Consider the following 143,485-nt stretch of genomic DNA (forward strand, 5'->3'; position numbering starts at 1 on the left):
TGGTCAGTAACACATGAAAATGTGCTCAATATCACTAGTCATTAGATAAATACAGAAATCACGAATAGATACTACCTCACATGTACTTAGGTGGATATAATTTTTAAAACACAGAGGGTAAATAATGGTGAAGTCAGGAGAAAGTGAAACCCTCATACATTGCTAGTGGGAATGTAAAATTGTACAGCTGCTTTTGGAAAAAAAATTGGCAGTACCTCAAAAAGTTAGTTACCATATGTCCCATAAACAGCTGTAGTACCCAAGAGAATTGAAAACATATGTCTGTACAAAAACTTGCACATGGATGTTTCTAGCAGCATTACTCCAAACAGTCAAAGGCGGAAACAATCCAAATGTCCATCAACAGGTGAACAGATTAACAAAATGGGTCTCCATACAATGGGTTCTTAATCAGCTGTGAAAAGAATGAAGAATTAAATATGCTGAGACATGGATGAAACTTGAAAGCAGTAGAGAGACAGGAATGATGATCAACCTTTTTAAGATCTGTGTTCTAGAGGGGACAAGAAAGAGATCAGTGAGTTGTTTTTTGTCTAACAGCTTTTCCAGCAAGTTTGTATGTTGATGGAAATGATTGCACCTGTCATAATCCCCTCATTCTCCTGCCTTCCTGCACAAGGGAGAGGGAATAGAGGAAGACAGTTTTTCTTAAAAGGAGCAGTCGCTGTAAAGGAAAAGAAGGCAGAATTTAGGTCACAACTGCACACATCTTGGGAGATTTGATGGTGTAAACATAAAGAAACAGAAGATTTTTTTTTAATTGATATAGGAATGAGAATTACCACCTGACCTAGGTAAAGGTGGAATTGGGTCAGGTGGACATTTCTCTAAGTGGTGAATGAATTCATTATCTTAATTGTGATGATAGCTTCATCACGGAAGCCCAGGGTGTATACACCTAGGTCAAAACTTACCAGCAAGTACCCTTTAAATGGGTGTAGTTTATTGTGTGTTATAACGCAGTACACAATAGAGCTGTTAAACGCACATACACAGGAAAGATTACGCTGAAAGACAGCTGCAGACAGCCTCCGATAAATTGTTTTCTGGGGAGGTGAATGGAGTATAGGATTTAGAGACTCAAAGGCTCCCTGGAGGTCCAGTGGTTAAGAGTCTGCATTTCCACTGCAGGGGGCACAGGTTTGATCCCTGGTCAGGGAACTAAGATCCCCGGATCCCTGGGTTGAGGAAGATCCCCTGGAGAAGGGAATGGCAACCCACTCCAGTGTTCTTGCCCGGGCAATCCCATGGACAGAGGAGCCTAGCGGGCTAGAGTCCATGGGGTCGCAAGGAGTTGAACATGACTTAGCGACTAAATAACTAAAGGATCTTAGGGCCAGGACGCCCGCCTGCACACAAGTCGCCGGCTCCTGCTCAAGACTCGAGTCTAGACGACGCGGGGAGGGGCTAATGCGGGGAGGACCACCGCTAGACAGTCCCAGAGATGAACCTTCCCGACTTCACAGTTGGGCAGAGAGCAGTCGGTTTGGCGCCCAACTGCTTTTTCCTTGAAGCCAGAACCCTGATTGGCTGTCATCCCGAGAGTATTGAATCGCAAAGTGGTCAAGGAAAGAGAAGGAAATCATTGAACACCACTCTCCGCCGGTCCTAAACCGCAAATGAAAAATGGAGATTTCACACGCGGAATTGGCCCTGGAGCGGATTTCCGCTTTCTGAGTGGAGAGCGGAGATCTACAGGGGTGGACGCCGGAAGAGAGGAGACGGGGCCGATCCGCCGCTCTCCGACTCTGCAGGATTTTGAGCCGGCCCATTTGCTCCACAGTATTAATTTCTAGTCGACCCTGTAAAATCGGAGGACCCAGGGCAGGCAGACCAAGAGGAACTACACTTCCCAGCAGGTTGTGGGTGCTGGGCGCCGGGCGGTGTTTCCGGCGCGTGTGCAGTCGCTGGCGCCCGGTGTGCAGGCAAACTCATGGATCCCGGCGGCCGGTGGCGAAACCTGCCCAGTGGGCCCAGCCTAAAGCACTTGACCGACCCCTCTTACGGGATCCCGCGGAAACAGCAAAAGCCAGCGTTGCAGGAGCTGACGCGGGCGCATGTCGAGTCTTTCAACTACGCTGTGCGCGAAGGGCTCAGCCACGCGGTGCAGGTGAGCTTGGCGTCCTCCCAGGCGCTCCTCAATTCTGGGTTCTCTGGCGCCGCTAGCCCCTGCTACAGGCGGATGGAGCAAAGGGACCTGGCGGCGGATGGGGTGCGGGTTGTGTGAGGCGCTGGAGAAGGAAGAGGGAGAGGTGAGTGAGGCTGGGGGCCTGGAAGAGGGAGCGGGAGATCCAGGAGACGGGGGAGTGGGGCAGAGGCCCAGCGCCGGGCTATGTCGAAGAAGGGGCCAGTGAGGCATTAAAGCGAGATTCAGTGGGAAACCTTTGGCCCTCCTTAAGAGACTGGTAACATTATTAGGTAACATTTACTCCAAACTAAAGTGATTGGTCTAGAGGGTGATGGTAGCAGGCTTCAGGTGAAAATAATGGGGTAGGGTCTCATTTAGTAAGCATCCTGATGTCTCCGGGCACTTGACTCTGACAGTGAGGGAGAAGCAGACCTGTGTAAGAGACAGTTCTTGCTTGCGATCTTGTTTTGGGTGGAGGTAGTGGAGCTGTGATGGAGAAGGAAATGGCAACCCACTCCAGTATTCTTGCCTGGAGAATCCCAGGGACGGAGGAGCCTGGTGGGCTGCCGTCTATGGGATCGCACAGAGTCGGACACGACTGAAGCGACTTAGCAGCAGCAGCACCAGGTGGAGCTGTGAAAGCAGGGGGGCACAGAGGAGGGAGGTGCAGCTAACCCAGGGCAGGACCTCATGAATCCAGGAGAAGAGTGCGTTCCCTCCAGGTGAAGTGCAAGAGCAGAGCTCAGGGGTCTCCACCCTATGCTTTTGTTGGATAGGACTTGTTATGCAGGAGGGGTGGAGAGAATGTTGAAAGTTGAGCCAGTCTCTGATGCTTGAACTCTCTTCTGCAAATAATGGGGGAACCATCGAGGCTTCTTCGAAGACTAATCCTGCTGCTTCACCCATTTGCAAAAGATGAGATATTTTTGTCTGATGGGAAATAATTTCTATCATGCCTGGACTCATTGTATCATGTCTATGAGAAAAATTGTAAATCTGCATATAAGTTAATTGACCCTGGGATTTATTAAAACAATGAAAAAGAGTCCAGCGTTGAGATGATCAAGGAACGTTTGTGCTAAAATGGGTTCTCTGGTAGCTATATGGTAAAGAATCTGCCTGCAATGCAGGAGACCCAGGTTCAATCCCTGGGACAGGAAGATCCCCTGGAGGAGGGAATGGCAACCCACTCCAGTATTCTTGAGGAAGAGCTTGACCGGACTACAATCCATGGGGTCGCAAAGAGTTGGACACTGCTTAGCAACTGAATAACAACATACGCGCACAGAGGGTACAAAGTAAAAATGTGGAGCAGAGATAAGTTAGGAGTTTGGGATTAACATATACACACTACTGAAGTCAGGTACTTGGTTCAGAGGATAGCTTTGTCCCGTAAACAGCTGTATCCCTAGAATCTATTATAGAATCCAACAGTCAGTAGACCAAAAAAATCTGCTTAATGCTGTTTTAGGTACTTAGGATATGAGTAGACCGGATGTCGTGTTAGCTCTTTTTAGATGTGTCGCATTGGCATGATAGCCATCAGTGCTTGTAGAACGCTTGAGATTTGAAAGAGTGTTCGAGAGAGAGTGCCTTAAAAGTGCAAGTGGTTGACTGTCTCAACTGTATTTCAGGCCGTCCCTCCCTTTGAATTTGCTTTCAAAGATGAGCGGATCTGTCTCACCATTGTGGATGCCGTCATCAGCCCTCCAGCCGTTCCCAAAGGGAGCATCTGCAAAGAGCTCAACGTTTATCCAGCAGAGTGCCGAGGCCGGAGGAGCACCTACCGGGGAAAGCTGACAGTGAGTATGAGTGACAGCATGCAACTCACACACTGTACATTTTTTTGAATAAGCTCAGTGCCTAATACGGTTTATACCAGAGTTTGGCTTTCTCAGTGCTGTCATCTGAGCGATCCCATCTTTTAAACCTAAAGCATAGAATCATTTAGTTTATGGTCCTCTGCCTTAATCTTTTAAAATACTCATCTATTCTTTTTTTATATACATTTTTTTTTTCAGTATTCTATTGTGCTTTATCACAGGATATCGAATATAGTTTCCTGTGCTATGGAGTAGGACCTTGTTGTTTATCCATTCTAAATGTAATAGTTTGCATCTACCAACCCCAAAGTCCCAGTCCATCCCTCTGTCTCCCTCTCCTAGAATACTCATTTATTCCTATAGATCTAGATAGTCCTCCCTTTTTTCTTTTTTTTTTTTTTAACTTTTCTCTCTCATTTTCACTTAGGCCGATATCAGCTGGTCAGTGAATGGAATCTCAAAAGGAGTCATTAAGCAGTTTCTGGGCTACGTTCCCATCATGGTGAAATCCAAGCTTTGCAACTTATACAACCTTCCTCCAAAAGCCCTCATCGAGCACCATGAGGAAGCAGAGGTACCTGCAGGGGAGCCGTGCCCTGAAAGACCCAGTGACAGTAGAAAGGGCCAGAACTGGAAGTGCGAGAACAGAAAGCTTGTCAGGGAGTTCAGTTTTCTTTCTCTGCTTTAATTTCTAGATAACAGGGGCCTTGATCTCTTGTCTGTGCTCTGTGTAGTTTTCATAACGAGTCTCAGATGAGACAGTGTATGAAAAAGAACACTCTAGGGGCTTCCCTGGTGGTCCAGTGGTTAAGACTTCATGCTTCCACTGCAAGGGGTGCAGATTCAATCCCTGGTGGGAGAAGTAAGTCCCACATGCTGTGTGGCATCAGCAGAAAAAGGAAAAAGAGGAGGAGCAAATGGCAACCCACTCCAGTATTCTTGCCTGGGAAATCCCATGGCCAGGGGAGCCTGGCTGGCTACAATCCATGGGGTCACAGAGTTGGACATGTCTTAACATTTAAACAACAACAAGATAGATTTGTCAGTTTCTGTTATGTGAGTACTATAAGAAGCTAAATACTTAAAAGCATTATTTGTGATTTAAAAAAAAAAAGAACTCTTCAGTTAGAGAATATTACTATTTGTGGGGGATAATTGGTAGGTTTTTCCCTAATTTTCTGAATGATACATATTTAGAGATGTATTTGAATTTTTACAGCTCTCTCAACATTTTAACCCACAAAATGTGTCTAATATGTCTGCTTTACCTACAGTCGAACTCTGTGGATGTATTAAATGCTTCATATACCCTCCCTTCAGCATTTCCTTCAGCTCTGTTAGGTGGCTTGGGTTGAAGTAATTAAGATGTGCAGACTCTGCCTACAACAGGGAGACTGTATGTGGTGGGAAGAGGCCTTTGGTGGCAGATCTGGGTTTGACAGCCAGCTGTTCAACTTTCCCCTTGTGCATCTTTGCAAAGTTTAATCTCCCTGAGGCTCAGTTTTCTCTTTTGAAAATGGCATGTAGTTGTCCCACTTGTGCTGACATAGAGCACCCAGCATGATATACCTGCTGTGTGTGTGTGTGTGTGTGCACACATGCGCAGGCTCAGTTGTGTCTGACTCTTGCAACCGCATGAACTGTAGCCCACCAGGCTCCTCTGTCCATGGGATTTTCCAGGCAAAAATACTGGAGCCGGTTGCCATTTCCTCCTCTAGGGGATATTCCCAACCCAGGGATCAAACCCACGTCGTCTTGTGTCTCCTGCATTGGCAGGTGGTTTCTTTACCACTGAGCCACCAGGGAAGCCCATGCTGGGTTCACGAGAAACCATACTTGTGTGGAAGCAAAACCATTACTGTTTTCAACTTTAGACTTGAGTAAATTGTTTTTGGTTTTTAATGTCATTGAAAAGTGCAGTCATTTTAGGGATAAGAATGTGGCAGGTTATGTCCAACTTGTCTGGTCAAAGGAAGTACCATGATTTCCTTCCATACATTTCTCCCAAGTCTCTACAGCCTTTTTAATGTGCTTGAGAAGATTTAATTAAGTCGGCAGTTTCCCAGGGACCCGCAGGTCCTCTTGCTTAAGGGCACTTCTTGTGCACATCTGGTTAGGAATGAGGGTGATACTGGCCCTTAGTCAGTATCATGTTTGCAGGTACTTATGTGTCTTTGTTTAAAAATTTTTAATTCATCTCTTTGGCAGGAAATGGGAGGCTATTTTATCATCAATGGCATTGAAAAAGTCATCCGAATGTTGATTATGCCTCGCAGAAATTTCCCCATTGCAATGGTAAGACCAAAGTGGAAAAGCAGAGGGCCTGGCTACACTCAGTATGGTAAGTTGCAGGGATGTTTGGAATGTTCTTTCAGAAATATTTAAGCTGTTTTATTAAAAGTAGATGTATGCACGTAGAGTCTGATATTTTTCTCTCATATATATAATTTTTGGTTTGTTTTTCTGTTAAGCAATTCTGTGCTATAAATTCATAGTGGAACACCTAGTTTCTACTGTGTCAATTTTTTTTTTCAAACTGAATGAACTTTTTTTTTTTTTTTTTTAAGAAATAATTTTATTTATTTATTATTGTTCTGGGTCTTCGTTGCTGCACAGGCTTTTCTCTAGTTGCAGCGAGTGGGGGATACTCTCTAGTTGCAGTGCATGGGGTTCTTGTTTCAGTGACTCTGCATGGGCTCTTAGGGTGCGTGGCTTCAATAGTTACTGCATGTGGGCTCAATAGCTGTGGCTCATGGGCTTAGTTACTCTATGGCATGTGGGATCTTTCCAGATCTCAGGGGTCAAACCCATCTCCTCCATTGGCAGGTGGATTCTTCACCACCATCAGGGAAGCCCCTGAACATGGGTTTTTATGTTATTGCTTATGATACTGAAGGCTGGCTGACTTGGCCAGAGGTGGGTCTGGGCCTCTGAATTCTTCCAGTTCAGGGGGCACGGCATTCACCTTGTCTCTGACTGATAGCAACCTGACCTCTGTTTGATCACTGTCCATGACAGGGCCTGGCTGCTCAAGATAGCATTTTGCAGTCTGGAATCCTATAGTTAAACAGTTCATTCTTACAATTGAGCTAAAAATCTGTCTCTAATTATACCCGTGGATACTGCTTAATGGTAGTGTTGCTGAGTTTCTGATTATTTGCTCTGTTTGTTTCAATAGGAGTTTCAATGCACTGTGTGAGAGAGGAACATTCCGCTGTCAATATGAACCTTCACTACTTGGAAAATGGCACGGTTATGTTGAACTTTATTTACCGGAAAGAACTGTTTTTCCTTCCTTTGGGATTTGCACTTAAGGTGTGACTTACTGAATATACTTCTTTTGTTAGGAAGCGAATCGTTGGAAGTGCAAAATGGATAGGTCGTCCTCATCAGCGTTCATGCTATGCTAATATCCACTGCTCCATAACAAGTTACCTCAAAATGCAGTGGTTAAAACATGACTAAATATTTCTATTTCTGTGGTCAGAAATATGGAAGTAGCTCCTGATGTGGGCAGTTCTGGCCAGGGTCTCAGGAGGTTGCCATGAGATGTCAGTGGGGGCTGCTGTTGTGTAGAAGGGTTGCCCAGGGCTGGCGAATCCCCTTCTGAGGTCGACTGAGCTTGGCTGCCAAGTCAGTGCAGGCTCTTGGCAGGAGGTCTCAGTTCCTCTTCACAGGCCTTTCCACAGGCTTCTTGAGGCACCTGTCTTCCCCAGAGAGTTCACCAGGAGAATGAGGCTGCAGCTGCAGTGCCCGTCACAACCCAGCCTTGAGAGTCACACTTCAGCTTCTCTGCCATACTCCCTTGGTCACACAGGCCAGCCCTGTTCAAGGCAGAGGAGACCAAGATTGTGGGTACCAAGTGGGAAGGGTCATTGGGACATCTTGGTGTCTCCCATACAAGTGTGACCCTTATTTTGAAGAGCTTGCTTAGATTCAGCAGTAGTAGAGGCCTGATTTTTCTTGGGTTTTAAAAAGAAGTAGGAGAGAACTATTACTAAATGATGGTTAACAATTTTGAAAAAAAAAAACTTTTTTGCATATATATGGAATTTTAAAAGATGGTAATGATGACCCTATATGTGAGACAACAAAAGAGACACAGATATAAAAAACAGACTTTTGGATTCTCTGGGAGACGACGAGGGTAGGATGATTTGAGACAATAGCATTGAAATATGAATATTACCATATATGAAATAGATGACCAGTCCAAGTTTGATGTGTGAAACAAGGCACTCAGAGCCAGCGCACTGGGACAACCCAGAGGGTTGGGATGGGGAGGGAGGTAGGAGGGGGGTTTGGAATGGGGGGACACATGTACACCCGTGACTGATTCATGTCAATGTATGGCAAAAACCACCACAATATTGTAAATTAGTTAACCTCCAATTAAAATTAATTAATTAAATAATCTTTTTTTCTTTCTTTCTTTTCTAGGCACTCGTCAGCTTTTCCGATTATCAGATTTTTCAGGAGCTCATCAAAGGAAAGGAGGATGACTCTTTCTTTAGGAACTCGGTTTCTCAGATGTTAAGGATCGTAATGGAAGAGGGATGTTCCACACAAAAACAGGTCCTTAACTATCTGGGGGAGCGCTTCAGAGTGAAACTCAGCCTTCCTGACTGGTACCCGAACGAACAAGCTGCAGAGTTTCTGTTTAAGTATGTGAAACTGTTTCTTAGGGTTGGGCAGTGTCTGTGGTTACCAGTAAGGATATACATGGGGCTGGTGAGTCGTCTGGAAATCAGAATAGCCCTGGGGGTGGGATTCTGGTGTAGGGAGATAGGGGCTAACTTTGTTCCTGCAGCCATCCTCACCTTTCTCTTCCTGCTAGCTTCCTATTTTATATTGTACTTTTAAGGTTTTATGTTGAAATAACTTCAGACTTCCAACTCACCAGTTTATTAACATCTTTCTTACTTTCTCTGCATATACATCGTTTTTCTTTCTGCATTATCTGAAAGCTGCAGGTATCATGTCCCTTTATTTCCCCAAGGCTGGGACTCTGTCTTCTGTATCCACTGTGTAATTGTTAAGGGAGCCCTGCTGTAGTCCTCCACTGAGCAATCTGTAGCCACAAGCCACATTCAGGGCCATTTCAACTGAGAAAACGAGTTGTTTTTTTTTTAATTGATTTAAATTTAAATATCCACTTATGGCCTGTCCCTACAGTCCTAGATTTTGTGAGTCTGTTCTGTTCTTTTGCTAATGTTGCCAGCAAAAGTGAAAAGCAGTTTTTGGAAAATGACTGAAGACGTCTAGGGTAAATGTGGATTGGGGACCTTGGTTAGCAGGACATGGGATAGTATCAGTAGCTGGATTGTTTTAAGCTTTCTCTTTCGGCAGCCAGTGTATCTGTATCCACCTGAAATCCAACACTGAGAAGTTCTATATGCTTTGTCTCATGACCCGGAAGCTCTTTGCTTTAGCCAAAGGAGAGTGCATGGAGGAGAATCCTGACAGTTTAATGAACCAAGAGGTTCTAACTCCCGGTCAGCTCTTCCTCATGTTTCTGAAGGTAGGTGCAGGCTGTTTCACCCTGGAGCATCCTTACCTCTTGTGGGATGGTGTGGCCATATTCAGCAGTATTGTTTCTTGCATGCTTATAATTTCTAGTTTGAGCATTTTTTTTGTAGGTTTGTGTTTTTTTTTTCCCTTCTATTTTTTGTTTGTTTAGCAGTAAGGGACTTAATCAGAGGCATTAGCTTACGGCAGGTTCAGGACTTTAGTATCTTCATAGACGCTAAATAAAAACTGTCAAATCTTGGTCATAACATTAATGATGAAGTGTAAATGGCCAATATACTCACTTATAGTCAGTCCCCATTATTTACAGATTCTGTACTATTAAATTCAACTACTCATTAACATTTATTTTTAACTCAGCAATATCAGTACTTGCGGCACACTCCTGGTCATTTGCAGACATGTACAGAGTGCTGAAAAGTTATTCTTCTGAGGCACAAGGCCCAGCTCAGTTCTGATGAGCAGTAAACGAGTGTCTCCTCAATGCCATGTTTTTCACATTTTTCTGCTTTTTCTTGGTGATTTTGCTGTTTAAAATGGCCCCCATGCTCAGTGCTGAAGTTCCTTTCCGTGGTCCTAGCTCAAGAAGGCTGCATTGTGCCTGCCTTATAGAGGAAACACTTACATTAGACACATTTTGTGCAGGCGTTGAGTTATGATGCTGTTTGCTCTGAGCTCAGTGGTAAAGAATCAACAGTGTAAACTAAGTGTTCACAAACACAGAAAACAAGGTCATGTGTTGATCAGTTGACAAAGATGTCAGTAAATAAAAACTCACTGACATCTGACCCTGCATTTCCTCTGGGAGCAGGGGTTTTGTGCAGTGTTCACACAGATGTTGTAGGACGTGATTATTGTAAATAATGAGAACTCTGTGTGTCTGTGTGTGTCTAGGGAGAGAACGTTATAATAATTTTATAAGAAAGTTGATTGGATAGCATTTTATATTTTTTATATTATCCCTAAAAAGAATTTAAGATGGAGAAGGAAATGGCAACCCACTCTAGTGTTCTTGCCTGGAGAATCCCAGGGATGGGGGAGCCTGGTGGGCTGCCATCTCTGGGATCGAACAGAATCAGACACAACTGAAGTGACTTAGCAGCAGCAGCAGCAGCAGGCATAACAAGCCCTCAATCAAAGTTAGGTATTTCTCTCCATAGCTTTTCCATGGGATGAGGAAAACTTTCCTAGGAGCATTCTGAACAGACTTGCCCACATTCCTCATTGGCCAGACCTGGGTGTGCCTTCTCCTGACCAATCACCAGCAAAGGAAATGCAGTTATGTTAATTATCATGTCAGTTCTCCAGCAGTTTCCCTGAGGCTCATGCTACATATAGGGAGTTGGGATGGTGGGGGAAAGATACCTGCACAAAATCAAATTCTGAGAGGGAGGAGTAGTGGGAAAAAGTGCAGAGGAAGAGAACTGCAGAAACTCCCTCAATAGCTTGCTAACTGCAGACAGGTGAGGGTGGCTATCCTAGATTGCCCAGCCATCAGTTGACCCTCCAGCTGACTGAAAATGCAGAGTTCAGTTAGGTTGACCCAGACCAGAAAATTTCCCCAACTGACCCACAGGATCAGGGGCTAAATAAAATGATGACTGTTTAAAAAAAAAAAAAAAGAATTTAAGAGATAACATAATGACAGGAAAGATGGAGAGGACTGAAGTAAAAATCTCCAAATTCATTATCAATAATTAGGGCTTCCCAGGTGATGCAGTGGTAAAGAATGCGCCTGCCAATGCAGGAGGTACACGAGACAGAGGTTCAATCTCTGGGTAGGGAAGATCCCCTGGAGAAGGAAGTGGCAACCCACTCTAGTATTCTTGCCTGGAAAATTCCATAGACTGAGTAAATATGAAATTTGTGGTTAATTAAAACACCTAAAAATTAAACTGTTTTTCTTACTTCAGGAAAAATTGGAAGCTTGGTTAGTGTCTATTAAAATAGCTATAGACAAGAAGTCTCAGAAGACCAATGTGTCCTTAAACAGTGAAAATTTGATGAAGATTTTTAGTCTGGGAATAGACCTTACAAAACCATTTGAATACCTTCTTGCTACTGGAAATCTACGTTCTAAAACAGGTGAAATTAAATAAATGGGCTTCATTTTGTTACAATTTTCAGATTATTTGCTTAATGTCAGTTTGCATATTGCTATGAGAGATGTTTTTTTGTTTTGTTTTGGTTTGGTTTTTTGGCCACACCACATGACACATCAGTTCTTAGTTCCCTGACCAGGGGTCAAACCTGTGCCCTCTGCAGTGGAAGCTTGGAGTCTTAACCCCTGGACTGCCAGGGAAGTCCCGGGAGAGGTTCTTTTTAAAAGTGAGCTGCTCACTCATTAAAGACCGATTTCAGGTTGTGAATTTTGACAGGTGTATATTGGGCTGAAGGGCTTTAGACAGGTTGTCTGTATAGTTTAAATCTGATTTTAATGAACAAATGCATTTCCCATACCTCCTTCTAGAAAACCGGAAACTGCTTAGATTTCTGAGGATAGGTTAACTAGGTGGTAGTCTGAGAGGGTTTTTAGACATACCCATCCCTAAACCAGTCATATCAGAACACCTGGAAAACTTTACTAAGTGGTTATTGAAGGGCCAGAAGTCTTTTTTTTTTTAAAGGAGATGATACTGATGGAAATTCCTTAAGGGCTAACAAGTGCTTGTGTGTTATACAACTCTCTCTCGGGTGAATCCCGTTTAATTATTTGCTGTTTTGTAACTCACTTATGTTTCTCCATAGAGATCATGTGGAAGAGATGGGGAAACAATTAAGGCTAATAGTTTGTGAAATCTGGGGATTTTTACTGTATTTTTTTCCTTTGTAAACTCTTCCCCTCCCCACAGCTGAATAAACTTTGTGATAACCCACTCTGTGATCGCTAGTGTGGGCTTCCCAGGTGGCTCAGTGATGAAGAACCTGCCTGCTGATGCCTGAGTCGGGAAGATCCCCTGACAAAGAAATGGCAACCTACTCCAGTATTCTTACCTGGGAAATCCTATGGACAGAGGAGCTTAGCAGGCTACTGTCCACAGGGTCCCAAAGAGTTAGACACAATTTAGCAACTGAGCATGCATGATCTCAAATGTGTTCTGAGGTTTTATTATCTTTTCAGAGCCTCAAATAAAAAGAGGCTTTTTCTTTTTTTTTTTTCAGTTTCTTCTATTTTTCAATGATGTCTGTTTTATTAAGGTCTTGGCTTCCTTCAAGATTCTGGACTTTGTGTCGTGGCTGACAAGCTGAACTTCATACGCTATCTCTCCCATTTCCGCTGTGTGCACAGAGGGGCTGATTTTGCTAAAATGCGGACCACCACTGTGCGCAGGCTGCTGCCGGAGTCCTGGGGCTTCCTTTGTCCCGTGCACACCCCTGACGGGGAGCCCTGTGGACTGATGAACCACTTAACCGCCATCTGTGAGGTCGTCACACAGTCTGTGTACACAGCATCTATTCCGGCTCTACTCTGCAACTTGGGTAGGTGGTTCGCAGCAGTCAGCAGTCTGTCTTGTTTGCTTGTGTGGGTTTTACAGGTGCAAAGCTATTCAGTTGTGCTTCTCTGGGGTTTGAGCAGAGAATTCATATAAGGGTGATGGTGTCACACTGTGGATAACCTGTGCCATTTTGTAAAGCACCTTTACAGAGGTTGTTGACAGCTCATGGATGAGTGTTCTTACTTAGCTAGAGTAGATTCTTGTTATTTGCAGTACTTCTCTAAGTCACCACTGGCACTGAATTAGCAGACACTGAGTCATTGGTCCTAGGGAAGAAAAGGTTAGGTTCCTGCATACCTCTCGTGACAGCATTTTCATCGGCTGCTGGGTCCATGGCCTTGCTTTATGCATGCTTCTGTTTAAAGATGCCTTATTTAATATATATTGTTGATTCATTAATACTGAGCTTTCAGCTAACTACACTGTAACTATAAGCTCATCAAGCCCTGTGCTTAGGGGCCAGCACTTTGGCACTGTGCTTGAAGGCCATTTTAAACAGCAAAAGCACATACAGCACTGAACAGTGCAGAAAGGACCCTTATTTGCAGTATGAGCTGAAACTGCATCCCCTTGTGTGACCTCAGCCGGAAACATGCTTCTGGTGACTCAAAATTTTCACTAGATGTCCTCAAATGATGCGAGAGGAGCCACTAGTATTGATGCTGGGGTTACAGATACATTTTAGCAAGTTGGCAAATTTGTAATGTGTGAATAATGAGCAAATGTAATTAGATTTTGGAGGGGGAAAATATGTTTACCTGGCTCAGAAACAAAAATATAAAAGGTATACAAAAAAAAAGCCTCCTTTATACCCCTGTCCACCTGCTACTCTGCTCAAAGCCAGAGACCCTAGACCTGGGGGTCCTTGCTGAAAGACTTAAATGTTTCCTCAAGCCATATAAAAACATTCTGGTCTAGAGACAAGGTGACTAGATGTCTGGAAAGGTAAAGCCATTGTTGAGTCTGGAGGGAAATTTAAATGTTGGGAAAGCATCCTAATGAGATCATTCCATTTGTTCACTTCACCAGGGGTCACTCCAGTTGACGGAACTCCACATCGGCCGTACAGTGAGTGCTACCCTGTCCTGCTGGACGGTGTCATGATTGGCTGGGCCGATAAGGAGATTGCCCCTGGCATTGCCGATTCTCTCCGACATTTTAAGGTGATCTTGAGTCTCTGTGAATTGTTTTGTCCCTCCATCTTAGGTTTTCATGTCTTTTCTAATTGTTGAGGTAGCCCTAGGGTATTATTGAGTGTGAAGGGGTTGGAGGTCAGAAGCTAATTCTGGAATTGCCCATATGGTCCTTCTGGTGGCAGCATCTTGCCTTACACTGACCTCATTGGTTAGGGTCAGTGACAGGTATTTGAGCTACATGCTTTTTTTTTTTTTTTTTTTTTTGGTTTGTTTCATTGAGGCCCTAGTCTACTATTTTAACACATTTTTAACTTTTTTTTTTCCCTTTGTAAATACTAATGGCAGATAGGGGATCTCAAAATATGGCCTTATATTTCAAGTAATACTGAAGCTAATCAAGATAGCAGTCATAACTGGTTGCCTTCTGTTTCTTGAAATACTTTTTTAAAAAGTCAAATAGAATAACATTCTTTGAATAACTAAACTTTAGAATTCTCTCTGGGAAAGAGTCTTTGTTGCTTAGATAATGGCCAGGAGTTTGGCAGTAGGATGAATTTGTAGTTTATGCTCTGTCCTGTTTAGTTGGGTTTTTTGTTTGTTTTTCAGCTTTTTCATTGCTTTACTTTGATAGTTTTACACTGAAAGCATGTTTGAGCAGCATAGAGAGCTCTCATATGCCCATTACCGAGATATACCAGTTGTTATGTTTTCCCCCACGTGCTTTCTCATTTGTATGCTCTATAAATACTGTGTACATTTTACTTCCAAACCATTTGAAGACAGTGTACAGACATGTCCCCTTTTCCATGAAGATTTCAGTGTATATTTTCTAAGAACAAGGATTTTCTCTTTATTAACCACAGTGCACTTAAAAAATCTCAGGTGGGTGAAGTCTATAGCTGATATTCAGATTTTTTTGTCTGGGACCCAGTCCAGAATCCCATGTTACGTGTGGTTGGCGTGTTTCTTCAGTCTCCCTTAATCTGGGACAGTTCCTCAGCCTTTAATGTCTCACTTTTTTGTTTTTAAAGAGTATAGACCAAATTGTGTACATTGTCTCTTGATATATGTAGCTTTCTTATGATGAGACTCAGAATATCATTTCAGGAGGAACTTAATGTAGGCTGGTCTCCTGGCTGCTGACGTTAACTGTGATCACTTTAAGATTGTGTTCTTTAGTCCCCACACACAATTCTTTTGCTTGTATACTTCACCTATGGAGAAAAAAGTTGTGAGATTTTCTCCTTAGACATATTAAAAGTATTATATTCATTCCCTGACAAAGATCATTCTTTATTAATAAAGATGAATAACAAATCTTCCATTCCTGGAATAAATCCCACTTGGTTATTATTTTAATACCTAATAAATGCGGATACTTTCTCAATTTTATTTAAGATTTTTTAAAAAATCGACAGTCACAAATTTCTGCTTGATAAAAAGCATTAGAAAGTTTTCCTTGGTGTTCAGTGCTCTGGAGCAGTCTGCGCAGCAGTGAGTTCTCTGGTCTTAGGTCTTCTAGAATTCACCTGTGAGGCCGTCTGGCTCTAGTGCTGTCTTTGGGGCAGCTCCTTGATACCTTTATGTCTAATACAGAAGTTGGTCTTGAAGCTTTTTACCTCTGCTGAGGTCTGTTCTGGTCACCAGCATTTTATCCATTTCATCTTGGTTTCAGGGATATGCAAAGCAGCCTCATGGTTTTAAAATTTTGTTTCTATGCTCTTCCCCCCTTTGCCTTTTTTTACTCAGTATATTCATACCCTTGGTTTCCCCACAAGGAAAAAGAATACCCATCCCTTTCTCAATTACATCAAAAGAACTAAAAATGTTTTATTAGTTTGAACCTTTTTCTGTTCTCTGCTTCTTTAATTTCAGATTTTATCTTTGATTTCTTATACTTTGTTGTTTTACCTTTTGGGCTAAGAATTAATTCATTTATTTTTATTCTTTCATTTTACTAATAATATATTTAACTGTAAATCTATAAGTTCTACTTATATATTATATATTCAAGTATTATATATACTTAAATATATGTTATACTTATTGCCATAAGTTCTACCATACAGATTTCATTTTTTTTTTTCACATTTCTGTAATTTTAGTATTTCTCCTTTCACCCAAGTGTTCATAGATTTTTTTGTTTGTTTTTTTAATTGCCAAGTGGAAGGGCTTTTTCATTGAATCCATTTTAAAATAACACCAGTAATCTTATATTTTAGACATCAGCCAACAGAATTGCATATACTGTGTTTACCCACACATTCTTGGTTTACCTTTTGCTCAGTCTCAGTTGTTACTAGTTTGCCTCATAGTGAGATTGAGTCCCCAAGAAAGTAGGGCTTTTGCCAGCTCTCAGTGTGGGGTGAATAGCTACCTGTGGGGGGCTGAGGCTGGCAGGGTACTAGATGTGTTACCTGCGAAACTTTCAAGGTGTTGCTTTTCATGTTAGATCTCCTCCTCCGTACCCACCTCCTAGGTGGCAGAGGGATAGACGTCACTTATTCTTCACGGAACTCTCTTTTTATTGAAAACAGGTGTTGAGAGAAAAAAGAATTCCTCCCTGGATGGAGGTGGCCCTGATCCCCATGACAGGAAAACCAAGTCTGTACCCAGGATTGTACCTTTTTACCACTCCTTGTCGACTGGTGCGGCCTGTGCAGAACTTGGAACTAGGCAAAGAAGAACTGATTGGAACTATGGAACAGGTACATAGACCCCTGTGATGATATGATATACAGCTTTCAGAGACTCAGTTAACTGTTAAAGTGTTACAGTGATCATGACAGTCAGGCATTTGAAAGAAAGTCACAACTTATTTTCTGCCTCCTCTGTGATCAGCATGAAGCAGTTTTCATGCTTATCAAACCTGAGAGGGTTGGTGTTCACCTTAGCTGCCTTTCCCATCCCACTCAGCTCCCCAAGTTTCTTTGCACCTGGCTCTGCCTTGGGTGGTGAGACTGGAACATTCTGCTAAAATCACTCACAATCTTTGCTTACATCTCTGTAGTTGCAAAACTCTAGGCTTTGTGCTACTGATAAAAATTTTTCCTCCTTCCTATCCCCCTTCATAGTTGGACCAGGGTAGATTTAGAATGAAATGTTTAAGATGTGCTATTTCTTACTGTGCATCCCTGCAGTGTTCATGATACTGGGTGGGTGGGAAGGTTTTCTTAAACTCTGATCAATAGTAAGAGCTAATATGTGTTAGCAGTCACAGTTACATTGTGCCTTGAACTTCCTGGTCCTTCCTCTTTCCAGATCTTCATGAATGTTGCCATCTTCGAGGATGAGGTTCTGGCTGGGGTCACCACGCACCAGGAGCTCTTCCCTCACAGCCTGCTGAGTGTGATCGCCAACTTCATCCCTTTCTCAGATCACAACCAGAGTCCGAGAAATATGTACCAGTGCCAAATGGGTAAGACAGAGCATAGAGTGGTGGTGGTCACAAAAGAAAACAGACTGCAATTTTTAACTCTGAGATAACTTCAAACTCAAGAGAAAAGCTAAAAGTTATAAGAATAGTACAAAGAACTTCCATAGACCCTTTACCTAGATTTTGCCTCATTTGCAGTTTCCTCTTGGAAAGTGAGCTGCTCCTTTACCCCCTGAACATCCTGCTATGTATTTCCTAACAACAGGGCGGTCTACTTACATAATCAAGGACAATTACTAAAATCGGGAAATTTAAGAATACATTATTTTATAGCATAATAAAGTTTGTGGAAGTTTTTCCCTGGGTAGCACCTAGTCCAAGACCATATGTTGTATTCAGTTCTCTTGTCTCTTTAGTTCTTTAAGTTAGATCTTTAGCCTTAAATGTCTGTCTTACCTTATTTTTAAGAAAAAGATAAATTTATCTTGTAGAATGTCCATCAGCTTGGTTTTGCCTAAGGTCCTGTGATTAGATTTGTTAACAGTACAAGCCGTGTGGTCACCCGTCATTATCATCTCTAGTGCTTTCTTTCATTCGTGCCTGGTGATTCAAGTTTTCATGGAGGGTCATTTCAGCCTGGAATTTTCAGCCTGAACAGCTTCTCTTTAACATTTTTTTATAGCTAGCTGCAGGTTGCTGGCTGCAAATTCTCTTAGTTTTCATTTATCTGAGGATGTCTTTATTTCATCTTCACTTGCAGAAACTGGATATATAATTCTGATTTGACAGGACTTTCGGGTTCCCCCCTCCCTGAGCACTTAAAAGATGTTGTTATGCTCTGTTTTTTATCTTTGTCATTTCTAATTAGAAGTCATTGGTTATGTGTATTATTGTTTGCTTGATTATAGTGTTATTTATTTTTCTTCTGTCCTTAAGATTTTCCCATTATGTTTGGTATGTAAGCTGATTGACTGTGATATGCCTAAATATGTTGCTGTTTGTATTTATCTTGCTTGGATATTCCTAAACCTGTTATTTTGCTGATATTCCTAAACCTGTTTTTAAAAATTAAGTCAAATCTATAAGATATTCTGTCATTATTTCTAGAAATAATGAGACTGTTCTGTCTCATGTCCTGAGATGTCTGTTATGCATCATATATGTTAAGCCTTTTAACACGTTATTGACCGGAGGACTTTTGCAGAAACTAAGGCTTGTGGCCGATGATTTGTTATGTAAGTTAATGTTGAAATGTCTCTGGTAAATAACATTTGGGTAACAAAAGACATACTAATACATCTCCAGTCAATAAGTTGTTAATATTGTCCCATAAGCCATTGAATTTTCTGTTCTCTTTTTTTTTCTTTCTTTCTCCTTCAGATTGGGACATTTTATTGATCTGTCATATTCACTGACTTTTCTGTCATTACTGAATTTTTATTTCAGACACTTAATTTTTTAGCCTAGAGCTTCCATTTGTTTCATTTTTATAGTTCCTGTTTTATCTGAGATTCTGATCTCCATTCATGGTGGACGTATTTTCCATTACATTTTGAGCACAGTTGTAACAGGTATTTTAAAGTCATTACCTCCCAATTCCAACATTTGGATCGTCTCAGGATCAGTCTCCACTGATTGCATCTTTCTTGAGTCTAGGTCACATTTTCCTGTTTCTCTGTATGTGTAGTAATACTGGATTGTATTGTAGATGGAAAATATGTGGTAAAGACTGGAATTTCATGGTGGTCCAATGGTTAGGACCCAGTGCCTTCACTTCTGGGGCCCAGGTTCAATCCCTAGTTGAAGAGCTAAGACCCTGCAAGCTGTGTAGTCAAAACAAAAAAAAATGGATTCTATTCTGTTCCTCTGGCGAGGGCTGGTTTTCAGATTTCTGGAAGCAAGCTTCCAGTGGTTGATATGTGCTCTTTAGTCTTAGCTGGACTGCTTATGTCTGTCCCACCGTGCATAGTTCTAGAGTCCACCAAAGATTTGGACTGCTGTTCTGACTGGGCCATCAGACAAAACATAAAAAACAAAACATCCAAAACTGAGAAAACTGGAAATTCATTCAGCGCAGTTCCTTTTGTCCAAGTGTTAATCCCTCTCTAGTTTGTAACTTCCTGTGGTTACATTCCAGTGCTTTCAGCTAGTATGTGTATGTATGTAATTGGCTTTTGTTTTTCTTCTGGATCTTTTACTTATACATGTTGAGAGTGATATTGTAGGAGTGGCCCTCTCTTACTGGAAGCTGCAAATCTCCCTTTCTGTTTTTTAAAAGTTCCCCTATGTATATATTTATCTATTTTAGTTTTTAAAATCATTTTGTTTTGAATTGATTCTCTGTACTGTAGGGAAGTACAAAAAAGAAACTTCTCTATCCTGTACCTGACTACCCAGAGTTAACAAATACTGACATTTTGTTCTGTATGTGTGTGTGGGTAGGTGGATGTCTGTGTAAGAAAGTAGTCTAGGGACTTCCCTGATGGCCCAGTGGCTAAAGCGGCATGCTCCTAGTGCTGGGGGCCCAGGTTTGATCCCTGGTCAGGGAACTAGATCCCACATGCAGCAACAAAGATCAAAGATCCTGCATGCCTCAACTAAGACCCAGTGCAGCCAAATAAATAAAATTAAAAAAAAAAAAAAGAAAGTCGTCTAATTAGACAATAGTTACTATCACTCCTCTCCCACCAGTAATAGTAATGTCCCGTAGTTTTGTATGTATCCTTTAAATCCTCTTTTTATGCTTTTTTTACATTACACATTTCCATAAACTAGGTCTAGAACTATTCGGATTGTGTGGCAAATCTACACGAATATATCCTAGTAAATGTCATTCCCTACTTTTTCTCACACAGCATTGTTTTCATGGTTGGGTCATGTTCATACACATTTGTCTACTTCATTTTCACACCAGGTATTAGTCTGTAGTAAACGTAACCAGCATGACTTACTCATTTATTCATCCCCTTATGATGAATATTTGGTTTCCAATTTTATATGTTATCTTTGACATCAACAGGGAAAAAAACAAAATGTTAATGTTTTTTTTCCCTTTGTAGGTAAGCAGACCATGGGCTTTCCACTTCTCACTTTTCAAGATCGATCAGATAATAAACTGTATCGTCTTCAGACTCCACAGAGCCCTTTAGTAAGACCGTACATGTATGATTATTATGACATGGATAACTACCCAATTGGGACAAATGCCATTGTCGCTGTTATCTCTTACACTGGCTACGACATGGAAGATGCCATGGTAAGTGCTGCTAAGAGGTGTACTTCCACCCTTTCTCATTTTTAACTTTTCTGTTTACCATCAGATCACTGAAGGAGTATTTCTTATGTGCCCAAGTACCTAATATTTGATGCATGAATGTTCTATTAATTAATTCCTGGTCTAAGTTAAAAGTGACAAGGGGACTTCCCTGGCAGTTCAATGGTTAAGACTCTGTCCTCCCAGTGTTGGGGGCACAGGTTCCGTCCCTGGTTGGGGACCTAAGATCCTATATGCTGCTCAGTAAGGCCTCCCACCCCGCAAAAAAGTGTCAAACTTTGAGGGATATCACTAGATATTTCATATGCATATAGCCTGCGTATTTGAGTGCACAGTGCAAGTAGATGTCAAATGAATGTAAAGTAATCTTAGAAACATCTACTTTTTGTATTTATGCATGATTGGGTTCTCAGCCATCTATATGTGTCTGGATTTTAATAGTTAGCATAGGTGATTTGGGAGATGTGGAGTTTTAAAATCAAATGCCAGTTATCCTAAACCAGTTATAATGCTAACCAGCTTTATTTTGAAAACCCTTATTTGGCCTCAGTCCGTTAAATTAATGATCCTCTGACTTCACAGATTGTGAATAAGGCCTCTTGGGAACGAGGCTTTGCCCATGGGAGTGTCTACAAGTCTGAATTTATAGATCTGTCTGAAAGAATTAAACAAGGAGATGATAGTCTGGTCTTTGGAGTCAAACCTGGAGACCCACGGGTTCTGCAGAAGTTGGACAATGATGGATTGCCATTTATTGGAGCACAACTGAAGTATGGAGATCCATATTACAGCTACCTAAACCTCAACACCGGGGAAGGCTTTGTGATGTACTATAAGTAAGTTTGCATACCCGGAGCTATTTCTTATGGGCTATTTCTCAGTGAAATCTCTGGAAGTCAGTGAATGTTATTTTTCAACAGAATTTTTGGAGTAATACTAGGGGTAGCTTAGTCATTAACTGAATGGACATTTCTTATATGAGATGAAGTTCTGTGGTCTGTTGTACTGTTTTGTTTTCCTACTTTTCTTGTCAGTCTGTTAAATCTGATGAGTTATATCTGGGATTTATTTTACAACTGTTATTATTCAGACTTGATCATCTCTCTCAGACATGTTAATAATGTGTCTTAGCTAAAAAGTGGAATTCATTATCCCTGTTACTAAAACTGGATTTTTTAGGTCTTAGCTGCCTTTCTTGCTACTGTTCTTCCAATCACAGTTCTGTAGTGAATGTAATCAATACCCCTGTCCATAAGTATTTTTAGGGATACCAGCTCTATTTGTAGTGAAGAATAGAGATAAGAATAATTTTTGCAAATATCCATTATGAAACACTAAATACTAATATATCAATAAAAGTATCTCTAGACATTTATTTATTAAACAACAAAAATTTATTTTTTCACAGTTTGGAGGGTCAGAGTCCCAGATCAAGGTGAAGGCAGGTTTGGTTTCCCGAGGCCTCTTGGCTTGCAGGTGGCCACCTTCTCCTTGTCGCACATGGTATTTTTTCCTGTGCACGTGTGCCTCTCTTGTCTCTCCTTGTATCCAAATTTCCTCTTCTTATGGTGATGCCAGTTATTAGATTGCATTCAGGAGGGACCGGCCTAATGGTCTCGTTATTAACTTCTATTACCTTTTTAAAGCTCCGATGTCCAAATACAGCCACATTCTAAGGCACCCTCTATTCATTTTAACAAATATTTGACATTCTGCCCTGTTTACTTTTTCCTAGGAGTAAAGAAAACTGTATTGTGGATAACATTAAAGTGTGCAGTAATGATACCGGCACTGGCAAGTTCAAGTGTGTGTGCATCACGATGCGAGTGCCCCGGAACCCAACAATTGGAGATAAGTTCGCCAGTCGTCACGGGCAGAAGGGCATCTTGAGCAGGCTGTGGCCAGTGGAGGACATGCCATTCACTGAGAGCGGGATGGTCCCTGACATTCTGTTCAACCCCCATGGTTTTCCATCCCGCATGACCATAGGCATGCTGATCGAGAGCATGGCCGGCAAGTCTGCAGCTCTGCACGGGCTCTGCCACGACGCGACCCCCTTCATCTTCTCAGAGGAGAACTCAGCCCTGGAATACTTTGGCGAGATGCTGAAGGCCGCTGGCTACAACTACTATGGCACCGAGAGGTTGTACAGTGGCATTAGTGGGCTGGAGCTAGAAGCAGACATCTTCATAGGCGTGGTGTACTACCAGCGTTTACGCCACATGGTCTCCGACAAATTCCAAGTGAGGACCACAGGAGCCCGAGACAAAGTCACTAACCAGCCTGTAGGGGGGAGAAACGTCCAGGGTGGAATCCGTTTTGGGGAGATGGAGCGGGATGCCCTTTTAGCTCACGGTACATCTTTTCTCCTCCATGACCGCCTCTTCAACTGCTCGGATCGGTCAGTGGCCCACGTGTGTGTGAAATGTGGCAGTCTGCTTTCCCCTCTGTTGGAGAAGCCGCCCCCATCGTGGTCTGCCCTGCGCAACAGAAAGTACATCTGTGCCCTCTGTAACCGCAGTGACACCATTGACACCATCTCCTTGCCTTATGTCTTTCGGTATTTTGTAGCTGAACTGGCAGCTATGAACATCAAAGTGAAGCTGGACATCGTTTAACCTGACGCAGGTCTTTTGGGTCAAGACTGCTGTCAGATTAAAACAAGATGTTGTTCTGGTGAGGCTATTCATAGTTATTACTCTGGAGTGTTTCATGGTTGTCAGAGCTTTCAACCAAGACCTGGCAACTCAGAAGGCAGACTTTCTCAGTTGCTCTAGTATAACTATTGAAGGTGACTTTCAGTATATTTGTTCTTTAAAATTCATACATTGACAAATAGAAGGATATTCAGGGAAAAGTCTGTCTAACCCCAGGTTCTCTGCATCCTGCTTTCAGCAGGCAGTGACTGTCAAACATTTATCTGTCCATGTGGAGCAGAGCAGTTCAAAATAAACACAGTGTAAGCGTATATGTAATTTTATATTTTCTTACATTAAAAAATAAAAGGTAGAAATTTTTAACAGCTTTATTGAAGTGTATGTTTACACAAAAAGTACACATATTTAATGTATATAATTAGGTGGGTTTGAACATATGCATATACCTGTGAATGATCACCACAGTCATGGTAATAAACATCACCTCCAAGTTTCCTTGTGTCCCTTTGGGTTGTTTTTTGGTGTTTTTAATGGTAAGAACACTGAACTTGACATCTATGCTATGGACTATGGATAGAACACAAATTAATATATCACTCCATAAAAAGTTATTCAAAAGATTGATGTGTGTCTCCAGAAACTGGGTTTTTGTATAACAAAAAAACAATGTCTTTATTGAAAGTGAAAGTTGCTCAGTCATGTCTGACTCTTTGTGACCCCATGGACTATACAGTCCATGGAATTCTCCAGGCCATAATACTGGAGTGGGTAACCTTTCCCTTCTCCAGGGAATCTTCCCAACCCAGGTCTCCAGCATTGCAGGCGGATTCTTTACCAACTGAGTTATCAGGGAAGCCAGTCTTTACTGAAGAAGTGATAAAATTGAATCTGTATATAACATGTCTATAAGTGAACGGTTGCTAAAACACATAAAAAGATATAACTCAGAATTGAATTTTATACTTACATGACTATAACAAAAATGTATCTAAAAGAGCTATATTCAACATGGAATGATATGAAATATATTAATATCTATGAATGGACAGTTTGTATAAAACAGTTTACTCAGGAAATATCTGAATACAAGAATGATTGGTATCTTTGAGAATAAACTACTGTAGAGTGGGAACAACTATACACACCCAACTCAGCTATATGCTACGTATCTATAATAGGAAAATAGAATATAGAAGAAAATATTTCAACATAAGAAATTTCTGTATACATAATTGAATATATCTTTTATATCTCCATGAGTGAAGAGTTTGTGAATCTAAATGAGTGTATCTACCAAAAGGAAGGATTTATATACAAAAGTGAGCAATAGAAAATATGTCTAAATGGCATGTTGGTAGAAAACAAAAAAGGTGTCAGGAATTCCCTAGTGGTTCATGTGTTAGGACCCCGTGCTTTCACTGCAAGAAGCCTGGCTTCAATCCCTGGTCAGGGAACTAAGGTCCCACAAAAAGTGCAGCCAAAAAGAAGGGGGGGAAAAAAGCTGTCTACTGAAAGGAAACATCTATATAACACATACTATGAATCTGGAATAAAATGGGGCTAAAATGGAAATGAATATATCTACTCAAGAGTATAGCTGAATGATTGCTTACTTATCTCTGAATTGAATGTTGGTGTAATGACGAGTGTATCTAATCAGAATGAGTGACGTGTTTGTATCCATGAATGAAGTGTTTGTGAACACAAGTGATGTATATGGAGTATTAGAATACAAGTAACTGTCCCTGTTAATAGGATTTAGAAACAAGACTGAAAGGTTTCTTCCCTATGAATGGGTTGCTGGGTGTCTATGGAATCAAGCTGCCACATTGAATGATGTTTTATGTCTCTATAAATGGAGTGTTGGTGAACCCAAAGGAATATATCTACTCAGATAAGAAGGTATATACAAGGTCTATGTGTGTGTGAGAAACTCATGTGTAAATATATATATATATATAAATATATAATCTCAATTAATGAACAAGCAAAAAATTACTTAGGAGAAGGAAATGGCAACCCACTCCAGTGTTCTTGCCTGGAGAATCCCAGGGATGGGGGAGCCTGGTGGGCTGCCGTCTATGGGGTCCCACAGAGTTGGACACAACTGAAGTGACTTAGCAGCAGTGACTGTATGTTTGTGTAAAATGGCATGACCATGTTGAATGTATAAGTTTGTTAATTAAATTTTCTTCTAATAAAAATTTATTATGAAAAAAATTACTTAAAGGAAAAATACATTCAAAAGATTTAATTATATGTTATGCAATTTGCAGAAAAATATCTTCAGTGAGAGGATAGGGCTAAACTTAAAACTGAGTAAGTAACATATCCATGAATGGAGTGGTAAATAATGAAAGAATTTGAGTATCTCAAAGAAGTAAATACCCAATTGAATGGCAGATTTTGGTTCCTGGTGATACCCATCCCTGGGTGCTGCTAGAAGCCAGACCTCCGGATCTAGCCCACTTGGAGACAAATCCACGGGATAGGTTCAGCCTTCAATCCGTCAGGCAGTCAAAATACTTTCACCTAAGTTCCTAATGAGAAGCCACATTTTATTCCATCTGTCTTGCGATACAAAAGGCTGTATCACAGGGCAGCGCCACAGCCCCACTTGTCTGGGCACGTGGAGGACATCCAGCCTTAGACTTCTCACCCTCACCCAGATTTGTTAGGGGTCCTGCATCACTCTTTTTATCAAGCTGTGCAGCATGTGGATCTTAGTTCCCCGACCTGGGATGGGATCCATGCCCCCTGCATTGGGAACCAAGTTTTAGCAACTGGACCACCAGGGAAGTCCCTATCCCTTGCCACTCTTGGCACATCTTCAGGTTATAGTGTTGCTGTAACAATCCTGCCGACTCTGTCCACCCAACTGTGCCCTTGAAACACGGACCTGCCAACACACCTAGTGGTTGTAACTGGTACTGCGTGATGTATTATAAAAACACGTTTCAGTGACTGGAGTGATTCTCTTGATGGTAAGGGTTGCTCCCACTGGGAAAATGTTACAATGACAACAGCAGCAATGGGATGAGCACACTTCTGGGACCTGTCTGGCACCCCCAGCCCAGCCATGTGGTGTGGGAGAAGCAGTGTAGGATGAGAGGGGAAACCACTGCACTGGCATTTAAAATATGGTGGAGGCAGGTGTGCCTAAGAAACCAGCCAGCAGACTACACACTGCCCTTTCACTCACACCAGTCAGTCCTGGAGAGCCTTCTGGGACCTGTCTGGCACCCCCAGCCCAGCCATGTGGTGTGGGAGAAGCAGTGTAGGATTAGAGGGGAAACCACTGCACTGGCATTTAAAATATGGTGGAGGCAGGTGTGCCTAAGAAACCAGCCAGCAGACTACAGACTGCCCTTTCACTCACACCAGTCAGTCCTGGAGAGCCTCTGAATTTCAAGTGTTAATTACTGACAATTATACAGAGTGCTGGAGAAGGCAATGGCACCCCACTCCGGTGCTCTTGCCTGGAAAATCCCATGGACGGAGGAGCCTGGTGGGCTGCAGTCCATGGGGTTGCGAACAGTCTGACACGACTGAGCAACTTCATTTTCACTTTTCACTTTCATTCATTGGAGAAGGTAATGGCAACCCACTCCAGTGTTCTTGCCTGGAGAATCCCAGGGATGGGGGAGCCTGGTGGGCTGCCGTCTCTGGGGTCGCACAGAGTCGGACACGACTGAAGTGACTTAGCAGCAGCATACAGAGTGCAGCCTGTGGCAAAGGTTGTGAGTGAACGTGGCCCCTAGAGCTTGGGGCTTGGTATCTTTACAAGACGAGAGGACACAGAGACAGAGGAGGTTGTTAGTGAAGGCTGAATGAGTATCTACTAGTAGAGAAAAGCCAAGAACTGTCGGCAACCACCAGAAGCTGGAAACAGGCCTGAAGATTTTCCCAGTCTCCCGAAGGAATCAACCTGCCAGCACCCTGATTCTGAACTTCGGGCTTGAACTGTGAGAGGATATGTATCTGTCTCCTCAGTTTGTGGTTGACCATTCAACAGCCTCAGGAATCTAAGGACTGAGCTTGACGCCAGGCGGAACACGCCATTGGATAGTATGGGCTCCAAGAGTGAAATTTAGATGCCTCCCTTGGGACAGTATGTTTAACACTGGGATCAGTGAAGAGGGGGTGAAGGGGCCCAATGGAGGCCACTCTCTCCCTGGCCAGTCACCTGGCCAATCCCCTTCCAGGCGACCTGCTCCCCTTTGCCTTTCTTTTCACCACACCCTCCTCCCTTCCCACTGAAATGTGCAAATCTCACATAAAATCAAACAGCTGATTCCTCCTCCCTTCTCAACCTCTCCCAATTCTTAGTGCTATTCTCAGCTAAACTATCAAGAAGAGAGTAATCATTAACGCTGCCCAGAGGGGTTTGCATATGTAAGTAGGTACTTTTTAACCCAAATTAATTCAAGTGAGTGTACTCAGTCCCTTCAGTGATGTCTGACTCTCTGCGACCATAAGGGCTGTAACCTGCCAGGCTCCTCTGTCCATGAGATTGTCCAGGCAAGAATATTGGAGTGGGTTGCTATTTCCTCCTCCAGGGGATCTTTCCTACCCAGGGATCAAACCCGAGTCTCTCATGTTCCCTGCATTGGCAAGTGGGTACTTTACCACTAGTGCCATCTCAAGGGCGAGTAGTTTTTGTGTGTCTGTTTTTGAATGTTTCTCCTTCTAGGACATTGCTCAGCAGAGGGCAGTAATACTAGGACCTCCCTTCTAGATAAATTGGCCTAAAGAAGGGGCTTCCTTTCTGTCTCTCTGGCTTCTCATTGAATCCTCAAACACTATTACAGGTAGATTTGCCTTGGGAAGCTTACTGAAAACACAGAATCCGGAGCCCCACACACCATCTCACTCAGTGTAAAAGCCAGAGTCCTGGTAACTGCCCCCAAGGCCACATGCATCCAGCCTTTTGGTAGTGCCTTGACCTCCCTCATCATTCACCCTGTACTCCAGCTAAACTGCCCTATCCTCCTGCTCCTTGAATGGATCCTGCAGGTTCCAACCTCAGGTGAGGGCCTTTGCATTTGCCATTTTCTCTCCTGGGACACTTGTTCCCGGGGCTCCCTCTCTCCCCGTCTCAGATCTTTGTTCAGTGTACCATCTCCGGGAGGTCCTCTAAAGTTCTGCAGCAATTCCAATGAGTGGAGGTCTCCACCACCAACCCAATTTTTCAGACACCAGCCGGGTGGCCTATAATTCAACTGAATTCTGACCCTACTGTTACCAAGCCAGGGGTCTACAACAAAGAAGGAGTTTATTCACAGAGCAGCCAAGTGAGGAGATGGCAGAACATGTCTCAGATCCGCCTCTCCAAAGGCAAGGGGCTTGGGATATTTATGGGATAAAGAAGCAGGGTGGCCTTAGGCACTGGGATGGGTGGCCCGCCAGAGATGAGAAAAAGATGAGGTAACTGGTGTTCTGCACAGGATATCCAAGTTACATGCTTCTTCATGAGATGCCTGCTCAAAGGTGGAGGCATTAGCAGGATCTGAGGGTGAAGTTTCCAGCCCTCTGATGACAAAAAGTCATTCACCCAACACTTGTGCAGGCCCAGTTTCAGGGCTGGTGGTCTCAACCAATCTTAAGGAAATTGAGCAGAACCCTACAGGGTTATCCCAGTTGCAGTCCCCTCCAGGTTCCTCAACCTCCTGCCTTAAAAAAAAAAAAAATCCACCTTAGTTTCCCTGCCCTCTCAAGTTTCAGAAGAGAGACTCAAGCAATTGATTATTTAAGAAGGGACAAAAGCAGAGAAATTCCCTGGTGGTCTGGCGGTTAGGACTCACTTTCACTGCCATGTGCCCAGGTTCAATGCCTGGTCAGGGAAGTAAAATCCCACAAGCTGTATGGCGCGGCCCTCCCACCTAAGGAGAAGGGGAGGGCAAAAGCAGGAACTAACAAAAGTTCAATCAGAAGAAAGTAACACACACACAAAAATAAGAAAGTCACACATCCTGCAGACTTCACCCTATATTGTCTATAATCACCACCACCCCACCTCAAAAAAAAAAAAAAAAAACGTTGGAGGGTTTGGGGTTTTTGAATACAAGCTACCCATTCTCTTTGCTTGGCCCTGAAATAAACCTTTCACTGCTCCAAACTTCCAGGTTTCAGTTTTTTTAGCCTCACTGTGCACTAAACACATAAACTTTTTTTTAGCAATCTGTTTCCTTATCTGCTGTAAGATAAGCTCAAGAATCTCTGTTAGTCACCAGTTTCTGTTAACCAGGTGGGGCTGGATTTCCCTTTCTACAGGGAGATAGCATCAGATTCTACAGGTTAAGGGGTTGGTCCTCCAAGGCTGCCTTCCTTTGCCCTCCCTGCCCCACACCCCCATAAGCAGGTACACTTCAGGGGGCAACCCTGAGCCCAGGCTGTGCTAATCTGTACTTCTGGTCAACTGGCTAGAGAAGACAGGAGTTTTCAACAGAACCCTCCTTGTGTTCAATGAATTTGCTAGAGAGGCTCACAGAACTCAGAAAACATTTTACTTGCTGTTGGACCAAGATATAACTGAGTATGTCACTTGGAAACAGCCAGATGGAAGAGGGGAATAGGGCAAAATATGGGGAAAAGGCATGGAGCGTCCAAACTCTCCACCAGACCACCTCCTCAAATCTTTTTAGGTGTTCATCAACCTGCAAGTTCTCCAAACCTCTTCCTTTTGGGTTTTCAGTGGAGGATTCATTACACAGGTATGAGTAATTAAGTCACCAGTCATATGTAACTTTGTTCGTAGTGATGCTTTCTAAGGCTCACTTGACTTCACATTCCAGGATGTCTGGCTCTAGGTGAGTGATCACACCATCGTGATTATCTGGGTCATGAAGATCTTTTTTGTACAGTTCTTCTGTGTATTCTTGCCACCTCTTCTTAATATCTTCTGCTTCTGTTAGGTCCATACCATTTCTGTCCTTTATCGAGCCCATCTTTGCATGAAATGTTCCCTTGGTATCTTTAATTTTCTTGAAGAGATCTCTAGTCTGTTCCATTCTGTTGTTTTCCTGTATTTCTTTGCATTGATTGCTGAGGAAGGCTTTCTTATCTCTTCTTGCTATTCTTTGGAACTCTGCATTCAGATGCTTATATCTTTCCTTTTCTCCTTTGCTTTTTGCTTCTCTTCTTTTCACAGCTATTTGTAAGGCCTCCTCAGACAGCCATTTTGCTTTTTGGCATTTCTTTTCCATGGGGATGGTCTTGATCCCTGTCTCCTGTACAATGTCAGGAACCTTCATCTATAGTTCATCAGGCACTCTATTTCTCAGATCTAGTCCCTTAAATCTATTTGTCACTTCCACTGTATAATCATAAGGGATTTGATTTAGGTCATACCTGAATGGTCTAGTGGTTTTCCCTACTTTCTTTGCCAAAGCCTTTTCTATGCCAAAGCCATTGACATAGACATAGACATTGACATTTATTGTGTGGATCACCATAAACTGGAAAATTCTGAAAGATGGGAGTACCAGACCACCTGACCTGCCTCTTGAGAAACCTATATGCAGGTCAGGAAACAACAGTTAGAACTGGACATGGAACAACAGACTGGTTCCAAATAGGAAAAAGAGTATGTCAAGGCTGTATATTGTCACCCTGCTTATTAACTTTTATGCAGAGTACATCATGAGAAACGCTGGACTGGAAGAAGCACAAGCTGGAATCGAGACTGCCGGGAGAAATATCAATAACCTCAGATATGCAGATGACACCACCCTTATGGCAGAAAGTGAAGAGGAACTAAAAGCCTCTAGATGAAAGTGAAAGAGGAGAGTGAAAAAGTTGGCTTAAAGCTCAACATTCAGAAAACGAAGATCATGGCATCCGGTCCCATCACTTCATGGGAAATAGATAGGGAAACAGTGGAAACGGTGGCTGACTTTATTTTTTGGGGCTCTAAAATCACTGCAGATTGTGACTGCAGCCATGAAATTAAAAGACGCTTACTCCTTGGAAGGAAAGTTATGACCAACCTAGATAGCATATTAAAAAGCAGAGATATTACTTTGCCAACAAAGGTCCGTCTAGTCAAAGCTATGGTTTTTCCAGTGGTCATGTATGGATGTGAGAGTTGGACTGTGAAGAAAGCTGAGCGCCGAAGAATTGATGCTTTTGAACTGTGGTGTTGGAGAAGACTCTTGAGAGTCCCTTGGACTGCAAGGAGATCCAACCAGTCCATTCTAAAGGAGATAGTCCTGGGTGTTCTTTGGAAGGAATGATGCTGAGGCTGAAACTCCAGTATTTTGGCCACCTCATGAGAAGAGTTGACTCACTGGAAAAGACTGATGCTGGGAGGGATTGGGGGCAGGAGGAAAAGGGGACGACAGAGAATGAGATGGCTGGATGGCGTCACCGACTCGATGGACAGGAGTCTGAGTGAACTCCGGGAGTTGGTGATGGACAGGGAGGCCTGGCGTGCTGCGATTCATGGGGTCGCAAAGAGGCGGACACGACTGAGCGACTTAACTGAACTGAACTAACTTGACAGGGACCCGAGATGAAAACTCAGCGTCCGTCCTTAGATTCAGAGTGTATGCCCCGGGAAGCGGTCACGGCCTGGGTAACCCAGCTTGAGTAAAGGAGACTTTCAGGTCTCAGGAGAGACTTCCAGAGTACAGCTCTTGGAGTGACTTCCACCTTCCCGCCCACTCGGCCACGCGCAGGACCAGCCTCCGGAGCAGCGGAGGAGCGCACGCGCAGATCGAAGGTGCAGCGCGGCTTCAGGGGTCAGGTTCCCCGTCCGAGCACTCAGCAGCAGGCAGCCACAGAGCGCAACCAAGCAGCGAACAGTAGCATGTTGAGGGGTCGCGGCAGCGGAAGCCGCTCGCCACCAGCTCCAATCGGGAGGCTTAGAGAGCGATCGGCGACGGCGAAGTGCCGCCGTCCGGCAAATCTGCACCGCACTCCCAGTATGGCGGAGGTACCGCGATACTTCCCAGTACTTCCAGGGAATTCCTCACGCAGCCAGGGCAAGCCGGAAACAGATGGGCATCAAGTACCCCAGCCGGCCGGAGGCGGAAGCCGCTACGCAGGGCGCCGCCATGACTCTTTGGGTCTGCTGGGAAGGGGATTTCCTACCGAAAGTAGGAGTCAAGGAGGCTGGGCGGGCGCCGCCATGACAACTTGATATCGGAAAAGGCGGGACTATTCTTCCTCATTGATCCTCCTCCAGCATCGGCCTCAGGATGTGAGTAGCTGGATCGCCTACCCCGTACCTACCCCCGTACTCCTCGTCTTCCCCAGTGTTCTGGACTTAGGCCAGGACCCCGAGAAGGATTGACTTCTCTGTTCCCTGAAGATTCGAGCCTCAGGATTCATCTCTGTCCTTCACAGGCCCCAGTTCTCTGCGTGTTCACAGAGCCCTCTCTGAGCGTTTAAATTCCACTCCTCTTTTGGGTCCAGTCTCTTAACACCCCAAACTTTGCCCCTGAAACCCCGGGTCTGGTCACTCACCCTGTATCCCTACCACTCCGGACTTGTCCCAGGAGCTCTAGGACTTTTAATAAGCCTGTCCTTAGAGCTCCATATTCCTCCCCCTGGATCATCTGACTGTACCTGTTGAACTTTTCAGATCTGTCCAGTACTTCAGACTTCACCTATAAGGCCCACACCTCTGATCTCTCTCTGGATTTCCAGACTGTGTTCCTGAGGGTGGGAAAAGCTCAATTGTAGAACCCTCCAGATTTACCCCAGAGCCCCGGCCCTCACCCAGGGCCTCCAGGTCATGCTCCTAGGACCCTGAGACCTCCCCCAGAACCTCCAAATACGCACCAGGGCTTCAGGTCTCACTTTCAGTACCCGTGTCTTCAGGCCTCATCTCTAAAACCTTCTGGTCAAGAGACCCTTCCCCAGAACCCAAGAGGTCCCCCATTTGGACCTCTAAACCTCACTTTTAGGGCCTTCAAACTCATTTAGGGCTCCCAGGTTCTCTCAGAGAATTCTAGGTGTTAGTCCTAAGGCCCTAAGACTTCTCTGCATGCTGGGACTCCCAAGACCCTTCTTCCAGGAACCTTAAAACCTGCCTTAGATAATCAGACTTTTTTTTCCAGGGCCTTCACTATCTCCCCAGAAGCTTCCAGCCTGCTCCACAATCCCCAAGGCTCATGCTTAATTCTCTACTCCCTGGCCCTTTTCCAGGATTCTTCAAACTTTCAGATTTACCCAAGACCCCAGTCCCACTCCTGACTTTGATCAGAACAATAAACTACTTGTTTATTGTTTATTAACATAGGAAAGGTCACAAACAAGCAGAACCATCTTTTTGATGTGACAGTAAGAACATGTAGTGTTGTTTCTTTTCTGAAAGTCTTTAAGAACAGAATTTTAAATTTTAGTTTAGGTTTAGAAATGATCTTGGTTTTTCTTTCCTAATGGTAATAGCTAAAAGCAGTGTACAAATATGAATACTTGAACAGTAAAAGTATAGGCAGTTTTTTCAGTTGTTCTGTTGTGTCTTAATCTTTTCATTGGATGCATTGGTATAAGCAGATGCTTTTAAAAAACAAGAGCCATTAATAGCTTGTCTTCTAAAGTATCTAAAATGGGATGGTACACACATACACTTTCCTTCATTCAACAAATGATTTTTGAACACTCACTATATACTGAACACTGCTATATGCACTGGGGGTACAGCCGTGAACAAAATGGGCCAAGTGCCTGCCCCTGAGTGCTCCCTTTCTTGCCTTCTGCCTGGACTGTTCCTAGTGTATCATGTCCCACAGGCAGGCGGCCCTGGAGATCACTGCTCGCTACTGCAGCCGGGAGCTGGAGCAGTATGGCCAGTGTGTGGCAGCCAAACCGGAGTCATGGCAGCGAGACTGTCACCACCTTAAGATGAGCATTGCCCAGTGCACATCCGCCCAGTGAGTGTGGGCAAGTACGGGACAGTGGGGGTGGGCAGCGGAGTGGAAGTCTCCCTGGCTTGAAATACCCTGCGTCCCGCAGCCCAATCATCCGTCAGATCCGCCAGGCCTGTTCGGAGCCTTTCAAGGCCTTTGAGGAATGTCTTCGACAGAATGAGGCCGCCATGGGCAACTGTGCGGAGCATGTGCGCCGATTCCTGCAGTGTGCAGAGCAGGTACAGCCGACACATAGACCCTCCACCTTGGAGGTAAGATGGGGCTCAGCAGTTCATCCCACCCTGTCATCCTTCTGGTTGCTCAAAGACCAGGGAGTCACCCTCAGCCCCACACAGAGCTTCACCATGTATCCTGACCCCAGGACATCGGGACACAGTCCTCTCTCACCCCTTCCATAGCCCCTGCTTTAGTCCAGCCACCTCCACCACCAGGAGACCTGCCTCAGCCTTCTCCCTGGTCTCCCTGAATCCCCTCTTACCTTTCTAAAGTTTTTTTTTTTTTTTTTTTTTTGAGGTTTTGGCTGTGGTGGTTGCTTCTCTTGTTGCCTTGTTGCAGAGCACAGGCTCTAGATGTTCGGACTTCAGTAGTTGCAGCGCATGGGCTCAGTAGTTGTGGCTCCCAGGCTCTAGAGCATAGGCCCAGTAGTTGTGGCCCACAGGCTTTGTTGCATCTTCCTGGATCAGGGATCAAACTGGTGTTCCTCGCATTGCAAGGCAGTTTCTCAACCACTGAACCATCAGGGAAGCCCCCCTCTTACTTTGTCTCCATGCAGTGGCCAGAGATAACATTTAGGAACTGAAAACTGATCACATTACATCTTTGTCTAAAGTTCTTCAGCAGCTTCTGATCCACATTGAGAACAGAATCCCAGCTTTCTGCTGGTTCTCTGTGTTCTTTTCCAGGCTGACCCGATCTGCCTCCTCCCTTACCCACGTCCCCTCTCTCCTCCTCACTGCCTGTCAGCTCTGCAGGGATGGGGCAAAAAAAAAAAATCATAACTTGTTTTAATGTAAAAAGTACATAAGCAGATGCACAATATATCTATGGTATTAAAATGTCATGGATGGGTGCAGTTTTTGTTTTTTTTGGAATGTTCAAAAAGACTCCTTGGGGCGGGGAGGCAGTAATTTTAAAAAAAGAAAAGTTGAGAAATGCTGGTTTAGATATTTACTGTCTCCTCCACTGTACTGTGAGCTCTGAAGGTGAAAGTCAGATCTTTCACCAGTTCCCTCTCAATCCCCCTTCATTTGCCCCCCTCTCTCAGTTCTTGGGGTGCCATCTTCTCTTCTCCAGCCCAGAAGAGAAGCTCTTGGGCCTCCATGCTCTGTCTTAGCTCTTTCAATCCATTCTCTGTGATGGTCCCAGGGTGATTCCAGAGGAAATCTGATAATGTACTGCTTTATTTAGAAACCTTTTCATGGGGAAGTGGGAAGGAGGCTCAAGAAGAAGGGCATATAGGTATATATATAGCTGATTCACTTTGTTGTATAACAGAAACTAACACAACATTGTAAAGCAATTATACTTCAGTAATAAAATGAAAAAAAGAAACCTTTTCATGGTGCTTATGTTGACCAGGTCTGGTCTACCCCTCTTCCCCGACTCTGGGACAGCCTCCAGGGCCCTGCAGGATGTGGCCTCTGACCTTCCCACTCCCCATATCCTCCTCAAGCCCTGCGTTCCCACCCCAGAGAACGTGCAGTTATTCAAATGCCCATTAAACTTGCCTGCTGCTAAGCTTCTGTCTCACTATTTCTGCCTGGACTGCCCTTTCCTACTCCATCTGACTCATTCCATTTCCAGCTTAGATGTCCCCTCCCTCAGGAAACCTCCCCTTGTGGCCTATCTCCCTGCTCCCAGGATCCCTGAGCTCCTTCCACTATGGCTTATATTTTTCCCCTTGTAACTGCTTTCTTCCTATTGCCAATTTCAGAGGAGTTCTTGGCTAAAGACTAGGGAGCTGCCCTTATACCAGATCCTGTAGTCAGTGGGTTTTTTTCATAAGGCAGAGATTAGTTCAAATCCCAATTGAGTCATCTGTGAGACAGACTTAATTCTTTCCAAAAAATATTCATTAAGGACTGCATACTATTTGTACTGCTGCTGCTGCTACTGCTTCTAAGTCGCTTCAGTCGTGTCCAACTCTGTGCAACCCCATAGACGGCAGCCCACCAGGCTTCCCCATCCCCGGGATTCTCCAGGCAAGAACACAGGAGTGGGTTGCCATTTCCTTCTCCAATGCATGAAAGTGAAAAGTGAAAGTGAAGTCCCTCAGTCATGTCTGACTCTTAGCGACTCCATGGACTACAGCCTACCAGGCTCCTCCACCCATGGGATTTAACAGGCAAGAGTACTGTTAATCATATGTTGGTGACGTTTCTTTCAAGTTATTGGGAAAGACCTCATCTTCCCATCTCAGGGCCAGTTCCTCCCTCCCTCCCTCCCTCCCTGAGTGGGCAACCAAGCCTCACCCTTGTCTTCCTGTGGTCACCCCTGCCCTGGTCCTCAAGTCTACTCTCCCCTTGAAGCCAAACAAGCTTTTTATTTATTTGTTTTTTAAATTATTATTAAAGTATAATTGATTTACAGTGTTACATTAGTTTCTGCTGTGCAGCAAAGTAAATCTGTTATACATTAATATATATCCACTCTTTTTTAGATTCTTTTCTCATATAGGTCATCATAGAGTATTGAACAGAGTTCTTTGTGCTATGCAGTAGGTTATCTGTTCAATACATATATATATATATATATATATATATATATATATATATATAGGCTTCCCTAGTGGCTCAGACAGTAAAGAATCTGCCTGCAATGCAGGAGACACAGACAGAGGTTCAATCCCTGGTTGAAAAGATCCCCTGGAGGAAGGAATGGCAACCCACTCCAATAGCCTTAGCTGGAGAATTCCATGGACAGAGGAGCCAGTCTATGGACTATCACTGATTTTTTCGTGTATGTGTATATATGTGTGTGTGTGTATATATATATATATACACACACACACACACACACACAATCTGTTTTATTTCAATTTATCCCCCACTTCCCCTTTTCTCTTCATAACTGTAAGTTTGTTTTCTACATCTGTGAGTCTATTTCTGTTCTGTAAATAAGTTCATTTGTACCATTTTTTAGATTCCACACATAAGCGATATCCAGAGGAGCTTTTAAAAACAGAAATTGGGTCACATCTGCTCCTTTAAAGCCAGGTGGTTCTCCAGTGCACTCAAAGTAATTAACCCCACACCCAGCTCCTCCTCAGTGTCCTCTCTTTCCCTGTTTTAACATCCCAATTGTAGCTTTTCCTCTTTGAGGGGGGCATTGAGATTCAGGCCTCCTGTATCCTCTGGTCTCCAAAATAGCAAATGCACAGGCTCATTTAGTATAACATAGTATAAAGACATCTCGTATTAGCTTAGCTGACCACATAAAGTACTACTTGTACCACCATACACACACACCACACACCTCTCCTCTTCACCCTGATGTAGTTATTTTGTCTTTCCTTTCCTTTTTCTGTTTTTCTTGTCTGAGAGGCATGTGGAATCTTAGTTCCCTGACTCGGGATCTAACCCGTACCCCCTGCAGTGGAAGCTGGGAGTGCAGACTCTTAACCACTGGACCACCAGGGGAGTCCGTAGTTTTCTTCATGGGATTTATCAGCTAACGAATTTTTGTTCACTTGTTATCTGTCCCTCCCTGGAGTCAGAGATGTGTGTCTGTGTCCACTGCTGGGTCCCTGGAACCTGTCACAATCCTGTATGTACACAGCAGGTCCTCTGTAAACCCAACAGAACGCTGCATTTCTGACCCCAGTAGTGACAATTCCCTGCTCCCGAGGTGTTCACATGAAGACAGCTGAGGTCATCACCTGATGCCCTTTCCCTCCAGTCTGAGCTCTGCCAGGGCAGCCTCTGCTGTGTCTACACAGTCTCCCCAGCATGGTCCCAGGGCCAGCCAGGCACACAAGAGGTGCTGGTAGACTCTGATGTGTTTTTTTCCTCAGGCACACCCACTTCCTGCCTCCTGAGGACCCTTCGGATTGTAGGAAAACTGGACATGAGTGATTGGCCACAGGATGTCCCCTCCCCTGAAGAATGGCCAGGTGGAGTGCTGAGGGCCCTGGATGTGGGCCTGGCTTCCCTGGACATCAAGATTCACAATAAAGACTGTATAAAGACTGTATACCAGGCTTGAGTCCTGCCTTCAGCACCTGAGGGGGTCCCATTTCCCCACCTTAACCGAGTGTACCAAAGGGGTCTTGGGGCACCAGCCAAGCCATGCCAACTGTTCACCAGGGTTAAGACGACCCCTCTTCTGTCCTTAGCTCTGCCAACATCCGTTTCCTGGTTCCTGCTGCATGGATGTGGAGAAGAGCTCTCTCTCCCTTTAGCTCTAGCATTTACCAAGTCTTCACTAAGTGTTTCCTTGAGGCTTTGGGGGCAATAAATAACAGACCTCCTTGCCGCCTGAATTCAGAACCAGCTGGGTGATAGACACGGGGCATAAGGCAGTGTAGGTGAAAATACTTGCTTTTGTATTGAAAACATCTGCATTGAAGGATGTGGCTTAGGGTTTGCCGCCCTGGACTTCTCTTCTGTCATGGTTTCCATCCTTCCAGGGTCTAACCCTGGCTTCCTTGGTGGCTCAGTGGTAAAGAATCCTGCCAATGTAGAAGACGCTGGTTCAGTCCCTGGGTCAGGAAGATTCCTTGGAGAAGTAAATGGCAACCCAACTCCAGTATTCTTGCCTGGAAAATCCGATGGACAGAGGAGCCTGGTAGGCTACAGTCCGTTGAGTCTCAAAAGAGTTAAGATGCGACTGAGCTATTAACAACAACGAAGGGTCTAACAGAGAGAATTTGAATGCAGGTAGTATTTGGGGGGCGTGATTCCAGGAACACCAGTAGGGAGTAGACAGAGAGGAAGGTGTATCATCAAGCCAATTATTCCTGAGGCTCTGTCCCACCTGGGACTTCTGGGAGACAGCAAAGAACATCCCTCAGTTTCCCCTTCCCAGGGGCAAGGAATTCAGGGTGTATGTACACCAGCTCCCTATCTGACATTGAGGGATGTTTCCACAGGCGTTGATTGCCCTGTATGTAGCCAGGTGCCCTCCCACCAGCAGAAGAACCCTGAGCAGAGGGCAGCAGGGAATGAAGTGAGCAGCCTTCAGCACACAGGATGAGTATGCTCAGGGGATGGGTAGGTGCCAGCTGTGGCTACTGCAGCTTCTTCGTCTTTGTTTTCTGGATCACAGCCTCCACTGGCACAGTTGGTTGATCCATCTTCCTGCAGAGGCAAGTCCTAAAGGGCAGAGGGTGGATGGGCAGGTGTGCAGGAGAGAGCGAGTCCAGAGCCTGCACCCAGCTTCACTATTCAGATAAGTTGTTCCTCTTTTGAGGGGACTCATGTCGCAGTGCTGACCAGATCCTAAAGCTTGCACTCTGGCTTGGAAAAATGAGCCGGGAGTCTCTCCAGGGGATTTGATTCCTGAAACAAAGGGCGTTGTTAGTTGGCTTAGGAGCTAGGGTAGAAGTCCTATGCAGCCAAGGTTGACGCCATGAGACCCAGACAAGAAAACCCAGGTAGTGGAGAGTGAATTGTTCTTCCTTCCTGTGGTTCCTGAAAGGGTGGTGTGGGTCTCGGTGGCTCTCTGTGCCCAGCTTCAGTTTCCCTGGGCTGTGGGTTGAGCCCTCAGATTTCTGTGTATGTTTTCAGCCTAGCCCTCTCTACTTGAGTAAGCTGCTGTGGGGTTCTCTCCAAGTGACTAAAAGAAGTGGTAAGAACGAACAACGTGGAGGTGGAGACTGTTTTAGAATATCTCTAAGGGGCCTCTCTTTTAACAGGCTGGACCAGCTTCCTAATAGGTGGGTCTCAGGGTTCCTGGAGAAGGAGATGGCAACCCACTCCAGTATTCTTTCCTGGAAAATCCCATGGATGGAGGAGTCTGGTGGGCTGCAATCCATTGGGTTGGAAAGAGTTGAAAACGACTAAGCAACTAACACTTTACTTTTATTCAGGGGTCCAAGAGAGCAAAAAAAAAGTTCCCGCCTTTACCACGTTCTATTAGTCAAATAAGTCATGAGGCCAACCCAGGTTAAAGGCGCAGGGAGAAGGAAGACTGCCTCTTGATGGCATTTGCCTGCAAATAATTTTTGCCTATATTTGCCCACAGAAACTTCACAGTTTCTATTCCTGTGTCTGTTTGGGTAAAATATATTTTCTAGGAATTTTTCACATGATCTGAATTTTTAAATTGTTATTAATTTGTTTTTAATATCCTCATTATCTTTTTTTTTTCTTTTTTTTTTTTGTTTTTTTGTTTTTTTTTTTATGGGCCCGACGCTCCAGCGCCATCCATTTTCAGGGCTAGTTGATTCGGCAGGTGAGTTGTTACACACTCCTTAGCGGATTCCGACTTCCATGGCCACCGTCCTGCTAATATCCTCATTATCTTTTTAAGGTCTAATCAAATCTGTAACAAAAGGCCCCTTTTTCATTTCCATTTTTTTTTTTTTTTTGGCTACACTGCCTGGCTGTTGGATCTTAGTTCCCACCTAGGCTCTGGGTAAGATTTTTTTTTTTTTGATGTGGACCATTTTTAAAGTAATTGTTACAATATTGCTTCTGTTTAGCCAAGATGCAGCTGGAACCCACTAAGTGTGGGTTGAACCCATATCCCCTGCACTGGAAGGCAAAGTCTTAACCCCTGCACTACCAGGGACGTCCCCTTTCTCATTTCTGATGTTGGTTATTTGTGCCCTCTTCCTTTTTTTCTTTGTCAGTCCTGACAGGAATGTATCTATTATTAATCTTTTCACAGAATCTACTCTTGGCTTTGTTGGTGCCCACTTTCTATATTTGTTTTTAATTTAAATCTCTTCTTTATTGTTAAATCCTTCTTTTCTTGGATTTGATTTTGTTTTCTACTTTTTAAATGTTTAGCTCACTGATTTTCAGCCTTTTCCATTTTCTAATATACACACTTAACTTTCCTCAAAGCACAGCTATTTTGCTTTTTTCACTGATCTCAGATCACTTACATGTTTAAAATTATGTTTTTAAATTTCTAAACATACAGAGATTTTTCTAGTTACCTTGTCTAATTGCAGTTGAGCTGGGAACACATTTTATATGATTTCAGTCTTTGGAAAGATGTTGAGACTTTATGGCTTGGCATACGGTCTGTTTTTGTTATGTGCCATATGTGCTTGAATCATAATCCTGGGTTCATGATGCATTAGCTTAGCTTGGATTCCCCCAGAAACAAACTTTGGGACAAGGATTTGGGATATGATCCCAGAAAGCACTGAAAGGATTATGGGAAATGAAACAGGGATGGGAAGGCAGCTCATCAGAGGTGCATTAGCAAGCAAGTTACCACCGTGGACAACAGCTTCATCCTCTTGGAAATCTGGGAAGCGGTGGAAATAGGTTTCCCACTCGAGTGGTGAGGGTGTCTGTACACTGACCCCCACCATTTATTTGACTGAGGGCTGCTTAAGGGGATGGACGTGAGTCTGAGTGAACTCCGGGAGTTGGTGATGGACAGGGAGGCCTGGCGTGCTGCGATTCATGGGGTCGCAAAAAGTCGGACACGACTGAGCGACTGAACTGAACTAAGGAGATGGGCTTTGTTTTTATTTTTATCTTAGTTTGACCTGCGGAATCTTAGTTCCCCCAATCAGGGGTGGAACCCATGGCTCCTGCAATGAAGTGTGGAGTCTTAAACCACTGGGCCACCAACGAAGTCCCAAGGGTTGGGTTTTTAATTTCCTGCCACTTCCTGCTTGCCACACACTTGGTTGGGGTGAGCTCTGTAGAAAGTTCTCCAGCAAAGAGCTGCTGTCTTGGCTGCTTCACCCACTGAGTTCTCTTCAGTGGTCTCCACCTTGTGACCATTCACTTCTGTGGCCACAGCTGCTATTGTTCCTGTCTCATGGCTGCCTCATCAGCAGCCACCTGTATCCTGACCACCTTTGCTGCCTGTCACTCCTGATGCCATCACCACATCACACTACAGCCACTGTTGGTGGGAGTATTGAGATAGTAAGAATGCCTTCAAAATGCTTGACTCAGTTCACAAGGAACAGCTATAGTCAACCCAGGAGGCCAATGAGAAATGGTGGGCATGAAGTGGGTAAGAACTGGGAAGAGTGTGGGGAAGGGCAGGCATGGATGCTGAAATGGTTGAGTGAGCTGACAACGCTCAGAATTCTGAGGAGGCAGAATTCCAGTCGAAGTGTGAAGGTGATGAGGTAGGAGTATGTGAACCAGGAAGCAGCCTCTTCAATGAGCAGCATCTTCAAGGATCATTATTTTCATCTTTGATGGTTGAACTGAGCATTTTGTACTTGTCACTGAACATACTTAGTTGATAATCATTCACTATGTGAATGATAATAAACAGTTTAGTCAGCATTTATCTTCAAAGGATAAATACCTCATTTATACCATCAAAAACTTTCAGGCAGAATGTGTGCAAATAGAAGCCAGATCTCTCAAGAAATGGAGTCTTGAAAGAAAGCAAGCTAGCTTTTATCATAAAATGTGCTGCTTTTCAAAAAAGTTCTGTTGCCACATCCTAGACCAGTTTAATCAGAATCTCTTGGGGAAAGACCCAGACATTGATTTTTTTTCTTTTTCTTTTATTTTTTTGGCTTCAAGGCATGTGGGATTTTAGTTCCCCAACCAGAGATCAAACCCATACCCCAAGCATTGAAAGCCTGGAGTCTTAACCACTGGACTGCCAGGAAAGTCCCTAAATACCAATTTCAAAATTGATTTCAATATGCAATCAAGAACCACTGCTTTGGTGGAATTCCTAATTTTTGATGGACTACATTTTATGACACTAATTTGCTTGGAAGTAAGGTTCTGAAAGTTTTTGACCCTATTCTGAAGCCCCTGATAAAACAGAATTTGCAGATTCTGGGAGCCTATGAGTGTCACAATATATATTTTTTAACTGTATTTTTGGCTGTGCTGGGTCTTCGTTGCTGTGTGGGTATTCTCGAGTTGCAGTGAGTCGGGGGATACTCTCTAGTGGTGAACAGGCTTCTCGTTTCGGAGTATGGGCTCTAGAGCACTCGGACTTCAGTAGTTGCAGCATGTGGATTCAATAGTTGAGGCTCTCAGGCTCTAGAGCACAGGCTCCATAGTTGTGGCACACGGGCTTCATTGCGCCACAACGTGGGATCTTCCCGGATCAGGGATCGGACCCGTGTATCCTGCATTGACAGGCAGATTCTTTATCACTGAGCCACCAGGGAAGCCCACCATAGTATTTCTTTTAACACAGTGAATATTTACCAGTGAGGTGGTGACATAGAAATAAGGTCAGATTCAAATAACTTAACATCCTTTCCTCCTCCTCTGATGGGCCAGAAATTATGGGATGCAAGGTGTGTCAGTTCAACCAGTCAAAAGGAAAGGGTGTCACTCTAAAAAGCATTAAGCAGTAATAAAGTGTCAAGAACATAGACAAGTTTGTGCAATAAGGGGAACCCACCCTCCTGAGTCTCCCAAGGGCCAAGGCCTGGACACCGTCTCTGGCCTGTGCTGGCTGCCAAGCATGGGTAGATAGCCCCAAGGCAAAATCTCTGACTTCCCAGTAAGACAACATTGAGGATAAAGTGGTAACTGCGATGCAGCAGTGTGAGGTGCTGGCAAGGAAAAGGGGGAAATGCAGATGGGAAAAATGAAGAAAAAGAGCAACTCCAAAGAGTCTGTTCCTGGCAGTGTGCAAGCCACAGGAAACCTGGTCCAGGGAAGCATGTATGTTCTCAGCATATAGAAATGCGAGACTTTAAAAAAGAAGACGGCAAATAAAATAGTACTAATTGAAGTAGATATAGGACCTGCCTCATGGCACAGTGGATAAGAATCGTCACGCGAAGGCAGGGGACACGAATTTGATCCCTGGTTCAGGAAAATCCAACATGCTGCAGGGCAGCTAAGCCCATGCACCACAGCTACTGAAGCCCCTGTGCCCCGCAATAAGAGAAGCCATGGCATAACAACGAAGAGTAGCCCCCATGTGCAGCAACGAACACCCAGCACAGCCAAAAGTAAATATTTTTTTAAAGTAGATGTATAACCTATACAGAATAATGACCTATTTCTTCCTGTCTGATGGTACAGTATTTAATAGTTTTTGCTTTTTCTGTTTCCTTTTCCAGTAATAATTCTGTAAACTGCCTGTAGTCTTCAGGGTGTCTTGTTTTCTTTCATTTATTGGTAAAACAGAATCCTCAAGATTCCATTTTCAAAGCTTTTGTTGAGAGAATGTTTAGCTTGATGTCATCACATTGGCCTGACACAAAGAATCAGTGTGATGTGGGCCTGTTGAGAGTAGAGTTTTGAGGCAAAGTGAATTTTATGTAATAGAAAAGTAAAAAAAAAAAACATTTAATTCTTAACATTTTGAGGAAGTGGCAAAATGACAAAATTGTGCATTATGAAATCCTCAATATCACAGGGAAGTAATCACATCTCTTTTTAGCAAAATATGTCCAGGATGCTTAGCAGGTTAACATCTTTTCATTTTCTTTGGTAAAGAGTTTATACACTGAATGGGATTTGCCAAAATTTACAATTGCATTTTCTGCCAAATATGCAGATAAATAAACAAAGTCTTGGTAGCTCAGTTGGTAAAGAATCCACCTGCAGTGCAGGAAACTGGGTTCGATCCCTGGCTTGGGAAGATCCCCTGAAGGAGGAAATGGCAACCCACTCCAGTATTCTTGCTTGGAGAATCCCATGGACAGAGGAGCCTAGTGAGCTATAGTCCATGGGGTCACAAGAGCTGGACGTGACTTAGCAACCAAACCACCACCACCAGTTTGTATTTAAATAAGAGATCAGCAATCTTTTGTCTTCTGCAATTTCAAGGCAACCTTGGTAGAAATTTAAGAGATTATTTGAAACTCCAGTTTTCAAATCAAAGAATCTAATCAGTAGGGGAGGATTTGCTGTGGCTGCCATGCCTTGGCCGAGTCTGTGTGCAACGTGGGATCATTGGGGAGAGCTGCTGGAATCAGTTTTGCACTGTAAGGATCCAACACATCTGTTATGCTCTAGCATTTCCCCTTTTGTTCGCCCACAAGATATTTTAGTTGCAGTATCTGAATGAGGAAATGTAATTCTTCTCAGTTTCATAGAACAGCCAAGGGAACAATGCACTAATTGTGCTTGTTTGTGTCAATTCAGTGGCTGCTGTTTTCAGCTGAGCTTTGGTGTCTTTTGGGGAGAAAAACCAATGCACTTTTGCTAGATTTAGAAGAACTTGCCTATCTCGTCCTGAACTTGTGAGTTTCAATTTCCGCATGTGCTTTCGGATACTCTTTTCCACCATGTGCAATCCCAGATTCTTTTCTGTACAGTGTACAGTCTGCTCTATTTTGATTACTCACTTTCCTAATTCAGTTATATGTGTCCTTCCATTTGTGCATCGTGCTCAGTCATGTCCGACTCTTTGTGATCCCGTGGACTGTAGCCCCCCAGGCTCCTCTGTCCATGGGATTCCCCAGACAAGAATACTGGAATGAATGGGTTGCCATTTCCTTCTCCAGAGAATCTTCCCAAACCAGAGATTGAACCTGTGTCTCCTGTATTGGTAGGTGGATTCTTTACCACTGAGCCACCTCAGAAGCCCACATAAACATTTAGTCTGTATTTTAGGTGCTATTTGGATCATGCTGGCATTGTTGGTTTTTTTTTTTTTTTTTTGGCTATGCTGTGCAGCACATGGGATCTTAGTTCCTGGATCAGGGATTGACCCCACGCTCCCTGCAGTGGAAGAGAGGAGTCTTAAACACTGGACCACCAGGGAAGTCCATGGCATTGGTATTATAATCATTCTCATTTTCATTATCCTAACTCCTAGGAAACAAAGTCACTATATTCACAATGTTAAAAATTAAACCATCACTGTCCCAGTGCAAAGCACAACAGTTAATCTGCAAAGACAAACTGTTCACATACAACTGCAGTGTACTGAAGTTACACATTGAAGCTGCATTAGAGTGAGGCAGCAAAGGAGGATTCATTACTCTGAGTCACAAATTATAGATTGGGGGAGAAATAGCAACAGCAACAGTGGCAGGGGATTTGGTTGTGGTCCAGTGGTTAGGTCTCCGTGCTTCCACTTCAGGGGGCAGTCTGCACTCAGGCATCTCTCTGAAACTCCAGACTTGCTTATCCATTGCCTACCCATGTTTCTGTTTTATGTCTTAACATCTCAGTATTACAGTGTTCAGAGCTGAACCTTTGGTTCTGCTCCTAAAACTGCTCCACTCCTGCTTTTCCTAAATCAGGCAGATCCATTCTTCCAGCCACTCAGGTCAAAGGCCTTGGGAGCCTCCTTGACCCTGCTTTTCTCTCACACCCAGTATCCAGTGTGTTTGGAAATCTTATTGACTCCTTCCTCAAAATATATCCACAATCCCACTACCTCTCAGCATCTCCTGTTCCCAAATCCAGCAGAGCCACCATCCCTCAAAGCTGAATTTCCTTGTCCCTTCTACTCCAGTTTCTCCTTCCTCCTACCCTGAGTATGTTCTTAATACAATGGCCAGAGGGATCCTTTTATTGTTTACATTTTTTGGCTGTGCCATGCGGCATGCAGGGTCTTAGTCCCCCAACCAGGGACCTAACCTGTGGCCCCTGCATTGGAAGTCGTAACCACTGGACTGCCAGAGAAGTCCCCAAAGAGGATCGTTTAAATATGTAAGTCAGAATATCTGTCCCCTCTCCATCTAAAACTGCGAATGTACATCATCTCAGAGCAAAAACCAAAATCCACAGAGTAGCCTCCGAAGCCCTGGGCCATCTGGGCACCCTTCTCCTCACTCACTCCTTCTGACCTCATTTCCTGCCAAGTTCCCAGCCACAAGGTCTCTTTCCTGCTCTTGGACCGCTCTAGGCGTGGCCCTGCCTCAGGGCCTTTACTTCATTGTTTTGCTGGGAACCTTCACAGAGAAACACATGACTGTCACCTCTAAGTCTCTTCTCAAATGTCACCTTCTTACCACCCTACTTAGCGTGGACACCACCTCTTGCCTTGTGCTTCAGATAACCAGCTCTTTTCCCTTTATCACCTCTTCCCCTTTATCACCTCTTCATGTGTTGGTGCATGTGTGTGCGTGTGCTCAGTTGCTTCAGTCGTGTCCAATTCTTTGGACCATAGCACTCCAGGCGCCTCTGCCCATGGGATTTCCCAGGCAAGAATACTGGAGGGGTTTGCCATTTTCTCCTCCAAGCGATCTTCCCAACCCAGGGATTGAACTCACATCTCTTATGTCTTCTGAGTAGCAGACAGATTCTTTACTGCTGAGCCAATGGAGAAGCCCTATTACCTCTTCACCTACCTTACTTATTAGTGTTATTGCGTATTCTCTGTCTCTCCCACTTGAACAGGAAGGAATCTTTGTCTTATCTGTTCACTGGTATATCGAAAGGTTTGAGAATAATGTCTGGTAGATCCTCAGTAGATATTTTGGTGGTTTTTTTTTTTTAATATTTATTTGTTTTTAGCTGTGCTGGATCTTTGTTGCTGCAAGAGACTTTCTCTAGTTGCTGAGAGCAGGGGCTACTCTCTAGTTGCGGTGCTCCGGCTTCTCATTGCAGTGACTTCTCTTGTCTAAAGCACAGGCTTTAGGCACTCAGGCTTCAGTAACTGCAGCTCATAGGCTCAGTAGTTGCAGTGCATGGACTTAGTTGCCCTGCAGCATATGGGATCTTCTCAGACCAGGAATCAAACCTGTGTCCCCTGCATTGCAGGTGGATTTTTAAGCACTGGACCACCAGAAAAACCCATCAGATCAGATCAGATCCGTCGCTCAGTCATGTCCGACTCTTTGCGACCCCATGAATCGCAGCACGCCAGGCCTCCCTGCCCATCACCAACTCCCACAATTCACTGAGACTCACGTCCATCGAGTCAGTGATGTCATCCAGCCATCTCATCCTCTGTCGTCCCCTTCTCCTCTTGCCCCCAATCCCTCCCAGCATCAGAGTCTTTTCCAATGAGTCAACTCTTCGCATGAGGTGGCCAAAGGACTGGAGTTTCAGCTTCAGCATCATTCCTTCCAAAGAAATCCCAGGGCTGATGTCCTTCAGAATGGACTGGTTGGATCTCCTTGCGTCACCAGTTCCATATTGGTTAGGGCATGCGAGACTCCACAGGCCTTGCAGTGTGGCCAAAATTAAAATTAAATATATATATACACATATACATACATATATGCTGCTGCTGCTGCTAAGTCGCTTTAGTCGTGTCCGACTCTGTGCGACCCCATGGACAGCAGCCCACCAGGCTCCCCTGTCCCTGAGACTCTCCAGGCAAGAACACGAGTGGGTTGCCATTTCCTTCTCCAATGCATGAAAGTGAAAAGTGAAAGTGAAGTCTCTCAGTTGTGTCCAACTCCCAGCGACCCCATGGACTGCAGCCCACTAGGCTCCTTCGTCCATGGGAGTTTCCAGGCAAGAGTACTGGAGTGGGGTGCCATTGCCTTCTCCAATATATATATATATATATATATATATATATATATATATATATATATATTTAATTTTAATTTTGGCCACACTGCAAGGCCTGTGGAGTCTCGCATGCCCTAACCAATATGGAACTGGTGACCTCTTCTATGGAAGCTTGGAGCCCTAACCACTGGACCATCAGGGAAGTCTCTCAATAAATATTTTAGAATAAATGAAGGAGGTGATCACCACGCTTTGATCACCTCCTTTGTTCAGGAATAGGATGCCCAGATGGTGCAGGGCTTCAGAGACTAAGGACTTCAGCCTGAGAAATATGGCCAGCATTGTCCTGGTGAGGCACAGGGCCCCAGAGTGGTGGTGGAGTGGTGAGCTGAAGTCTCAGGGCCCAGTGTTTGACCACTGTTCTCCCTCACCTCTGCTCTAAATGGCTCCAGCCGGTTTTTCAAGGTTGCACCATCATCTAGGGAAAAAGGATCATTGGAGGTGCAATTATCAGCTTACCTCAGAAGACAGCCATGTCCCTCAAAGTTGCTCAGATATATAGGGCAGGGGGCAGGAGGCTGTGCTAGGTCAGGTGGTGGGGAATACCCTCTGAGAAGTTCACATTTGAGCAAAGACTTGGTTCCAGGTCCAGGGCATGGGATCCACTCCCAGGAAAGAGAGAGGGGAGGGGACAACAATGAGAGATGGTAAAATTCTTTTTTAAACATTAATGTATCCATAATCCCTTTTTAAATAATCATTTTTATTTATTTATTTGGCTACAGCAGGTCTTAGTTGCAGTGTTCTTTGTTGTGATATGTGAACTTTTAGTTGTAGTATGTGGGATCTAGTTCCCTGACCAAGGATCCCACCTGGGACTCCTGATTGGAAGTGTGGAGGCTTAACCGCTGGACCACCAGGGAAGTCCCCTGGTAAAAGTTTATTTCTCTGCTCAACCTAATGCCCTTGGGCTCGGAGAGCTCCTCACTTGAACTTCTGCACAGGTCAGGCAGATGAAGGAAGAGAGAGAGAGAGGAACTTGATCACGGGGAGGGTTTTTAGAAGCCAGATGTGCAAGTGCTGGTGTATATCTTTACTGCCACTAACCAGGACTCAGCCTCACCTCATGGTAAGGGATGCAGGGAAATGTGGCCTACTTGTCTGTCCTGGAGGCAAAGCAAGTGAGCACTCAGTATTGTCTTTGCCACAAAGGTACCCTGCACAATTTGTGGACAATGCACAGGGCTATAGAATAGGTACAGTACTAGGAACACACTGGTGTGGAAGGGAGAGGTGTGTGGCCTGGAACAGCCTTTCTGGAAAGCAATGTGGAAGTATCTTGTTCCATTTGTAAGCATTTATGCTACAGAATCTTGAGTATACACAGACTTACCTGGTGGTCCAGTGGTTAATTCTCTGTGCTTCCGATGCAGGAGATGTGGGTTCAGTCCCTGGTCAGAGAACTAAGATCGATCCCACATGCCATGCAATACAGCCAAAAATGGGGGGAAAAAAATCATGAGTGTACACATGTGAATGTACAAGAACACATCTTGAAATCTAATTCACAATAATAAAAACTTGAAAACATTGGACAAAAAATGGGATGCATATAATTTAAAAACAAAGACAGGGACTTCCCAGTGGTCCAGTGGTTAACACTCTGCACTTCCATTGCAGGGGGCACAGATTCCATCCATGGTCAGGGAACTCACATCCCACATGCCATGTAGCATGACCAAAAATAAATTAATAAATAAAAAAGAAGAGAGATCTCCTTATATTGTTATCTGAAAAGATGTCCAATAAAATACAAATTGTACTATAATTATAGTATGATCTCAAGAAGAATATTTACATATTAATTTTAAATACACATAATACAAAAACTTGAAGGGTAGAAAAAGCTATGTACTGAAAAATCTCCCTTTAACCCTTGCTTCATCAAGTTCATTTCCTTAGAGGAAACGTATGCTACCAGTTTCTTGTGTATCTTTCAAGAGGCATCTTAGGTATACACCAGTAAATGCACATTCCCACATGTATGTATGTGTATTTTTAAAATATATTTGTTTGGCTGTGTTGGGTCTTAGTTGCAGTATTTAGGATCTAGTTCCCTGACTAGGAATCAAAACCTGGTCCCCCTGCATGGAAAGCTTGGAGTCTTAGCCACTGGACCACCAGGGAAGTCCCTGTATGTGTATTTTGATCTTCTTTTTTTATAGAAATGCTAAATTATTAATATTATACATTTTTTTCAAAATAAACCATTTTTATTGAAGTATACTTGATTTACAATGTTGTATTATTTTCAGGAGTACAGCAAAGTGATTCAATTATATAAGAATGTTTCAGATTCTTTTCTGTCTCAGGGCATCACAAGTTATTGAATATAGTTCAATAGTTGAACATAGTTCAATATATTGAATATAGTTCAATAGTTGTTACAAGGACCTACTGTGTAGTACTGGGAACTATATTCAATAACTTGTGATACCCTGAGACAGAAAAGAATCTGAAATACTCTTATATAATTGAATCACTTTGCTGTACTCCTGAAAATAATACAACATTGTAAGGCAGTGGCACCCCACTCCAGTACTCTTGCCTGGAAAATCCCATGGATGGAGGAGCCTGGCAGGCTGCAGTCCATGGGGTCGCTAAGAGTTGGACACAACTGAACGACTTCACTTTCGTTTTTCACTTTCATGCATTGGAGAAGGAAATGGCAACCCACTCCAGTGTTCTTGCCTGGAGAATCCCAGGGACAGGGGAGCCTGGTGGGCTGCCGTCTCTGGGGTCGCACAGTGTTGGACACAACTGAAGCGACGCAGCAGCAGCAGCAGTATATGTATATGTATATGTTAATCCTAAACCTCTAATTTATCCCTCCCTCTCCCCCACTTTTCCCTTTGGTAACCATAAATTTGTTTTCTATGTCTGTGAGTCTATTTCTGTTTTGTAAATAAGTTTATTTGTATCATTTTTAAAGATCTACATATGTGATATCATGTGATATTTTGTCTTTCTCTGTCTGATTTACCTCACTTAGTATGTTAATCTCTACATCTTTTCCACCTAAAAATTTAACTTGGTAATCATTCCATTGTAAGTATCTAAATGTGTCTGTGTGTGTTCTGTTGTGTCTGACTCCTTGAGACCTCATGGACTGTAGCCTGCTAGGCTCCTCTGTCCATGGGATTTTCCAGCCAAGAATACTGGAGTGGGTTGCCATTTCCTTCTCCAGGGGATCTTCTCAACCCAGGGATCAAACCTGGGTCTCCCACTTTGCAGGCAGATTCTTTACTGTCTGAGCCACCAGGGAAACCCAAGTATCTAAATAAGTTTCTTATTCTTTTTACGGCTACATAATGTTTCTTTATATGGATATAAAAAATAACCTATTTAAGTATTTTCAGTATGTATATACATATAACCATTTGAAAAATATCCCTACACTCTTTACAGCTCTGGCTTAGGCCACAGTGATCCCCACATGCAGTAAGTACCTTTCAGTCCTCGTCTTGGTCACTTGTGATTGGTTGCCTTCTGACACTCTCTCGATCAAATTTGAGTCAGTTTCAGTTTGCATCTGTTAGCCCCAAACAGGGCTTCCCTTGTAGCTCAGTCGGTAAAGAATCTGCCTGCAGTGCAGGAGACCCGGCTTCAATCCCTGGGTTGGGAAGATCCCCTGGAGAAGGAAATGGCAACCCACTCCAGTATCCTTTCCTGGAAAATCTCATGGACAGAGGAGCCTGGTGGGCTGAAGTCCATGGGGTCGCAAAGAGTCGGGTACGACTGAGTGACTAACACTTTCTTACTTACTTGCTGCTGCTGCTTGCTTCAGTCATGTCCGACTCTGTGCAACCCCATAGATGGCAGCCCACCAGGCTCCGTCATCCCTGGGATTCTCCAGGCAAGAACACTGGAGTGGGTTGCCATTTCCTTCTCCAGTGCATGAAAGTGAAAAGTGAAAAGTGAAAGTGAAGTCGCTTAGTCGTGCCTGACTTTTGAGGCCCCTCCATTCGTGGGATTTTCCAGGCAAGAGTATTGGAGTGGGGTGCCATTGCCTTCTCCATATTTACTTACTTACTTAACCCCAAACTCCCAGTCCAACTCTCCCCTTTCTCTCCCCTCCCTTTGCAAACACAAGTCTGCTCTGTCTGTGAGTCTTCAGTATGGTAATTTCTAGGTCCATCCATGCAAATGGCAAAACAAAACAAAACTTAAGTCAGTTTCTCCGAGGCCTTCTCTTGACTAAATCTTAACCTTGGCTGCCATCCTATGTCCAACCTGCACTGCCTAGTCTTAGCAAAGAATCCTCTGAATTAATTTAGGGAGAATTCCCTCAGTTGGTGCTAGTGGTAAAGAATCTGCCTGCCCAGGAGACTCAAGAGATTCAGGTTCAATCCCCTGGAGAAGAGAATGGTAACCCACTGCAGTATTCTCGCCTGTTAAATCCCATGGACAAAGGAGCCTGGTGGGCTACAATCTGTAGGGTCACAGTCAGGTGTAACTGAGCACTGCACTGAGCCCTGACTTTTGAGAAGTGATCAACTTCCTCATCCCCCACCTTTGATATGTATGTCCTTCACCTGCCTTAACAGCAAGAATTCTGCTGTCAGTTTAACAAGAATCCTTTGAAGTCTCCTCTCAGTCATTTTCTATCCACTGAGCCCTTCAAGCTGCCTTTTGGCTATAAATCCCCCTTGTCCTGGTGTATTCAGAGTTGAGTCAGATCTCTCTCCCCTTTTGCAATACTCCTGTTGCAATAGTCCCAAGGAAAGTCTTTTTTTTTTTAACCATTTTAACATGTGTCAGAGTTAACCTTTAACCTTGTTCCTCATTCCCTGAAATTTGTATTCCCATGTCTTTCTTTACTTCTGCAGGCCTCTTCCTGCCTCTCTGGCCATCCCTTCACCTGCTCCCACCCCTGGTGATATTCTTCAAGGCTTAAACCAGGCCTCTGCTATCCTGTACTCTCTGCCAGGATGTAATTTGTTATAGAGAATTTCAAACAATTCATTAGGTCACAGATGGTTTCCTTGAGCCCGGATCTCTGCCACAGGCTTCCTCTGACTACCTGAATTTTTTTTTTAGTTAATTTATTTTTCACTGTTACTGGACCTTTGATGTTGCACACGGGCTTTCTTTAGTTTCCGCGAGCTGGGGCTACTCTGTTTCAGTGGTTCGGCATGTCATTGCAGTGGCTCCCCTTGTTGTGACGCACAGGTTCTAGGTGCGCAAGCTCAGTAGTTGCGGCTCGTGGGCCTTAGAGCACAGGCTCAGTAGTTGTGGCGCATGGGCTTACTTGCTCCACAGCATGTGGAATCTTCCCAGACCAGGGACCAAACCCGTGTCCCGTGCATTGGTAGGTGGATTCTCATCCACTGTGTCACTAGGGAAGTCCCGGACTATATAGACTTCGCTTCAGATTTTTCAAAGGGAATATTCGCCATCTAGAACTAAAAGCATCATCTTCCCCAACCTGTCATTTCCTTCTGCCCCCTTGCTCTTTCTAGAGGCCATATCATTGTACCTGGGTGTGGAGCGATCTTGCTCCCAATGGCCAGTGTGTTTAGTTAATTTCATCTCATCATTCATACTTAAGCTAAGCCCAGAGTCTCTTAGAGAGTCTGCTCTGTCCCTACACTCCTCAGAGTTCAGGTTCCACAACTGTATGTTTCCATAGCAGTACCATAAGCCTCTCATTCATGACCCCGCTTGAAAGAGGGAACCTCAGACAAATCTACATGGAGCATCTGCAAAACAAACATTTCAGACTCTTCAAAAATGCCAGTGTCATGAAAGACAGAAAAATTTCAGGGACTGGTGCAAAAGACACATTGCTGGATTATCTCCAAGCCGTTACAATATTGGCATGTGAGCATGCTCAGTCGATCAGTCTTGTCCGACTCTTTGTGACTCTTTGGACTGTAGCCCACCAGGCTTCTCTGTCCATGGGATTTCCCAGGCAAGAATATTGGAGTGGGTTGCCATTTCCTCCATCCAGGGGATCTTCCTGACTCAGGAATAGAACCCAGGACTCCTTCATCTCCTGCACTGGCAAGCAGATTCTCTACCACTGAGACACCTGTATATTAGATAATAAATGTTAAATGACTTGGACTTGATGATGATACTGAGTTAATATATGAGAATAATAGGGAATTTCCCTGTAGTCCAGTGGTTAGGACTCCAAGCTCTCACTGCCAAGGGTGTGGGTTCCATCTCTTGTCAGGGAACTAGGATTCCACATGACACATGGCTTGGCAAAAAAAAAAAAGTTGCTTAATATATGAGAATTATGATATATAATATATAAGAATTCTTTAGGAGAAAAACATTGAAGTGCCTTGGCATGAATTCCAATAAGAAATGTAACTTATTCTCAAATAATTCAGAAAAAAATGTCAGTGTATATATCTATATACCTATAAATATAGGTGTATACATATATGCCTATATTTACCATTCACATATATACATGTATATATTCATATTATATGTAATCAAGGGGCTTCCCTGGTACCTTGGACAGTAAAGAACCTGTCTGCAATGCAGGAGATCTGAGTTTGATCCCTGGGTTGTGAAAATCCCCTGGAGAAGGAAATGGCAGCCCACTCCAGTTTTCTTGCTTGGAGAATCCCATGGACAGAGAAGCCAGGCGGGCTACAGTCCAAGGAATTGCAAAGAGTCAGACATGACTGAGTGACTCACACACACACAAACATATCTAGCTATCTATAGAGAAATCATGTATAAAAAGGCTAACAATAAATCAAAGTAAAGGGTATATTGTATTATTTTTGCAACATTTATAGGTTTGAAGTTTTCCAAAATAAAAAAATTGAGGAAAATTAATAAACATGTAAAGTGTAAAAGACTCTACACATGGACATCACCAGATGGCCAACACAGAAATCAGACTGATTATATTCTTTGCAGCCAAAGATGAAGAAGCTCTATATATACCAGGAGCAGACTGTGGCTCAGATCATGAGTTCCTTATTGCCAAATTCAGACTTAAATTGAAGAAAGTGGGGATAACCACTAGACCATTCAGGTATGACCTAAATCAAATCCCTTATGATTATACAGTGGAAGTGACAAATAGATCAAGGGATTAGATCTGATAGACAGAGTACCTGATGAACTATGGATGGAGGTTCGTGACATTGTACAGGAGACAGAGATCAAGACCATCCCCAAGAAAAAGAAATGCAAAAAAGCAAAATGGCTGTCTGGGGAGGCCTTACAAATAGCTGTGAAAAGAAGAGAAGCCAAAAGCAAAGGAGAAAAGGAAAGATATACCCATTTGAATGTGGAGTTCCAAAGAATAGCAAGGAGAGATAATAAAGCCTTCTTCGGTGATAGGTGCAAAGAAATAGAGGAAAACAACAGAATGGGAAAGACTAGAGATCTCGTCAAGAAAATTAGAGATACCAAGGGAACATTTCATGCAAAGATGGGTTCAATAAAGGACAGAAATGGTATGGACCTAACAGAAGCAGAAGATATTAAGAAGAGATGGCAAGAATACACAGAAGAACTATACAAAAAAGATCTTCATGACCCAGATAATCACGATGGTGTGATCACTCACCTAGAGCCAGACATCCTGGAATTTGAAGTCAAGTAGGCCTTAGGAAGGCAATGGCACCCCACTCCAGTACTCTTGCCTGGAAAATCCCATGGACGGAGGAGCCTGGTGGGCTGCAGTCCATGGGGTCACTAAGAGTCAGACACGACTGAGCGACTTGACTTTCACTTTTCACTTTCATGCATTGGAGAAGGAAATGGCAACCCACTCCAGTGTTCTTGCCTGGAGAATCCCAGGGACGGGGGAGCCTGGTGGGCTGCCGTCTCTGGGGTCGCACAGAGTTGGATACGACTGAAGTGACTTAGCAGCAGACCTTAGGAAGCATTATTACGAACAAAGCTAGTGGAGGTGATGGAATTCCAGTTGAGCTATTTCAAATCCTAAAAGATGATGCTATGAAAGTATTGCATTCAATATGTCAACAAATTTGGAAAATTCAGCAGTGGCCATAAGACTGGAAAAGGTCAGTTTTCATTCCAATCCCAAAGAAAGGGAATGCCAAAGAATGCTCAAATTACCTCACAATTGCAGTCATCTCACATACTAGTAAAGTAATGCTCAAAATTCTCCAAGCCAGGCTTCAGCAATACGTGAACAGCGAACTTCCAGATGTTCAAGCTGGTTTTAGAAAAGGCAGAGGAACCAGAGATCAAATTGCCAACATCTGCTAGATCATGGAAAAAGCAAGAGAGTTCCAGAAAAACATCTATGTCTGCTTTATTGACTATGCCAAAGCCTTTGACTGTGTGGATTGCAACAAACTGGAAATTTCTGAAAGAGATGGGAATACCAGACCAGCTGACCTGCCTCTTGAGAAACTTGTATGCAGGTCAGGAAGCAACAGTTAGAACTGGACATGGAACAACAGACTGGGTCCAAATAGGAAAAGGAGTACGTCAAGGCTGTATATTGTCACCCTGCTTATTTAACTTCTATGCAGAGTACATCATGAGAAACGCTGGGCTGGATGAAGCACAAACTGGAATCAAGACTGCCGGGAGAAATATCAATAACCTCAGATATGCAGATGACACCACCCTTATGGCAGAAAGAGAAGAAGAACTAAAGAGCCTCTAGATGAAAGTGAAAGAGGAGAGTGAAAATGTTAGCTTAAAGCTCAACATTCAGAAAACTAAGATCATGGCATCTGGTCCCATCACTTCATGGCAAATAGATGGGAAAACAGTGGAAATAGTGGCTGACCTGATTTTTGGGGGGCTCCAAAATCACTGCAGATGGTGATTGCAGCCATGAAATTAAAAGACACTTACTCCTTGGAAGGAAAATTATGTCCAACCTAGACAGCATATCAAAAAGCAGAGACATTACTTTGCTGACAAAGATCCATTTGGTCAAAGCTATGGTTTTTCCAGTGGTCATGTATGGATGTGAGAGTAGGATTATAAAGAAAGCTGAGCGCCAAAAAATTGATGCTTTTGAACTGTGGTGTTGGAGAAGACTCTTGAGAGTCCCTTGGACTGCAAGGAGATCCAACCAGTCCATCCTAAAGGAGATCAGTCCTGGGTGTTCATTGGAAGGACTGATGTTGAAGCTGAAACTCCAGTATTTTGGCCACCTGATGCGAAGAGCAGACTCATTTGAAAAGACCCTGATGCTGGGCAAGATTGATGGCAGGAGGAGAAGGGGACGACAGAGGATGAGATGGTTGGATGGCATATCTGACTCAATGGACATGAGTTTGGGTGGACTCTGGGAGTTGGTAATGGACAGGGAGGCCTGGCGTGATGCGGTTCATGGGGTCGCAAAGAGTCGGACACAACTGAGCAACTGAACTGAAAGTGTAAAAAGCTTTGGAGAAAGAAAATAAAGTTTTGGAGAAGAACTTCTTGATAACAGTCATTCAGGCCATGTTGTCATCCTCTTGTTTTCATATACAGTCCCAAAAGATGGACTTAAAAAAAGAAAATCTGAGATGCAATTTAATGATTTAAAATACAATCAAATCGATAACACTCTAATTGTTCAAAGTCATAGAAATATAGCTTATTCTTTCCAGTTCTTAAGTTGGACATAGACTGTGCAACTGTTTGTTCTATTATATTTTATTTTTTGGCCATGTCTCACAACATGTGTGACCTTAGTTCCCCTACCAAGGATCAAATTCACACCCCCTGCTTTGAAAGTGCAGAGTTTTTACCACTGGACAGCGAAGGAAGTCCCTGTATTATTTCAAAAAATAAATAAAGCAGGCCATTCAAAAAATAATGATAAGAGTATAAAGGGAAAAAGATTTTGTTTGGTCCAAGTCTGAGATCTTGAGGTAAACACACACACACACACACACACACAAAAGAGGGGATTAGTAAAATTAAACTCTAATGTTAATGAAACAGGAAATAAAAACAAGCAATAAAAGGCTTAGAAGGCTTAGTCCCAAGTTGTTTCTTCAGAAGCCTGATCAAAGAAAAAGAAAGTAAAAGGTTAAAGGAGATGCATTAAAAATTAGAAAGGAAATGTAGCCAGAAATTGCCTGGAAAGTATTGTGTGCCACTCTATTACAAAAATTTCCTGCTGAACATTTAAGGATCAAATCTGACATAAGAGGAAGAAAGCATGAGTATCTCAATTACCACGGAAAAAATGGGAAAGGTGATCAAAGAGCCATATAAAAAACACCCATATACCCTTACTCAATGGACTTCCTAGGTGGCTCAGTGGTAAAGAATCTGCCTGCCAGGCAGGAGACTTGGGTTCAATTCCTAGATTAGGAAGATCCCCTGGAAAAGGAAATGGCAACCCACTCCAGTATTCTTGCCTGGGAAATCCCATGGGAAGAGAAGCCTGGTGGGCTACAATCCATGGGGTCTCAAGAGTGAGACACAACTGAGTGACTAAACAAAAAAACAGACTCAGATTTTCTTATTGCTAAGATTTTACCTCCCTTGCCTTATTGTTTGTTCTCTATGTATATTCTTAACATTTTTTTTCCAGAACAATTTGAGAATAAATTGCAAACATCATGGCCCTTTAATCCTTATGTGATACAAAGTGCACTTGTGGCAGTGAAAAATTCACTGGTGGGGTCCTCCATAGGCTGGGATGACAGTAAGACACGGTAACAGCAAACTGGACTCCCTGGTGTTACTGGAAATCACGAGATTCTGAAATAGCAGAGGCAAGTGGGAGCACTTAACCATCAGAGGCAGGGTGGACATAATTACTGGAACGGGCAGCAGTCTTGCAGTGGCAACCAGGGTGTCTTGATAGACAGAGACCTAGGGCAATGGCTAATGATCCATAATGTCTTTGGGGAAGAGATATGATGGCATCTGCATATTGTTTGGTTGTATAACCAGAAAACATGGAGAGCTGGGAAGCAAAAGCCTGGTGCCCTTCACTTCAATGGAAAATTACAAGTTTTTACCCGGTTTCTAGATGAGTCAGTTTTTAGACTGACAGACAGGCATTCCAGTTCCCTGTGAGGAAGGAGCTGGTGAGGCCACTGCAAAAATGTACAATATTCCTTTAGTTTTTTCGTAAACAGGCCTGTGACTGTTTTCTAGAGAAACTGTCCCCCACAGAAAAGGGAATACAGAGGCTTCTTATAGGTGGCAAGGCCAGCAGAATACATTGACTGTCCTGCCCCGGTGCTGTGTTAACTCTCCTGCTTTCTATTACAGCATAATCCACAGGGATCTTAATCATCTTGATATTCTATGGCACATGGTACTAACTGAATTTTGTTGAACCAAATACAGTAAGTATTCTGGATGCCCAGATACCAGCTAGCAGGGGAAAAAAAAAACTTTCCCCCAAATTCAAAGTGTTTGCTATATTGGTAAAATTTTTATGAACCCACTGGTTTGGAACAAATGCTATACCTTAAGTACTTCCATCACTATGGAAGATGCAGATAGTATTAAAAAAGAAAGAAATAGTATTTGGGGGAACTCTGAGACAAAACAGCACTGATTCATTTGCTTTCTAGTTCAAACAATGTCCAGAGGAAGAGGAGATTTCTCGTGGATCCAAAGCACAAGGCACATTGCCTGCCCCTTGGCCACTGAACGTAGCGGCAGCACCTGTGGTGCCCAGGTGTCCATGATAGGTAAAGATACCATGTGGAGTCAGGAAGGGCCAGTAGGAGGTTTGCAGCACGGACCTCTAGGGATCTCCATCTTATCCTCTGTCATCCTCTTCTCCTCTTGCCCTCAATCTTTCCCAGCATCAGGGTATTTTCCAGTGAGTCGGCTCTTCGCATCAGGTGCCCAGAGTATTGGAGTTTCAGCTTCAGCACCAGTCCTTCCAATAAATATTCAGGGTTGATTTCTGGAACTTCCCCAATGGCTCAGCGGGTAAAGAATCTGCTTGCAATGCAGGAGACCCAGGTTTGATCCCTGGGTTGGGAAGATTTCCTGGAGAAGGAAAGGGCAACCCACTCCAGTATTCTTGCCTGGGAAATCCCATGTATAGAGGGGAGTGGCAGGCTACAGTCCACAGGGTTACAAAGAGTTGGACAGGACTGAGTGATCAAGCATACATAGTTGCTTAAAGTTATGTTTTATCTGGGGACCTTACTGAGGACTGCAGTATATGGGAGACAGCCTCTCAGATTCTTAGGCACTGTTCCAAAGAGGTAAAGGAGGAGACAGTATATATAGGAATTTTTGCTGGAGAAGAACAAAACCCATGTAGTTGAACATCAAAAGACTACTGCTAATCAGAAGAAAACCCAAACATCTCAGGTTAATAATTTTAGTGTTTTTCTATACATGAGAAGCAATAATCCAGGCTCATTGAAATTATTCCTTTGATATGCATCTTAATTGTCTAGGAACAATATCTATTTTTCTCCATCCTGAAGAATTCTCCTTAGGGAACACGTGCAGTAGCTGATGGCTCTATGGCAGGCAACATTCATAGTTTACTGGAATGGCAGATGGTTTTCTTTTAAGTAGTATTTTATTCTAAGAATATACAACATTGGAGACAAAGGGATTTTTTTTTAATTGGAGGACAACTGGTTTACAATGTGTTGATTTCTGCCATATAACAACTCAAATCAATCATAGTAATATATACATCCCCTTCTCTTGAGCCTTCCTCCATTCCCCACATCCCACTTCTCTAGGTCATAGCAGAGCTGGGATCCCTGTGTTATATATCAGCTTCACACTAGTTATCTATTTTACACAGTATGGGGTATATATATGTCAATGGTACTTTCTCCACTCATCCTACCCACCTCTTCTCCCACTGTGTCCACAAATTCCTTCTCTACATCTGTGTCTCCATTTCATCTTCAGAAATACATTCATCCGCAAAGGGACATTTTAACCAAATACAATTTTTTCCCCCTGGAATAGCAGTTTTTGTCCACGTACAATTTGTATTTTGAGAGAAGAGGCCTGAAGTAGGTATGTGTATGAACTCCTGAGGTGTGGTGAGTAGTTTGGCTAGGAGGTCAGGGACCTAGAAAAAGTAAGACGGGAAGATTAGAGACAAAGGGGTATGAACCTGTGTGCATGAGCACAGGATGTGTGTATCTTTGTGTTTCAAGTCAGGGCCCACCAAAAGCATCCGCCTCAGAAGATACACTCAGCAGCCATGTGAACAGGGTGACATAACAGGTGAATATCAGCTAGCCTCTGTCTTTCGTAACCCCATTGTTTGTCTGGCTGACAGCTGGAGAAACAGCATGGACTCCTTCTGTCCAAGAGTGATCAAACAACATTTACCGTGTCACCAGCTGTGCCATGTGGTGCCATCCCTTGGAGGAAAGCAGCCAGTCTCTTGGTGGCAGATTGATTACATCTAATCTGTTCTGGACATGACAGTGATTAATTTTTTTTTTTTTTAGTTGGGATATAATTGCTTTACAATGTTGTGTTAATTCTGCTGTACAACAAAGTGAGTCAGCTATAATATGCATATATACCCTCCCTCTTGGGCTTCCCTCCCGTCCCCATCCCCTCATCCCCCCCCGATTCTTTTTATTTATTATTTATTTATTTGGGCCACAGGTGGCTGAGTGGCACAGAATCCACCTGCTATTACAGGAGACATGGGTTTGATCCCTGAGTCAGAGAGATCACCTGGAGAAGGAAATGGCAACCCACTCCAGTGTTTTTGCTTGGGAAATCCCATGGACAGAGGAGCCTGACGGGCTACAGTCCATGGGGTCACATACAGTTGGACATGACTTAGCTACTAAACAACGACAACAGTTCATTTATTTATTTGGCTGTGTTGGGTCTTGGTTGCAGCATGTGAGAACTGCCATCTTTGTTTCATCATGGAAACTCTTTGTTGAGGGCTGTGGAATCTAGTTCCCTGACCAGAGATTGAATCTGGTTCCCCTGCACTGTGGGGGAAGAGTCTTAGCCACTAGACCACCAATGAAGTCCCCCACCCATTCTTACTAAAGTTTATGCCTACTGCACACCTGGTTGTAGTTCACTGCCTGCAATGAATGTCTCTACCAGCACCACTGTGAGGGGTCATGGAAGGCTTGATTATCCTTGAGTGTGAATGAGACATAACAATGGGTACTAATTATAATAATGGGATTCACTAGTTCTACCATATATCAGACCTCCCAAAAGCACCCAACCAGGTAAATATTTGGATGACCCATTAAAACCTCAGCCCTGGTGCCATTTTAGGAACAACATTTAGAGTTAAGACATTCTTCTTTCTCCAGGGATGCAGCCTATGCATTGTATCAATGACCAGAATATGCAGGTTCTGGAATCAAGGGGAAGAATCAAGAGTGCCTTTTCTCACCACAACTCATAATAAGCAGGTTGTCAACCTGAGGCTCTACTGGAACCAAGGGCCTGGTTTACAGAAAATGAATGCTTGTTCCAGGGGATGAAGTAAGTTTTCGACTCTTTTGGGTTTCTTTTGTCTTTTTTGCAACTTCTTACATCAGATATTTTTCCAGTATTCTTGCCTGGGAAATCCCATGGACACAGGAGCCTTGCAGGCTACAGTCCATGGGATTGCAAAGAGTCAGACACAACTGAGAAACTAAGCTTTCCTTGCCTACTAAGTAGGATATTTACATGAATCTCTAATTTGCAGCTTTTATTTTTCTGTAACAGGAGCATTTAAGACTATGAATATCTAAAGAGTGTTTGTGGAGACTTCCCTGGTGGTCCAGTGGCTACAACTCCTCGCTCCCAATGCAGAGGGCCCAGGTTCAATCCCTGGTCAGGGAACTAGATCCCACATACTGCAACTAAAGATCCTGCGTGCCTTAACTAAGACTCAGCATGTCCAAATGAGTAAATTAATTAATTTTAAAAATAGTGTTTGTGGTATGGTAGTATATTGTCATTATTTCTGCATACTAAGTGATTTCCACAATAGTTTCTTCTTTGACATATCAGTTATTTAGAATTTATCTCATGAATTTCCAAATATAGTATTCTTCTAATTTTCTTTCGGTTAATACTTTCTAATTTAAATGGATTACAGTCAAAGAGTGACATCAATCTTTTAAGATTTGAGGAAATTAGCTCCATGAGATCTTTTTTCATAAAAGTTACATGTGAGATTCAAAATAATGTGTATTCCACAACAGTTGTTCTGCTTCAAAGTTAAACTTCCTGGCTGCAGAGTTTAGCTAATATAGTAACGTCTTGATCTAAATATTGCAGAAGGTAATGTGTAAAATATTTCATGGGTGCTAGCTCTGTGAATTTCTCCTGGTAGTTCTGTTCATTTTTTATTTACATACAGTACTTTGAAGCTACTTAGTTAGGCTCACATAAGTCTATACTTCTGTACTAGTTTTATGTTCCTGGTGTAATAAACCTTTTATCATAATGGAGTGATCCTTCTTCTCTCTGGTAATGCTTTTTGCCTTAAATTCTATTTTGCCTGATCATAACATGGCTACATCTGCTTTCTTTCCCTTAGTTTGTCCATATACCCTGTTGTATTCCTTTACTTTGTTAATTTTTTTTTTCTTTTGGCCATGCCACGTGGGGCATGTGGGATCTTAGTTCCTGGACTAGAGATGGAACCTTTGGCCCCTGCAGTGGGAGCTCTGAGTCCTAACCACTGAATCTCCAGGGCATTCCCAATCTTTGTTTTTTTTTTAAGTGAAAATGTTCAGTTATTTGTATTTTATATACTCCTTTTAAATTTATATGATAATCAGCTCTTTATTTTATTATCTCTGAAGATTATTTATAATCTCTAAAGAGATTATCATCCCTTTAGATTATTTTATCCATTTTATTTTGTGCTTTATATTTGCCTTCTTTTCTGTTTTTATTCCTCTCTGGTGGCTCAGATGGTAAGAATCTGCCTGTAGTGCAGGAGACCCAGATTTGATCCATGGATTGGTAAGATCCTCTGGAGAAGGAAATGACAACTCACCCAGTGTTCTTGCCTGAGAAATCCCATGGACAGAGAAGCCTGGTGGGCTATAGTCCATGGGGTCACAAAGAGTTGAACATGACTGAGCTATAATTCTTAAAGAGATGGGAATACCAGACACCTGACCTGCCTCTTGAGAAATCTGTATGCAGGTCAAGAAGCAACAGTGAGAACTGGACATGGAACAACAGACTGGTTCCAAATCAGGAAGGGAATATGTCAAGTCTGTATATTGTCACCCTGCTTATTTAACCAGTATGCAGAGTACATCATGCAAAATGCCAGGCTGAATGAAGCACAAACTGGAATTAAGATTGCCGGGAGAAATATCAATAACCTCAGATAGGCAGATGACACCACCCTTATCGCAGAAACTGAAGAAGAACTAAAGAGCCTCATGTTGAAAGTGAAAGAGGAGAGTGAAAAAGTTGGCTTAAAACTCAACATTCAGAAAACTAAGATCATGGCATCCGATCCCATCACTTCATGGCAAATAGATGGGGAAACAATGGAAACAGTGACAGACTTTATTTTTTGGAATCAAAAATCAGTGCAGATGGTGACTGCAGCCATGAAATTAAAAGAAGCTTGCTCCTTGGAAGAAAAGCTATGACCAACCTAGATAGCATATGAAAAAGCAGAGACATTACTTTGCCAACAAAGATCCTTCTAGTCAAAGCTATGGTTTTTTCAGTAGTCATGTATGGATGTGAGTGCCAAAGAATTGATGCTTTTGAACTGTGGTGTTGGAGAAGACTCTTAAGAGTCCCTTGGAATGCAAGGAGATCAAAGCAGTGAATCCTAAACGAAATCAGTCCTGAATATTCGTTGGAGGGACTGATGCTGAAGCTGAAACTCCAGTACTTTGGCCACCTGATGCGAAGAACTGACTCAATAGAAAAGACCCTGATGCTGGGCAAGATTGAAGGCAGAAGGAGAAAGGGACAACAGAGGATGAGATGTTTGGATGGCATCACCGATTTGATGGACATGAGTTTGAGCAAGCTCTGGGAGTTGGTGATGGACAGGGAAGCCTGGCGTGCTGCAGTCCATGGGGTCACAAAGAGTCGGACACAACTGAGCAACTGAACTGAACTGAACTGAGCTACTAACACACATTGGCTCCTTTGGGATTGATTAAATATTTTTTCTAATTCCTTTTTAAATTTTTACAAGTATGAGATTTATATATTTTAGCCTAATAATTTTTACCCCAGGTATTTTGACATTCATGATTAACTTGGTAAAATCTAAAATAAATAGCTTTATAGCCTTCAAACCACACAAGGATATTTGAATACATGAACCTCGGTTCCTCCCCTGTTTACCTGTTCATTTTGCTGTTTTATGCCCAGCAGATGGTTTTCTTGTTTTACAGCATCAGTGTTCTTTATTCTTTCCTGTATTTCTGATCTTTTTTGTGGATTGCTTCCCTTCTATCTAAAGTACATTCTTTAGGGACTTCCCTTGTGGTCCAGTGGTTAAGACTCCTCACTTCCAATGCAAGGGTTAGGGTTTGATCCCTGGTTGGGAAACTATGATCCCACATGTGGTGTGGCCAAAAAATAATAAATATGTAAAGTACATTCGTTAGAATTGCCTGAAGTTCTGTTGGGGACACAACCTTTACAGCACAATACCCATACAGGGCAGGTTCCTAGAGCTTCCGGGGGTGCTCAAGTACCTTATATAAAGTGGTGTGGTACAATGAATACAGTCAGCCCTTGTATGGGCATGCTTAATCAACTAGTGATGGAAATATTTGTGCACAAATGATGGAGAAAGAGAATATACGGTAAGACGAGACTTCAGGTTGTTAAATAACAGGAGACTTTCCTGCTCAGCAGCATGTTCTTTACCCAATTGCCTGAAAGATTACTCAGGCCTGAAAATGAGCAAGAAGCTATCTCCAGGAATAAAAGTTAAAATGTTCTTTTAGAGGAAATTGGGCAACTCTGTGGCATCTGCCTATGTCTGCTGGACTTAGATTAATGCCACAGGGCAGGTTACATGTGGGAGGCACAGGCTGAGCCTCAGAAGCTAAGGGTCAAGGCATCTTGGAAGTAGGGGGAAGGAAGCTTAAGGGCCCACAGGTAGGAAGACAGGGAGGTCCCAGCTTTATTTTAAGCTGGAACAAGTTTCCTGTTTAGAAAGTCTGGGAAGGAAGTTTTATATTATAAATGCAAATATCTGTGGTGTGCAGTCAGGCCCCAGGGCATGAGAGAGAGCAGGATCTACAGAGAGAGGCTGAAAAGCTTGCAGAATTAATCCCTCTCATTGCTGTCAAGGTTTCGTCCAGTCCATACTTCAGGAGGAGAGAGGGTACAGGAAGTGAACACAGATTCCCAGAGACCCCATCAACCCCATTAGTAGAGGAACACAATTCTGCCTCCCCCACCAGCCCTGGTCTAGTGAGGGCAGCCATAGCTGATTTTCTCACTGATGCTGCTGGCCCTTTTCACCAGTGCATGCTTACTGCTTAGGTATTTAGAATGCTCTCCAGGTCCTCCTGTGGGTTTTCTGTCCTTAGTGATATATCTGTTCCAGTATGCCCACTTCGCTGAGCCTTTGACCTCTTCACCCGCTCTTTGCCATGGTGGTTCTGGCAGTTCTACTTCACTTAGTGGAGGCCATGGCTTTTCTGAGCTTCCATGAACCAGGGAAATAGAGCATCAGCACCGTCTCCAGCTCCTCGCCAGGGTGTAAGTCCTATACCATACGGCAGGGCTCCCAAATCAGCAGCGTGTTCTTTACCCAACTTTATGTTTCATCTCACCCAGTGCAGCATGAGGAGAATATAGTCCCAGGTCTGTCCCCTAGCTCCTGCTGGGCACACTTGGGCCATGTCCTGCAGTTCCTTTGATAGACAATTCCTTCCTCCCCTCAGCAGACCCAGTATCTTTCTGTCAAGTAGCGAGCGATCCCTAAGCAGCTGTAAAGTATTAGGCACAGGCAAGGCCTGGCTGGTAAAGAAGGAAGGAGTCACTAATAAGGACCTATTGTATACCACAGGGAACTCTACTTAACACTCTGTAATGACCCATATGGACACAGAATCTTAAAAAGAGTGGATATATGTATGTAAGGGCAGGAGGAGAAGGGGGCGACAGAGGATGAGATGGTTGGATGGCATCACTGACTTAGTGGACATGAGTTTGAGCAAACTCCAGGACATAATAAACGACAGGGAAGCCTGGCATGCTTCAGCCTATAGGGTCGCAAAGAGTCTGACATGACTTAGTGACTGAACAAAAACATAACTGACTCACTTTGCTGTACACCTGAAACTAACACAACACTGAAAATCCATTATACTCTGATAAGCATTTTAAAAGGACTTCGCTGGTTGTCCAGTGAAGAATCTGCCTGCCAATGCAGGAGACCTGGGGTTGATCCCTGATCTGGGACGATCCCATGTGCTGTGGAACAACTAAGCCCATGCACCACAACTACTGAAGCCTGTATGCCTTAGAGCCTGTGCTCCGCAAAAAACCACCACAATGAGAAGCCTGTGCACTGCAAGGAAGACCCAGTGCAGTCAAAAAAAAAAGAAATAATTTTAAAAAAAAGAAAAAATGAGCCCATTTTCAGATTAGGCCATTTATTACTCACATAGAAAGTGAAGTGTGAAAGTCAGAGGTCCCAGATCGCTGTGGTCCTTGTGCAGGGTGACAGCTAAACAAAAGGGGCCCAATGCAGTAACGTGGATGCTGCCTGGTAGACAGCTTAGAGCTGCAGCCATGCTCCACACAGGAGGAGGGGTGGTGGGCAGAATTCCAAGTGGCTCTGAGTCCCACCTGCTGCTGTACTCGCCTTCCCTGTATAACCTCCTCCCCCCCCCCTTTTTTTTTTAACCTCCTCCCCTTGAGTGTGGGTGCCCCCTCTCCTTGCAGAGGTGCTCTGGGCAGGGTAGGCAGAGCCCATAGAGGGTGTCTGTGTTGACTTACCCTCATTCTCCAACACTGCTGGCCTGTGACACTGACCAGACAGGTAAGGTGAATGCAGATGTTGTAGAAATCCCTAGACCCACATCTTTCAAATCTTTTTGGAACTAATCTCTGTAATATCCCCAGGGGTACACAGTTACTTTTAGGTTAATGTCTTGGCTGTGGGAGGCCCTTTCCAGGACTCCATTTGGCCATTCCTCCCAACATATACCTTATTCCTCTTGCAAAGGATGCAAGGCTGGCAAAACAGCCATAACGTGTGTCTAGGATCCCACTAGACACACTTGACACTCTGTGAGATGGATGGACTCTGGCCAAGACTTATCTCCTTCCTGACCTCCCAAAGCCTCTCTCTCTCTCTCCAGAGACTCCTAGTCCTCCAGGGATTAGGCTCAGATAAGCACTAGTATCTACAAATGTGGCTTTCAGTAAAATGAGCACAGACTGAGATTAAAGAATCCAATTCCAGCTCCTCCCATCTGCTAGGCATGTACCAGGCAAGATCCTGAAGCTTCCCAAGCCTGTTTGCTCATCTGTAAATTAAAGCCCAAAGTGTTCTTCTGATAGTTTCTTGTTTGTGTTGCTATTATAAAATTGCATACTATGTGCTTTCCACATTGCCTGGAATATAGCCTAATGACTATTACTACTATTCACTTCTTCTTTTGGAAAGGGCTTCCTGGGTGGTGCTAGTGGTAAAGAACCCACCTGCTCAGGCAGGAGACCTTAGAGATGCGAGTTTGATCCCTGGGTCTGGAAGGTCCCCCAAGAGACTCAGGTTTGACCCTGGGTTGGGAAGATCCCCTGGAGAAGGGAATGGCAACTCACTCCAGTATTCTTGCCTGGAGAATCCCATGGACAGAGGAGCCTGGTGGGCTACAGTCCATGGGGTTGCAAAGAGCTGGACATGACTGAAGCAACTTAGCACACATACAGAGAGGAATAAAAACATATATTACTATTTATCTGTATTTTAACAACCCACATCATCAGTTTTTAGTTATTCTTCATTTATTTCCAACTTTTGTTGCTTTTTGATAACACGGGATTTAGGACTAGGTCACCCATCCAGTTGGCTTCCCTCGTGGCTCAGATGGTAAAGAATCTGGCTGCAATTCGGGAGACCCAGGTTTGATCCCTGGGTTGGGAAGATCCCCTAGAGAAGGAAATGGCAACCCAGTCCAGTATTCTTGCCTGGAGAATCCCATTTTTAGGGGAGGGCTACAGTCCATGGGGTCACAAAGTCGGACACAACTGAGTGACTAACACAAACACATGACAGATTGGGTACATTTAAGTCCTCAGGAATCGCATGAATTGATCCTCATTTTCAAATAATTGAGCTATAAGATTTGTATTTTACTTATCCTCTTTTTATTTTTTTAAAGATGTTTTTGACGTGGACCATTTGTAAAGTCTGTATTGAATCTGTTACAATGTTACTTCTGTGTTTATGTTCTGGGTTTTTAGCTGTGAGGCATGTGGAATTTTAGGGCTTTCCAGATGGCTCAGAGGTAAAAGAATCCGCCTGCCAGTGCAGGAGACTCAGAAGACACAAGACATTGGTTCAGTCCCTTGGTTGAGAATCTTTTGGAGTAGGAAATGGCAACTCACTGCAGGGTTCTTGTCAGGAAAATCCCATGGATAGAGGAGGCTGGCAGTCTACAGGCCATGGGTTTGCAAAGAGTCAGACACGACTGAGTGACTGAGCATGCACACATGTGTGGAATCTTAGCTTTCTGACCAGGGATCAAACCCACGTTTCCTGCACTGGAAGGCGGATTCTTAACCAGTGGACTGCCAGGGAAGTCTCTACTTCTACCTTTAGTGGTTCAGTTTTTATAGGTCATACTCCATTTAAAGTAGACTTAACTTTTACTTGTTAACATATAAGCTCTATCCCTAGTCTAGGATTTCATCTGGAAAACATTTTTTTAAGATGCGTAACTCTAAAAAATGTGTGCTTATGACCATAATTGTTAGGAATGTGAATTAGTAAAGTATTTCTGTAGAGCAGATGTGTGTGTATGTATTAATCGCTCAGTAGTGTCTGATTCTTTGGGACTCCATGGACTGTAGCCTGCTGGGCTCCTCTGTCCAAGGAATTCCAGGCAAGAATACTAGAGTGAGTTGCCATTTCCTCCTCCAGGGGTTCTTCCTGACCCAGGGATCCAATCCAGGTCTCCTGCACTGCAGGCAAATTCTTTACCATCTGAGTCACCAGGGAATCCCAGAGCAGACCTTATGGCTAGTTAAAACAAATTTAGGGACTACAGCCCTAGAGTCTAAGATCCAGTGGGACTGGGGGAGGGAACTTAAGAATTTGCATTTCTGACAAGTTCCCACATGATGCTGGTCCTGATGCTGCCAGTCCGGAGACCACTTTGAGAACTACTGATGTAGAGAATTCTAATAACATTTAATTAAAGACAGAAAAACATTCATAGGGAGTTCCCTGTAGTCCAGTGGTTAAGAATCTGCCTTCCAATACAGGGGTCACAGGTCAATTCCTGGTTGGGGAACTAAGATCCCACATGCCTCATGCCCACATGGGCAGCTAAGCCTGTGTGCCTGCGCACCACAATGGAGAACCTTCGTGCCACAATTAAGATGAAACTCAGCCAAATAAATAAATAAATATGAAAAAAATACTCATAAACTCTGATCAAGGATAAATGAAGATGAGCAATCCCAATCCCAACAGCTACTTTGGAGGTTCTCCAGCTGACCCCTGAGGACCTGCTAGAGCCCCACTTGATCATGCAGGGCAAGCACCCCAATGCCAAGGAATGTAGTGAAGGAGTGACTTGGCCAGCGCAGCCCCAGGTTCTCAGGGTGTGGCCAGGATAGCAGAGTGAAAGAGCAGTCAGGACCAGCTCTCAGACCCTGGTTACGTTATTTTTATTGCACTTATCAACATATAGGGCTTCCCTGGTGGCTCAGATGGTAAAGCATCTGCCTGCAATGCAGGAGACCCAGGTTCCATCTCTGGGTTGAGAAGATCCCCTGGAGAAGGGCATGGCAACCCATTCCAGTATTCTTGCCTGAGAATTCCATGGACAGAGGAGCCTGGCTGGTTAGAGTCCATGGGGTCGCAGAGTCAGACACGATTGAGCAACTAACACTTTCATTTTTCACATTATCAACATATAACACATCATGGACTTGACAGATTTATCTCTTTTGTTGCCTGATCCCCTCACCTCTCATCAGAATACAGGTTTACTAGGATAGAACTTTTGTAAACAGTGCTTGGATCATAGCAGGTGCTCAATAAGCTTTGACTGGCAATAACCATGTGTCTGGATGTTCACAGCACTACTTTCAAAAGTGGCAGTCTTTCTGTGGGCAAGGGACATGGGGAAAGGAGTAGGGGAGAGCACAGCTTTCTATTGACTCACCTCAGTCCTTTGAATTTTTCCTGTCAGTTATTAAAAACAAGATGACAGGTCCAAGATGGAGTTGCTTATGCTGAGCCCCATGTCACCAAACTAAGCCTTAATTACACTTTTGGCTCTCCCAGCAGTGGAATCTTAACCCAGCCAATCAGGGATCACCTGATTAGCACTAGTGAGGTTATCTGCCTGTGAGACCCCTGCCATCCCCTAAAGTTACCTTACAATAAACAATCTGCTATTTTTTGCCCAGTATAATTTCTTGTTCCTGTTCCTCTTTGCCTATAAAAGGTTTTCATTTTGTACAGTTCCTTGGGGCTCCTTTCTGTCAGAGAGACTGAGCGCTGCCAGCTTTGAACAGATTTTTTTTTTAATTTTTGTTACATAAATTAACCCATTTACTATAGGCTTTCAGTGTTATGAAATGGTGACACTTCTACTTGTCCTTCAATTCCTTCCCTTTTCTGATGGCAGACTTTGCTGTGACAGCAGAAATGGCACCAGAAATGGTACCCCAGCATCACCCACTACCGTTTTCATGCAGGAACCACAGAGCCAAATGCCCACCACTCGTCTCTGCATCTTGGTTTTGCCTCAGAAGGAGCAAGTGTACTTGGTACGCTGGCTGACTTCAGTTTTCTTCACCATTTTCCCGAGGGAGGTCCCGTGTTTGCCCACAGTCCCGACCTTCTTGGTGCGTTTCACTATGTCACCACAACCTAGGTCTGAGCCCAAAGAGAGCTAAATCGATTTTTGCTCAAGTAACTTCTTGAAGTTCTTAATATGCCTCGGTTTATTTTTTAACACCACATATGTCACCTAGCTTTAGTGCAAAGAATTGATGCTTTTGAAATGTGGTGCTGGAGAAGACTCTTGAGAGTCCCTTGGACTGCAAGGAGATCCAACCAGTCCATTCTGAAGGAGATCAGCCCTGGGATTTCTTTGGAAAGAATGATGCTAAAGCTGAAACTCCAGTACTTTGGCCACCTCATGCAAAGGGTTGACTCATTGGAAAAGACTCTGATGCTGGGAGGGATTGGGGGCAAGAGGAGAAGGGGACGAGAGAGGATGAGATGGCTGGATGGCATCACTGACTTGATGGACGTGAGTCTCAGTGAACTCCAGGAGTTGGTGATGGACAGGGAGGCCGGGCGTGCTGCGATTCATGGGGTCCCAAAGAGTCGGATACGACTGAACGACTGAACTGAACTGATGTCACCTAGCTTTAAAAAAAGATCCCTATTATAACTAGGAAAAATAAGTTGTAAGAGAAATAGGCATAATAGGAAAAAAAAAGAAACACACACACATTTAAGTATGGTTTGGTTAGTTAGCACCTGAGACAGGCTTGACGAACATCTTCCCAAGTGGCCTGGACCTGAAGCCCTTTCACAGGCCTCTCGGAACCTGGCCTTCTCCAGGCTCACTCCACGGGGTCCCAGAGATCTTTTCCAGCCCTTTCTCCTGGCCTACATTATTTACAAGTGTCAAGTAACAACAGTTAATAATTAATGGACAAAAGAGGCCTCGTTAAAGGCCTGGGGCTGCTTCAGGCAGAAGAGACTATCTCAATGTCCAAATGAAGAACCCTGGTGTCCAAAACAGAGACAGAGGAAACATTTAAAGAGAGCGAGAGAAAAATAAATAAATAAAAATAAAGACAGCGAGAAAGGAAAGAAGCTGTGAACTAGACCCAGCGTGACTGGTGGCTCAGATGGTAAAGCGTCTGCTTACGATGAGGGAGACCCGGGTTCAGTCCCTGGGTTGGGAAGATCTCCTGGAGAAGGAAATGGCAACCTACTCCAGTATTCTTGCCTGGAAAATCCCATGGATGGAGGAGCCTGTTAGGCTACAGTCCATGGGGTCGCAAAGGGTCAGACACGACTGAGCGACTTCACTTTCACTTTCACTGCTGGGAATGGAGAGCTGGGTTGAGGGGATTAGAAGAGACATGCCTGGTGTGAGTGTTTTAGTTGATCAGTCTTGTCCGACTCTTTGAGACCCTACTGTGGCCAACCAGGCTTATTTGTCCATGGAATTCTCCAGGCAAGAATCCTGGAGTGGGTTGCCATTACCTTCTCCAGGGGATCTTCTTGACCCCCATGGCAGGCAGATTCTTTACCACTGAGCCACCGGGGAAGCCCAGAAAGATGCCTCCGGGGTTCCAAAGAAAGGAGGCCAGGTTGGATCTCCAGTAGAAGCAGCTTGAAACTGGAAGAGCTAGGTAGAAGGACCTATTTATTAGGAATTTCAGAAAGATGCCCAGTACACTGGACCTGTTCTCCTGGACAAAGCCAGGAGAAGTTTCCTTATTTTTATTTTTTAAAATATATATTTACTTATTTGGCTGAACTGGGCCTTAGTTGCAGCACTTGGGGTCTTCGATCTTTGTTGCAGCACGTGGGATCTAGTTCCCTGACCAGGGTTCGAATCCATGCCCTCTGCATTGGAAGCTGGAAGTCTTGGCCACTGGACCACCAAGCAAGTCCCTCAGAAGCAGTTTCTATGGTGGGTAACTGGTGAGCTAGTTATTTATTCCATTAATGTTTAGTGGGCATATCTTTGGGTCAGACCCTATGTCATGAAAAGTCATTCTGATTAAAGGCAGAGGACTTAAGTGACTTGAGACTTTTACTAGAGATCTTTCAGGAGGCACTGATACTTTCTCCAGCTTTTCTGGGAAGGTGGTGGAAAAGCAGAATGCCTTTCCCACCTCCCAGATTCAGGGGGCTCCAGGAGAGAGGGGCACCTCTTTCTTTGGGAAGCAGCTTCTGTACTTGCCCAGCAGAGGGCGGCTGGAACCTGGACACTATGGTTCCAGCCACCAGCTTTAGGACACCAGACAGATGGGATCCTAGCCCCCTCGCTGCCCACTGCAGGTTGGGCGTGATGCCCACTTGCTGGCAGCGATACCGTAGAGAGACAGGAGGCACCGGGAGGTGTCAGAGATGCTGTTTTGAATTCTCTCTAAGCTGTGTCACTTCTGCCTTGTGTAGGCTCAGTCTTGGTGCCTTGCCAGGCTCGTCTTCTCTAGCCTGCTGAGCGAAGGGTCATTTCCTTCTCAGGGCAGCCTGCTCACCCTGTTTCTAGCCACTGTTGAAAAATCGTTTTGTTCCAGGACACAGACTCCTAGAGCCCCAGAGGTGGGAGGAACTTGCGGTGCTCCTTGTCCAGGAGCTGACATTTCAAATAATTTCAGAGGCAGGTGGGGAGTAGAGCCTCAGTTTGTGATGCCAACTTAGGGTGAGATGGTGGCCATGGTGAACTGGAGAGCCCAGATTTGTGCAAAGTCACCTCTATTCAAGTATTTTTCTTCTTTAAAAAAAGAAACAATTATTATTATTAATCATTTTTGGAGACACCATGTGGCATATAGGATCTTAGTTCCCAGACAAGGAATTGAAACCATGCCCCCTGCATTGGAAGTGAAGAATCTTAACCACTGGACCACCAGGGAAGTCCCAAAATGGTTTTCTAATTACAAGTAAAATAAAGCATGGCTTTGGGCTGTGTCAGGATGCTGGCTGCCAGGTCTTCCCCAGCTTGGGGAAAGAAAGGTGGAACTATTTGCCCAGAACAGGGCCCGATTCCCTTTCCCAGGCAAATCCACTCTCTTCCATGATGTTTGTCCCTTGGGGGCGCAGGGTAACCGTATGGAGTGGCAGCAGTTGGGGACAACTTGGGCTCCCAGCTCGGGTTGCCCCGAGGCTACTCATCAATCCTGGATTGCTTCATTTCCTTCCTTGGCCACCGCTCCCCTGTTTGGAGCAGGCAGCCTCCCCCAGAGCACAGGGCACTCCTTTTCCTCGCGGTGAGTCACAACCTCGGAGCTGACTTGGGGCCAGCCTGACTCCTCAGAGTCAGGAGCCTCTCCGCCCACTGCTTTTTCCAATGAATACCTCTAGCTGTGGGCCTCCGCTTCCTCCAGCCGCCTCCCTATGGCTGGGCCCTTTTATTTACTCAGGGTTGTTTTTTTTTTTTCTCCTTGAAACGAGGTCCTATGGAGAAGTGCCTAGGAGCTTTTCAAACTTGATCCCTCAGATCCCAAGGAGAAATAAGGATTAGAAGCATAAAGGGCTGCTTTCCCATCATGAGCAAAGGTCACTACACATGCTTGGGTGTGGATTTTTAAAAAATGCAATCACAGGAGCTTCCCTGGTGAATCAGTGGTAAAGAATCTGCCTGCCAATGCAGGACACATGGGTTCAGGTTCAATCCCTGATCCGAGAAGACCCCATATGCCTCAGAGCAGCTAAGCCTGTGTGCCTACTGAAGCCTGCCTGCCCTGAAGCCCATGCTCTGCAACAAGAGAAGCCACCATAATGAGTAACCTGTGCACCGCAACTGGAGAGTAACTCCAGCTCTCTGCAGCTAGAAAAAAGCCTTCGTAGCAAGGAAGACCCAGCACAGCCAAAAATAAATAAATAAATAAAATTCTTTAAAGGGATTTCTCCGGTGGTGAAGAATCCACCTTGCAATGCAAGGGACACCGGTTTGATTGACCCCTGGTCTGGGAAGATCCCACGTGCGGTGGGGCAACTATGCCTGTGTGCCACAACTACTGAGCCTGTGCTCTGGAGCCCTTGAGCCACAAGTACTGAGTCGACACTCTGCAACTACTGAAGCCCACACACCCTAGAGCCCACATTCCATAACAAGAGAGTCAGCCCAATGAGAAGCCCACTCACTGTAACTAGAGAGCAGCCCCAGCTCTCCGCAACTAGGGAAAGTTCCCTCACTGCAACGAAAACTCAGTACAGCCATAAATAAATAATTAATTATTTTTAAAAATCCAATCATATACTTTTGAGTCAGGCCCTGCGCTCTATGGGAGGATTGACAGGCCACCTGGGCTCTGTGGGGATACTCCATTAGGGCGTGACACTTTCCCTTCAGCCTCTGGGAGTAGCAGGAACTCCCAAATAGCAGGAATGGGGCTGTGGTCCCTTTACCAGTCACAGAGATATACTGGGACCTGGGGCAAGTATTTACAACAGTCCCGTGAAGAATGCCGGCTCTTTCTCACCATGATTAATCCCTTGAGGATTAGCCCCAACTAACCCCATTGTCATGGAGCGCCTGCTTGCAACACCTCCCAAGCTGAAGTGTAAAGATGACTAGGTTCCCGAGAATCAGGTCTCAAAAGAACACAGTCTTGAGAATATCATTTGAGAGGAGGAAATAAGGACCAAAAAAAAAAAAAAAAAACCCTAATGAGATTAGTTACCTGCAGGGCATAGTGGGAACAGGATAAAAGGAAGAAGGAAATTAAGAAGAATGACACTTCTCTGAAATAGCTTTTTGTTCTGACTTGCTTTTGGAACCATTGTAATTATTTTGAAATATTACATATTTCAAAAATAAGTAAAAATGTAATAAAAAAAATCACAAGGATGGGGAAAACCCTAAGACTGGATAGAGAAATAAGCAAAGTCCTTTGACTTCTATCTTACCAATTTATAGTAAATAACCTATCCCGTGCTGTGTCTTAAACATTTACCTATAGTTTTGTTTAACGTCTGCAGCATCTCTAAATTGTAGGTACTATTACCATCCTAGTTTTACAAGACAGGAAGTCATACCCCAGTGGCATTAAGGAAGCGCCCAAGGTCCCAGAGTCTTGAACTCAGATTTTGTATCAGATTTGTGATAGATCTCAGTTCTGAGGTCCTGTTATATATTCAGCTCCATGCCAGGCACAGAAATATAAGTTGGTGTCTCTGGGGTTCCGGGAATTTGTGATCTCAGTGATAAACATTTAACATGACAAAGCTATAAAAATAGGGAAATGAATGAGCCCCTTATTCATAAAGATTTAAAAGGATAAAAAATTTTAGGAGTGCTACGTCCTCCTATGTGGGTTGACTTCCTAGAGGAGATGGGATTTGAATGGCATTTTGGAGGCAGAATTCAAGTAGATGTAAAACAAGGGCGAATGAATTGCAGGCAACAGAACCCCTGGGAGCAGAGGTGTGGAGAGGGACTTGGTGTGTGGAGAGCCAAGGAAAAGACCAGCCTTTGCACAAGAATAGACAACACAGAAGGGCACTTTACGACTCTCTAGGGTACCTCTTAAAAACAGTTCAAAGAAAAAAAAAAGTTCAAAGTATAACAGAAGAAAGTGGATTCTCAGCCCCTCAAAATTAGCCCTTTGCATTGTTAATCAACTGTGTTATTATTCAATCGCTAAGTCGTGTCCGACTCTTAGCATTCCCATGGACTTCATGCAGCCCGCCAGGCTTCCCTGTCCTCCACAGTCCATTGAGTAGGTGATGCTACAATCTTTCCCAGCATCAGGGTCATTTTGTACTCCAATATAAAATAAAAATTTCTTTTAAAAGTTAGCCCTTTGGTTGCTGCATATTAATATTGCCTAGTTCCTTTCCTTTGGAGAAGGCAATGGCACCCCACTCCAGTACTCTTGCCTGGAAAATCCCATGGATGGAGGAACCTAGTAGGCTGCAGTCCATGGGGTCGCTAAGAGTCGGACACGATTGAGCGACTTCACTTTCACTTTTCACTTTCATGCGTTGGAGAAGGAAATGGCAACCCACTCCAGTGTTCTTGCCTGGAGAATCCCAGGGACGGAGGAGCCTGATGGGCTGCTGTCTGTGGGGTCGCACAGAGTCGGACATGACTGAAGGGACTTAGCAGCAGCAGTTCCTTTCCAATTACTGGGCTCAGAGGGATGACTAGGAAACTGCTGTGCTGCTAAGTCACTTCAGTTTTGTCTGACTCTTTGACCCTGTGGACTGTAGCCCACCAGGCTCTTCTGTCCATGCAGGTTTCTCCAGGCAAGAATATCAGAATGGGTTGCCATACCTTTCTCCAGGGGATCTTCCTGACCCAGGGATCAAACTAGCATCTCTTAGGTCTCCTTCATTGGCAAGCGAGTTCTTTACCACTAGTGCCACCTGGGAAGCCCCTGACTAGGAAAAGGCACACAGTATATTCTGGACCTACAGACAAAAACTGTTTTTGCTTTAAGGGGAAATAGAATCTTAGTCCCTTTGGTTACTTCTGCTTTTCTATTTATACTTTTTTTTTTTTTGAAACTTTATCTTATTTTTAAATTAACTTTTATTTGTGTAAAGTTGCTTTTTCCATTTCTTCTTTTACAAGCAGAAAGAGAGGCCAGTCCCTGTATGCTGAGCTGAAAATCAGACGGTCAGCCCTGCTGCATCCTTCTCAGCTAGTTTGCAGGCAGCCCCCCAGGTGTGTAAGGAGGGGTGTTAGGGGGTAGGCTTGGGTTTCCCTGGGGGTTCAGATTATAAAGAATCTGCCTGCAGTGCAGAAGACCAGGGTTCAATCCCTGGATGGGGACGATCCCCTGGAGAAGAAATGGGTACCCACTCCTGTATTCTTGCCTGGAGAATTCCATGGACAGAGGAGCCTGGCAGACTATAGTCCATGGGGTCGCAGAGTTGGGACTGAGTCACGACTGAGCAGCTAACACACTGTTTTCTCTGAACCCATCCCCTGCTGGAGGATTTAGTACCCAGCAGGGATAAGAGAGGAAAGAAGCCTGCTGGGCAGACACCAATGCTGGGTCTAGCTGGACCGCAAGGCAGAAATATGAAGAAAAGCAAAATATGGATAGTCCTATCAGACTAATAAATGGTTAACTGTAGACTAAGTTTTCATCTGGACCAATGTTCACGTGAGTTTGAAAAATCCTTGAACCAGGGACAAACGCGACATCTGGTCCTTCAACTGCTGCCCCACCCCCAGCCCCCAGCCCCTGCCTCGAGCCATCCCCTTCTAAACAATAGGGATAATTTCATATCTCCCAGAGGGGAAAGTCTTCAGCTCTCCCCTCAGATCCTTCCATTCTTGCCCAGCCGCACTGACCCTGCTTCCCTCCCCACCTCCCAGCAAGCAGTCCCTGGCTCTGGGCGGCCACACCAGCCCCTGCTGGTCTGTATTCACACACCCCACCCCCAGTTGGGAGCACCAGGACCCTGGCAAGGCCGTGGCCTGCCTCCCCTGGGCACACCCTTCTGTCACTGTGGTTTTTCTCATCCTGTCCTACTGGTTTGTTTGTCTTTTCATCCCCCAATTCAGAGCTTAATTACAAGAGCCAAGTCTTGCTTTTTTTCTCTACTTAGAACAAGATTCAATTTTTGATAGTCTTTGTTTAATAGTTGATAAATGGTTGCTTTCCCTTAAAGCAATGGTTTCTTCAGCTTTTAAAACCACAACCCTCAGTAAGAAATGTTTTTGTACAGGGACTTCCTCATGGTCCAGTGGCTAAGGCTCCGCATTCCCAATGCAAGGCACCCAGGTTTGATCCCTGATTGGGGAACTGATCCCACATGCCACAACTAAAACTTGATACAGCCAAAGAAATTATCTGAAAAAAAAAAAGTGTTTTTTTTCCATTACAACCCAATTTATACATTCATCTACACACACAGCCACAATCATGAGTTTCAAGAAATAGCACTTACTCTTGTTGGATGAAAGTGAAAGTGAAAGTGAAGTCACTCAGTCGTGTCCGACTCTTTGTGACTCCATGGACTGTGGCCTACCAGGCTCCTCCATCCATGGGATTTCCCAGGCACTAGTACTGGAATGGGTTGCCATTTCCTTCTCTGATATTTTCTCCTTTATTCCATTTTATTCCTAAGTGCTTTGTTGGGACTTGCATGTGGAAAGCCACAGTCTGAGAGCAGAAGAGAAAGGCTTCCCTTCCAGCCAAGATCAGATTAGGATTAAGCTGTAACAAATGAGGGTCTCTGCCAACTCTGACGTGTAGATAAGGGTCTTGGCCTCATTATGAAGCAGGGCCCCAGGTTGGCTTAGTGGCTACATATTGCAATCATGCTCTGGCCTGGACCTGCCCTTTGCAGCTTTCTCATCCAGTCTTTTCTGTCTTCCCTTCATTCCTTTACCAGAGTCACCTCCATGGACAGAGGAGCCTGGCAAGTTGCAGTCCATGGGTAGGCAAAGAGTCAGACACAGCTGAGCACAAGCATTCCAACTCACAAAGACTTCCTCTCATGGTGCTCAGGGCCTCACCTATATTTCGTGCATACCTCTGTGATTGCCCTTTATCACACAGGCTTGTGAGGCAATTCTTTTTCACATGGCTTGTTGCTCAGCTGAGTGCCTGGAGCGATGCTGGCGTGATAAAGCGGGAGCACAGGAGAGCAATGTGTGAAGGAGTTGAGTTGAAGGACTGCTTTCCGGGTCCCCTGGTGCCATCTCTTCCTGATTGTTACTGGGCCAGGAGTGGCCTGAGGACTCAGGGCTGCAGTGGGGACAGGCAGGTGGGGGCAGGCTGCTATGAGCAGGTTATCAGGAGCTGCCCAGGGCAGTGAGTGGAATTCAGTGGTGAATTTTCAAAACTCAGTTATCGCCTCACTTTGCCCAGAAAGCTCATAACTTAAATCAAGACGATCAACCTGGGGTGCAGGATGAACTTTGGCACTCAGAGCCACCTCTGAGGACTGACATTCCCGGAGCCCTGATTTCAATGGTGGGTGGATGACCACCAACTCGAGGCCAGGCATCAAGAGTCTGAATGTGATCCAGGTCCTTCCCTGCTGGTACAGTCAACCCTGGGACCTTGGAGCTTCCCTCGGTCTCTTGCTGGGCCTCACCCTGAGCAGATCATGAGTATAATCCTATGCAGGAGGCAGTTAGTGCTGGGTTTCCACCTCCCACTCCAAGGTACCAATATTCCCGGTAGAAAATGTTTTGCCAACTGTCGGGAATAACAGAGATCCTGAAACATAAATAGTACATAAATCACATGATGTTGGAAAATGTAAGTCATGGTTCTACTGGTTCAGTGTTCCAGGTAACCGCACAGCTTCCATGAAGACAGAAACCACAAACACAGAGCTCCACTACACAGAGGGTCTGCCACCTCTGAAAGGAAACTGGATCAAAACATTCCAGAACATTCCAGCAGACCACTGCCTTCGTCTGGGCTCCGCTTGCCTTGTGTCTTTTGCTCTTTCAATGTCTTTCAGGGGGAACAGCGTCATGCAGTCTGTGATGCTAGGGTGTGTGTCCGTGGGGGGTGTTCAACTTTTTTTTAATGAATTTCAGCAACAGGATAGATTATAAGCAAACACAAAACTAATGAATGTTCCTCTTAACTGTTTACCTAGCTCTGGCCTCTAGTTGTTGCATTGTTTGTCACATGAAAAAGAGAACCTGCACCTTGTTTTCCAGGAGCTCATGGTGCTCATTTAAGGCAGGTCCGAGGCAGGCCTCCAGGGAGGAGCATAGGAGGGTTAGCTGCTCATAAGCGCTGTAGTCTCAGGAATGGACTGACACCTTCTGAGCTCCAGTTTCTTCTTATTCATGGGTTTAGAATTACTCCACTGTGCTCTTGGGTTTCCCAGGTGGCGCTAGTGGTAAAGAACCTGCCTGCCAATGCAGGTTGACGTAAGAGATGCAGGTTTGATCCCTGTGTTGGCATGGCAACCCACTCCAGTATTCTTGCCTGGAGAAACCCATGGACAGAGGAGCCTGGTGAACTACAGCCCATAGGGTTGCAAAGAGTTGGACATAACTGAAGCGACTTAGCATGCACACAGTACTGCACCTGGTGGCTCAGCAGTAAACTCGCCTGCCAATTCAGGAGATGAGGGTTCATGAGGTCAAAAAGAGTCAGACACGACTGAGTGACTGAACACACATGCTCACGCACACATTCATACATTACTGCACCCAGGCCTTCTGGGAAGAGGGAAATGATGGGATGTAGGTGGCAGCTAACGTTTGTGAGGAAGTCAGTAACTTTCTCAAGTGACCTTTGAGGCTGCTGCCTTCAGAGCAGGGAAGGGAGGTGGTGGGAAACAGCCAGACTGGGCTGACTAGATTTTTCCCGTGGTGAATCAATGGACAAGAAAGCCGGATGGACAGAGGAGAGCGCCAGGCAGCCAGAACCTTCTGGATTGTGCCCTACTGTGGGCAGCAGTTGTTGAAGGAGTCTTCATGAAAGTCATGGTCTAGCTGATTAGTCTGGGCACCTGTGTAGCTTGGTTGGAAGTGGGATGAGGCTAGGAGCTGCGGTTGAGTGGCTAGACTTAGGGAGGAGGGAGTGAGAAAGGAGTGGGTGTGAGAGAGTGGCCACAGGAGGAGTCAAAATTGGGTTTCAGGACTTCCCTGGTCATCCATTGGCTAAGACTGAGTTCCCAATGCAGGGTGCCAGGTTCAATCCCTGGTTGGGGAACTAAATCCTACATGCCACAACTAAATACCCCACATGCTGTAAACAAGACCTGGTGCAACCAAAGGAAAAAAAAAAAAAGTATTTTAGTTGGGTTTCTGCACGTGCTTTGCCAAGCCCCCACCCCCACTGTGGCTCCTCCCACCCCACCTCCCACCACCTGTCTTCTCCCTGCCTTTGCCTTTCCCCTGCAGTCCTTCTGTCTCCACCCCACCCCCCTCCCCACACCAGTCCTGTATGTCCTGCCACCCAAGTTGGGGCACATAGGCTCAGCCTATGCTTCAAGAGGCTGTTCATGCCACCTGGTAGGTGCTCCCAATCCGGCTCTGATTAGGGTCATGAGCAGCGGGAGGAGCAGGCGGCTCTTTCTTTAGTCTGTGAGTGAGAAAAGCTTCTGCTGGTTAGACCTCACAGGAAGCTGGAGCCAGGGGGTAGCATCTGACATATGGGTGCAGCACTATGGGCTGGGTGAGAAAGGGAGGTGACACCTCTGGGCTGTTGAGGCCGGCTGCGCCTTCTATGCCAGGCCAAGGAAATCAGGTCACCCTTCCCCTCTCTTTGCTAGATGCTGCTTCAGAGAGATAAAAGAAATATTCATAGGCTAGCTGGCTCAGGCAAGGCATCTAGGTGAGGGTCTCAAACCAGTGGCCCACAGGGCCATCCCCCTGCAGATGGGTTTTGCTTGGTCCACAGTGGTGGTTTAGTCGCTAAGTTGTGTCCAACTTTTGCGACGCCGTGGACAGGCTCCTCTGTCCATGGGATTCTCCAGGCAAGGATACTGGAGTGAGTTGCCATTTCCTCCTTCAGGGGGTCTTCCCTATCCAGGGATCGAACCCAGTCTCCATGCAGATTCTTTATCGACTGAGCTAAGAGGGTCCACAGGGATCCTCCTAATCTTTTATACATGTCCTTGTCCCCTTTCTGCCTTATTTGCCTTCCTTGTCTTGCTCCTGAGTTTATGAATTTACTGGCCTCATCCTAAGAAACACAAAGATGCTCCAGGAACTTGTGACATGACTGGGAAAACAAGACTAACACACAGACCAAGAGGGCTGAGTGTGCCAGATCCAGATATTTGGGAGTTTAGATGAGAGATCTCCCATGGAGATTACCATAGAGGAATGTGTAGCGGAGAATTGCATACTGAGCCTCGATGGAAGAGGAATGTCAGGATGGAGGGCAGGGAGGAATGTCCCAGGATTGAAAAGGACAGGAGGGGCAGCCTGGAGAAGTTTCGCTGGGTTGGGCTTCATTCCACACACAGCAGGGGGCACCTTTGAGATGTTAGCATAAGGGATTGATGATTGGAGGCACAGAAGAATCCAGGAAATGTGGGTGGGGCGGGAGCTGAAAAGAGGTACCAATTTGTGAGAAAGTCTGAAGGAGGTAAAGACTGGGTGTTGTGGAAGCTGAAGGCTTCAAAGCATCTTAGAGACAGCTGCATACTAAGTCGCTTCAGTCGTACCTGACTCTTTGCAACTCCACGGGCTGTAGCTCGCCAGGCTTCTCTGTCCCTGAGATTCTCCAGGCAAGAATACTGGTGTGGGTTGTCATTGCCTCCAGGGAATCTTCCCCACCCGGGATCGAACCCCAGTCTCTCTGTCTCCTGCATTGGCAGGCGGGTTCTTTACCAGTGCCACCTGGGAAAGCTATTGAGTCATGAAAATGGGGAAGTCGTCAGAAGGGGGCTGCTTGGGGTAGGGGTGAGAAGTTGAGAAATTGTGGTTGAAATTCATTTGATGGACAAAATGGGCAGCTGGCATTTAGATCTGTGGACCTGGAGATGGAGGTGGTGATTTAGGGACTACACTGAGATTTCGAAGGGAGATGTTGGGAGAGAGAAGGAGGTGTGCAAAAAAGGGAGAGGCCCTGGGGAAGAAGACCAGTGTGGAATTGGAGGAGAGAGCACACTGATGTCAGCGGAGAGGACAATCAAAAGAAAGAGGTCCACTGACATCATCAAGTACGAGGATTCAGGGAGAGCAGAGCAGAGCAAAGGCTGGGGTTTTAGAGCTAGGGCATGGCAGAAATTTTGGCCGGCGTGGAGAAGATGACCACATATTTCACAATCAAACAGACAGCATGGTGGAGAAGAGGCTCTTTATCTCTAGGAGCTCGTGGTAGATAAAAGTGATGTCATCAATTTGCTCGTCCACAGCACAGCAAAGCCAATTTACCCAGATACAGAGTTGTGACGAAGGAAGGCACAGCATTAATTTGCAAGGCCCCAGGTTCAGTGGGTAAAGAATCTGCCTGCCATGCAGGAAATGTAGGAGACGCGTGGGTTTGATCCCTGGTGTAGGGGTATTCCCTAGAGGAGGGCATGGCAACCCACTCCCATATTCTTGGGAGAATCCCATGGACACAAGGACCTGGCAGACTACGTTCCATAGGAAGATTCAGACAGGACTGAAGTGACTGAGCTCACACACACACACAGTAAGACTACTGGGAGTTTGTGCCCCAACATTTGGGGTGAGGGGTGCAGGGGACGTGACTTTCTTCTGATTGGTTTGTGATGAAGTAACCAGATGATGTTTCAGGAATTTTGGTAATCTACCTTCTGGTTCCAACCAGTCTGGGGATCTAGTGCCTAGTCTCAGCTCAGCATGTAGTCATCATCCTCCACTTGGGTCAGCAGGGGCGGGGTCGGGGGAGGGTCTTAGTTTTGGCAGAAAACTCTAATAAGATAGTGTCAGATTGTGATGTATATCCCTTGAGGAGGAACTAGGACCTTGTTTTATCACTGAGCTATTGTCATTACTTTTCTCCTTTAACTGCTCCTTTGTTTCTGCATTTCCTCACTTCCCTGCTAAGTAATGACTTGTTCCTGCTCTGGAACTCAGGGACGTTCTAGTAGACTAAAGCCTTTTTTCTACAAACAAGAGACAGGGGTGACAGAGATTTTGTACCTAGGAGGGCCCTGCAGGGTCCTGCTTGGTGTCAGTGACTGTAAGAACAAAAGGAGATTTATGGAAGTTTGAAGGCAGAAGGAGATAGTGGTGAGAAAAGTACTGAATCTACTAAGGAGAGAGGATAAAATGAAGAAAGGACCCAGATGTGGTGGAGGGGATGGATGGAGATACTAAGCTTGGATTTCACAATAGGCTGCATTCCCCCATCCTTCATCTTGGGCCCTGTCCTGGGTCCCCCACACTGTCCATGGTTCTCACTCTTGGGCTTAGGCAGCAGAGGGAAGTCAGGCAGCTGGTCAGGTGATGTTACAAGTCCAAGCTCACTCTGCTTGCTTCACAATAGGCCAATAAATCAGGTGTTGAGGCAAGGAATAACAACTTTATTCAGAAAGTTGATAGACCGAGAAGATGGTGGACTAGGGTTCCCCAAGGGTCTCCCAAGGGCCTCCCTGGTGGCTCAGATTGTAAAGAATCTGCCTGCAATGCAGGAGAATTGTGTTTGATCCCTGGGCCAGGAAGATCCCCTGGAGAAGGAAATGGCAATCCACTCCAGTATTCTTGCCTGGAGAATCCCATGGACAGAGGAGCCTGGGGGGCTACAGTCCATGGGGTCACAAAGAGTTGGACACAACTGAGCAACTAACACAAACAGGGTCCCCCAAAACCATCTTATGATGTCTGAATGCCAGTTTCTTTTCTAGAACAGAGAAGGGGAGGAGGTAAGGAAGTAGAGTAAAAAAGCCATAAGTCTTGCAAAATATCTCTTGGAATGGCTAGCCCTGGGGTAGGGATGTGTTCAATTCTTTTCTGCAACCATTCACAGGTAGGCAGGGTCAGATTGCCTCTTTGTGAGCCAAACAAAGGCATTTTAATATTCAGGCAGAGGAAGAGCTCCTGTGACAGGCCATTCTGTCAATACTTACAGGTAGTCATGATCAGAACAAAAGCATTTAGAAGCAAAGGTTAAAGTGAAAGAAGCATATTCAACGTGGAGTCCGAATTTGCTCTTCCCTGTCACAGTGAGGCACTCTTGGGGACAGCAGTGTGTGTTAGTCACTCAGTCATGTCCAATTCTTTGCGACCCCGGGGGCTGTAGCCCACCAGGCTCCTCTGTTCATGGGATTTCCCAGGAAAGACTACTAGAGTGGGTTGCCATTTCCTCCTACAGGGTACCTTTCCCACCTAGGGATCAAACGCCCGTCTCCTGCATCGCCACAGGCAGATTCTTTACTGTCTGAGCCACTAGAATAGGGGAGGATGTTCTTAGTTCAGGACTGGGACCCAGAGCAGCACCAGCAATGATTCCTTTTCCATCTTGTCCTGGATTCCTCCCTCCTTTCTAAGAAGCTCCCATCAGAAACGGTGCCTAGATATTGTCCAAAGGTTTGAAAACATCAGTAAAGCCCTCTGATTGGCCCCTGTTTTAGGCGCCCCAGGCACAGACAAACAGGAAGTAAAAGTGGGTAACCACGAGGAAGGTGGGGGCGATGCCTGGGTTAATCATCAGAGTTCTTGGCAGCAAGATCTCAGCCAGCCTGGGCTGAAGCAGCAAGTAGCTACAGTTCTAAAGTTTTCAGTGGCAGAACCTGTCTCTTCAGAACCTGGTTACCCACACTGACCCCATAACAAGCACCATGCCAACAGGCCCTGTGGTCATAGGAACATCAACAAGCAAGGAGGTGACTGGGAGGGTGACCTCATTGGAAAAGCAAACACACACCCTGAGGGGAAGGAGACGAGTGTGTTCACAGCTGTGCTGGGCTGGGGATACTGTTCTGGAGAGTGCAGGGAGGGAAGGGTGGATGGATGGATGGAGAGTGGACTTGGTCTAGATTGGAAGGGACAATGTGAAGGAAAAGACAGATTTGTGCAGGAATTACAAGAGCCAGAAGGGGAAAAAAAAATTAACTGCTGAGGATGACAGTCTAAAGGTCTCATTCTTACTGCGAGTTCAGAGATGCTAAAGAGGGAGGTCGATATTGATGAAGGAGATGTAGGTGGGCTATTAGGCCACTGACCACATGTAACCCGAAGGAGATCTGAAACATCCTGAACCTTGAAACTGACATTTTCTCTTACAGGCTCACAGGTGGGCGTCTAAATGGTACAGTTTGGCAATACCATATAAATGAGAACATTGACATAGCCTATGACCCAGCTACTCCACCTGTGCTAGAATACACACACACACACACACACACACACACACATATTATGATTGATTGTTACTCAGCTTTTAAAAGAATCAAGGAGTTCCATATCCAGGTGGTGCTAGTGGTAAAGAACTCGCCTGACAATGCAGGAGATGCAAGAAACATGGGTTCAAACCCTGGGTCAGGAAGATTCCCTGGAGTAGGAAATGGCAACCCAGTCCAGTATTTCTGCCTGGAAAATCCCATGGACAGAAGAGCCCGGTGGGCTACAGTCCATAGGGTTGCAAAGAGTCAGACACAACTGAGCACACACACATATATGGTGACATGCAGAGGTATCTAAACATGTTAAGTGAAAAGAACCAGTTGTATAACTGTGTGTGGTAGGATTTCACTTGATGAAAAAGAGAAAAATGGGGGAATTCCCTGGCAGTTTAGTGGTTAGGACTCTGCATTTTCACTGCTCAGGGCCTGGGATCAAACCCTTGGTTGGAGAACTAAGATCCCACAAGCTGCATGGAAAAAAAAAAAGGTATATATTTTATATCATAGAAAAATATAAATACTTTCTATGTTTGTATTACAAGGAATTTTTAAAGAAACCATTTGGGTGAGATATGATTGACATACAAAAAGATGTACATACTTAGGGACTTCCCTGGTGGTCCAGTGGCTAAGATGCCACACTCCCAATGCAGGGGGCCGAGGTTCAATCCCTGGTCAGGGAACTAGATCGCATGTGCTACAACTAAGAGTTCGAATGACACAACGGAAGATTCTTCACGTTGCAAAAAAGATCCTGGTGCAGCCAAGTAAATAAACAGTTTTTTTTTTTTTTTAAGCTGTACATATTTAATTATATTAAATAATGTCATGAGTTCACAAGGAACTCAATAGTAGTTATTTTGGGGGTTAGATAAGAAAACTGAGGTTTCAAGCAGAGGCACTTTTTAACTCAAAACTCTTCTGTAGGGTGTAGTGTTTTTAATTTAATTTTTAAATTTCATGTTGGAGTATAGTTGACTAACAATATTTTAGTCCAGCAAAGTGATTTAGTTACACATATAAATGTATCTATTCTTTTTCAAATTCTTTTCCTATTCAAGTTATTATAGAGTATTGAGCAGAGTTCCTTTTGCTATACACTAGGTCCTTGTTGATTATTCGTATAAAATAAAGCAGTGTGTACATGTCCATCCCAAACTCTGTAAGTATCCTTCCTCTCTACCCTCCCCCTCCCACCATAAGTTCCTTCTCTAAGTCTGTGAGTCTGTTTCTATTATGTTAATAACTTCATTTGTATCATTTTTTTAAAAGATTCCACATATAAATATCATATGATATTTGTCTTTCTCTGTGTGACTTACTTCACTTAGTATGATAATTTCCAGGTCCACCCATGTTGCTGCAAATGGTATTAGTTCATTCTTTTTAATGGCTGAGTAATATTCCATTGTATATATGTATCACATCTTCTTTATCCATTCCTCTGTTGATGGACATTAAGGTTGCTTCCGTGTCTTGGCTACTGTAAACAGTGATGCAGTGAACATTGGAGTGTAGGTATCTTTTATGGTTTTCTCTGTATATTCCAGGAGTGGAATTGCAGGGTCACATGGTAGCTCTATTTTTAGTTTTTTAAGGAATATCCATCCTGTTCTCCATAGCGGCTGTACCAATTTACATTCCCACCATGTACGGTATAGTTTTTAACATGTGTATGTATTATTTAGCCTAATCATTTCAGTGACCGCAGTTTGATAATGAAAATCTGATAAACATGAATTCTCATGGGGACAATGGAGACGGAAATGGCAACCCATTACAGTGTTCTTGCCTGGAGAGAATCCCCGTGGACAGAAGAGCCTGGTGGCCTGGGCTACAGTCCATAGAGTAGCAAAGAGTCAGACATGACTGAAGCGACTTAGCCTGCACAAGGGGACAATGGAACAGAGTACTTCCAACTGAGGTCTGTCTTTTTGGTCTCTCTCTATTGTCTGGCCTGAAAGCTGTACCCCTAAAAGTTACTCCTCTGGTTTACATTGGAGGCAACCCTAAGTGCTGGGAAGAACGTTGGGTCTGGAGTCATTCATTCATTCCCAGCCTGCCAGGGCTTCCTGTGCCAGCCAGCATTCCAGGTTCTGTTCCCCTACTCACGATGTGGTCATGGGCTCTCAGGTTCTCATTTCCTTGTACAGTAAGGTGTAAATACTGGTTCTCAGGACTTCCCTGGTAGTCAAGTAGTTAAGAATCCTCCTTCCAATGCAGGGGGCTCGGGCTTGATCCCTGGTCCAGGAACAAAAATATCACATGCCGAGGGGCAATTAAGCTCTCACTCCGGAGCTTGAGAGCTGGTGCGCTGTAACTACTGAGCTAGCATTCCAGAGTATGTGAGCCGCAACTACTGAGCCCACACACCGAAACTTCTGAAGCCTGTGTGCGTAGGGCCCCAACTCTGCAACAAGGGAAGCCACGGGAATGAGAAGCCCGTGCACTGCAACTAGAGTAGCCCCGACTCACCACAACTAGAGAAAGACTGCTGGCAGCAAGGAAGACCCAGAAAAACCAGAAATAAATCCGAAGGAAAGAAGGACAGAAACAAAGTTTCAGAAGGTACCTGGAACCAGTAGGGTAAGACCCCTATATACATATTCAGTTCAACTCAGTTCAGTTCAGTCGCGTCCGATTCTCTGCGACCCCATGAACCGCAGCACTCCAGGCCTCCCTGTCCATCACCAACTCCTGGAGTTTACACAAACTCATGTCCATTGAGTTGGTGATGCCATCCAACCATTTCATCCTCTGTCTCCCCCTTCTCCTCCTGCCATCAATCTTTCCCAGCATCAGGGTCTTTTCAAATGAGTCAGCTCTTCGCATCAGGGGGCCAAAGTATTGGAGTTTCAGCTTCAACATCAGTCCTTCCAATGAACACCCAGGATTGATCTCCTTTAGGATGGACTGGTTGGATCTCCTTGCAGTCCAAGGGACTCTCAAGAGTCTTCTCCAACACCACAGTTCAAAAGCATCAATTCTTCAGTGCTCAGCTTTCTTTATAGTCCAACTCTCACATCCATACATGACCACTGGAAAGATCATAGCCTTGACTAGATGGACCTTTGTTGACAAAGTAATGTCTCTGCTTTTTGATATGCTGTCTAGGTTGGTCATAACTTTCCTTCCAAGGAGTAAGTGTCATTTAATTTCATGGCTGCAATCACCATCTGCAGTGATTTTTGAGCCCCCAAAAATAAAGTCTGTCACTCTTTCCACTGTTTACCCATCTATTTGCCATGAAGTGATGGGACCAGATGCCATGATCTTTGTTTTCTGAATGTTGAGCTTTAAGCCAACTTTTTCACTCTCCTCTTTCACTTTCATCAAGAGGCTTTTAGTTCTTCTTCTCTTTCTGCCATAAGGGTGGTGTCACCTACATATCTGAGGTTATTGATATTTCTCCCAGCAATCTGGATTCCAGCTTGTGCTTCATCCAGCCCAGCATTTCTCATGATGTACTCTGCATAGAAGTTAAATAAGCAGGGTGACAATATACAGCCTTGACATACTCCTTTTCCTATTTGGAACCAGTCTGTTGTTCCATGTCTAGTTCTAACTGTTAGTTCCTGACCTGCATACAGGTTTCTCAAGAGGCAAGTCAGGTGGTCTGGTATTCCCATCTCTTGAAGAATTTTCCACAGTTTGTTGCGATCCACACAGTCAAAGGCTTTGGCATAGTCAATAAAGCAGAAATAGATGTTTTTCTGGAACTCTCTTGCTTTTTCGATGATCCAGCGGATGTTGGCAATTTGGTCTCTGGTTCCTCTGCCTTTTGTAAATCCAGCTTGAATATCTGGAAGTTCACATTGCACGTATTGCTGAAGCCTGGCCTGGAGAATCTTGAGCATTACTTTACTAGCGTGTGAGATGAATGCAATTGTGTGGTAGTTTGAGCATTCTTTGGCATTACCTTTCTTTGGGATTGGAATGAAAACTGACCTTTTCCAGTCCTGTGGCCATTGCTGAGTTTTCCAAATTTGCTGACATATTGAGTGCAGCACTTTCACAACATGATCTTTTAGGATTTGAAAGAGTTCAACTGGAATTCCTTCACCTCCACTAGCTTTGTTTGTAGTGATACTTCCTAAGGGCCACTTGACTTCACATTCCAGGATGTCTGGCTCTAGGTGAGCGATCATACCATCGTGATTATCTTGGTCGTGAAGATCTTTTTGTACAGTTCTTCTGTGTATTCTTGCCACCTCTTCTTAATATCTTTTGCTTCTGTTAGGTCCATACCATTTCTGTCCTTTATCGAACCCATCTTTGCATGAAATGTTCCCTTGGTATCTCTAATTTTCTTGACGAGATCTCTAGTCTTTCCCATTCTATTGTTTTCCTCTATTTCTTTGCACCTATCACTGAGGAAGGCTTTCTTATCTCTCCTTGCTATTCTTTGGAACTCTGCATTCAAATGGGTATATCTTTCCTTTTCTCCTTTGCTTTTGGCTTCTCTTCTTTTCTCAGCTATTTGTAAGGCCTCCTCAGACAGTCATTTTGCTTTTTTGCATTTCTTTTTCTTGGGATGATCTTGATCCCTGTCTCCTGTACAATGTCATGAACCTCATTCCATAGTTCATTAGGCACTCTGTCTATCAGATCTAGTCCCTTAAATCTATTTCTCACTTCCACTGTATAATTATAAGGGATTTGTTTTAGGTCATACCTGAATGGTCTAGTAGTTTTCCCCACTTTCTACAATTTAAGTCTGAATTTGGCAATAACGAGTTCATGATCTGAGCCGCAGTCAGCTCCCAGTCTTGTTTTTGCTAACTGTATAGAGCTTCTCCATCTTTGGCTGCAAAGAATACAATCAATCTGATTTCAGTGTTGACCATCTGATGATGTCCATGTGTAGAGTCTTCTCTTGTGTTGTTGGAAGAGAGTGTTTGCTATGACCAGTGTGTTCTCTTTGCAAAACTCTATTAGCCTTTGCCCTGCTTCATTCTGTACTCCAAGGCCAAATTTGCCTGTTACTCCAGGTGTTTCTTGACTTCCTACTTTTGCATTCCAGTCCCCTATAATGAAAAGGACATCTTTTTTGGGTGTTATTTCTAAAAGGTCTTGTAGGTCTTCATAGAACTGTTCAACTTCAGCTTCTTCATACACATATTCAAAGTTTTCATAAATCATTGTCAGAGGCATTATCCAAAGTCACAGCAGAAAAGTTCAACTCCCTGCAGATGGTGGGGATGGAATAAATGAAATGGACAGTCCTGAAATGAATATATTTGGGGGAGGGGTAACAGTAGGTTGCCTCCAGAAATAAAGTCACTTATATAAAACTGCAAAGCATCTGTGCATAATGGATGAGACCACCAAGTCCAGAAGCATTTCATCCTAACAGATGGTGTATAGAAAACTGGGGGACACCCAAATCCAATTAGTATCCAAGCGTATTTCGTGCTCGCTTAATGCCAGGTACACGCCAAGCACTTTATTTATTTAATCCTCTGTGTGTGTGTTTAGTTGCTAAATCGTGTCTGAATTTTTTGTGACTCCATGGACTGCAGTCTGCCATGGGATTCTCCAGGCAAGTACTGGAGTAGGTTGTAATTTCCTTCTCCAGGGGATCTTCCTGACCAAGGGATCGAGCCTGTGTCTTCTGCATTGGCAGGTAGATTCTTTACCACTGAGCCAGAATGGAAGCTCATTTAATCCTGAGAACAACTCTATTATCTCCACTGTACAGAAAAGAAATGTGAGGCAGCTAGAAGTAAGGGAATTTGCCGAAGCTCACAGCATGAGAATGATACAGTGGGATGCTCATTCCATATAGTCTGACCCCAGAGGCTATGAAGTCCTCCTTAGCTAAAATGGTCTGAGTGCTTGCTGAGGAAAATCAGGCTTAAGAAACAGTGGTGGCTTTTCAACATCTGACTGAAGAAGAAGGTACTACCATATTGTTTTCTAAACTTTACAGATAACAAGTCATTATTCTTCTGTAACTGCTTCTTAAAATGTAACATGCCTATGAGTCCCACAGGGACCTTGTTAAAATGCAGATTCTACATAGAGAACAGATTTGTGGTTGCCAAGGGGGGGTGTGGGTGAGGGAAGGAATGGAAGTTTGGAATTAACAGATGCAAACTATTATATATAGAATAGATAAACAATAAGGTTCTACTATATAGCACAGGGAACTATATTCAATAACCTGTGGTAAACCATAATAGAAAATAATATGAAATACACAAACACACACATATATAACTGAATCACTTTGCTGTATAGCAGAAATCAACACATTGTAATTCAACTGTGCTTTAATAAATTTTTTTTTAATATTTATTTGGCTGCACCAGGTCTTAGTTGTGGCATGTGGATCTTTTTCCCTGGTCAGGGATTGAACCCAAGCCCCCTGAATTGGGAGCGTGACGTCTGGATGACTAGACCACCAGGGAATAAAATTTAAAAAAAAATGCAGATTCTGATTCTATAGGTCTGGGCGGGTCTGACATTCTGCCATCTCCCTTGTTACTGGTCTGAGGACCACATTTTAAGGAGCAAGGCTCTAGCCAGAGGCCAAGAGAAATGGATTTCCCCGTTGAAAAATGAACAGACTGTACTCTGTTAGAACTTCAGTCTCCTGTGAAGCCATTCCCAACAGCTGAAGCCCCTCGGAGCCCCCAAACACAGGCCCAGGCTCTTGGTTGCTCTTCCAACAGACAGCTTTTTCTCTCCAGCTTCACCCATGGAGCCCTGGGAGTCGGGGGTGCTCCTCCTGGAGCAGTTTTTCTTGCTGATTGGATCAGGTGAGTGAGGGTCCCTGAGTCGGTTTGGGGGGCGCCCATGAGAGCAGGGGACAGCCTCCTGTGCTCTGTAAATGTTTGCTTTCGAGCAGAATGATGAATAAGAGTGACCTGGATGATGAACTGTGTGGTCAGTACAGCTGCTGAGGTGGGTGGAAGGTTGACTTTGACTGTCGTGTTCAGGGCCAGTCCTCAGTGTAAAATTCTGGGTGTGAGAAGCAGTTTGTGTTTTGTGAGGGCAAAGGCTCTGGTCAGTCTTGTTGCTCTGCCAGACCCTCGCTAGACTGTTTGTTGCCTGAGTGAAACGATGAAAAGCTGGGGAAATAACGGAGCAACTGAGACCATTACTAGCTACCCGGTCTGTGGCACGGCACTGCCCTGTGGATGACTCACATCCTGCTGCCCACTCACTCTCTCAGACTGAAGCCACATCTCTCTGGCAGCGGTGGCGAGGGTCTGATCCCTTTCCCCTTCTGCCATGAGAGCATCATAACACACAGTTCCTGAGTTTCCAGCAAGTTGCCTTTCTTCTCTGCTTTCCTGGCAAGAGCTGAGAAAGTTCGGTCTTGGGGAAAACAGAGTCCTGGTTGAGGTCTCCGGACAGGCCTTACTGAAGAAGTGTGCAGGCATACCTGGCTGTCCAGAAGCTTGTTTCGGGGCCATTTCAAGCTTTAAGAACTGTGTTTTTCTGCCCTCTCTGTCTGGGTTGTACGCCGCATCTTGCCCAAGATGCAAAGATCTTCCCTTTCAAAACCAAAGGGAAGAGACTAGGAGTGGGAGCAGTCAGGAAGGAGACATATAAAAATCTAGAGTGGGTGGACCGGTCCCCCACCCCTTGTGTTGGCAGAGGAACAGACTGACCTGTTTTCCCAACATGACCAAAATCCAGCTCTTTATTGCTGTGAGTTGCTGGTTTGAGGCCATTCTCAACCAATGAGTCTCCACATCAGAGCCTGGCTGTGCGGGTGCTTGAAAGCACTCGTCCCCTACCTCCCCTCTCTGTCTGGAACTTTCCCTGGACCTTGTCAGGGCAGAGCCGAGGATACTGGGTGGTCAGTGCTGTTGGATGGGGAATGAGGAAATGTTTGAAGACAGAAGCTAGCCACACACAGAGCAGGTGGGAGAATAGTGGTGAGGATGGTGATGTGTGGTCTGTTCTTGAATTGTTGTTTTGAACCTATTTCTGGAAGAAGTGACTAGGGCCACAGCAGTGAAAGCCTGGAATCCTAACAGCTAGGCCACCAGGGAATTGCCTGGTTTTCTTTCTTGAGAAGTCTGACGAGAACAGGGTTTTCAGTAACTCTAAGATAAGGTCAGGCCACTGTATCGACTTTATTTATGGGAAGAACATGTGCTCTGATTTCCTGCCTCTTCTTACTCTGGGGAAAGGGCGGGGGCAATCTTTTTTCAAAATTTATTTTTAAATTTATTTTTTAATTGGAGTATAATTACTTTACAATGTTGTGTTGGTTTCAGCTGTACAACAGTGTGACTCAGCTATAAGTATACATATATCCCCTCTCTCTTGAGGCTCCCTCCCACCACCCCCATCCCACCCCTTTAGGTCATCACAGAGCATGGAGCTGAGCTCCCTGTGCTATACAGCAGCTTCCTACTAAAGGGGAGCAATTTTGAAGTCAGGTCTCCTAAAACTGCCTTCTTCTCTTCTAACAGGGTTGGAAGAGGCTTAAAATACAGGCTGTAAAAGCAACAGAGTTAATGAAAATAAAGAGGAAAGAAAGGGGAAGTAGATACATTAACTTAAGTGCAAAGAAGAGTCACCACATCAGGGCATCCTATTTGCCTCTGCACTTACTGACAGCCAGGGAAAACGCACTTAGACTCCAAGTTTGTGGAGTTCTTCTGGTTTAACTGTTGCTTCATTCTCTGTGCCTCAGATTCTTTGTAAAATAAGGTAAAAGGGGACTTCCCTGTTGGTCCAGTGCCTAAGACTCTGTCCTCCCAGTGCAGGGGGCCCAGGATTCGATCCCTGGTCAGGGAACTAGATCCCACATGCTGCAACTAAGAGGTTCTAATGCCACAACCAAGATCTGATGCAGTCAAATAAATAAATAAAAATAAATATTACCAAAAGAAGCATAAGAGTGATCAAGATGGTGGAGTAGTAGGAGGTGAAGATTGCTCTCTCAAAAATGAAATAAGTTAAAAAAAGAGAGAAATTAAGGTAAAAGTACATCAAGAGAGGTTTACTGGAGCGTCATGTGAGATAATACATGCAGAGCTCTTGATAGGATGCCTGGCTTTGAGTAAACAGGGTAAGTACTACAACTTCACTCATCTGTGACTACAGCCAAGCCGAGGCGGGTGGTGGGTAGGGAGGGGGTGGTTTTCCTTTACCCTAAGGCTCCCACCTTCTCTTTTCTGGATATCTCCACCCCACCCCCCACCCCCCGGCACATGCCCCCTCCAAGTCCTAATGAATGGAATCAATGGTCTCTGAAACTGCCTTGGACTGGGGCCTGGCTCCACAGTGCTCCCATCCTCCACTGCAGTTCCCCCCTCCTCTGATCAGATCATTTCCTAGATGCTTCCTTCCTGCTCAGTGAATGGTGACCTCAGACTGCAAGTCTCTCTGAGCTCAGAGAGTACACAAGGGGCCTTGCCTCTTCCTTTTGTCTGTCCCTCTGCACATCTGGTGGGGCTGGTGAGTCAGATTTCCTAGCTCTCAACAGTTCAACTCCACTCATGTGGAGTCACTGAGAGAGGGAATCATCTCCAAGAAAACTAACCCACAGTGCCCAGGCTGGTATTCAGTGGCACTCGGCACGCTGCCTTATGCAATTCTTTTGGAAGTGAGGGTGGGTGACGGATCCTTAAGCTCCTGGGCTCTGTGGCAGAGATTCACCAAAGATCCTGGGGGTGGTCAGAGTCTGGGCCAGGCCTAGGCTTCTTATTCCTAAGCCAGCAAGCCCATTCATGTGCCCTGAGCCACATATCATACCCCATCTTGCTGTCCCCAGGTTCCTGGCAGTGGGCCCCAGTTTCTCATGGGTCCCATTCTTTTTTTTTTTTTCACCTTTAAGTTCTTTTATTCTCTTCAAAAAATTATTTATTTTTAATTGGAAGATAGTGAAAGTGTTAGTCCATCAGTCATGTTCAACTCTTTGCAACCGTATGGACTGTAGCCCATCACGCTCCTATCCATGGAATTCTCCAGGCAGGAATACTGGAGTGGGTTGCCATGCCCTCCTCTGGGGATCTTCTGGACCCAGGGATTGAACCCGTATCTCCTACATTGCAGGCTAATTCTTTACCATCTGAGCCACTAGGGAAGCCCAATCTGAGGATAACCGCTCCACAATATTGTGCTGGTTTCGGCTATATATCAACAGAAATCAATCATAGGTATACATGTCTCCTTCCTCTTGAAGCTCCCTCCCACCTTCCACTCCATCTCACCCTCTAGGTTGTCATACAGCACTCGGTTTATGCCCCTGTGTCATACAGCAAATTCCCACTGGCTATCTATTTTAAAGATGGTAATGTGTATGTTTCCATGCTACTCTCTCAATTCATCCCACCCTCTCCTTCCCCTACTGTGTCCACAAGACTGTTTCCTTCCACCCCCATTCTTTATCAGCAGTGGGAGAAGTCTGAAAGAGCTTGGCTTGGATGGCAGCTCTGACATGTGACACCTACATCTCTTTAAATATGAGCTCTGCACAGTAGGCCTTCAGGTAGTTGTTGAATTTTTCAAATATTTACTTTTATTTATTTATTTGGTTGTTCCAGGTCTTAGTTTTGGCACTCAGGATTTTCTAGTTGTGGCGTGTGGGATCTAGTTTCCTGACCATGGATTGAACCCAGGCCCCCTGCCTTGGGAGTGCGGAGACTTAGCTACTGGACCATCAGGGAAGTCCCTATTTGTTATATTAAGAGTTTGGAGATTGAACCAGCCATGGATTAGACATCCTTTCTAAGGACTTTACATACGTTGATTGAGTCTTCACAACAACCCTGCTGCTGCCGCTGCTGCTGCTGCTGCTAAGTCGCTTCAGTCGTGTCGGACTCCGTGCGACCCCATAGACGGCAGCCCACCAGGCTCCCCTGTCCCTGGGATTCTCCAGGCAAGAACACTGGAGTGGGTTGCCATTTCCTTCTCCAATGCCATGAAAGTGAAAAGTGAAAGTGAAGTCACTCAGTCCTGTCCGATTTTTCTGACCCCATGGACTGCACCCTACCAGGCTCCTCCATCCATGGGATTTTCCAAGCAAGAGTACTGGAGTGGGGTGCCATTGCCTTTTCCGCAAAACAACCCTATGAAGTAGCAACTCTCAACCTCTCCACTGTTCGACCCTATGGACCATAGCCCTCTGTCCATGGGATTCTTCAGGCAACAATACTGGAGTGAGTTGCCATGCTCTCCTCCAGACATCTTCCCAAATCAGGGACTGAACCCACATCTCTTATGTCTCCTGTATTAGCAGGCAGTTTCTTTACCACTAGCGCCACCTGGAAGCCCTAAACAGATAAGGAAACAGAGATAGAGAAGGTACTTGTCCCTGGTCAAGCGACTAGTGAGTAGCAGAGCAGGTAGTTCGGGTTAACTGTCTACACATTTAACCACTAGACCAAATGGCCTTGCTAGGGTTCAAGAGAGCATGTCCAACACCTTGATTCTAACAGAAACATGATCCTTGGGATCTCTGCCCTCTTTCCTGTGTTCAGCCATAAGGTCAGAACCAGTGCCATTTGTTTGTGAACTGGTGATGCTCAAACCTCCTCTATTTTTCCATTTCAAGGCCCTGAAACTTCTTTCCACAGAACTCTACCTCTCCTCCCCATGAGAGGATGAGGCATTCAAGCCAAGAGAAGTCCAAGTCTCTAAGGGCCACACCCTACTGATCCTCTCCCCAGATGAGATGGCCAGGACCCACCCCAACCCTCACCTCTCCTGACAGCCCCATCGGCAGAGGCGCTATGAGTGCAGTCCTGAGGAGGAAGGGTATAGCCCTTCTACAGCCTGAAGATACTCACAGAATTCACATGCATTGCAAGGGGAATTGCGTGAATCTTTGCCCCAGCACTCTCCTCAAATCTCACCAAGGGGCTTGGCCTGTGCTCTCAGCTTGCTGCATATTCACCATGGCTGCCCCGCTGCCTTCAATAGAGGTTGTCCAGCAAGTGTTTGCCAACTTAAAGGGCTAGTACCACAGACTGGCAAAAGTATGTCCATGGGCAGAATGAAAAAACAAACAAACACATACCAGGGAAAGTTCTAAGTAATTGCCTTAATAACTTGCTTTGGAAATTATTGTTTTAAAATGGCAGAACACTAAAGACCTGTAACATGTCAGTCCTTTACTTTTTTCATAACCTTGCAACGAAGTAAAAGCGGAGGGAGGTGCACAATTTAAGGTGCCAGAATTACATCAGATTTGCACTCCAGGGTCAGTGCTCCTGGACATTGCCCACTTCCTTTTTTTGGCCACGACCTTGGGACTCAGAACTTTGTAAGTTACTCATATAACTCTACCAGATTTTCTAGGTAGGTCAGAGGAAACTCAGGTGGAGTTTTAAGCCTCCATAGATGAGCCAGACTTAGCAATGATTTACAATGTCTTTGTTCCTGCTATTCAGTGCCCAGCTGCTAGAGATGGCTAAAGGCCGGGAGGGCTCCAGAACATTCTAAGCCTGGTAAATATTTCTGTTGGGAATTCTTTAATCTCACTCCAAATCCTGACAAGAGACCACGGCCTTAATCTCCCCCAGCATGAGTGGATAGTCTTGATCTTAGGCCAAATAATGAAATGCCCCCAAATGTGCAAGGCAAATCTTATTAATGTCACTACAACATATATGCCATGTAGGGGCACCAGAAATCAATTTACCTAAAAATAGGAAAGTTTCCGGTGGTCCGAAGAGAACACCTCAGACACCCTTTTCCACAACAGAAAACAGGAATATTCACGGAAACCACAAAACGGAAATTAGCATTCACGGAACACCTACTGAGTTCTAGTTCCATTCACACTCGTTAACTCGTTTAATTCCCGCCACTAGGTAGGTATAATTGTTAACAATATACATTCCCGATTACGCAAGAGATCTGAAAGTCGCTCAAGGTGACACACTGCAACAAGCAAGAATCAGGATTTGAATCCGGAGGAGTCCTTCCCCAGGCACCTCAGCCCCGGCGCAGAAAACGGTCTGCCGCGGGGAAATTAATGACCCACAGCCACCCTGTGGCTCTGCGCCATAACTGGGCGACAACCTGGTTCTCGTGACTCCGCAGCAGTACTGTTTTCACCCAAGTGCATGACTGCGGGAGTAAAGCGACCACGTGACCCCCTCCCTCCCCGGGCGAGGGACAGTGCCTGTCTGGCCAAGGGCAAGTCACAGGTGCGACCACGTGCCGGGACCGGATCCGGAGCCCCAGGGCGCGAGCTCCCCTGCAGCGTCACCAGGTGTGGCCTCCCGATGCAGCAGGTCACAAGGGCGCTGAAGTGTGGCTCGAGGCTTGGACAGCTCCGTAATACTGCGACTGCGAGGGAGGAACTATGACCTTGGTCGTAGCCTCTATAACCCCCGCTTGACGACCTCCAGCGACCGGGTGAGGGTCCCCAGAGGCCTCCGCCGCTGACTCCAGGCGGTGGTGCCAAGACGCAGAGGCAAGGCCGCAGGGAAGGGGCTGGCCCTCCCCACGTGGACAAGCTCCCCTCTGGGGGCGTGACCACAGTGCGGCGCGGGCCAATGAGCGCCGCTGTCTGGCTCATCCGGCCGGGCTGGCGGGGACTGCGTCATCCCGGGGGTGGGACTCCCGGCCGGCGCGAGGCGCGGCGGGTCACGCGGGGCGCGGCGCCGGCTATAAGTAGGGGCCGGCGGCGTGCGCTGCCAGAGTGATGGCTGCCGGCGCGCGCTGCGTGCTTTCTCTTCGCTGCTGAGGCGTCAGCGGCCGCTTCCAGGGTCAGTCGTCAGCCCAACGGAGCCATCCCCAGAGCCTCCGCCCCAGGTCGTTTGGTCTTCGATAAAAGGTGCGTGCGTCCGTGGTTCTAGCCCGTCGCCTGGACCTCGCCTCCCGTTCAGCTCCTCGTTTTCTTTGGTGAGTGGAGGCGCCACCTTGGAAAGGCTCTTTCTTCTCCCCGGGGCCCAGTGTGGGCGCTGCGGCGCTGGGGATGGCCGGCTGGGCCGGGGCTGGCGGCTCAGTGGGGTTTTGCTTTCGTCGCTGCCCGCCTCCCTACCCCACCCCGCCCGCCCGCCCGTCCGTCCGTCCGTTCGTTCTTTCGCCCGCCCGCGGGCCTTTTTGGCGGTCCGCTGGTGGCGCGCGCGCGGGAACGGCCCTTTTCCGGTTTTCGCGTGGAGGGCGCGCGGGGGCCGGCTGCTCGGGGGCCGGGCCGGGCCGGGCTGGCGCGCGCGGGCGGAGGTGGTCCCCGGCGCCACGTGCCCGGCGCTTTCTCTCCGGGTCGGGGGACAGCGGATCGCGGATGGCGGGCCCGGCCGGGGCCCCCCAGTCCCAGTGGGTCGGCGCGGAGTGCGGGACCGGCCTCCAAGGGCGCACGGCTATTGTTATTCCTCTCCCTTCTTCCTTCCAGGATGAACTTGCGTCCTTTCTCTTCTCCGCCATGGAATTCTGCTCCGTGTTCCTAGCCCTCCAGAGCCAAAGAAACCCCAGACAACAGATGCCCATACGCAGTGTATAGCAGTAACTCCCCAGCTCGGTTTCTGTGCCGTAGTTTACAGTATTTAATTTTATATAATATATATTATTTATTATAGCATTTTTGATACCTCATATTCTGTTTACACATCTTGAACACCGCTCAGTAATTCTCTGATTCATTCAAGAACCACTACTCTAGAGAATGGCAACGACCGTGACACCGCTCATTACCACTGCTATTGCTGCTACTGCCGCTTCTGGTCCGTTGGTGGATTACCTATGGATGCTCATCCTGGGTTTTATTATTGCATTCGTCCTGGCATTCTCCGTGGGAGCCAATGATGTAGCAAATTCGTTTGGTACAGCCGTGGGATCAGGTGTAGTGACCCTCAAGCAAGCCTGCATCTTAGCTAGTATCTTTGAGACGGTGGGCTCTGTCCTCCTGGGGGCCAAAGTGAGCGAGACGATCAGGAAGGGCTTAATTGACGTGGAGATGTACAACTCGACCCAAAAGCTGTTGATGGCCGGCTCCGTCAGTGCGATGTTTGGTGAGTTCACCACCACCGCCGCCCCCGCCCGGATTGTCCTCTTGGTGGGTTAGTGAATTCCCGTTAGGGGTAGTTCCGTTCTTGTGTTCTGAAGCTTTTCAGATGGTTACCTTCAGTAATATGCGCTGCGTACATTACTGGAATTCTGCCTGTGTCTAAATGAAACGACGTGTTTTCAGGTTCTGCGGTGTGGCAACTAGTGGCTTCGTTCTTGAAGCTGCCCATTTCTGGAACCCATTGTATCGTCGGTGCAACCATTGGTTTCTCCTTGGTGGCAAAGGGGCAGGAAGGTGTCAAGTGGTCTGAACTGATAAAAATTGGTACGTTTCATTCTAAATGTCCTTTTATTGTCCTGTTACCACAAGGAGGAGGCGTTGTGTGTGGGAGTAAGTAGATGGTGTCAAGTTGGAGGGATGGATTAAAGTTTTGAAAAGGGAGGACTGAGAGGGAGGAGCGTTTGGGTTCCTGATTTTCATTAGTTAATGTTTCTTTTAATGTGTTCTATTCCAGTGTTGTCTTGGTTCGTCTCTCCTCTGCTTTCTGGTATTATGTCTGGGATTTTATTCTTCCTGGTTCGTGCATTCATCCTCCGTAAGGTAATCTTTCTCCCCCCACCTCCACCCCTCACATGACCTGGAGTAGGTCACATTCAGTGGTATTCAAACCGATAGCATTTTTACAAGTGTGATGGGTGTGTAGGAGTGTGACCTTGGAGAGTTAGAAACATTGTTTTGTACCTAACTTCTTGGAAAGAAGAAAGTTTTCAATACCCAAGAAGGCATTTGGAAAGGAGAAATTAAATGAACACTTAGGGGTGCCAAGAAATGGAAGAGATTGAAAGCAGAAAAAATTAATGTGTTTGGCATGGCTTTGTTTAGCTGTATGCAGGTTAAAACCACCATCATATGCAGACCCACCTTTTTTTTTATTGGAGGATAATTGCTTTACAATGTCATTGGTTTCAGCAGTACAACAACTTGAATCAGCCATAAGTGTTACTTACATCTCCTCCTTAAGCCTGGATCACACCTCCCCACCCCCAGGTCATCACAAAGCACTGGCCTAGGGCCATACAGCAGCATCCCACTAGCTATTTTACACATGGTAGTTTATATATGGCAATGCTACTTTATCAATTCGTCCCACCTTCCCCTTCTCCCCCCGCTGTGTCCACAAGTCCATCTGCTTCTCTATCTCGGGCCAGTTTGAATTGTAAGCATGAGTGCCCCGGATGGCTTTTTCTTACCTGCCAGTTAAAATGGAGTAGTTTGGGTCCTTAACCTAATTACCTGTGTAGTGTTGATTATTGAAACCAGTTTATGAACTTCATGGTGGGGACTCCTACCTCTCACAGTGACTTGACTTTAATATCTCAGAATAGGTAAAAAGGAACCAGTAAAGGTAAAAATCACAAAAGTCTGTTTAGTTTTTCTTGGCAGAAAAATTCCAGATAGCCATTTAATTTCCTGTCCCTTTGAAATCCCTTTTGAGGGACCCTATAGCATTTCTTTTATCATGAAGTCTGATGCTGGCTCCAAAATAAATGTAGACAACAAGGGATGTTGTTGGACTGAGTTACAGTAAAAATAAATGCATTTTTTTCTCAGTAAACAAAGTTGTCCTTTTCCTGAGGTAAATGACTCTTTAACAGTCCATTGTAAATGCTTAAACTCTTCTAAACTGAAGAAATCTGAGTGAAGGGAGACAGGTAGCTTAATCTCAAGTGGTAAGAATGTACTGAGCCATTTGTTTGGTCTAGTTGTAAGCTGCTCTTGGGAGGATTTGTACTTTCTATAGAAATTGCCTGGTGGCGCAGTTGGTAAAGCGTCTGTCTACAATGCAGGAGACCTGGGTTTGATCCCTGGGTCGGGAAGTTCCCTGGAGAAGGAAAAGGCAACCCACTCCAGTACTCTTGCCTAGAAAATCCCATGGACGGAGGAGCCTGGTCCTCATGGGGTCGCAAAGACACGACTGAGTGACTTCACTTTCACTTTCATAGAAATTCTGTGACGGGTATAAAGTGACTCAGATTGTTTACCATGGCCTGAGTCTGGCAAAAGATAGCAATGTAATACTTTGAAAACTTAATCTCTATCGCTTAGTATAATTTGAGAGTAAAAATTGTCTCATCGAGGAAGAAGAGGGGTCTTTCAATATTCCTCCATTCTATCAGAAATCATGTTAAATCTATCTAGGGCATCTTTTCAGACATGTCCAGGGTATAAAAAAAGAACTGATTGCAAATGAGTTAGGAAGACACCCTCCTTTCCCATCCCATGTAGCGAGGTGATGAGATGTTTACTTCGAGGTAAAGTTTTTGGTGTGTTTAGATGAGACAGATGTTGGTAAACATTCTTATAAAACAGCCCTGGTTACCTCGGGGGAGGTTGAGTGGAGTTCTGATGTAACAGAAGGGAGGAAGAGAAGCCCCTACATAATGTCTGGAACCCTCATGGATTTTGATGTGGGTGTGGAACAGAGGGAGTCTTAAGTTCCTTGGAGAATTTCTTAAAACCACAGATTATTCTTAGAAGAAAAAGGTATATACAGCTCAGGTTCATAACCTTACTACCCTTAGGGTGGGACCCACATCATTGAGTGGCTCAGGGATGCTTAGGTTTTATTGGCTCTTTTTATTTTGTCGGGTCCCTTATCTTTAGCATTCTTTGAGACTGCAGATTGGGGAGCTGATGTTCAGGTGGTTTTCATTTAGGGCCCATCATCTCTGCTGATTGGGAATGGCACCTCTGCTTTCTGGTTCCTTAATCTTAAGCCATTAACTCAGTCTTCCCATGTATTATTGATGAGTCTTTTCCTTGTCTCTACAAGATTTTCCATTGAATCTAAGATAGCATTAAACCTTTAGGCCGACAACATCTTTGAGGTTTAGCCTTGCCACGTGTTAAGATCTGTGCTCTTTTTTTCCTTAGAATTTATTTTTGGCTGCACTGGGTCTTTGTTGCTGTGCGTGGACCTCTCATTGGGGGTGACTTCTTGCAGAGCACAGGGTCTAGGCACCCCGGCTTCGGTAGTTGTTGCTCCCAGGCTCTAGAGCACAGACTTAGTAGTTGTAGTACACATACTTATTGCTCCTAGGCCTGTGGGATCTTCTAGGAACCAGGGATTGAACCCGTGTCCCTTATATTGACAGCTGGATTCTTAACCAACTGCGCCACCAGGGATTCCCTGATGGCTCAGCGAGTAAAGAATCTGCCTGTAGTGCAGGAGATGCGGGTTCAGTCCCTGGGTTGGGAAGATCCACTGGAGGAGGAAATGGCAACTCACTCGGGTATTCTTGCCTGGAAAATCCAATGGACAGAGGAGCCTGGCAGGTTACAGTCCATGGGTTTGCAAAAAGTTGGACTTAGAGATGCCACCAGGGAAGCCCTGTGCTCTTGTTTTTAACTCCTGTTTCCAGTCACACTGGCCTCCTTGCTGTTCCTCGAGACAATTCAAGCATTTGCCTCAGGGTCTCTGTATTTGCTGATGTCTCTGGGACATTCTGCCTTCCAAATAGCTTCTTCTCTAGCTGCTGTTTCTCCACCTGGGTGTGTACCTGGCTACATGGCTTTATGCTTGTTGATGTAACACATCTGTGTCTTGGCTCCCTCTCCTCCCTAAATTAAAGTGTGCCCTTCCTTCCATCACTGCCTCCTTCCCCTTTTTCTTCAGAGCATCATTCTGTATTAGCATGTCAGTGTCAGCTCTGAGAGAACAGAGACTTTATCTCATTCACTTCCACATTTTCGTGCCCGAAATGGTGCTTGGCACACAGTCTGTTGAATGACGAGATGACCTCGTATACGATTGATTTTTATCTTAGCACTTTGGTAAATCATTAGTTGTGGCTTATTTATCAAATGTCTAGATAAGATGGTTGTCGCTAGTATATTCTACTTGTTTTATATTTGAGAAGTCATTGCAGGTATAAAGTCAGGTAAGAGATGTTGTAATAACTCATAGTCTGTTTCTTGACCTCTCACAAATGTAGAATACATCTTCAGGGGTGTGCTCGGATTTTTATCTGGACATGAGGTACCTTAGAGCCTGGGTCCCCACCCCCCTGTTATGAACTGGGCCACACATCAGGAGGTGAGCAGTTGTGTTCCATGAAACCCATCCCTGGTGCCAAAGAGGTTGGGGACCACTGCCTTAGAGCACTGGGGGTTGAAACTGACCATCCAGGACATCACTAATCATCTGTAATAGGTAGCCTTGTTAATGTGATCAGTTGCTCAGTCCTGTCCAACTCTTTTCGACCCCATGGACTGTAGCCCGCCAGGTTCCTCTGTCTATGGGGTTTCCAGACAAGAGTACTGGAGTGGGTTGCCATTCCCTTCTTCAGGGGATAATAACAGCAACAAGAAAAACCCCAATCAACCCCCCAAACATAAATTCAAACACAAACTTAAATTCAGATAGATGTAGATCAGCCTTGGTAGGGGGACTTCCAGGAGCAGTGTAGGAAAAGACCATTTGTCCTCAGAGACTACCATGGAGAGAGTTACTGGCTGGTACTGTAATTCCTGGAGCTGCCCTTTGATAAGGTTCAGTGGAAATGGGTTGACTTTTTACAGCTTTTAAGGTCTTGATCTTTACAACAATGATAATTTTACAGGCGGATCCAGTTCCTAATGGGTTGCGAGCTTTGCCAGTGTTCTATGCTTGCACGGTTGGAATCAACCTCTTTTCCATCATGTACACTGGAGCGCCATGTAAGTACACATCAGAATATTTAAATGTGAATTTAAAATTGTTTCTAAAACTTGCATTAAATGCCCAATTTACCCCTTTTTGCTTTACAGGGCTGAAATCTACTAGAAGGTGACTGGCCTGCGCCCATTTCAGAAGGCTGCAGGCTAGTGTACGCTGAGTTTAACCTAGATAGTTTTTCAACCAAAGAGACCTGCTCAGATTCTAAATCACTACAGACCTTTACTCTTTAGTCTTCACAGGATCCACCGATAATTTGATCTTATCCCTCCCTCCCTCCTACTTGTGCTAAAAATACCTGGAATTGATGTTAACCTCAACTTCTGACTGCCGAAGAGTCATTAGTTATATGTTGTCTTCGAAATATCAGTCATTTATGACTGGTTTGCTGGATATTCTCATTTTTCTCTCCCGATTGGAGCTGCTTTGTTTTCTCAGTCCTAAATTTACTCCCCTGAATCTGCTTGAATAAGAAGAGTTGGGATGTTTAACACCTGCTCTAAGTGCACTTGGAAGAAGAATTCATGCAGCTAAGAGGAAAAATATTTGTGAGAATATAAAGCTTGAAATGTTACTTTTATGTTGGGACGAAGGCAAAGCACGGATTAAATTAGGATAATACATGTTCAATTTAGCCACTGAAAAAGATGGATAATCTGTAACTTGTCAGACAGGAGAGTATTATGCCTTGATCAGTCAGTTTCACTCTTAGGTTCATTTGGTTGTATGGCCTCTGACTCATTGGGTCAGGCTGTTGTGACTCGTTGGGAGAAACACATTGTGCATTGCTGCCTAGGACAGAGCGTGCTTAGAGTTGGGGGGAGAGGGAAAGATACTGAAATATCTCGAAGCTACTTATCCTCACTCTGTAATGTGTGCTCACAGTTGCAAATACTCTTCTTTAAAAATGCTCATTATGACCCACTAAGTTGATTTCATTTCTGACTAATGGAGTGTAACTTGCTTCATAAATCTCACTGAAGTAATAAGTCACAGACCAAAAATGGAGTGAGTGAAGTGTTTTTTCTTTTTTTAACTTACTAAAATATTTATTTTTAATTTAAGGATAATTGCTTTAGAAAGTTGGTTTGATTTAGTGAAGTATTTTTAACCTTGTTTTTATTCTTGGAATAATCAGGAAAGAAATTGGACAACTTTATGAGACTATTGATCTTATTAGGGGTTACCAGACTCCTTAACAAATGATAGAGAAAGGAAAGCTTGCATTCTGCATTTCCAATCTGCTTTAAATTGGGCTCTTCATGTCAAACTAAAAAAATTCTCCATGAGGCTCTAAGCACTCGTGTTGCATGGTGTAGCAGTGCAGCTTATAGTTCAATGAAATTAGAAACTCAAGTTTTCAATCATTCTTTGAAAAGGGAACATGGATATTTTTGTCTTGTCCTTTGGTGGATCATTTACAAGAAAAACCAGTCTCATTTCCACTTTTTGACTTGGAACATAGGCAAATTTAAATTGTGATAGATTGATTAATTTTCATGTATATTTTAGCTTATGAGACTAACTGCATAATTCAAATTGATAACAATTAAAATGGAAAGATTGTGTCACTACAGAACTTTAGTTTTGAAGGGGCCTCCATTTATATCTGATTCTTAAATGTGAATTACTTTGAGGGAAAATAGTTTCCATTTTATAAGTAACACCTAATAAGCAAAACAGTCACAAGTACCTAAGATATTCTTGTATAAACCACAGATCATTATAGCATCTTTTTAGGCTTTACCCCTTATTAATATAGGCTAGTGGCTTGGAGCCTGTTGGCACTTAAGTGATAACCAGGTGACTAGTTAATAATCTCTGAGCCATGTGAGAAGTAGGCAAGTCTGATTAAGATGTGGCTTGTTAGCGTGATTACTACTATGTGAAAGACAGCCCTTTGAACGTTTCTTATCTTTTGATAGATAATGTCCCAGTTTTCTTAGTTTGATAGTTTCTCAGTATCTTAGTTTGATAAAGCATCCTAAGAGATAATCTTGCTCTAGCTAGTTTACAATGGATGTGATAACTTCCACAGAGAACTGATGATATCAGCATGAGAAAAGTGAAGACTGAGGTACTTGCTTTTTTAATGTTAAAATCCATGTGCCAACATAACACATGAATTGGTGTGTGTGGCCGTTCCAGCTGGAGGCTGGGCAGTGGAATGTTTCCATTTGCTTCATAGCTGGTTGCAGATCCTCAGTGTTAACGATCCTTTACTCTTCAAAGCAAAGAAAGGAAAAAGCCTAGTATGTGAAGGAGCTTGGGAGATGGGTAGTCTAGCAGGTGTTAAAAGTGGGCCAGATGGTCGTGGGTTTCAGATGCTATGGGATTTTCCTCCTAAATTCCTCTAGCCGGGAGCACAGTAAAGCCTGTGAGCCTCAGACTTGGCAGTAGCAGAAAAGGGTGATGGGCTGGCATGGGAACCCCGGAATCCCGAAGAGGAGGGTTTACATGTCATTACAGGGGGGCCATTGCCCTGGGGTTTTCAAGATGCACCGTTTTATCTCCTAGTGCTGGGCTTTGACAAACTTCCTCTGTGGGGTACCATCCTCATCTCGGTGGGCTGTGCAGTTTTCTGTGCCCTTATCGTCTGGTTCTTTGTATGTCCCAGGATGAAGAGAAAAATCGAACGTAAGTAACAAATCATAGCAAAAAAAATTCTAACTCATAATGTGCTTGCCTTTTTTTGTTTGTTTGGCCATCTGTAAAAATCCTCTACTTGGATAGATTGGTAAAGCCAGAAACATTTAAATGGAAATTTGGGGATACAGGTTTATTGTCCAGACGATGTTCTTTAATATGACCTGAGACCTATGTGTGATGAGGCACATTTGGCCTTATTTGGGTATTGTCCCTTTTTTTTTTGTTAAACTGTATCTTGATTACTTGCCAGTGATATGCTAGATAAATACAGAGAAGCTGTAGTCTACATTAATTGAGAGAATGAGGATTCACTGAAAAATAAAAGGTATGAGATAGCTTCACAGGAAACATTTACCAACACGACTACCACGTATAGCTTAAGTCAGGTTCAATGTCTTCAGAGCTAGGCTCATGTATACCTCTGACTTTAGATTTGGTTAATTCTCAGAACTGGAGCACACATGAAGGGCTCCTTTAGACTTAATATACAGAGTATTCCGGTAGAATCAAATATGGAATGTTTTGATTGGTATCAGTCTCTATACCTTGTATTTCTGTGCTCACTGTTTGAGCTCTCTTGAAGTCATTTTTTCTGCCCGTCTCATCTGTGAATGCTGGGGTGGTGATTTCAGTTGTTTCTTGGAAGCATTGGAGAGCCGCATGGACTGCAGTGGCAGCAGCAGGGTGCTGTGTCATACAGCTGGGCTGAGGAGCCTCTGAGAGGCTCTGCGCTCAGTCTGGTGGCCTTCAGGACTTTGTGACCTCATTTTTCCCTCAGGCTGGGAGGAGATGAGACACATCTTGCTAAGGTTTTATATCCTGGTCTGTTGCCTGACTGGGATGCCTAAGTGCCCCAGCGGCATTGGTACAGAAGCAGAAAACATTCCCACCTCATCATGGGATCAAGCACCATAAGGCACTTCTCTTTGTTTTATAGAGGCAGAAATTCAAGTCACCTTGAGTTGCCTGCATTGAGCTGAGTCATGTTGCTTGAACTCATGGACTGAAATTGAGGGCCATTCCTTTTTTAAAAGAACATGCAAGGACTTCCCTGGTGGTCCAGTGACTAAGACTCCACACTAGCAAGTGCAGGAGGCTTGAGTTTGATCCCTGGTCAGGGAACTAGATCACCTGCAACTCGGGCCCAATGCAGCCAAATTCATTATTCATTTTAAAAAACATGCACGAAATTCAGGCAGTTTTCAGTTGCCAGTCAGCCCTTTCCCTACTTGAGTTACTTTCTACTACAGAAGGGATCAGCAGGAGGCTCAGTTTTGTGTTTTTTTTTTTTTAATTTGACTGCACTGGGTCTTAGTTATGGCACATGTATCAGGTTCCCTGAGCAAGGTTCGAACCCAGGACCCCTACATTGGAGGCTCAGAGTCTCAGACACTGGACTGCCAGAGTTTACTGTTTGGGCCTTCACTGAATAAAGTTTACAACCCCTGATACTAGGATATTATGCATTTGCATCTCTGGTTCCTTTGTAAATGAGAAATAGGAGATATGACAAATAAAGCAGACAGGAAAATTATCCCGAATTTTCACCTAAGTTTACATGTGGCCTTACTTTGACATGGATTCTTTTTTTTTTTTTTTTGGAGGTGGGAAAGGGGAAATGAGCAAGTTAGTTTGGTCACAACCAAAGAATAACATCCTTCTATCCTTATTTTCTAGGAGAAATCAAGTCTAGTCCTTCTGAAAGCCCCTTAATGGAAAAAAAGAATAGCTTGAAAGAAGACCATGAAGAAACAAAGTTGTCACTCAGTGATATCGAAACAAGGAATCCTGTTTCAGAGGTGGGCTCGGCCACCGTGCCCCACAGGGCTGTGGTGGAGGAGAGAACAGTCTCATTCAAACTTGGAGACCTGGAAGAAGCTCCTGAGCGAGAGAGGCTTCCCAGCATAGACCTGAAAGAGGAGACCAGCATCGACGGCTCTGTGAACGGTGCGTGGACTCTCCTTGGGGACAGGCGGGTTTCCCTCTGTTTCCTATACCACTGAGGGGCTCACTGTTTGGATCTGATGCTCTTGGCATTGAGTGTTTGTGCCTTTTGGTCTTGGCAGGTGCTGTGCAGTTGCCAAATGGGAACCTTGTTCAGTTCAGTCAAGCTGTCAGTAACCAGATTAACTCCAGCGGCCATTACCAGTATCACACCGTGCACAAAGACTCTGGCTTGTACAAAGAGCTCCTCCATAAGTTACATCTTGCCAAGGTGGGAGACTGCATGGGAGATTCTGGTGACAAACCCTTGAGGCGCAATAATAGTTACACTTCCTACACCATGGCAATCTGCGGCATGCCTCTGGATTCCTTCCGCGCCAAAGAAGGCGAACAGAAGGGTGAAGAGATGGAGAAGCTGACGTGGCCTAACGCAGACAGCAAGAAGCGAATTCGAATGGACAGCTACACCAGTTACTGCAATGCTGTGTCTGACATTCACTCGGCGTCGGAGGTGGACGTGAGTGTCAAGGCAGAGATGGGTCTGGGCGACAGGAAAGGGAGCACTAGCTCCCTGGAAGAATGGTGCGACCAGGACAAGCCAGAAGTGTCTCTCCTCTTCCAGTTCCTGCAGATCCTCACGGCCTGCTTTGGGTCCTTTGCCCATGGTGGCAATGACGTCAGGTCAGTCAGTCAGGATTCTTGGCGCCGCTCATTCTATTTTTATACTGCATCATCCTTTTATATAAGGCTCGGTTTGTGGGACATTGAATAATGCAGATTGAATGAGATAATAGCAACTGATGTACAAAACAGGAAGAAAAATTTCTTCAGAGAGATTACAAAGAATGCTTGCTTCCATTTCTGTAGGTGATATACATGTCACAGAGAAGCCATTTATCAAGATAGAATCTAGTTCTTTGATAAGAGTTACTGCCCTTAGATTGACGTTGTAGGCTATTAATCCTAGTTCTGTGGTTTGTAAACTGTTCGTGAAATTCAAATTTGCTTCAGATGGGCCTGTAGAAAGACAGGCTACCAAATGTGGGATGTTCCCTCTGAGAACAACTCTCATGGTCTCCTGCTCTTTATGTTGGGGGTGGGGGGGTTCCATTTGTTTCCCTTGAAAGACAGTTTGCTAATGAAAGCTTTGCTTTAGAAAACTTAGCAAAGCATTTAACAGATAGGCTCTTTCCAAGCTGTAGTTTCGCCTGCAAAGTCATCTTTGCTCTCTTTTTCTTCCAGCAATGCCATTGGTCCTCTGGTTGCTTTGTATCTGGTTTATGACACCGGTGATGTTTCCTCAAAAGTAGCAACACCAATATGGCTTCTGCTGTATGGTGGTGTTGGTATCTGTATTGGTCTCTGGGTGTGGGGAAGGAGAGTCATCCAGACCATGGGGAAGGATCTGACACCCATCACGCCCTCTAGGTAAGTTGGTAAAGCAGGTCTCAGGCTAATGCTTTTTGTTCTTAAGATAACATATGCGAAAGATGTGTGAGCTAAGACTTAATGGCTGTATATTTGGCTTTTATCTGTGTTTATGGAGCCAATACTGATGTTTACTAAGTTCTTCAAAGTAGAAGTTCAAGCCTTAATAATGGGCTTACAGAAAACCTTAAAACCTTAAACATTGGAAAACAGAAGAGGAATCTCATGGCCTGATTTAAAGTAGATCTCAGAAGTTTAGAGCAAATTGAAGATGTCATGGGTAGATAGAGCACTGCAGGATTGTACTAACTTTTGCTAACTTACCACAATTTAAATCCCATTCTTGACTAGTGATCTGTTTGTGTCCACAGCGGCTTCAGTATTGAGCTGGCATCTGCCCTCACTGTAGTAATTGCGTCGAATATTGGTCTTCCCATCAGCACCACACATTGTAAAGTAAGTGATAAAGGGTACTGTGTCTTGAATGGTTTTAGTAGATATGTGGAAAGGTGTTTTTTGTTATTTCCTTTGATACTTTGGTTTAGAAAGTTTTACATTGTGGGAGTGTCCAAGAGTTCACAAGTGTAGGACAAATGACTATAAGAATGTAAAGACCCATTTTGCAATTCCTTATGTCTGTTTTATTTAAGCAGATAATATATTTTATATCCCCCAAAATATGAAAGCCCTTTTGAGGTAGCAAGCCTGTGAGGCTTGTTGGTCTGTCGAAAGGCAGTATAAAGCAAGCATGTACTCAGAGCCTCTCAGAATTGAAGCACCCGAGAAACTTACTAAATCCTAAGGTTGCTTGATGACTAAGAACTATAGGATATCTATAGAGAAAGAAAGAAACTGGCTTTCTTAAGGGAATTTAAGTTGGTTCATCATGGAGCCTTTGAGTCATTTTTCTTTGAGCGAGATGTGCAAATGATTTAGTTATTAGGTCTAATAGCAGTCTCCCTCTGGAATCTTTGGGAAACCTAACACTAAGAAAGAATCTGTTACTAAAGCAGTTTTTATTATTAGTGAAAGTATCAGTTGCTCAGTTGTGTCCGACTCTGCAACCCCGTGGACTGTAGCCCATCAGGCTCCTCTGTCCATGGGATTCTCCAGGCAAGACTACTCGAGTGGGTAGCCATTCCCTTCAGGGGATCTTCCCAGCTCAGGGATCAAACCTAGGTGTCCTGCTTTGCAGGCAGGTTCTTTACCATCTGAGTCACCAGGGAAGCCCTGTTATTAATATAGTTCATTAAATTCCAGCAACTCAGAAGGAAAAAGAGAATTTTCTTTTCCTATTCTGTTTTACCCCAGTTAGCACAGATTCAGTGCTTGGATTTTATGCAGCCTTCATCTTGTTCCTAGTACAAACCAGTTCTCATGGATCAGTCTGGTAGTCTGGGGCTCCTCACCTGTATAAGGTCACAAGTCTTAGTACAGTATCCTGGCACGTCAGTAACTAGTTCTTGGTGGTTTCCTCCCACAGGTGGGCTCTGTTGTATCCGTTGGCTGGCTCCGATCCAAAAAGGCTGTTGATTGGCGACTCTTCCGCAACATTTTTATGGCCTGGTTCGTCACAGTCCCCATTTCAGGTGTTATCAGTGCTGCCATCATGGCAGTCTTCAAATACATCATCCTCTGAGAGTGAGGCTGTGTGTGACGGAAATTCAGGTCAATGTTTGGGACCACCTGACACATTTCCTGCTCCTTTGAAGAGTGACTGCAGTGTTACCGAAGACTGACAAAAGAATCTCTTTCAAGATTGGGAGCTGTGGGAGGGAAGCTCTACTTGTGCTCTAACTGCTTTCGTGCTAAATATGACTTGTCTCAAAACTAGCTATGTAAAATAGCCAGGTTTCCACTGATTCCTCTTGAGGTCCCTTTTCCCTCTGGGCTGTGAATTCCTGTATATATTTCTCTACTTTTTTGTATCAGGCTTCTGTTCCATTATGTTTTAATGTTGTCTCTGAAGATAACGTGATTTCTTTTTTTTTTTTTTTAAACAACCATCCAGAGCCATTTGACAGAGTGTGCTCTGCTTTGTTGGTTTCACCAGCTTCTGCCCTAACATGCACAGGGACTTAACAAGAAACACCATAACCCAAGCTTCCCTAGTAGTCTTAGAGAAATAGTCACTTGTACCCTGCCCACCAGTTGGCAGTGGTGGGTTCTCTTGGCATCTGTGGGAACTTCTAATAGGGTCTTTGGACATGGTGAAAATTTAGGTTAGTAGTTCCTTCTTTGCAAGCAGTTCATTGACTGTTCTTGCTAAGAAGAAGTAGGAAGAAAAATCCTTCTGGCAGTCTTGGGTATTTCTTTTAAGATTTCTGACAGTGCAGGATGGATGAATGCTGTGGAATATGAACTTCGGGCAAGTTAAAATGGGCCAGCCTTCCATGTTCATCTGTCTACCTCTTAATAAATAAAAAGCCTACCGTTTTTAGAAAACTTGTCTTGCTGGTTTTGTTCATACACATCTGTTCCCAGATGAGTTAGCCTCGTGCATTCTTAGGAGAAGGTGATATCTTAGCAGGTGAGAACTGCCCCTAGCAGCAGGTTCCCCACTCCTCCCTGAAACATTTCTTAAGATCCCAGAATATATGTAACATTACTCCATGGGGGCTGTTCTAACAGACTAGCTTTTTTTTTTTTAATACTAGCGCATCTTGGACATATCATTAGCACGATGAATTATCTTGTTTTATCAGATCCTTATTTAGATTGTTTGTAGCATCGCTGTTAGGAAGAAGGCTAAAGTGAGGGTTGTGTGTAGCTCAGCTTCATTAAAAAATTCTCTGTTGGGAGTTCTCTGGTGGTTCAGGGAAGCACACATGCTTCCGGTGTGATGGGTGGCGGAGTGGGGGGGAGGAGGGTGTGTGCATAGACGTGACCCCTGGTGGTGGAAGTAAGATCCCACATGCTGTTGCAATGTGGCCAAACGAAAAACCCTTAAACTCCCAGTGTTGGGATTTTTCAGTCTTGACACATTATCTCTCTTATGCTTGATCAATACATGGCTTAAAAAAGTCAACAAAACTAGGTTGCTGTGTCCTTTTCTCAGAGTTTTAGATGTTTTTTGGGAAGCCAGATAGTAACAAGAATACAGCTATGCCTACCTGGCCTGTGCCTGAGAAGTTAGATCAGTGGTTAAATACTTACCATGGAGTCACTTAGTAAATGCTCAACCACTGCATGTCAGGCCCTGCACTAGCTTTTTATATACATTCCATTCTCAAGACCTCTTGCAGTAGGTTTTATAATTGCTTTACAGGTCATGGAACTGGTCTAGAGAACTTCTGTATTTGTACCAGTGTTAACAGAATGGAGAGTCCCAGGCCAACTGAAAAGTACCCATGTAACGTCATTTGAGGAAGGAGATGGGAGCTGCGGTTACTAGTAAGGGGAACCTAGCATTAAGGTCAGAATTGAGGGTTCTGCAGGAGACCTTTTGCGTTTTGGTTCTGGCTTCCTCTCCTGGTACTGTCCTCAGAAACCCAGAAACTATGTTTTTAATAACATTAAATGGAGAATAGTAACCCTCCTGAAGCCCAGGAGAGGACAACTGAGAAAGTCCTTGAACCAAGAACAAAAGAAGAGCAGCTAGGTCTGGGGAAGAGGAACCCCAACAGCCAATAAGAGGTCAGAGGGGATCTGTATTTCCATATAAAGCAATACATGGGACTTCCTTTGTGGTCCAGTGGTTAATAACACATCGCCAATGCAGGGGACGTGGAGTCGATCCCCTGGTCAGGGAACTAAGTCCCCACACGCTTCGAAGCAACTTAGCCCATGTGCTGCAACAAAGACCCAGGGCAGCCAAAATTAAAAAAGTAACTTCTCTGGGCCAGGGACACAGGCTAGTGTGAACTCAGGCCTGTGTCTCTCAGGCCTAAATGTTGCTTATTTTTTTTTTTTTAACCTTCCCTTCAATAAGCTATTTTCATCAAGGTTACATGTATCAATGATTAAGTAGTCAAGTGATTGAACAAGGCTTGTCAAGTACAGGGGTCTTCCTCCACATCTCCCCCTTTCCAGAGGCAGCCACTTTTAGTATTTGTATTACTACTTGGCTCTCTCAGTTAGGGGCCCTTGACACCCCTTAGTGTTTCAGTCTTCAGCTGTTATACTCAGACCCTAACCTCCCTCCTTGGCTTTATAATTAGGTCTTAATTTGGGGGAGATCAAAATTGAGAGTATTTGAAAAATATCACTGAGCTGCTGAGTCATAGTGCATCTATTGTGATCATTGTGTTTTCCCTAGAATAAGCTCCCCTCCCTTTTTTATTAAGTGCTGGTCATCAGTCATTCCGGAACTTTCCACTGGTTAATTTCCTTTTAGGACTATGAGAAGCAACAGGGAAGCTCCCAATATTTTAGGATAGCCTCACTCAGAGCTTCAGATCTGTTCTAGTTTAGACAAAAGTTTCAGGTCTGCATCCTAAAATTTCCCTCTACTATTCTGGGGATTTATCTCCTTTGTTGGATTTCCTACAGCCAATGTTTGTTTTCTTTTTATAATTTTTTTTAAAAAGCTATTTTATTTTTTTTGGCTGTGGTGGGTCTCCATTGCTGTACTCAGACTTCCTCTGGCTGCGGTGAGTTGGAGGCTACTCTCTAGTTGCAGTGCCCAGGCTTCTCATTGTGGTGGCTACTCTTGTTGCAGAACTCAGGCTCTAGAGCACAGTCTCAGTAGTTGTGACACACAGGTTTAGTTGCTGGCATGTGGACTCTTCCTGGACCAGGGACTGAACCAGTGTCCCTTGCCTTACAAGGTGGATTCTTAAACACTGGACCACCAGGAAACCCCCCAAGAGTGCATGTTTTTGTTTTTCTTGGTTTATTCCCTTGTTTGTGGGGAGAACACCATACAGCAGCTTCCTGAGAAAGAATCTCAATCAGTAAAGGCCTAACTGCTCGGAGTTCTAGGGCTCAGTGGGGAAGCGGTCACTATGCATTTTAGTCTTCCTGTTTTCAGTACCTTGCTTTTTTGCAAGACTCCAAATGCATGCATCCATTACCATGGTTTTCAGGTAAATGACACCAGTTCCCCCGCTAACACCGTTCAGATTTCAGTGCCTGGCATATTAACTGAGTAATTGCATACAGTGCAAACTGTAATGCGAGCTCTTTTGTCCACAAATCTCATTTATAACGGAGCAGATGCACACTGACCCGATGAATGACCTCTTGGGTCGCCACTTTCAAAGTCTTTTTGGTGTCTGGTTGCTGTGCAGCATTTATTCAGTTCACTCACAGAAAACAGAGCTTTTTAGTAGTGATCCCAGCGGTAGAGAGATGCTCTAGGCTTTTTAGCACTGCCGTTGGCTTATGTTCCAGATTCTTCTGGGGGCTTGAGTGAAAGTGTGAAAACTTGCCTTTGACCATCAAACACAGCTTTCATTGATCCAGCCAATGGACCAAGAGGTTATTTCAGCTTTTAACAGATTTGGACAGACTATAGATGCTACAACTGGAGATTTTGTGATTGCTTAAGCCGACGTTTGGAAGCTATTGAAAGCTTCATGGCAGAAAGAAGCAGTAATTTGTAGTGTGGCAGAAACTTACTACACCACAAATAACTTTGCAGGATTCACAGTGGATGTGAATTGATTATCTAAACTTGGGAGGGTTGACACTGCTACTGTTTGGGAGATTCTAGATTGGCAGTCAGAGACACTTAGAGAAGGTGAGCTTGTCAGCATAAATGAGGAAGGTGGTTGTGATGAAAAAGATGGAGACATCCCAGAGGAAGTGATTCTGGCCTGGCCTCATATATAAGGACTTCCCAGAGCTATTTCTCAACAGTGAAGAGAAGGTAAGACTTCCCTGGTGGTTCAGTGGTTGAGTTTGCCTGCCAGTGCAGGGGACATGGGTTTGATCCCTGCTCCGGGAAGATTCCACATAAGCAACTAAGCAACTAAAACTGCAACTACTGAGCCCATGAGCTGAACAAGAGAAACCACTGCACTGAGAAGCCCGTGCACGGTAACTAGAGAATAGTCCCCACTGGCTGCAGCTCGAGAAAAGCCCTTGCAGCAATGAAGACCCAGTCAGGACAGCCAAGAGCTAAAGTAACAACAAACTTTAGGGCTCCCCTGGTGGCTCAGTGGTAAAGAATCCACCTGCCAATGCTGAAGACATGGGTTTGATCCCTGGGTCGGGAAGATCCCACATGCCACAGAGCAGCTAAGCCCGTGTGCTGCAACTACTGAGCACTTGTGTTACAACTGCTGAAGCCAGCGGGCCCTAGAGCCCATGCTCAGCTACAAGAGAAGCTTGAGCACCACAACTAGAGAAAAGCCTCAGTAACAATGAAGACCCAGCACCACCAAAAGTAAATAAATAAAAATTAAAAAAAAAAGTTAAATTGTTGGAAGCTGATCCCCCTTTAATTAATTACTTTTTTACTGATAAAATTTAGATTTAAAAAAAAGTTGAAATAATGTACACAGAAAAGTGTACACAATTGTGTAACTTGCTGACTTAAATCCATGAAACCAGCAACCAGAACAGGAAATGAACAATATCATTGAGAGATTAAACAGGTCAATGTCAAGTCACCTGGTTAAACTACAATATAGTAACTGAGAGCTAGATAAATGTTACACAATCATGTTTACTCAAAAGTTGCCATCACTTTTGCAAGCTGGGCTCAGCTCTAGGTAGGCTAAGCTAGAGTTTTCAACAGTTCGTTTCCTGACTGGCAGGAAATAAAAGGATTTGTTTTTAACCGCCCTCACCCTTTCAGCTTCAAGCAGCATCAAGGTGCTTAGAGACCAAAGGTGACAAATTTAAGACACTTATTAAAAGCTGGGTTGTGATGTTTCATCTACAACCTAGTGGTATTAGCTGTCTGGTCCATTAAACCCTTTCTCCACTGTGTTTGTGCAGTAGGTATGATTTGCAAATATCTTGATTGTCAATGGTTTTCTTTTGCCTCACACAAAATTCTTGTGTAGAGCTCCAAAATTTCAAAAAAGTTACAGAACTCATAACCCATGGTGTGAAAGTCGTTTTTCTCTCTCTTTTTTTAAAAAAATTAACATCCAAAATATGAGCAGAATCTTAGCTGTGGCATGCAGCATTTTTTGGCTAGCCAGGTCTTAGTTGCAGCTTGCAAACTCTTGGTTGTGGCATGTGGGATCTCGTTCCCTGATTAGGGATTGAACCCCCGGGCCCCCTGCATTGGCAGCTTGGAGTCTTAGCCACTGGACCACCAGAGAAGTCCCTGAAAGTTGTTTCTCTTTAAATCTGTGTTCTGCCTTTGTCTTTGCCTCTGCTTGAGAGATTTAAATTCTTGAACTATCCATTGTTTCACTGAGACACAGTGAGATCTTTGAAATCTGAGCAGTGCCTGCTAACTGGAGATGGCTGAAGTGCTGTCTGCTTTTGTGACAGAGAAAGACTTAGAAGACTTCATTAATAGATTTTTTAAATACTAAAATAAAACACTGGACTTCCCTGGTGGTACAGCGAATAACAATCGACCTGCCAATGCAGGGGTCATGGGTTCAATCCCTGATCTGGGAAGATTCCACATGCCATGGAGCAACTAAGGCCCAGGTACCATAACTGCTGACGCCTGTGCTCTCGAGCCAGGTTGCTGAAACTGCTGAGCCTAAGGGCTGCAACTACTGAAGCCCTTGTGCCTCGAGCCTATGCTCTGTAAGAGGAGAAGCCACTGGAACAAGAAGCCTGTGCACCGCAACGAAGAGTAGCGCTGCCCCTGCTCCCCGCCCCCACAAACTAGAGAGAGCCAGTGTGCAGCAACGAAGACCCAGTGCAGCCCAAAATAAACACATAATACAAAATTAAAAAGGTAAAAATAAAAACAGAGCTGCTCATTGGCAGCAATCTTTGCCTTTCTAACGACCCGGCTCTTGTGGAAACCCCTTTTGTTACATTCGGAGATGATGCTAGGTTTCATCTCAGCTGAACACACTGTGATGCAGTGCCGACTGCTACTTAGGAAAATGAGGAAGATGTTTATTTTCTGGGGACTGCTGACATTGGTGCAAGGTCTCCCCTCCCAGAGGATTTTTGCTGAAGACCTAGATAGCAGGTTTCTACTTCCCATTCATTCTATTTCTAGAAGCAAGCAAATGTTCTCTAATTGCAGGCTTGGGCTGAATGCCTCCGTCGTGTTTCCCACTGTGCTAATTGGAAAAATATAATTTTCAAGTAACTGTGTCCCGCTTTGCAAAATAATCGTTGGCAGCTGAGTTGCTGGTTTGGCTCCTAAAGTAAAATAGTACTTTTTAAGTTCAGCATGAAGGATAATGGAGCTTTGGAAATCCCAGGGCAAGTCTATGCTATGTACAAGGACCATTAGAGATCCAGTTTCAGCCCATAAGAACCAACTGTCTATTGATTTGACATGTTTTTCTAGAAGCCTTTATTAAATTGAATCTCGATTAAAAACTGGAGGGGGGCACATTCTCAGAATATTAGTCAATATTGCCCATTAGTTGAACAGTCATATAATGGGCCTTATGTGGACATTACTGATTTGGAAAGGAGATAATTTTCTTGTAGTGGAGGTCTTGGCTTCTGGTAAGCTCTCCATCAGTCTAAATGTGGTTGATCTTGCCAGCTTTTTGGAAATACTGTCAGCTTGTGAGTATAGAGTTAATATGACACTTCTGTTTAAAATCTTTGGTTTTTTTGGTGGTTCTGTCATGGTCCATGTAGAATCATTGTCTACCACAGAGAAGGGCTTTAAATTTGAAGTTGCCATTGGAATCAGAGATTATAAAGGCAGTGATGACCTCTTGTGTGTGGTATGGTGTGGTGGCTACAAGCATAAGCTTTGGAGCCAGAGCTATCTAGCTTTGAATTCCAGCTCTACTGCTTTTATATCCTGGAAATCATTTCATCTTTCTAAGCCTCAGGTCCTTGTCTAAAGACTGATGCTACTTATGTTACAGGATTAAATAAAAGAATGCATGTAAAGTGTGCTGTGTCTGACCCTTCATAAGCACTTCTTAAAAAGTGTTTATTATTAATAACTGGTCTCATCCTCCAGATAAATATATGTATTTTTATATATTTTCTTGACATGTTAATGTTTAACTTGACACTGATCCCCTAGACACCTTTTTGAGTATGGCATGACTACTAAGTAATTTTTCTTAACTCTACCTTTATGTATTTTTAAAATCTGAAGTGAAGGATTTAATTTTGGTGGTTTGCCTTTAAAGAAAAGTGTATTAAGTGTATTTATACCCTGTACAAATTAGGATTAAGTTAAACTGTGAGTGAGTGAAAATCTCAAGAACAGGGAAGAAAATTGACTTCTTCCCTAAGTCAATGATGGGCTGATGCTGGTGACTCAAAGCCCTGAGAGGGGCATACTGGCAGTTAGTGACTTTAAGAAGTGTTTGAAAACGGGGCTATCCCTAGCTGTCAGTAGTTGACTCCTCCCTTCCAATGTATCCGACATGGGTTCGATCCGTAGTCGGGGAACTGGTTCCCTGGTTTGATCCCTGGTTGATCCTTGGTCACATGACACACCACCAAAAAAAAAAAAAAAAAAAAGTACGTGAAGAGGCTGATTCTTGTGAGGGCTATAAAACCTAGAACAGAATTCAGCTGGTGGGGCAAGGGGGAACTACTGCTGTGGGAGACAAGAAATGTGATGCAATGTGTGGCTGCTACTGCTGCTAAGTCGCTTCAGTCGTGTCCGACTCTGTGCGACCCCATAGACAGCAGCCCACCAGGCTCTGCCGTCCCTGGGATTCTCCAGGCAAGAACACTGGAGTGGGTTGCCATTTCCTTCTCCAACGCATGAAAGTGAAAAGTGAAAGTGAAGTCGCTCAGTCGCGTCCGACCCTCAGCGACCCCATGGACTGCAGCCTACCAGGCTCCTCCGTCCATGGGATTTTCCAGGCAAGAGTACTGGAGTGGGGTGCCACTGCCTTCTCCAAGAAGCAGAACAAGTAGTTTCTTTCCCCTGCGGTCTCCTCACAGCTCCCCCTACCGGCAGCTGGCAAGCAGTGCTGCTGCTGCTAAGTCGCTTCAGTCGTGTCCGACTCTGTGCGACCCCATAGACGGCAGCCCACCAGGCTCCCCCGTCCCTGGGATTCTCCAGGCAAGAACACTGGAGTGGGTTGTCATTTCCTTCTCCAATGCATGAAAGTGAAAAGTGAAAGTGAAGTCGCTCAGTCGTGTCCGACTCTTCGCTACCCCATGGACTGCAGCCTACCAGGCTCCTCCATCCATGGGATTTTCGGGTGGTTGGAAAAGTTCCAGCCCAGAGGCACCACAGAGTAGGGAGGGCTGGGTTTGCTGAGATGTGATTGCTTAGCAACGAACACAGCGGGGGGCGTCTTCCAGACTTATCATCTTCAAAGTTGTTGTGGTTGGTGTTCAGTCGCTTAGTCATCTCTGACTGTTGCAGCATACCAGGCTTCCCTGTCCTTCACCATCTCCCGGAGTTTGCTCAAACTCCGTCCATTGAGTCAGTGATGCCATCCAAGCATCTCATCCTCCGTTGTCCCCTTCTCCTCGTATGTTTGCAATGAATACCTTATCTGTGGCATGAAACTTTGAGATTGCGTGACTATTTTAAGCCCTCCACCCCCGCAGCCGTCTTTCACTCAATGGCCTCAGTATTCATTGATGAATCTTGCTTGAATCCGTTATTATCAAAGTGTGAAAGTGTTAGTCACTCAGTCGTGTCCGACTCTTCATGACCCCATGGACTGTAGCCTGCCAGGCTCCTCTGCCCATGGGATTTCCCAGGCAAGAATACTGGAGTAAGTTGCCATTTCCTTCTCCAGGGGATCTTCCTAACCCAGGGATAAAACCTGGGTCTAAACTAGTTGTAAAATGATGATTTTCTATTTTTCTTACTCCTTGAATATTTATTAGTTGGTAGTTTTGGTAAAGGAGTGCTGCGGCCAGCACAGCAGGTAGGGATCAAATACACAGTTTGGGAAAAAGGAACTAGAGACAGAATTAAAAGTTTTAAAGATGGGACCAGGGGACTCAAGACCTCTTGGGTCAAGAGCCCTGTTTCTCGGAGCTGCATCACTTTTATTTAGTGTCTTGGCAAGCAGAAAGTATTTGTTGTGCTATGGTGAAGTCAGCCTCCTTTGTCCCCAGTAACGTCTCCCATTTTATTGATTACTTTAAACTATCTTTGTTATTTTCTTGTACAAGGGCTATAACTTAGCTGAAGGTCATAGACCCGCTTATACCTTGGGAAAACATCTTAGTGTGTGCACAAGCAGCATTCTGAACTTGTGCTGACCCGATGTTCCAAGGTCCACACTATGTTTTTCCTTAGCTTAGCAGGGCATGACAACCCCAACTGATCAACCTGATGTACTTTTATTTGGGTTATGCTGTATTGCTATATTTTGCTTTTATTCTTTTCCCATGGTGATTTTCTCATGGCTTAGCCAGAGCAAAAGGTGGCTGACTATTAACCCCTGCAAAGGAGAGATTTCTTTTCTCTCCCATCCTTTGGGAAATGTGATTTTCAGTGGGGTGACCACAGCTTAGGTAAGAGTCAGAGTTGTATTATTAAGAGCTGGGTAGAAGAGACACGGTGTAGGCAGCTGGCACTTTGTCACAGGCCCAACCCTAAGCACTCTTATTTCTGTAACTGGATCTATGATTGACTTGAATGATAAAAGCTTTGGAAGGAATAAAAACGAATTAATGAATGTTTTACATATGAAAGAACGAGGGAAAGCAACCTGAATTCACAGGTGGTGTCTGATATTTCAGGGTATCATTTTCCTGAAAGGACCAAATAGGTCAGTGATTCTCTTCTTTGGCTGCCCATTGGACTCATTTGAAGACCTGAGGCCTGGGTGCCTTCCAGGGGCACTGGGACTTTTTTAAAGATATTACTTCTTTTATAATTAAAAAATTTAGTATTTATGTATTTTTGGCCGTGCTGGGTCTTCGTTGCTGGGCGTGGACTTTTTCTAGTTGCAGCGCTACTGATTGCGTTGCCTTCTCTTGTTGTGGAGCACAGGCTCTAGGGTGCAAGGGCTCAGTAGTTGTGGTACATGGGCTTAGCTGTACCTTAGCTGAGTCCTGCAGCATGTGGACTCTTTCTGGACCGGGGATCAAACCGGTGTCCCTTGCACTGGCAGGTGGATTCTTAACCACTTGGCCATCAGAGAAGTCAGACACTGGGATTTAATTGGTATAGATGGGACCTGGGCATAGGATTTTTATTTTTATGATTTTTTTCTTCTTTTTTTTCATTTTTCAACATTTTTATTTCATATATTAATTTCATATTTTTTGACTGTGCCACATGGCATGTAGGATCTTCATTCCAGGGATTGAGCCCACACCCCCAGCACTGGAAGTCAGAATCTTAACCACTATACCCCCAGGGAAGTTCCATGGCAGCATAATTTTTTAAAGTTCTCTTGGGAATTCCAATATTCTTCCAGAGTTCAGACCTTGAAAACAGATGGCCTATGTTGGTCACCTGGGGTAAATGACTGCTCTCTGTTACAGTCTGTTGAATGGGAATGAAGGAACTGAACTAGGTATACTGGCATGCCTTGTTTTCAAATCAGGACTTTTGAAAAATCTTTCCACTGTTAGTGTTTGATCACATAGCATATTTGTCAACTTCATTTCTTTCCCTTGGTGAAAAAAAAAAGTTGACTCTTCTAAAAATCCAATCAGATTCAGGCAACCAGATAAATGCATCTTCTCATGACCTTAGGTGGCTTCCTAGGTGGCTCAGTGGTAGAGAATCCATCTGTAATGCAGGAGACATGAGTTTGATCCCTGGGTTGGGAAGATCCCCTGGAGGAGGAAATGGTGACTCACTCCAGTTTTCTTGCCTGGGAAATCCTATGGACAGAGGAGCCTGGAGGGCTACAGTCCATGGGGTTGCAAAGATTTGGACACAACTGAGCACATACACAGGCATGACCTTAGTCACACATTCATTTAAGCTCTTGTAAAAATGGAAACACCTTTTCCTAGTTTCAGGGTGGAGTGAGAGTCCCAAGGTTGAGTAAATAACAAGGCGTGGGATGTCAGAATGAAAATGATGGCAGTTCCTACTGCATATTGAGCCTTTGCCTCATCCCCAGTGCTGTGCACATACTCATATAAATAGGTCTTTATTTATTTATTTTTGACCACGCCCTGGGCGTGTGGGATCTTGTTCCCTGACCAGGGATTGAACCCATGTCCCTTGCAGTGGAAGCACAGAATCTTAACCACTGGACTTACAGGAAAATCCCTATAAATAAGTCTCTAAAACTTTCAAAATTTGATGTAAAATATTTCAGATATAGAGAAGGTTATAAAAATAATAAAATAATGAAAACTCTTATACCCAATAAGTAGTTTAAGATTCCAGGGTCTGGACTGCTTTCCCCCTGTTTCATTCAGAGTTGAATTTAGTGTTTTCTATTTCATTTTACTTTTGCTACCCATGCCTGTTTCCCTAAATGAGAGTAACACTGTTTTGCATGTTTCAAGCTAATTGTAAATGATTTCTCACCATATGCATTTTCATATAATTTACTTTTTATATACTGTAGTAGTGGGATTCCTCTGTGTTAGTATATGTAACTCTGGCTCATGTGTGACCATGCCACAGTTTATTATCTCTTTTCTTGGTCAACACTGAGGTGCTTTCCAATCTTTGGCAATAAAAACAGTGCTACCATTAGTAGTCTTTTTTTCCCTCTTTTTATTAGTATTCTTATACGGGTTTCCTTGGGTACCTGGCAGGAGTTTCTCAGGGTCTAAATCTAGACATAGAATTGCTGCATTGTAGTACATATTCTTCTTTAATCTTATCATATATTGCTAAAATTCATCTCCAAAATTGAAGCAGTTTATGACCTCGTGAGCAGTATATAAGAGTTCTAGTGGACTTCTCTGTGGTCCAGTGGTTAAGAATCCCCCTGTCAATGCAGGGGGACACAGGTTCAACCCCTGGTCCAAGAAGATTTCACATGCCATGGGGCAGCTAAGCCCGTGTGCCACAGCTACTGAAGCCCACGAGTCCTAGAGCCCTTGCACCATAACTAGAGAGTAGCCCCCACTCACTACCACTAGAGAAAACCAGTGTGCAGCAACAAAGACCCAGGGCAGCCAAAATAAACATAAATAAATGAAATTAAAAAAGAGTTCGGGTTAGTGCTATGCCTTTGCCAACACTTGGCATTGTCAGATTTTATAATTTTTGCCTAATACTTTGTTTATTAATCCTCCCAGTAATCTTATGAGGTAGGCTTCTTATTTCACGTGAGGAAATTGAATGTCAGATATTAAATAATTTGTCCAGTCACAGCAAGTCATTAATAGAGTTGATTCTCATTCAAGTCTGCATGCATGCATGTGGGCTAAGTCACTTCAGTCATGTCCGACACTTTGCTATCTTATAGATCGTAGCCCGCCAGGCTCTTCTGTCCATGGAGTTCTCCAGGCAAGGATACTAGAGTGGGTGGCCATGTCCTCCTCCAGGGGATCTTTCCGACCCAGGGATCGAACCCTCGTCTCTTACATCTCCTGCATTGGCATTTGGGTTCTTTACCACTAGCACCACCTGGGAAGCCCCACCCAGGTCTACCAGATGCCAAAGCTCTTGACTGACAGTAAGTTACAGTGTAGTAGAACTTCTGAATCTGTGACTGGAGATGAACATCAGCAGGTGTGAGAGATGACAGATGGACAAAGGACCAGGATTTTGGAAGGAATAGGAGAGGCTGAGGTGAGAGAGGAAGTATATGAACTATGAAATGGTAATGCCTTGTCTGTTGCACCGGCGTGCAAGCTGACGTAAGGAAAGGACAACAATGGCAGTATAAGAATGGCCACAACACATCGGGTTGGGGGTGGGGTGAGGGAAGGAGAGGGTGGGGAGAGTTGACAGAGTAGCACTGAAACATATACGTTACCATGTATAAAACAAATAGCTAATGGGAAGTTGCTGTATAACACAGGGAGCTCAACCTAGTGCTCTGTGAGAACCAAGAGAGGTGGGATGGGGGCTGGTGAGAGGGAGGCTCAAGAGGGAGGAGATGTATGTACACTTATGGCTGATTCACACTGCTGTGCAGCAGAAACCAACACAACATCATAGAGCAATTATTCTCCAATTAAAAATAAATTTAAAAAAGGCATGGCCACAGATCCTTTGACCCTCTTCCCATAAACACCGACTCTCAGCATCCCTTCTCAAGTTTGGGTGGGCTGTCTCTGCTTTGAGTCATAGAATTTGGCAGAAGTGACTGCCAATTTCCAGACACAGTCCCTTAGATCCTGGCAGCTTCCACCTCCCATCTCTTAGAGTATTTGATCTGGGGACAAGGTACTCTGACTACCTTGGGGCCACTGTGTTGTGACATAGCCCAGGCAGATGTATGGAGAGGAGCCAAGGTTCCCAGTCTCAATAGCCAGCCCCAACTTGCCAGCCATGTGAGTGAGCCACATTGGAAACTGATTCTCTTTCCTCACCTGTTACTGAGTGGAGCAGGGAAGAGCAAATCAGTCACCTCCAAATTCCTGATCCTCCAAATTATGGACAAAATAAAATGCTTATTTTGAGCTACTAAGTTTTGGAATAGTTTTGTTTTGTGGCAATAGATAGCCAGAGCTGTAGTGAAAACAGAAACCGAAGGGAAGATTTTTTTTAAACAAAATTTTATTTTTAAACATTTTATTGGAATATACCTGATTTACAATGTAGTGTTAGTTCCAGTGTACAGCAAAGTGAATCCATTATACACATACATATGTCCACTCTCTTTTAGATTCTATTCCTATGTTGGTCATTATAGACTGTTGAGTAGACTTCCCTGTGTTGTACAGTGGGTTCTTACTAGTTATCTATTTTATACATTCGGCCACCTGATTCAAAGAGCCGACCCATTGGAAAAGATCCTGATGCTGGGAAAGATTGAAGGCAAAAGGAAAAAGGAGTGGCAGAGGATGAGATGTTTAGATAGTTATTCTGTGGCCATTCTGTGAGATAGTTATTACAGAGAAAAGAGTCCTGACCATGAGATCCGTGACCTGGACTTTTGGGGTCTTTAAAGCCATCGAAGATGAGTGGCAACTGAAGGGGAAGGAAAATAAAGAACAGGGTGATTATTATTGGCTTTAGAGATGGTAGAGATGCCTCTGCTACCCATTTCTGGGGTTTTATCATCTTTATTTATTGGCTATTCTCGGTCTTTGTTGCTGCACAGGCTTTTCTCTAGTTGTGGCAAACGGGGTCTACTCTCTTGTTGTGGGGCATGGGTTCCAGGGTGCTCAGGCTTCAGTAGTTGCAGCAGGTGGGCTCAGTATTTTGCTGATCCTGGGTTTTAACGCACAGGCTCAAGAGTTGTGGTGCACAGGCTTAGTTGCCCCAAGGCACATGGAATCTTCGCAGACCAGGGATTGAACCCCTGTCTCCTGCATTGGCAGGAGGATTTTTTTTTACTGCTGAGCCACTAGGGAAGCCTCATTTCTGTTTTTTTTTTTTTTGCTGGGATCTTGTACTTTTGGAAAGAGTACCCATATCAATGAACCATAGTTCAGTTAAACGAAACACAGTCTGATTGGCAGGCATAACTGCAAGGGTATTGACAATACCGCCGTTTTCTGAAACCCTGGCATGCAACTCTGGCATTATCTATGCAACCCCATGGTCTATGGCAGCTTGGCTGACCCTGACTGCAGTAGGAACCTTGAGGCATCGTGTTGCCGGAACAGGCTAAGTGTTGACTTGCCCTCCCGCCTCCCACCACTGCCATCTTTCAGAACTTTCTGTTAAACAGAGCAGAGTTCATGGGTAGGAGCCAGGGATCTATTTGATGACACCAAAGTGCTGGGACCAGCAGATGAGAAACATGTTTGGAGAAGATAGAGAGGCTGTTACAGGCATTGCTTTTGCAAAGCCACTGGGCTGACGGCAGGCCAGGGCTTGTTCCTTGCCTGCTTCTTCCCCAGCAGCCCTCCTAGCATCAAGAAGAAGCCGAGCATTTCAGGAAGGACAGTGGTTATCACAGACCAGCCTGCAGCACCAGGGCACTTTTTGCTATGATAGTTGCAGAGTGTTTCCTGGACAAAACACTGTGACATGGTCCCTATCACTTAAAACTTGTAAGTGCTCTTTATGGAGAGGCTGGACTGAACAGGCAGAGAGATGCTGGTTTTGTCTGGGGATCTAGTTCCTGATATAGGTCACATGCATTTTTCTGGGCACATTTACTTTTCTTTTTTTTTAAATTATTTATGGCTGTGCTGGGTCTTCATTGTTGTGTGTGGGCTTTCTCTAGTTGCGGCGAGTGGGGGCTATTCTCTAGTTCTGTGAACAGGCTTCTCATTGCAGTAGCTTCTCTGATTGCAAAGCATGGGCTTTGCAATGAGGTTGGGCTCAGTATTTGTGTCCCACAGGCTTAGCTGCTCCGTGGCATGTGAGATCTTTCTGGATAAGGGATCCAACCAGTGTCCCCTGCATTGCAAGGCAGATTCTTAACCACCTGATCAGCAGAGAAGCCCTATATTTCTTTTATTTGTTTTTAGCCACACTGAGTGGCATGTGGCATCTTAGTTCCCCGACCAGGGCTCGAACCCACACCCTTCTGCATTGGAAGCGTGCAATCTTAACCACTGGGCCACCAGGGAAGTCCCTGGGTCTACATTTTTCTTAGGGGCTGACGGGGTTTTTGAATGCTGCACTTGGGAAGAAATGATAAAGCGAAAATTGCTCACCCGTGTCTGACTCTTTGTGACCCCACTGACTGTAGCCCGCCAGGCTCCTTGGTCTGTGGAATTCTCCAGATAAGAATACTAGAGTGGGTATCCATTCTCTTCTCCTAGGGATCTTCCTGATCCAGCAATTCAACCCAGGTCTCCTGCATTGCAGGCATATTCTTTTCCATCTGAGCCACCAGGGAAGCCCTTGAGAAGAAATGATAAGGATGTTATAAAGAAAAATGATGCTATGAATCTAAGATGTAAGGGACAAATTTCTCTGATAACAGAAGTATTTCTTTCCAAATTTCAGACTCCAGACTGCGTCTCTCTCTTGGCTCATCCAGGGTTCCTGGTGCAGTGGGCACATAGCAGCTCTTTCCTCTTCCTTCTTCCCCTTCCCAGCTAGCCCAGATTTCCAATGGGGACTTAAGTGATCCCAGCTCTAAGCTGATTTAGAGAAGCCAATTCTACCCTTCTCTGGGGTGGCTCAGATGATAAAGAATCTGCTTGCAAAGTAGGAGATTTGGGTTCGATCCCTGGGTCAGGAAGATCCCCTGGAGAAGAGAATGGCTATCCACTCCAGTATTCTTGCCAGTAAAATCCCATGGGCAGAGAAACCTGGTGGGGTCACAAAGAGTTGGACACAATTGAGAGACTAACACACACCCTTCTCCCAGATGGACCTGTGAACGAGTATGGTCTAATCAAAGTGAACGTCAGGACTTTTGCTGGGAATTCTAGGGCGAAGAGTTTTCTGCTGTGTGATTATTAGCACAGTACAATGGGAACCAGGCAGCCCTGAGTATCCATCTGGGAGTTCCAAGCACTTAACCAAGGATGCCACTAACAGCGCAGAGCCCAGGAAAGAAGCAGGTCCTTGAATGTCATGGAGCTGCTGGAGGAAGCCTCCCTATGGACTTTCTGTCACCGGGGCCTAGAAATTTCTTTTATTGTCTGAGTCACGTTTCCTATTTCTTGCCACAGAAACCATCCTCAGTGGTACCCTTGGGATACCTGTCACCCGAGTCTTTGATCTGAGCTTTTTGTCTCTGATGTAGAGGGAGACAGAATTCTAGAACCCCTGGGCTGTTGGCTCCAGGGACGAGGCAGCCCTGACCTATTTATCCCAACAATAGTCCCGGCAGAGGTGGACTCGTCCTTCCCAGAGGTGTTTGTGCTCATGCTCAGTCCCTCAGTCATGTCCAACTCTTTGAGACTTCATGAACTGTAGCCCACCAGGCTCCTCTGTCCACAGGGTTCTCCAGGCAAGAATACCAGAGTGGGTTGCCATTCCCTTCTCCAGGACATCTTTCCAATCCCGGGATCGAACCCAGGTCTCCTGCATTGTAGGCAGATTCTTTTCCGTCTGAGCCACCGGGGAAGCTCTTAAAGAGAAGCATAGGTACCCTGTGCTGTACTTAGTTACTCAGTCGTTCCTGACTCTTTGTGACCCCATGGACTGTAGCCTGCCAGGCTACTTTGTCCATGGGGATTCTCCAGGCAAGAATACTAGAGTGGGTTGCCATGCCCTCCTCCAAGGGATCTTCCTAACCCAGGGATCAAACCCATGTCTCCCATATTGCAGGCGGATTCTTTACCATTTGAGCCCCCAGGGAAGGCCAGATACTCTGTAAATAATCATAATTGTCCTGTTCCCCCACTTCCTTCCCTCAGCCCCACCTAGGAATACAGCAGATCAAAGGGCTGCCTTCTCTTCCTGATTTTATCTTCTGTAGCTTCTTCCCTTTGGGTCTCAACAGATGATCCTGGGGTTGTGACTTCCAGATCCTATTAGGCGCCTTTCCTCTTATCAGTTCCAGACAGACCCATGCCTGCCTGTTCCACCCAGTGTGGGCCTCTTTGACATGACGGGGGAGGAGGGGGGTGCCTCCCATGTCCCAGATTCCACTTGGGTCTCTTTTGTTCCTTTCCATTCAATCACTCAATAAGATAAAGTATCCTCTGTGAAGAATAGAAAAGAAACTGAAAAAACAAGAGTGTAAACTGATTAAAGGTTCATTCAAAACTACAATAATGAAAACTGTTTGGGACTCTTTTTTATATAGTCTAAGAATAAACATCAAATAACTGGAACTGAATAGAAAGTTCTGAAATGTCACCAAGTGTATATGATATATAAGAACGTATTTTGTGGTCTATGTAGTATTTCAAATCATTTCAGGGGAAGGATAAATCAGTGGTTGTCAATTTGAGGTGATTTTTTTCCCAGGGGACCCTGGGCAACATCTAGAGGCATTTTTGGTTGTCACAACTGGTATAACGCTACTAGAATTTGATAGTGATCAGAAATGTTGTTAGACATCCTGAGTGTACAGGACAACCCCCAAAGAATTACCTGGCCCCAAATATCAGAAGTGCCACTAGTGAGAAACCTTGGAATAAATGAGATATTTGGAAGAATCATTCAGGAGGAAAAAGAAATATGAAATTAGATTCTGAATCATATCATAACAAAATTAATTTCAAGTTAGGTAAAATATAAATTTTTATAAGTAAAATCTTTAATAAAATTTATAAGAAAACAGAAAAATTTTTATCCTTGTGTAAAGACTTTTTAAAACCACACAAACAAATCTAAAACAATAAAGGAAATACTGGTAGACTTCACCCTATAATCATGAAAAACACCATAAGATCATAAAGGCACTATAAAAAATACCAACTAGAGTTGCAACAAATGTGACAAAAATTGGCACTTTTTCCCACACTTTTTTCTTCTTTTTCAGATTCTTTTCCATTATGTGTTTTAAAATTTAATTTTTATGCATATTGGAATATAGTTGATTTACAATATTGTGTTAGTTTCAGTTGTACAGCAAAGTGATTCAGTTACACATAAACATACATCCATTCTTTTTTTAATTCTTTTCCCATACAGGTTATCACAGAATATTGAGTAGAGTTCCCTGTGCTATACAATAGGTCCTTGCTGATTGTTCCCACACTTTAGCATCATTGGAAGAAATGAAACATCATTTTACAATGATTTTTCCCTCAACCTTATTGAGGTATGAGTGAAAAAACAATTGGACATATTTAAGGCTTACAGTGTGGTGTTTTGATACATGTATACCTTGTATGGGCTTCCCAGGTGGCGCAGTGGTAAAGAATTTGCCTGCCAATGCAAGACATGTCACAGACACACCGGGTGGATTCCCTGGTGGGGAAGATCCCCTGCAGAAGGAAATGGCAACCAGCTCCAGTATTCTTGACTGGAAAATTCCCTGGACAGAGGAGCCTGGTGAGCTACTGTCTATGGGGTAACAAAGAGTCGGACATGACTTAGCGACTGAGCACACACACATACCTTGTGTAATGATTACTGCAGTAAAGCTAATTAACATATCCAACACCTTTGTGTGTGGAGGAGGTGGTGAGGGGAGAGCCCTTAAGATCTACTCTCAGGGATTCCCTGGTAGTCCAGTGCTTAGGACTCCATGCTTTCACTGCCCAAATTCAGTTCCTAGTTGGGGAATTAATATCCCACAAGTTGTGGGGCATGGCCAAAAAACAAAAAAATTTCTACCCTCAGCACATTTTAAGTATGTGATCTATTATTAATTATAGTTGTCATGCTTTATATTAGCTCTCTAGAACTTATTCATTTTATATTTGAAAGTCTGTACCTTATGACCAACATCTTCCCATTTCCTTCACTCCCAAGTCCCTGGAAAACACCATTTCTTGTTTCTGTTTTCCTAAGTTCGACTTTTCAAGATTTTACTTATAACTGATAGCATGCGATATTTGTCTTTCTGTGTCCGGTTTATTTTACCTTGCATAACACCCTCCAAATTCATCCATATGATTGCAAATGACAAGATTTCCTATTTTTTACAATTAATTTTTTTTGGAGCATACTTGATTTAAAATGTGTTAGTTTCAAGTGTACAGAAAAATAAATCAGTTATACATATTCATATATCCACTCTTTTTTACATTCTATTCCCATATAGGTCATTGAGTAAAGTTCCCTGTGCTATTCAGTAGGTCCTTATTAGTTATCTGTTTTATATATAGTAATTCAGTTCAGTTCGGTTCAGTCGCTCAGTCGTGTCCAACTGTTTATTACCCGATGAACCACAGCACGCCAGGCCTCCCTGTGCATCACCAACTCCCAGACTTTACACAAACTCATGTCCATTGAGTTGGATATGCCATCCAACCATTTCATCCTCTGTCATCCCCTTCTCCTCCAGCCTCCAATCTTTCCCAACATCAGGGTCTTTTCAAATGAGTCAGCTCTTCGCATCAGGTGGCCAAAGTATTGGAGTTTCACCTTCAACATCAGTCCTTCCAATGAACTCCTAGAACTGATCTCCTTTAGGATGGACTGGTTGGATCTCCTTGCAGTCCAAGGGACTCTCAAGAGTCTTCTCCAACACCACAGTTCAAAAGCATCAATTCTTCAGCACTCATCTTTCTTTATAGTCCAACTCTCACATCCATACATGACTTATCGAAAAACCATAGCCTTGACTAGATATACTTTTGTTGACAAAGTAATGTCTCCGCTTTTTAATATGCTGTCTAGGTTGGTCATAACTTTCCTTCCAAGAAGTAAGTGTCTTTTAATTTCATGGCTGCAGTCACCATCTGCAGTGATTTTGGAGCCCCCAAAAATCAAGTCATCCACTATTTCCACTGTTTTCCCATCTATTTGCCATGAAGTGATGGGACTGGATGCCATGATCTTCGTTTTCTGAATGTTGAGTTTTAAGCCAACTTTCTCACTCTCCTCTTTCACTTTCATCAAGAGGTTTTTTAGTTCTTCTCTTTCTGCCATAAGGGTGGTGTCATCTGCATATCTGAGGTTACTGATATTTCTCCCAGCAATCTTGATTCCAGCCTGTGCTTCATCCAGCCCAGCGTTTCTCATGATGTACTCTGCATAGAAGTTAAGTAAGCAGGGTGACAATATACAGCCTTGACATACTCCTTTTCCTATTTGGAACCAGTCTGTTGTTCCATGTCCATTCTAACTGCTGCTTCCTGATCTGCATATAGGTTTCTCAAGAGGCAGGTCAGGTGGTCTGGTATTCCCATCTCTTTCAGAATTTTCCACAGTTTGTTGTGATCCACAAGGTCAAAGGCTTTGGCATAGTCAATAAAGCAGAAACAGATGTTTTTCTGGAACTCTCTTGCTTTTTTGATAATCCAGCAGATGTTAGCAATTTGATCTCTGGTTCCTCTGCCTTTTCTAAAGCCAGCTTGAACATCTGGAAGTTCATGGTTCATATATTGCTGAAGCCTGGTGTGGAGAATTTTGAGCATTACTTTACTAGCGTGTGAGATGAGTGCAATTGTATGGTATTTTGAGCATTCTTTGGCATTGCCTTTCTTTGGGATTGAAATGAAAACTGACCTTTTCCAGCCCTGTGGCCACTGCTGAGTTTTCCAAATTTGCTGACATATTGAGTGCAACACTTTCACAGCATCATCTTTTAGGATTTGAAATAGCTCAACTGGAATTCCATCACCTCCACTAGCTTTGTTTGTAGTGATGCTTCCTAAGGCCCTCTTGACTTCACATTCCAGGATGTCTGGCTCTAGGTGAGTGATCATACCATCGTGATTATCTGGGTCGTGAAGATATTTTTTGTACAGCTCTTCTGTGTATTCTTGCCATCTCTTCTTAATATCTTCTGCTTCTGTTAGGTCCATACCATTTCTGGCCTTTATTGAGCCCATCTTTGCATGAAATGTTCCCTTGGTATCTCTAATTTTCTTGAAGAGATCTCTAGTCTTTCCCATTCTATTGTTTTCCTCTCTTTCTTTGCATTGATCACTGAGGAAGGCTTTCTTATCTCTCCTTGCTATTCTTTGGAACTCTGTATTCAAATGTGTATATCTTTCCTTTTCTCCTTTGCTTTTGGCTTCTCTTCTTTTCATAGCTATTTGTAAGGCCTCCTCAGACAGCCATTTTGCTTTTTTGCATTTCTTTTTCTTAAGGATGGTCTTGATATCTGTCTCCTGTACAATGTCATGAACCTCCGTCCATAGTTCATCAGGCACTCTATCAGAACTAGTCCCTTAAATCTATTTCTCACTTCCACTGTATGATCATAAGGGATTTGATTTAGGTCATACCTGAATAGTCTAGTGCTTTCCCCCACTTTCTTCAGTTTAAGTCTGAATTTGGCTATAACGAGTTCATGATCTGAGCCACAGTCAGCTCCAGGTCTTGCTTTTGCTGACGTGTAGAGCTTCTCCATCTTTGGCTGCAAGAGTATAATCAATCTGATTTCGCTATTGACCATCTGGTGATGTCCATGTGTAGAGTCTTCTCTTGTGTTGTTGGAAGAGGGTGTTTGCTATAACCAGTGCGTTCTCTTGGCAAAACCCTATTAGCCTTTGCCCTGCTTCATTCTGTACTCCAAGGCCAAATTTGCCTGTTACCCCAGGTGTTTCTTGACTTCCTACTTTTGCATTCCAGTCCCCTATAATGAAAAGGACATCTTTTTTGGGTGTTATTTCTAAAAGGTCTTGTAGGTCTTCATAGAACCATTCAACTTCAGCTTCTTCAATGTTACTGGTCAGGGCACAGACTTGGATTACTGTGATATTGAATGGTTTACCTTGGAAACAAACAGAGATCATTCTGTTGTTTCTGAGCTTGCATCCAAATACTGCATTTCGGAGTCTTTTGTTGACTATGATGGCTACTCCATTTCTTCTAAGGGATTCCTGCCCACAGTAGTAGATATAACGGTCATCTGAGTTAAATTCACCCATTCCAGTCCATCTTAGTTCGCTGATTCCTAAAATGTCAACATTCACTCTTGCCATCTCCTGTTTGACCACTTCCGATTTGCCTTGATTCATGGTCCTAGAATTCTAGGTTCCTATGCAATATTGCTCTTTACAGCATTGGACCTTGCTTCTATCACCAGTCATATCCACAATTGGATGTTGTTTTTGCTTTGGCTCCATCCCTTCATTCTTTCTGGAGTTTCTCCACTGATCTCTAGTAGCATATTGGGTACCTACTGACCTGGGGAGTTCATATTTCAGTGTCCTATCTTTTGCCTTTTCATACTGTTCATGGAGTTCTCAAGGCAAGAGTACTGAAGTGGTTTGCCCTTCCCTTCTCCAGTGGACCACATTCTGTCAGACCTCTCCACCATGACCCAACTGTCTTGGGTGGCCCCACATGACATAGCCTAGTTTCACTGAGTTAGACAAGGCTGTGGTCCATGTGAAAAGATTGGCTAGTTGTCTGTGATTGTGGTTTCAGTCTGTCTGCCCTCTGATGCCTTCTCTCAGCATCTACCATCTTACTTGGGTTTCTCTTACCTTGGATGTGGGGTATCTCTTTATGGCTGCTCCAGCAAAGTGCAGCCGCTGCTCCTTACCTTGGATGTGTGGTATCTCCTCTTGGCCAGCCACTCCTGACCTTGGGCATGGGGTAACTCCTCTTGGCTGCTGCTCCTGACCTTGGACATGGGGTAGCTCCTCTTGGCTGCTGCTCCTGACCTTGGACGTGGGGTAGCTCCTCTCGGCCGCTGCTCCTGACCTTGGACGTGGGGTAGCTTGCCACACAGCCACCGCTTGTGTATTGCCAATTCCAATCTCCCAGTTTATCCCTCCCCCACTTTTCCCCTTGGTACCTGTAAGTTTGTTTTCTATATCTTGACTCTATTTCTGTTTTGTGAATAAGTTCATTTGCACCATTTTTCCAGATTCCACATATAAACTATATCATATGACATTTATTTTTCTCTACCTGACTTACTTCACTCAGTATAACAAGGATTTCCTTTAAGGCTGAAAAATATTTTATCATATATGTGTGTTTACCCATTTTATTAGCGTTGATAAAATATCTCACAATTTCTTTATCTGTTCATCCATGGACAGACACTTCTGTTGTTTCCAATATCTTGGCTATCATGAATAATATTGCAATAAACATGAGAGTGCACATATTGCTTTAAGATACTGATTTAATTTCCCTTGGATATATACTAAGAAGTAGGATTACTGGATCATATGGCAGTTTCATTTTTAAGTTTTTGAGGAACTTCCCTACTGTTTTCCATGGTGGCTTTACCAATTTACCTTCCCACCACAAGTGTAGAAATGTTCTCGTTTCTTTAAAACCTCATCAACACTTGTAATCTCTTGTCTTTTTGATAATAGCTATTTTAACAGATGTGAGATATCTCACTGTGGTTTTGATTTGCATTTCCCTGATGGTTAGGGATGTTGAACAAGTTTTCATATACTTGTTGGTCATTCATAAGTCTTCTTTAGCGAAACATCTATTCAGTTCCTTTGCCCATAAAAAAAAAATAATTTTATTTATTTTTGGTTGAACTGGGTTTTCATTGCTTTGCTCCGGCTTCCTCTAGTTGCGGCGAGTGAGGGCCCTTCCAGGTTAGGTGCACGGGCTTTAGTATTTGCAGCACCCAAGCTCAGCAGTCGCGGCTTGTGGGCCCTGGAGTGTGGCACCGGCAGTTGTGGCACACAGGCTTTGTTGCTCTGTGGCATGTGGAATCTCCTCAGACCAGGGATTGAACCCGAGTCCCCTCCATTGGCAGACAGATTCCTATCCACTGCACCACCCTGGAAGTCCCCTTTGCCCATTTTTTAAATTGGATTATTACTGTTTCCAGTTGAGTTGTATGATTTCTTTATACATTTTGGATCTTAACCCCTTATCTGATACATGGTTTGCAAAGTTTTTCTCCCATTCTAGAGGCTGCCTTTTCGTTTTGTTATTTGTCTCCTTGCTGTGCAGAGACTTTTTAGTTTGATGTTCTCCCCTTTGTTTATTTTTGCTTTTGTTGTAGATGCTTTTGGCGTCATCAGATAAATCATTGCCAAGATCTGTGTTGGGGGGACTCATTCCATATATTTTGTTCTAGAATGTTCATTGTAGCATTTTTTAAAGTCTTTACTGAGTTTGTTACAATATTTCTTCTGTTGTTTATATTCTGGCTTGTTGGCCTAGAGGATGTGGGATCTTAGCTCCCCCACCAGGGATCTAACCCATTCCCCCTGCACTAGAAGGAGAAATCTCAGCCACTGGATCACCAGGCAAGTCCCTCTAGTATTGTTATAATGGAGAAAAACTAGAGGACGCCCCAATGCCCAATAATCAGGAATCAGTTTATTCAATGGAATACCATGTGGCCATTAAAGATAGTGTAATAATAGTGTAAAAGAATATTTCACTTGGAAAAATGTTTACTCTTTATTCAGAGAGAAAATATCTAAAATGTTGTATTAGGGGACTTCCCTGGTGGTTCAGTGGCTAAGATTCTGCACTCCCAATGCACAGAGTGAGGTTTCATCCTTGGTCAGGGAACTAGATCCCACATCACAGCAACTAAGAGTTTGCATGCCACAGCTATGACCTGGTGCAGCCAAATAAATATTTTAAAAAGTTGTAGTAGTATCATATTTTTGTAAAAGAAAAAGTACATAGATGTTTGTGCTCAGTCACTCAATCATGTCCAACGCTTTGTGACTCCAGCCCACCAGACTCCTCTGTCCATGGGATTTCCCAGGCAAGAATACTGGAGTGAGTTGCCATTTCCTTCTCCAGGGATGTTCATGAGCCAGGGGTCATACCTGTGTCTCTTGCGTCTCCTGCATTGGCAGGTGGGTTCTTTACCACTAGTACCACCTGGGAAGCCGCTACACATATGTTTACATATGTGTAGAAAAAAAGTAGAAAAAATTCTACTCTACATATGAGTATTCTACTCTACATATGAGTAGCAAAAAAGATATTTAAATAAAGACACTAAAAATTGATGGGATCATTTCTGGTTGGGGGAATTGGGTGATGGGATTTTTTTCTGTGTGTTTTCAAAAAATTCTAAAAACATCTGAATAATAAATGTTATTTCAAAACTTTCAAGCAACGTGGTTGTAAAACACTCACCAGGGATGGACTGAATGTACTCCTGCTGCTGCTGCTGAGTCACTTCAGTCGTGTCCGACTCTGTGCGACCCCATAGATGGCAGCCCATCAGGCTCCCCTGTCCCTGGGATTCTCCAGGCAAGAACACTGGGGTGGGTTGCCATTTCTTTCTCCAAAGCATGAAAGTGAAAAATGAAAGTGAAGTTGCTCAGTCGTGTCCGACTCTTAGCGACCCCATGGACTGCAGCCCATCAGGCTCCTCCATCCATGGGATTTTCCAGGCAAGAGTACTGGAGTGGGGTGCCATTGCCTTCTCCAGAGTGTGCTCCTAGGTGTCTACAAACTTGGCCTCTGGGATTGGGCAGCCCCTTCCCCTCCTTCTCTGTGACCTCCTTTTTCCCACTGACTAAATGTGGGTGGATGAGCTTAGAGTCTCAGATGTCCACGGTTTGCAGTTGCTGTTGTCGGCTGACAAGCCCTGTGAGGATTTGTGCCAAAGCATTCACTCATTCTTGTTATCCATTAATAGCATGTGGGACACACATGTCTCTGACAGATAACTTGCCTTCAAATGACTCACATGTATGTCTATTCCCTCACTGGGCCTCTGCTCCAAAGTAAACATAAGGTAAATGCTTCTGGTGTGTGTGTGCTCAGTCGTGTATGACACTTTGTGACCCCATGTACTGTAGCCCCCTGCCAAGGCTCCTCTATCCATGGAATTTCCCAGGCATGAATACTGGAGTGGGTTGCCATTTCCTTCTGCAGGAGATCTTCCCAACCCAGGGACTGAACCCTTGTCTCCTGTATTGGCAGGTGGATTCTTTACCACTAGTGTCACTTGGGTGGTTCAGCAGTAAAGAATCTGCCTGCCAATGCAGGAGACAAGAGTTCAGTCCCTGGGTTGGGAAGATCCCCTGGAGAAGGAAATGGCAACCCAATCCAGTATTCTTGCCTGGAAATTTCATAGACAGAGGAACCTGGCAGACTACAGTCCATGGGGTTGCACAAAAATTAGACACGACTGAGTGACTAAACCACCACTACCACCAAACATAAAGTAAAGAGGGGACAGGGCCCATCTTATGTTTGTTTGTTTGTTTTTTAAACACCTGTTACAATTTATTTATTATTTTTGTTTATTTTCATTTTATTTTGGGCCATGCTGTTTGGTATGTGGGATCTTAGTTCCTCAACCAGGAACTGAACCCACACCCCCTACATTGGAAGCATGGAGTCTTAACCACTGGACCACCAGAGAAGTCCCAGGGCCCATTCTAGAGCCCAGCAAGTTGAATCCAGGCAGACGAACATTACCTGTGTGTGGTGTTTTTTTGTCCAGGGCCACTTGAATTGGCCTTTGCTAACCCCAGGGCCTTTGTACGTACAGGGGACCCAGAGCTCCTATTTATTTATGTATTATTTTTATCAAGTGAAACTGTTAACAGTTTTTCTTTTTTTGATTGATGTATCATTGATTTACAATGTTGTGTTAATTACTGCTGCTGCTACTGCTGCTGCTGCTAAGTCGCTTCAGTTGTGTCCGACTCTGTGCGACCCCATAGACAGCAGCCCACCAGGCACCCCTGTCCCTGGGATTCTCCAGGCAAGAACACCGGAGTGGGTTGCCATTTCCTTCTCCAATGCATGAAAGTGAAAAGTGAAAGTGAAGTCGCTCAGTCGTGTCCGACTCTTAGTGACCCCATGGACTGCAGCCTACCAGGCTCCTCTGTCCATAGGATTCTCCAGGCAAGAGTACTGGAGTGGGGTGCCATTGCTTTCTCCCGGTGTTAATTACTGCTGTATGGCAAAGTGACTCAGTTATACATATACATA

At 44.3% G+C, this 143,485-nt stretch overlaps 3 protein-coding genes and 1 pseudogene across 7 annotated transcripts; 3 read left to right on the forward strand and 1 right to left on the reverse strand.

Moving 5' to 3' along the window:
• The first annotated feature begins 1,866 nt into the window (after positions 1-1,866).
• POLR1B (RNA polymerase I subunit B) lies at positions 1,867-23,936 on the forward strand. The gene is made up of 15 exons (XM_019970247.2): positions 1,867-2,131; positions 3,784-3,951; positions 4,400-4,546; positions 6,181-6,313; positions 7,151-7,287; positions 8,413-8,636; positions 9,322-9,493; positions 11,415-11,586; positions 12,700-12,981; positions 14,028-14,161; positions 16,672-16,842; positions 17,396-17,552; positions 20,570-20,766; positions 21,367-21,620; positions 22,520-23,936. The coding sequence occupies exons 1-15, from the start codon at positions 1,955-1,957 to the stop codon at positions 23,400-23,402; spliced, it is 3,408 nt and encodes a 1,135-aa protein (XP_019825806.2). The 5' UTR covers positions 1,867-1,954; the 3' UTR covers positions 23,403-23,936.
• Positions 23,937-32,218: 8,282 nt separating this feature from the next.
• Positions 32,219-66,351, forward strand: CHCHD5 (coiled-coil-helix-coiled-coil-helix domain containing 5). 5 transcript variants are annotated; one of them, XM_070798771.1, is made up of 5 exons: positions 32,219-32,643; positions 34,181-34,321; positions 34,404-34,569; positions 63,078-63,252; positions 63,481-66,351. In XM_070798771.1, coding segments are annotated over exons 1-4 (483 nt in total). In that variant the 5' UTR covers positions 32,219-32,641; the 3' UTR covers position 63,252; positions 63,481-66,351. The 5 variants fall into 5 exon arrangements, 4 of the variants coding, with proteins under 4 accessions (XP_070654872.1, XP_070654873.1, XP_070654875.1 ...); XM_070798772.1 differs by having other exon boundaries at positions 32,220-32,643; positions 64,680-66,351; XR_011569275.1 differs by lacking the exon at positions 63,078-63,252 and adding an exon at positions 60,055-60,131 and having other exon boundaries at positions 32,239-32,643; positions 64,680-66,351.
• A 2,293-nt stretch (positions 66,352-68,644) lies between these two features.
• On the reverse strand, positions 68,645-101,450 carry LOC109565555 (large ribosomal subunit protein eL43-like; annotated as a pseudogene).
• A 565-nt stretch (positions 101,451-102,015) lies between these two features.
• On the forward strand, positions 102,016-116,517 carry SLC20A1 (solute carrier family 20 member 1). Its single transcript, XM_019970250.2, has 11 exons — positions 102,016-102,232; positions 102,723-103,338; positions 103,518-103,658; positions 103,849-103,934; positions 107,957-108,053; positions 110,569-110,688; positions 112,378-112,647; positions 112,767-113,325; positions 113,887-114,072; positions 114,444-114,528; positions 115,556-116,517. The coding sequence occupies exons 2-11, from the start codon at positions 102,993-102,995 to the stop codon at positions 115,709-115,711; spliced, it is 2,046 nt and encodes a 681-aa protein (XP_019825809.1). The 5' UTR covers positions 102,016-102,232; positions 102,723-102,992; the 3' UTR covers positions 115,712-116,517.
• Positions 116,518-143,485: the final 26,968 nt, after the last annotated feature.

The sequence above is a fragment of the Bos indicus genome, chromosome 11 (genome assembly GCF_029378745.1).
Source record: "Bos indicus isolate NIAB-ARS_2022 breed Sahiwal x Tharparkar chromosome 11, NIAB-ARS_B.indTharparkar_mat_pri_1.0, whole genome shotgun sequence".
In the NCBI taxonomy this organism is placed as follows: Eukaryota; Metazoa; Chordata; class Mammalia; order Artiodactyla; family Bovidae; genus Bos; species Bos indicus.

Bases quoted from the DNA above. Each gene is read 5' to 3' on its own strand.
- CHCHD5 (XM_070798771.1), top strand. The intron at 34,322-34,403 runs GTGAGTGTGGGC...TGCGTCCCGCAG, and splicing joins GCCCAGTGCACATCCGCCCA to CCCAATCATCCGTCAGATCC. The intron at 34,570-63,077 runs GTAAGATGGGGC...TTCTTTCTCCAG, and splicing joins ATAGACCCTCCACCTTGGAG to GGATGCAGCCTATGCATTGT.
- POLR1B (XM_019970247.2), top strand. From the start codon at position 1,955: ATGGATCCCGGCGGCCGGTGGCGAAACCTGCCCAGTGGGCCCAGCCTA. The intron at 20,767-21,366 runs GTAAGTGCTGCT...CTGACTTCACAG, and splicing joins ACGACATGGAAGATGCCATG to ATTGTGAATAAGGCCTCTTG. The intron at 21,621-22,519 runs GTAAGTTTGCAT...ACTTTTTCCTAG, and splicing joins GGCTTTGTGATGTACTATAA to GAGTAAAGAAAACTGTATTG.
- SLC20A1 (XM_019970250.2), top strand. From the start codon at position 102,993: ATGGCAACGACCGTGACACCGCTCATTACCACTGCTATTGCTGCTACT. The intron at 113,326-113,886 runs GTCAGTCAGTCA...TTTTTCTTCCAG, and splicing joins CATGGTGGCAATGACGTCAG to CAATGCCATTGGTCCTCTGG. The intron at 114,073-114,443 runs GTAAGTTGGTAA...TTGTGTCCACAG, and splicing joins ACACCCATCACGCCCTCTAG to CGGCTTCAGTATTGAGCTGG.